This window comes from Cetorhinus maximus, chromosome 15, assembly GCF_964194155.1.
Source record: "Cetorhinus maximus chromosome 15, sCetMax3.hap1.1, whole genome shotgun sequence".
Taxonomy (NCBI): Eukaryota; Metazoa; Chordata; class Chondrichthyes; order Lamniformes; family Cetorhinidae; genus Cetorhinus; species Cetorhinus maximus.
The window spans coordinates 50,103,720-50,247,898 of record NC_135893.1 but is presented as its reverse complement, the minus strand read 5'-3'; the positions used below and the strand labels follow the sequence as shown (position 1 = coordinate 50,247,898).

Sequence of the window (144,179 nt, the reverse complement as noted above, 5' to 3'; positions counted from 1 at the left end):
CTTTGGCAGGAAGAATAGAATAGCTGAATATTATTTAAATGGAAAAACCTGCAGAAGGCTGCAGCACAGAGGGTTTTGGGTGTCCTCATGCATGAATCCCAAACAGCTAGCATACAAGTATTGCTAAAATTATACGAAACACTAGTTAGACCACACCTAGAATACTGTGAACAGTTCTGGTTCCCTTATCTAAGGAAAGATAGACTGGCATTGGAGGCAGTCCAGAGAAGGTTCACAAGGTTAATCCCGAATATGGAGAGATTTTCTTATGAGGAGTGGTTGAGTAGATTGGGCCTGTATTCATTAGAGTTTAGAAGAATGGGAGGCGACCTTATTGAAACATTTAAGATTCTTGGGGGGCTTGACAGGCTAGATACTGAGAGGTTGTTTTACCTTGTGGGAGAATCTAGGACCTGAGAGCATAATCTCAGAGTAAGTGGTCACCCATTCAAGACAAAGATGAGGAGGAATTTCTTCTCTCTGAGGGTAGTTAACCTGAGGAATTCTTTACCACAGAGGGCTGTAAAGACTGGGTTGTTGAGTATGTTCAAGGCTGAGGGAGACAGGTTTTTAATCAGTAAGGGAATCAAGGGTTATGAGGAAAAGGCAGGAAAGTAGAGTTGAAGATTATCAGATCTGCCATGATCTCATTGATGGGCCAAATGGCCTACTTCTGCTCCTGTGTCTTTTGGTCTTATTGAAGTTCCAGACACCCAGTGGCAGAAAATGTGGCCCGCCATTGATGGGTGAAGCGAACGATCACAAACTGATTTCACGACATCATGAAACCGATTTTTGGCCTTCCTGCCATAATGTCCATTCACGCCCGCCGTGACTTCCGACACCAACGGGGGCGCAAAATTCCACCCAATGATATACATTTTTTTTTGAACAACAGGTTTTCCTTTATTCTTCATGCCAACTGATATATCTGATAAACACTCAAGTTGGTGCAGTAATATCATTGCTTTTATTTCATCCTCCCTGGATTATTCTCTTTTGATGAAACCACATGAAGAGACCATTGTTACCATATGCTTACTCATAGCAAGGGCCCTTCTAGTGTTATAGTAACAATATGCAACTACAATACATATTAGCATTTGAAACTGAATGCCAAATTGCACATTGTGAAAATCTTACCTTAAACGTGTTACGATCTTTGTAGTGACCGATAACTTTTAAAAAGTGAGCTGGATTCTCACTGACCGACTGAAAGGATCACATGACATGATTTACATTTTAAAACTTTTACTGTAATGACCAAACTAAAATCAACATTGCCTAAATATTACTTAGTAGGCAGTTAATAGGCTAAATACCAAAAAGATATACCCTCTTAGTTTAACACGACTGAAGACCCATGTTTCCATGTTACACCACACTCAGTAGAATGTAAGCATTACAGGAACCAGTCCAAAGTTACTCCCAGCATTCAACCGGCTCACTTCTCCATTTCACTGAGTCATTGAAAAAAGCATCTATCGGTTCACCTGGTTTCTGGGCCCTTTTATTGAATTTGGACCTTTTGAGAATCTTGTTGCTCCTTAAATTAAAATAAGTATCAAAGGGTTTTAAGAATTCTTCAAATGTGTCTGATTTGTCATTAATACCTTGTCTTGCAATAACATCATCTGCAATTGTTCCACTCGAGTAAAGACTCTAGGGGAGGTGGTGGCATAGCAATATTGTCACTGAACTGCTCTGGGTACCTGGGTTGGAATCCCACCATGGTAGGTGGTGGAATTTGAATTCAGAAAACGTCTGGAATTAAAAGTCTAATGATGGCCTTGAAACCATTGTTGATTGTTGTGAAAGCCCATCTGATTCACTAATGTCCTTTAGGAAAGGAAATCTACTGTCCTTATCTGGACTGGCCTACATGTGACTTCAGATCCACAGCAATGTGGTTCACTCTTAAATGCCCTCTGAACAAGGAAAATTAGGGATGGGCAATAAATACTGGCTTTCCCAGTGACGCCCACATCCCATGAACGAATAAAAAATGTATTGGCTTGTTCAGCCTCAAGCTTATTGTCCAACCCTGAAGCAATTTGGAATCTCAAGAGTCTTTTCCTCCTAAGGCCCTAATTCTAAGTTTGATTTGGTCGTTCCACATATCCAAACCTCTCAGGTGATGTAAACTTGGAATCGACTGCTACTCCAACTTTAGCTTGCCTTAATTTTTAAACTTCTCCTGCATTAATGCAGTTTTCTCACGCTGATCAACCTCTCACTGATACCCGCTGAGGTCACCGTCCCTTTTAGGTATTTGCATCTTAAACTTTGCAGAGTTTTTAAAAAACTTTTTGCTTGAAGTTACTATCCTACTCTCTTCCTCTTTTCCCCTGGAGAATCGAGTATATGCAGCCAATCTTTTTTTTCATTTGCAGCCTCAAGGTCACCACATGTAGTGGTGCTGACCTTGGTCCCTGACTGCAGGGTGTATGGAAACCCACGCTTCCTAAGGATGCAATTTGCTCAGTGCAGCCAGCTTAGTGCACTGTTAAATTGAACTTTTTACCCTTTTTAAGGGTTGCTGACCAGTTCCTCAGTCATTGCGAAGTTCTCCAACTCTATCGCTGGATTGGGGTTTCTTTGTGGACCACCATGAGCTGTGGTGGAGCCATTACTGAGGATAAGCAGCTGATTTTCTGACTCTTTCTGAATCCACTTCTTCAATGGAGCAGCTTTATGAGTTCTTCAACTCTCTTTCAAGCTCTTCCAATTTTGCACCCTTTTCAGGTCAGACTTGCAAACTTCTTTAAAGTTGATTTTTCAGGATTTTGGAGTTCTTCACGGCTGCCACTATGTTGTATGTTGGTTGTGACTGGCTGAGGAATGATTATTAAGACATTGATATGTCTGAACAATAACTGGCTTATTGGATAAACATAATTATATACAGGTATACATGACTAGGTGTTACTCTATCTAAGCCAGAAGCATTCTTCCTCTCAACTCTTGTCATGTGTCTCTTATATCATCATGTGAAGATTTGTATAGAATATTAAAGGAATAGGCCGGGATTTTCCAGCCCTGCCGTGGCGGAACCCGCCGTGGGAGATTCAGTGACCCAGCCATAAGTCCATTGACTTTCAGCAGGACTGGACGTTCCTGGCAGTAGGCAGGACTGGAAAAGCCCACCCAGAGAATACAAAAGCAGGGATGTAACACTGGAAGCTGGAAATGTGTAAAATGCTGGTTAGGCTACAGCTGGAATCTTTTGCACAGTTCTGTCAATACATTTCAGGAAGGACATAACTGGGTCTGGAGAGAGTACAGAGGAGATTTACAAGAATGTTACCAGGGCTTAAAAATAGCAGCTATGAGGAAAGATTGGATAGGCTAGTGTTGTTTTCCGTGGAACCGAGGTAATTGAGGTGTACAAGATTATCATGGGCCTAGATCAAGTAAACAGGAAAGACTTGTTTCCCCTAGCAGAGAGGTCAATTAACAGGGGGCACAGATTTAAGATGATTGGTGAAAGGGTGAGAGGGGGCATGGAGAAAAACTTCTTCACCCAGAAGGTGGTGCATGTTTAAAATTCTCTGCCTGGTTTGGTGGTGGAGGCAGGAATCCTCATCTCATTTAAAAGGTACCGGGATCTGCACCTGAAGTGCTGTAGCCTGCAAGGCTATGGACCGTGTTCGGGAAGTTGGGATTAAAATGGGCAGCTGGCTTTTTGTTTTTTATTTCTCAGTTGGCACAGACAGGATGGGCTGAATGGCCTCTTTCTGTGCCATAAATTTTCTATGATTCTACGTCCCTGGGGGACAGTGCTGTTTCCCCAGACCGACAAATTAACATTTTAACCCTGATCACCAGAGCCAAACAGAGCAAAACAGAGCCAAACAGAGCCTGGCAGAGCCAGACAGAGCCTGGCAGAACCAAACAGAGCCAAAAAGAGCCAGGCAGAGACAAACAAAGCGAAAAAGAGCCAAGCAGAGCCAAACAGAACTAAAACAGAAACAAACAGAGCCAAACAAAGACTAACAGAGCCAAACAGAGACAAAGGGAGCCTAACAAAGCCAAACAGAGCCAACCAGAGAGAAAGAGAGCCTAACAAAGCCAAACAGAGCCAACCAGAACCTGGCAGAGCCAAACAAAGCCAAACATGGCCAAACAGAGCCTGGCAGAGCAAAAGAGTGCCAAACAGAGCATGGCAGAGACAAACAGAGCCAAACAGAGACAAGCAGAGCCAAACAGAGCCAAACATACCCTGGCAGAGCCAAACACAGCTAAACAGAGCCTAGCAGAGCCAAACAGAGGCAAGCAGAGCCAAAAGGAGCCTGGCAGAGTCGAACAGAGCCAGACAGAGCCAAGCAGAGCCAGACAGAGCCTAGCAGAGCCAGACAGAGCCTGGCAGAACCAAACAGAGCCAAAAAGAGCCAGGAAGAGACACACAAAGTGAAAAAAGAGCCAAGCAGAGCCAAACAGAACTAAAACAGAAACAAACAGAGCCAAACAAAGACTAGCAGAGCCAAACAGAGACAAAGAGAGCCTAACAAAGCCAAACAGAGCCACCAGAACCTGGCAGAGCCAACCAAAGCCAAACATGGCCAAACATGGCCAAACAGAGCCTGGCAGAGCAAATGAGTGCCAAACAGAGCATGGCAGAGACAAACAGAGACAAGCAGAGCCAAACAGAACTAAACCAGAAACAAACAGAGCCAAACATACCCTGGCAGAGCCAAGCACAGCCAAACAGAGCCAAACAGAGCCTAGCAGAGCCAAACAGAGGCAAGCAGAGCCAAAAGGAGCCTGGCAGAGTCAAACAGAGCCAAACAGAGCCGGGCAGAGCCAATCAGAGCCAAACAGAGCCTAGCAGAGCCAAACAGAGCCAAGCATTGCCAAGCAGTGCCTGGCAGAGCCCAACAGAGCCTGGCAGAGCTTGGCAGAGTGAGACGGGGCCAAACAGAGCCTTGCAGAGCCAAACGGAACTTAGCAGTGCCTAACAGAACCAGGAAGAGCCAAACGAAGGCAGGCAGAGCCAAAAAGAGCCTAACATAGCCTGGCAGAGCCAAACACAGCCAAACAAAGCCAAGCAGAGGCTGGCAGAGCAATACAGAGCCAAACAGAGCCTGGCAGAGCCTGGCAGAGAGAAACAGAGCCAAGCTGAGCCTCGCACAGCCAAACAGAGCCTGGGAGAGCTAAAGAGAGCCAGAAATAGCCAAACTGAGCAAAGCTGAGCCACACAGAGCCAGGCAGAGACAATCCGAGCCAAACAGAGCCTAGCAGAGCAAAACAGAGCCAAAAGGAGCATGGCAGAGCCAAACAGAGCCAAACAGAAAAAAACAGAGCCAAACAGACCATAGCAGAGCCAAGCAGAGCCTGGCTGTGCCTGACAGAGCCAAACAGAACCTGGCAGAGCCAAACAGAGCCTGGCAGAGCCAAACAGTGCCTGGCAGAGCCAAACAGAGCCAAGCATTGCCAAGCAGTGCCTGGCAGAGCCAAACAGAGCCTGGCAGAGCTTGGCAGAACCAAAAAGAGCCTGGCAGAGCCAAACATAGGCATAAAGAGCCAGGCGGAGCCAAACAGACCCAAACTGATACAAACAGAGCATGGCAGAGCCAAACAGCCAAATAGAACCTGGCAGAGCAAAACAGAGCCACACAGAGTCACACAGAGCCTCGCAGAGCGAAACAGGGCCAAACAAAGCATGGCAGAGACAAACAGAGGCAAACAGAGCCAAACAGAACCAAGCAGAAACAAAACAGAACCAAACAGAGCCAAACAAACTGGCAGATCCAAACAGAGCCTAACATAGACTGGCAGACCCAAACACAGCCAAACTGAGCCAAACAGAGCCACACAGAGCCTGGCAGAGCCAAATAGTGCAAAACAGAGCCTGGCAGAGCCAAACAGTGCCAAACAGAGCATGCCAGGGGCAAACAGAGCCAAACACAGCATGGCAGAGACAAACAGCTAAAAAGAGCCAAACAGACCCATACATAACTAAAACAGAACCAAGCAGGGCCAAAGAGAGCCTGGCAAAGCCAAACAGATCCAAACAGAACCAAAAAATGCCAGTCAGAGCCAAACAGAGCCACAAAGTGCCAAAATGGCCTAGCAGGCCGAACAGAGCCAAACACAGCCTGGCAGAGTCAAAGAGAGCTAAGCAGAAACAAACAGAGCCAAACAGAACCAAAACGAGCCAGGCAGAGCCAAACAGTGCCAAACAGAGATGACAGAGACAAACAGAGCCAAACAGAACTCAAACAGAACCGAACATAGACAAGAGAGCCTGGCAGAGCCAAACAGAAGCAAACAGGCCTGGAAGAGCCAAACCGAGCCAAACAGGGCCAAAAAGAGCCAGGCAGAGCCAAAAAGAGTCAAACAGAGCCAAAGAGTGTCTAGCAGAGCAGAATACAACCAAACAGAACCTGGCAGAGCCAGACAGTGCCAAACAGAGCATTGCAGGGACAAACAGAGCCAAACAGAGCCAAGCAGAGCCAAATAGAACTAGAACAGCACCAAACAGAGCCAAACAGAATCTGGCAAAGCCAAACAGTGACTAACAGAGCCAAAAAGAGTCTGGCAGAGCCAAACAGAGCCAAAAGAGCCTAGCAGGGCCAAACAGAGCCAAACACATCCTGGCAGAGTGAAACAGAGACAAACAGAGCCAAAAGGAGCCTGGCAGAGACAGACAGAGCCAAACAGAGCCGAATGGAGACTGGCAGGGCCAAACAGAGCTAAACATAACCTCGCATAGTCAAACAAAGCCAAACAGAGCCAAGCAGAGCCAAACAGAGCCTAGCAGAGCCAAACAGAGCAACACAGAGCCAAATGGAGCCTGGTAGAGACAAACATAGCCAAACAGAGCCAAGCAGAGCTAAACAGAGCCTCGCAGAGCCAAAGAGAGCCACACAGAGCCAAATGGAGCCTGGTAGAGACAAACAGAGGCTGGCAGAGCAATACAGTGCCACATAGAGCCTGGCAGAGACTGGCAGAGAGAAACAGAGCCAAGCTGAGCCTCGCAGAGCCAAACAGATCCTGGGAGACCTAAAGAGAGCCTAGCAGAGCCAAATAGAGCCAAACACATCCTAGCAGAGTCAAACGGAGCCAGACAGAGCCAAAATAAGGCTGGCAAAGCCAGACAGAGCCAAACAGAGCCGAATGGAGATTGGCAGGGCCAAACAGAGCCAAACACAGCCTGGCAGAGTCAAACAAAGCCAAACAGAGCCAAGCAGAGCCAAACAGAGCCTAGCAGAGACAAACAGAGCTGCACAGAGCCAAATGGAGCCTGACAGAGCCAAACATAGCCAAACAGAGCCTGGCAGAGCCAAACACAGCCAAACAGAGGCTGGCAGAGCCAAACAGAGCCTGGCAGAGAGAAACAGAGTCTGGAAGAGCCAAACAGAGCCTGGAAGAGCCAAAGAGAGCCAAAAGCAGCCAAACTGAGCAAAACAGAGCCACACAGATCCAATCAGAATTAAAACAGAACCAAAAAGAGCCAAACAGACTGGCAGAGCCAAACAGAGCCAGACAGAGCCAAAAAGAACCTGACAGAGGCAAACAGAGCCAAACAGAGCCTAGTGGAACCAAACACTGCCTAACAGGGCATGGCAGAGACAAAAAGAGCAAAGCAGAGCCAAGCAGAGCCAAACAGAGCCTGGCAGAGGCAAACAGAGCCAAACAGAGCCAGAGAGAGCCTGGCAGAGCTTGGCAGAGCTTGCCAGAGCCAAACAGAACCAAACAGATCCAGACGGTGCCTGGCGGGGCCTGGCTGAGTGTGCCAGAGTGAAACAGAGCAAATCAGAGCCAAACACAGCCTGGCAGAATCAAACAGAGCCAAACAGAGCCACACGGAGCCTGACAAAGCCAAACAGAGCATGGGAGAGCTTGGCAGAGCCAAACAGTGCCAGTGCCAAAGAGAGCCAAACAGACCCATAAAGAGCCTGGCAGAGCCAGACAGAGCCAAGCAGAGCCGAATGGAGACTGGCAGGGCCAAACAGAGCCAAACACAGCCTGGCAGAGTCAAACAAAGCCAAACAGAGCCAAGCAGAGCCAAATGGAGCCTGGCAGAGCGAAACATATCCAAACAGAGCCTCGTAGAGCCAAACACAGCCAAACAGAGGCTGGCAGAGGCAAAAAGAGCCTGGCAGAGCAAAACAGAGCCAAACAGAGGCTGGCAGAGCCAGACAGAGCTAAAACAAGCCAAACAGACCCATACATAACTAAAACAGAACCAAACAGAGCCAAAGAAAGCCTGGCAAAGCCAAACAGAACCAAAAAAAGCATGGCAGAGCCAATCAGAGCCAAGCAGAGCCAAACAGAACTAAAACAGAAACAAACAGAGCCAAACAGAGCCTAGCAGAGCCAAACAGCACCTGGCTGTGCCTGACAGAGCAAAATAGAGCCAGACAGAGCCAAACAGAGTCTTGCAGAGCCAAACAGAGCCTGGCAGAGCCAAACAGAGCCTGGCAGAGCTTGGCAGAACCAAAAAGAGCCTGGCAGAGCCAAACATAGGCAAAAAGAGCCAGGCAGAGCCAAACAGAGACAAACAGAACATGGCAGAGCCAGACAGCCAAATAGAACCTGGCAGAGCCAAACAGAGCCACACAGAGTCACACAGAGCCACACAGAGCGAAACAGGGCCAAACAAAGCATGGCAGAGACAAGCAGAGCCATGCAGAAACAAAACAGAACCAAACAGAGCCAAACAGACTGGCAGATCCAAACAGAGCCTAACATAGATTGGCAGACCCAAACACAACCAAACTGAGCCAAGCAGAGCCAAACAGAGCCTGGCAGAGCAAAATAGAGCCTAGCAGTGCCTAACAGAGCCAAGAAGAGCCAAACAGAGCCATACAGAGCCAAACAGTGCAAAACAGAGCCTGGCAGAGCCAAACAGTGCCGAACAGAGCATGCCAGAGACAAACAGAGCATGGCAGAGTCAAACAGAGCTAATAAGAGCCAAGCAGACCCATACATAACTAAAACAGAACCAAACAGAGCCAAACAGGGCCTGGCAGAGCCAAACAGAGCCAAAAAGAGCCAGGCAGAGCCAAAAAGAGCCAAACAGAGCCAAGGAGAGTCTGGCAGAGCAGAACACAACCAAGTAGAGACTGACAGAGCCAAACAGTGCCAAACAGAGCATTGCAGGGACCAACAGAGCCAATCAAAGCCAAGCAGAGCCAAACAGAACTAAAACAGAACCAAACAGAGCCAACCAAAACCTGGCAAATCCAAACAGCGACCAACAGAGCCAAAAAGAGTCTGGCAGAACCAAACAGAGGCGAAAGAGTCTAGCAGGGCCAAATAGAGCCAAACACATCCTGGCAGAGTCAAACAGAGCTAAACAGATCCAAAAAGAGCCTGGCAGAGCCAGACAGAGCCAACCAGAGCCGAATGGAGACTGGCAGGGCCAAACAGAGACAAACACAGCCTGACAGAGTCAAACAAAGCCAAACAGAGCCAAGCAGAGCCAAACAGAGCCTAACAGAGCCAAACAGAGCCATATAGAGCCAAATGGAGCCTGGTAGAGCATAGCCAAACAGAGCCTGGCAGAGCCAAACACAGCCAAGCAGAGCCAAACAGAGGCTGGCAGAGCAATACGGAGCCAAACAGAGCCTGGCAGAGAGAAACAGAGCCAAGCTGAGCCTCACAAAGCCAAACAAAGCCTGGGAGAGCCAAAAAGAGCCAAACAGAGCAAAGCTGAGCCACACAGAGCCTGGCATAGACAAGCAGAGCCAAACAGAGCCAAACAGAGCCAAACACATCCTGGCAGAGTCAAACACAGCCAAACAGAGCCAAACAGAGGCTGGCAAAGCCAGAGAGAACCAAACCGATCCGAATAGAGACTGGCAGGGCCGCACAGAGCCAAACACAGCCTGGCAGAGTCAAACAAAGCCAAACAGAGCCAAGCAGAGCCAAGTAGAGCCACACAGAGCCAAATGGAGCCTGGCAGAGCTAAACATAGCCAAACAGAGCCTGGAAGAGCCAAGCACAGCCAAACAGAGGCTGGCAGAGCCAAACAGAGCCTGGCAGACCAAAACAGAGCCAAACAGAGCCTGGCAGAGGGAAACAGACTCTGGCAGAGCCAAACAGAGCCTGGAAGAGCCAAAGAGAGCCAAAAGGAGCCAAACCAAGCCAAACAGCTTGGCCAAACAGCAAACAAGCCAAGCCAAACAGAGCCTGCAGAGTAAGCTGAGCCACACCCAGCCATACAGAGCCAAACAGAGCCTGGCAGAGAGAAACAGAGCCAAGCTGAGCCTCGCAGAGCCAAACAGAGCCTGGGAGAGCTAAAGAGAGCCAGAAAGAGCCAAACTGAGCCAAACAGAGCCACACAGAGCCAAGCAGAATTAAAACAGAACCAAAAAGAGCCAAACAGACTGGCAGAGTCAAACAGAGCAAATTATAACCTGGCAGAGCCAAACAGAGCCAGGCAGAGCCAAACAAACCTGACAGAGGCAAACAGAGCCAAACAGAGCCTAGCAGAGCCAAACAAAGCCTGGCAGGTGCAAACGGAGCCAAACAAAACCAGACAGAGCCTGGCAAAGCCAAACACAGCCAAACAGAGCCAAACACAGCCTGGCAGAATCAAACAGAGCCAGGCAGAGCCAAACAGAGCCCAGCAGAGCCAAACAGAGCCTGGCAGAGCCAAACAGAGCCAAGCATTGCCAAGCAGTGACTGGCAGAGCCAATCATAGCCTGGCAGATCCAGACAGAGCCAAGCACAGCCGAATGGAGGCTGGCAGGGCCAAACAGAGCCAAACACAGCCTGGCAGAGTCAAACAAAGCCAGACAGATCCAAGCAGAGCCAAACAGAGCCTAGCAGAGCCAAACAGAGCCACACAGAGCCAGATGGAGCCTGGCAGAGCCAAACATAGCCCAAACAGAGCCTGGCAGAGCCAAACACAGCCAAACAGAGGCTGGCAGAGCCAGACAGAGCCTGGCAGAGAGAAACAGAGTCTGGAAGAGCCAAACAGAGCCTGGAAGAGCCAAAGAGAGCCAAAAGCAGCCAGACTGAGCAAAACAGAGCCTGGCAGAGAGAAACAGAGCCAAGCAGAGCTAAAAAGAGCCAACCAGATCCATACATAACCAAAACAGAACCAAACAGAGACAAAGGGAGCTGGCAAAGACAAACAGCCAAACAGAGCCACAAAATGGTCAGTCAGAGCTAAACAGAGCCACACAGTGTCAAAAGGGACTAGCAGGGCCAGAAACAGCCAAATACAGCCTGGCAGATTCAAAGAGAGATACGCAGAAAACAAACAGAGCCAAACAGATCCTGGCAAAGCCAAATAGCGTACAACAGAGCCAAAAAGAGCCTGGCAGAGCCTAGCAGAGACAAACAGAGCCAAACAGAGCCAAACACATCCTGGCAGAGTCAAACAGAGCCAGAAAGAGCCTGGCAGAGCCAGACAGGGTCAAACAGAGCTGAATGGAGACTGACAGGGCCAAACAGAGCCAAACACAGCCTGGCAGTGTCAAACAAAGCCAAACAGAGCCAAGCAGAGCCAAACAGAGCCACACAGAGCCAAATAGAGCCTGGCAGAGCCAAACATAGCCAGACAGAGCCTGGCAGAGCCAAACACAGCTAAACAGAGGCTGGCAGAGCCAAACAGAGCCTGGCAGACCAAAGCAGAGCCAAACAGAGCCAGACAGAGCCTGGCAGAGGGAAACAGAGTCTGGCAGAGCCAGACAGAGCCTGGAAGAGCCAAAGAGTGCCAAAAGGAGCCAAACTGAGCCACACAGAGCCTGTGGAGTAAGCTGAGCCAAACAGAGCCTAGCAGAGCCTAGCAGAGCCAAACAGAGCCTGGCAGGACAAAACAGAACCTAGCAGTGCCTAACAGAGCCATACAGATCCAAACAAAGTCTGGTAGAGCCCAGCAGAGACAAACAGATCCAAGCAGAGACTGGCAGAGCCATACACAGCCAAACAGAGCCAAACAGAGGCTGGCAGAGCAAAACAGAGTCTGGCAGAGCCTGGCAGAGAGGATCAGAGCCAAGCTGAGCCTTGCAGAGCCAAGCTGAGCCTTGCAGAGCCAAGCTGAGCCTTGCAGAGCCAAACAGAGCCTGGGAGAGCTAAAGAGAGCCAGAAACAGCCAAACTGAGCCAAACAGAGCCACACAGAGCCAGGCAGAATGAGAAGAGAACCAAAAAGAGCCAAACAGACTGGCAGAGCCAAACAGAGACAAATATAACCTGGCAGAGCCAAACAGAGCCATACAGAACCTGAGAGAGGCAAAAAGGGCCAAACAGAGCCTAGCGGAGCCAAACAGAACCTGGCAGATACAAACAGAGTCAGACAGAGCCACACAGAGCCTGGCAGAGGCAAACAGAGCCAAACAGAGCATGGCAGAGCCAAACAGAGCCATGCAGAAATAGAACAGAACCAAACAGAGCCAAATAAACTGGCAGGTCCAAACAGAGCCTAACATAGCCTGGCAGACCCTTACACAGCCAATAGGAGTGAAACAGTGCCTGGCAGAGCAAAACAGAGCCAAACAGATGCTGACAGAGCCAAACAGAGCCTGGAAGAGACAAAGAGAGCCGAAAAGAGCCAAACCGAGACAAACAGAGCAACACAGAGCTAAAACACAACCAAACAGAGTCAATGAGAGCGTGGCAGAGCCGAACAAAGCCAAACATAGCCTGGCAGAGCCAAACACAGCCAAACAGAGCCAAACAGGGCCTGGCAGAGCCAAACAGAGCCAAACAGAACCAAAAAGAGCCAGGCAGAGACAAACAGTGTGAAACAGAGATGACAGAGACAAACAGAGCCTGGCAGAGCCTGGCAGAGCCAAACAGAGCCAAACAGGGCCAAACAGGGCCAAAAGGAGCCTGGCAGAGCCAGACAGAGCCAAGCAGAGCCACATGGAGACTGGCAGGGCCAAACACAGCCAAACACAGCCTGGCAGAGTCAAACAAAGCCAAACAGAGCCAAGCAGAGCCAAACAGAGGCTGGCAGAGCAATATGGAGCCAAACAGAGCCTGGCAGAGTGTGGCAGAGAGAAATAGAGCCAAGCTGAGCCTCGCTGAGCCACACAGAGCCTGGCAGAGACAATCAGACCCAAACAGAGCCAAGCACATCCTGGCAGAGTCAAACAGAGCCAAACAGAGCCAAACAGAACCTGGCAAAGCCAAATAGCAACCAACAGAGCCAGAAAGAGCCTGGCAGAGCCAAACAGAGCCTAGCAGAGCCAAATAGAGCCAAACATATCCTGGCAGAGTCAAACAGAGCCAAGCAGAACCAAAAAGAGCCTGGCAGAGCCAGAAAGAGTCAGACAGAGCTGAATGGAGACTGGCAGGGCCAAACAGAGCCAAACACAGCCTGGCAGAGTCGGACAAAGCCAAACAGGGCCTAGCAAAGCCAAACAGAGCCACACAGAGCCAAACAGAGCTGAACAGACCCTGGCAGAGCCAAACAGAGCCTGACAGTTCCTGGAATAGCCTAGAAGGGCCTGGAAGAGCCAAACCTAGACAAACAGAGCCAAACAGACCTTGGCAGAGGCAAACAGAGCCTGGCAGATCAATCAGAGACAAACAAAGCCAAACAGAGCCAAGCAGAGCCAAACAGAACCTAGCAGAGCCAAACGGAGCCACACAGAGCCAAATAGAGCCTGGCAGAGCCAAACATAGCCAAACAGAGCCTGACTGTGTCTGGAACAGCCTGGAAGGGCCTGGAAGAGCCAACCCTAGACAAACAGAGCCAGACAGAGCCTCAAAGAGCCCCACAGAGCCAAACAGATCCTGGCAGAGGCAAACAGAGCCTGGAGGTGCCTGTCAGAGCCAAACAGGCTGGCAGTGCCAAACAGAGCCTGGCAGATCAATCAGAGACAAACAGAGCCAAGCAGAGCCAAACAGAACCTAGCAGAGCCAAACGGAGCCACACAGAGCCAAATAGAGCCTGGCAGAGCTAAACATAGCCAAACAGAGCCTGGCAGAGCCATACACAGCTAAACAGAGGCTGGCAGAGCCCAACAAAGCCTGGCAGACAAAAACAGAGCCAAACAGAGCCAGACAGAGCCTGGCAGAGGGAAACAGAGTCTGGCAGAGCCAAACAGAGCCTGGAAGAGTCAAAGAGTGCCAAAAGGAGCCAAATTGAGCCAAACAGAGCCTGGAAGGGCAAAACAGAACCTAGCAGTGCCTAACAGAGCCAAGAAGAGCCAAACAGAGCCATACAAATCCAAACAGAGTCTGGCAGAGCCCGGCAGAGAAAAACAGATCCAAGCAGAGACTGGCAGAGCCATACACAGCCAAACAGAGCCAAGCAGAGGCTGGCAGAGCAAAGCAGAGCCTGGCAGAGAGCAACAGAGCCAAGCTGAGCCTTGCAGAGCCAAACAGACCCTGGTAGAGCTAAAGAGAGCCAGAAAGAGCCAAACAGAGCAAAGCTGAGCCACACAGAGCCTGGCAGAGACAAGCAGAGCCAAACAGAGCCTAGCAGAGCTAAACAGAACCAAACAGAGCCAAACACATCCTGGCAGAGTCAAACAGAGCCAAACAGAGCCTAACAGAGCTGAACAGAGCCTGGCAGTGCCTGGAACAGCCTGGAAGACCAAACCTAGACAAACGGAGTGATACAGAGCCTCAAAGAGCCAAACAGAGCTGAACAGACCCTGGCAGAGCCAAACAGAGCCTGACAGTGCCTGGAACAGCCTGGAAGGGCCTGGAAGAGCCAAACCTAGACAAACAGAGCTAAACAGAGCCTCAAAGAGCCAAACAGACCCTGGCAGAGGCAAACAGAGCCTGGAGGTGCCTGTCAGAGCCAAACAGGCTGGCAGTGCCAAACAGAGCCTGGCAGATCAATCAGAGACAAACAAAGCCAAACAGAGCCAAGCAGAGCCAAACAGAACCTAGCAGAGCCAAACGGAGCCATACAGAGCCAAATAGAGCCTGGCAGAGCCAAACATAGCCAAACAGAGCCTGGCAGAGCCATACACAGCCAAACAGAGGCTGGCAGAGCCAAACACAGCCAAACAGAGGCTGGCAGAGCCAAACCGAGCTAAAAATAGCCAAACAGATCCATACATAACTAAAACAGAACCAAACAGAGACAAAATATGTCCCTCAGAGCCAAACAGAGCCACACAGCGCCAAAAGAGCCTAGCAGGGCCAAACAGAGCCAAACACAGCCTGGCAGATTCAAAGAGAGCGAAGCAGAAACAAACAGAGCCAAACAGAACCAGGCAAATCCAAATAGCGACCAACAGAGCCAAAAAGAGCCTGGCAGAGCCAAACAGAGCCTAGCAGAGCCAAATAGAGCCAAACACATCCTGGCAGAGCCAAACAAAGCCAAACACAGCCTAGCAGAGCCAAACACAGCCAAACAGAGGCTGTCTGAGCCAAACAGAGCCTGGCAGACCAAAACAGAGCCTGGAAGAGTCAAAGAGTGCCAAAAGGAGCCAAACTGAGCCAAACAGAGCCACACAGAGCCTGCAGAGTACGCTGAACCAAACAGAGCCTAGCAGAGCCAAACAGAGCCTGGAAGGGCAAAACAGAACCTAGCAGTGCCTAACAGAGCCAAGAAGAGCCAAACAGAGCCATACAAATCCAAACAGAGTCTGGCAGAGCCATACACAGCCAAACAGAGCCAAACAGAGGCTGGCACAGCAAAGCAGAGCCTGGCAGAGCCAAACAGACCCTGGTAGAGCTAAAGAGAGTCAGAAAGAGCCAAACAGAGCAAAGCTGAGCCACGCAGAGCCGGGCAGAGACAAGCAGAGCCAAACAGAGCCTAGCAGAGCCAAACAGAGCCTAACAGAGCCGAACAGAGCCTGACAGTGCCTGGAACAGCCTGGAAGACTAAACCTAGACAAACGGAGCCATACAGAGCCTCAAAGAGCCAAACAGAGCTGAACAGACCCTGGCAGAGCCAAACAGAGCCTGACAGTGCCTGGAACAGCCTGGAAGGGCCTGGAAGAGCCAAACCTAGACAAACAGAGCCAAACAGAGCCTCAAAGAGCCAAACAGAGCCAAACAGACCCTGGCAGAGGCAAACAGAGCCTGGAGGTGCCTGTCAGAGCCAAACAGGCTGGCAGTGCCAAACAGAGCCTGGCAGATCAAGCAGAGACAAACAAAGCCAAACAGAGCCAAGCAGAGCCAAACAGAACCTAGCAGAGCCAAACGGAGCCACACAGAGCCAAATAGAGCCTGGCAGAGCCAAACATAGCCAAACAGAGCCTGGCAGAGCCATACACAGCTAAACATAGGCTGGCAGAGCCAAACAGAGCCTGGCAGACCAAAACAGAGCCAGACAGAGCCAGACAGAGCCTGGCAGAGGGAAACAGAGTCTGGCAGAGCCAAACAGAGCCTGGAAGAGCCAAAGAGTGCCAAAAGGAGCCAAACTGAGCCAAACAGAGCCACATAGAGCCTGCAGAGTAAGCTGAGCCAAACAGAGCCTAGCAGAGCCAAACAGAGCCTGGCAGGGCAAAACAGAACCTAGCAGTGCCTAACAGAGCCAAACAGAACCATACAGATCCAAATAAAGTCTGGCAGAGCCCGGCAGAGACAAACAGATCCAAGCAGAGACTGGCAGAGCCATACACAGCCAAACAGAGCCAAACAGAGGCTGGCAGAGCAAAGCAGAGCCTGGCAGAGCCTGGCAGAGAGAAACAGAGCCAAGCTGAGCCTTGCAGAGTCAAATAGACCCTGGGAGAGCTAAAGAGAGCCAAAAGGAGCCAAACAGAGCAAAGCTGAGCCACACAGAGCCTGGCAGAGACAAGCAGAGCCAAACAGAGCCTAGCAGAGCCAAACAGAGCCAAACACATCCTGGCAGAGTCAAACAGAGCCAAACAGAGCCAAACAGAGCCTAACAGAGCCTAACAGAGCCGAACAGAGCCTGACAGTGCCTGGAACAGCCTGGAAGGGCCTGGAAGAGCCAAACCTAGACAAACAGAGCCAAACAAAGCCTCAAAGAGCCGAACAGACCCTGGCAGAGGCAAACAGAGCCTGGAGGTGCCTGTCAGAGCCAAACAGGCTGGCAGTGCCAAACAGAGCCTGGCAGATCAATCAAAGACAAACAGAGCCAAACAGAGCCTGGCAGAGCCAAAAGAGTGAAACAGAGCCAAACATAGCCAAATTGTTCCAAACAGAGCCTGGCAGAGCCAAACAGTGCCAAAGAGAGCCGAACAACACCTGGCAGAGCCAAACAGAGCCAAACAGTGCCTGACAGTGCCAGGCAGAGCCATACAGAGCTAAGCTGAGCCAAACATGGCCAAACAGGGCCAAACAGAGCCTGGCACAGCAAAACAGAGCCAGAGTGTGGCAGAGCCAAACAGAGGCTGGCAGAGCCAAGCAAAGCCAAACAGAACAAAACAGACCCAAACAGAGCCAAACAGATCCTGACAGAGCCAAACAGAGTCTACCAGAGCCTGGCAGAAACAAACAGAGGCTGGCAGAGCCAAACAGAGCCAAACAGAGACAATACAGAGCCTGCAGAGCCTAGCAGAGCTTAGCAGAGCCTGGCAGAGCCAAACAGAGCCTAACAGAGCCAAACAGAGCCAAACGGAGCATGGCAGAGCCATACAGAGCCAAACAAGGACAAAGAGAGCCAAACGGAGTCAATCAGAGTGAAACAGCACATAGCAGGATCAAACGGACCTTGCCAGAGCCAGACAGATTGAAACAGAACCTGGCGGAGCCTTGCAGAGCCTGGCAGAGCGAATCAAAGCCAGGCAGAGCCAAACAGAGCCTGGCAGATCAAACAGAGACAAAGAGAGCCAAACATAGCCAAATAGTGCCAAACAGAGCCAAACAGAGCCCAGCAGTGCCCAACAGTGCCAAAGAGAGCCAAAAAGCACCTGGCAGAGTCAAAAGGACCCTGGCAGAGACAAACAGAGCCTGGCGGAGCCTGGCAGAGCCTGGCAGACCCAATCAGAGCCTGGCAGAGCCAAACAGAGCCAAAGAGAGCCGGACAGCACCTGGCAGAGCCTAACAGAGCCATACAGATCCAAACATAGCCAAGCCGAGTAAAACATGGCCAAACAGAGCCAAACAGACCATGGCAGAGCTACACAGTGCCAAACACACCCAAACAGAGCCTGGCAGAACAAAATGGAGCCAAACAGAGTGTGGCAGAGCCAAACAGAGGCTGGCAGAGCCTGGCAGACACAAACAGGACCAAACAGAGACAATACAGAGCCTGCAGAGCCTGGCAGAGCTTAGCAGAACCTGGCAGAGCCAAACAGAGCCTAACAGAGCCAAACAGTGCCAAATGGAGCCTGGCAGAGCCTGGCTGAGCATGGCAGAGCCAAACAGTGCTAAACAGAGCCAAACAGAGCCTGGCAGAGCCAAACAGAGACAAAGAGAGCCAAATGGAGCCAATCAGAGTGAAACAGCGCCTGGCAGAGCCAAAAAGACCCTGGCAGAGCCAAACAGAGCCTGGCGGAGTCTGGCAGAGCCAATCAGAGCCTGGCAGAGCCATCAGAGCCTGGCAGATCAAACAGAGACAAAGAGAGCCAAACGGAGCCTGGCAAGCCAAATAGAGCCAAACAGGACCATGCAGAACCTGGCTGAACATGGCAGAGCCAAACAGAGCCTGTCAGAGCCAAGTAGAGCCTGACAGAGCCAAACAGAACCAAGCAGAGCCAAACATGGCCAAACAGAGCTAAACAGAGCCAATCAGAGACACACAGTGCCAAACACATCCAAACAGAGCCTAGCACACCCTCCTGTCCCTGATCGCAGACCAAACTGAAATTTCCTAATCTGAAGGGTTTGGCCACCTCCTGGAGCAAAGTGTCCAGGTAACTTTCCCCCTCCCTGATGTGGCACAATGTCTGCAGCTCGGACTCCAGCCCCTCAACTTGGATCTGAAGTTCCTTGAGCTGCAAACACTTGGTACAGATGCGTTCACTCTGGGTCACCTTGGTGCCCAGCAACTCCCATATGCTGCAGCAGCAACACATTACCTGTCCTGCCATCGCTATCATATTGTATTTAATTTATTAATTAATTACTCTGGTATCCTTGCTCTTTACACTTGAAGAATGCCCCGCTCTTTACACTTAATTGTAATTTTTTCACACCAGTGTCGATCTTATACCTAAACACAAACTAAAGACCTTACTTTTACTTTAAAGACTCACCAATCCTGCTGTTTTCCCTGTACTCGCATCACGTTGTGGTTCATACATTACTCTGCCGCTGGTCTCACTTGAGCAGGGGAGTTATTATCCCTGGTGTCCTGCCCAATATTTATCTCTCAGCCAGCACCACTATTGTAAATGCACAAATTTCTTGAATTTGAAGCTTGTGACTATTGAGTACTTATACACCACTTCATTTAAGCTATTAGAATGGATTCTATTTTAGATGGTTTTACAGTGTTCTGGATATTATTTTGAAGATGTTTTCTCCTGCCTCATTGGCAGTCTACTTTTTATTAGGAAATTGGATGGTCCAGCGTTTGAACATCTGTCAAGTTTTATTGTCTAATAGATGAATGGCAGGGCAGCTCAGCCCCATGGAGTGCGCATCCTGTAACAAGTGGGAACTCCCAGACCCTTGCTGTGTCCTAGATAACCATATCTGCAGGAAATATCAGCATCTGAAAAAGTTCGAGTTCTGGGTTTTGGAGTTTGACCAGCAGCAGTCACTGCAGTGCATCCACAAGGTTGGGAGCTTCTAGATAGCATGTTTATAGATGTGGTGACCCTCAAGGGTATGCAGAGAGAGAGGAAATGGGTGATCGCCAGGCAGACAAGAAGGAACAGCAGTTCTGAATACTGGTACAAGTAATGGATTATCTGGGGACTGCAGCCAGATTCAAGTCCATGACACCACAGTTGGCTTAGCTGTACAGGGGGGTACAAAGAAGACTGGAAGAGCAATAGTGATAGGAGATTTGATAGTTAGAGTAGCAGAGAGGTGTTTCTAGGGCCATAGATTTGAATCCAGGATGGTCTATTGCCTCCTTGGTACCAGGGTCAAGGATGCAGAGCACCCTAGAGGGGAGAGTGAACAGCCAGCAGTCATGGTCCATATCAGTACCAACACTGTAAGTAGAAAGAGGGATGTGGTCCTGCAGTCAGAATTTAAGGAGTTAGGTAGGAAATTAGCAAGCAGGACCTCAAAAGTGGTAATCTTTGGTTTACTCCCGGTACCTAGCACAAGTGAGTCTAGAATTAGGAGGATAAAGCTGTTTAATGCATGGCTAGAGAGATGGTGCAGGAGGGAGGGTTTTAGATTCCTGGGACATTGAGACCAGTTCTGGTAGAGATGGGACCTGTTCAGGTTTGATGGGGTGTGCCTAAACAGAGCCGGGGTTGAGTTCCTAGTTGCTGGTGCTATTGGGGAGAGTTTAAACTAACGTGGCAGGCGGGTGCGAACCAGGAGGTAATATTAGAGAGGAACACAAAGGTGCACTGAGAATTGGGAGAAACTGATCGCACTAGAGCAAGAAATAGTAAGTATTATGTGGGCTCAGGATAAGAGGGAAAGTAATAAAGTCTAAATTAGGGTTACTGTGCATGTATGTGAACGGGTGGATTGTGGTAAATAAGGTTGGTAAGTGAAGAAATCAGTTAACGTTTCGAGCCTTCATGGCCCTTCGGCAGAACTGAAGCATAGAGAAATATAAATTGGTTTAAGGTGGGTGGGGGGGGTGGGGGGGGAGAGAGAGACATTGAGGGTGTGGTGATTGTGGAGATGAGCAGTAAATCAAAAGATGTCACAGACAAAAGGGTCAAAGAGGTGTCGAAGGTGGTGACATTTGTCTGAGAAAAGTGCTAATTAAGAATGGAAGACAGGATATTCAAAGTACAGCTCTAGTGGGGTGGGGTGGAAAGACTAACAAGGTTTTAGTTTAGATTTAAAAATAATGGAAATAGGTAGGGAAAGAAGAATCTATATAAATTATTGAAAAAAAAAGGAGGGGGGGTGGGGGGGAAGAACCGGGGTGGGGATGGGGGGAGGGGGAGTTTAAGATCTAAAGTTGTTGAATTCAATACTCATCGACTCCAACACCCATCTGGGACCCTCCACCCCTGCTTGTCCCTCCGTCCTCACCCCATCTTCCAATCCGAGCCCCAGCCGCGTATTCACTATACCCCCTGACCTTTCCCTCTCCGATGCTGAACGTTCAGTGCTCAGCAAAGGACTTAGTTTCATACCCTTACGCCCTCATCTCAATGAATTTCGGGCTCGGCATGATGCTGAACTCTTCTTCCGCCGTCTTCGTCTCCGTGCTCACTTCTTTGGGCAGGAGTCCTCTCCCCGTTCAACGGACCCACCTCCAATATTCTCCCTTCACTTGGACCCCTCCCTCTGGATTCTTACCTTCTCTTGATCTTTTCATTGAGAACTGTCAGCGTGACATTAGCCGTCTCAATTTATCTGCTCCTCTCACCCATTCTAATCTGTCTCTCTCTGAACTCACTGCACTCCGTTCTCTCAGGTCCAACCCCAACATTGTCATCAAACCCGCTGACAAGGGTGGTACTGTTGTTGTCTGGCGCATTGACCTCTACCTCGCGGAGGCTGAGCGTCAACTCGCAGACATTTCCTCCTACCTCTCCCTGGACCATGACCCCACCACAGAACATCAAGCCATTGTTTCCAGGACTGTCACTGACCTCATCTCCTCTGGAGATCTTCCTCCCACAGCTTCCAACTTGATAGTCACCCAACCTCAGACGGCCCGCTTCTACCTCCTACCCAAAATCCACTAACAGAACTGTCCTGGCAGACCGATCGTGTCAGCCTGTTCCTGCCCCACGGAACTCATTTCTCGTTATCTTGACTCCCTTCTCTCTCCCCTTGTCCAGTCCCTTCCCACCTACATCCGTGATTCCTCTGACACCTTACGTCACATCAACAATTTCCAGTTCCCTGGCCCCAACCGCTTCCTCTTCACCATGGATATCCAATCCCTCTACACCTCCATCCCCCACCAGGATGGTCTGAGGGCCCTTAGCTTCTTCCTTGAACAGAGGCCCCAACAATCCCCATCCACCACTACTCTCCTCCGTCTGGCTGAACTTGTTCTCACACTGAACAATTTCTCCTTTAACTCCTCGCACTTCCTCCAAATAAAAGGTGTGGCTATGGGTACCCGCATGGGCCCCAGCTATGCCTGTCTCTTTATGGGGTATGTGGAACATTCCTTGTTCCAGTCCTACTCCGGCCCCCTCCCACAACTCTTTCTCCGGTACATTGATGATTACTTCGGTGCTGCTTCATGCTCTCGTCGGGACCTGGAAAAATTTATTAATTTTGCTTCCAATCTCCACCCCTCCATCATCTTCACATGGTCCATCTCTGACACTTCTCTTCCCTTCCTTGACCTCTCTGTCTCAATTTCTGATGATAGACTGTCCACCAATATCCATTACAAGCCTACCGACTCCCACAGCTACCTCGACTACAGCTCCTCACACCCCGCTTCTTGTAAAGACTCCATCCCATTCTCTCAGTTCCTTCGCCTCCGTCGCATCTGTTCTGATGACGCTACCTTCAAAAACAGCTCCTCTGACATGTCCTCCTTCTTCCTTAACCGAGGTTTTCCATCCACGGTCGTTGACAGGGCCCTCAACCGTGTCCGGCCCATATCCTGCGCATCCTCCCTCACGCCTTCTCCTCCTTCCCAGAAACATGATAGGGTCCCCCTTGTCCTCACTTATCACCCCACCAGCCTCCGCATTCAAAGGATCATCCTCCGCCATTTCCGCCAACTCCAGCATGATGCCACCACCAAACACATCTTCCCTTCACCCCCCCTGACGGCATTCCGTAGGGATCGTTCCCTCCGGGACACCCTGGTCCACTCCTCAATCACCCCCTACTCCTCAACCCCCACTTACGGCACCTCCCCATGCCCATGCAGAAGATGCAACACCTGCCCCTTCACTTCCTCTCTCCTCACCGTCCAAGGGCCCAAACACTCCTTTCAAGTGAAGCAGCATTTCACTTGCATTTCCCCTAACTTAGTCTACTGCATTCGTTGCTCCCAATGCGGTCTCCTCTACATTGGAGAGACCAAACGCAAACTGGGCGACCGTTTTGCGGAACACCTGCGGTCTGTCCGCAAGAAAGACCCAAACCTCCCTGTCGCTTGCCATTTTAACACTCCACCCTGTTCTCTTGCCCACATGTCTGCCCTTGGCTTGCTGCATTGTTCCAGTGAAGCCCAACGCAAACTGGAGGAACAGCACCTCATCTTCCGACTAGGCACTTTACAGCCTTCCGGACTGAATATTGAATTCAACAACTTTAGATCTTAAACTCCCCCTCCCCCCATCCCCACCCCGTTTCTTCCCCCCCACCCCCCCCTCCTTTTTTTTTTCAATAATTTATATAGATTCTTCTTTCCCTACCTATTTCCATTATTTTTAAATCTAAACTAAAACCTTGTTAGTCTTTCCACCCCACCCCCACTAGAGCTGTACTTTGAATATCCTGTCTTCCATTCTTAATTAGCACTTTTCTCAGACAAATGTCACCACCTTCGACACCTCTTTGACCCTTTTGTCTGTGACATCTTTTGATTATCTGCTCATCTCCACAATCACCACACCCTCAATGTCTCTCTCTCCCCCCCCACCCCCCCCCACCCACCTTAAACCAATTTATATTTCTCCCTTCTTCTAACTATGCTTCAGTTCTGCCGAAGGGCCATGAAGGCTCAAAACGTTAACTGATTTCTTCTCCGCCGATGCTGCCAGACCTGCTGAGTTTTTCCAGGTAATTCTGTTTTTGTTTTGGATTTCCAGCATCCGCAGTAGCTTTTAGCTTTTTGTTTTTAAGGTTGGTAAGTGTTGGATCCAGTGCCCTTGGTTTGTGGGGGCTAAAGGATCTGGGTTGCACGTTTGTTTCGGGGTGACTGAGTTGGTACAGAGACAGAGAACATTCGGAGATCGTTGTTAGAATAAACACACGCTGTTTATCTACAAATGAAACTCAGCAGCTACACTTGTGTGCTCACAACTCAAGATTACATGACATTAATGCCCACGCTACTCTGCTGTTGGGCGTTAAGGTCATGTAATCTTCCATTACAACACTTGCTTTAAAGGTATATTACACATCAGATTACTACAGTGAGTTACAGGCATAAATGGCTACATGGGAATATGATGTTGCGGCGATAAATTAGTAACATAGAAAATAGGAACAGGGGTAGGTAATTTGGCCCTTCGAGCCTGCTCCTCCATTCAATATGATCATGGCTGATCCTCTATCTCAACGCCATACTCCTGCTCTCTCCTCATACACCTTGACACCTTTAGATTCTAGAAATCTATCTATTTCCCTCTTAAATATATTCAGTGACTTGGCCTCTACAGTTTTCTGTGGTAGAGAATTCCACAGGTTCGCCACCTTCTGAGTGAAGGAGTTTCTCCTCATCTCAGTCCTAAATGGCCTACCCTGTATCTTGAGATTGTGACCAGTCATTCTAGATCCCCAGCCAGAGGAAACATCATCCTAGTCTGTCCAACCTGGTCAGAATTTTATACGTTTCAATGAGATCCCCTCTCATTCTTCTAAACTCCAGTGAATACAGGCCAAGTCGACCCAAACTCTCCTCATATGACAAGCCTACCATCCCAGGAATCAGTCTGGTGAACTTTCACTGCACTCCCTCTATGGAAAGTATATCCTTTCTTAGGTAAGGGGATCAAAACTGAACACAATACTCCAGGTGTAGTCCCACCAAGGCCCCTGTACAGCTGCAGTAAGACACTCTTGCTCCTGTACTCAAGTCCTCTTGCAATGAAGGTCAACATACCATTTGCCTTCTTAACTGCTTGCTGCACCTGCATGTTTGCTTTCAGTGATTGATGTACAAGGACACCCAGGTCCCTTCATACATCAAGATTTCCCAATCGATCACCATTTAAATAATATTCAGCCATTCTGTTTCTTCTACCCAAGTGGATAATTTCACACTTATCCATGTTATACTGCATCTGCTATGTATTTTCCCACTCACACAACTTGTCTAAATCGCCTTGAAGCCTCTTTACATCCTCCTCACCACTCACATTCCCACCTAGTTTTGTGTCATCAGCAAATTTGGAAATATTACATTTGGTTCCCTCATCCAAATCATTGATATATATTGTGAATAGCTAGGGCCCAAGCACTTATCCCTGAAGTACCCCACTAGTCACTGCCTGCCATTCTGAAAAAGACCCATTTATTCTTACTCTCTGTTTCCTGCCTGCTAACCAGTTCTCAATCCATGCCATATTACCCTCATTTTTGCATACTAATTTCTTATGTGGGGCTTTATCAAAAGCTTTCTGAAAATCCAAATGCACCATATCCACTGGTTCTCCCTTATCTATTCTGCTAGTTACATCCTCAAAAAACTCCAGTAGGTTTGTCAAACATGATTTCCCTTTCATAAGGGAAACCTGGCTCAAGGAAGGGCAGGACTGGGTGTTAAATATTCCTGGATACAAGATGTTCAGGAAAGATAGGAAAGGAAGAAAAGGAGGAAAGATGTCAGTATTAATTAAGGAGAACATTACAGCAGTGGAGAAAGAGGATGTCCCAGAGGAGTCAAGGACAGAATCTATTTGGCTAGAGTTAAGGAACAAAAAAGGTGCATCTACATTGCTCGGTGTAGTCTATAGGCCACCAACTAGTGGGAAGGATGTAGAGGAACAAATTTGTAAGGAAATTACACAGAGGTGCAAGACTTATAGAGTAGTTGTAATTGGGGACTTTAATTATCCTAATATAGACCTGGATAATAACAGTGTAGAGGGCAAAGAAGAAAATTGAGAAGGCACCAAGACCAGATGAGATGCATCCAAGGATACCACGGGAAATAAGGGTAGAAATTGTGGAGGCACTGGCTATGATTTTCCAGTCTTTCTTAGATACAGGGGTGGTGCCAGAGGATTGGAGAATTGCAAATGTTACACATTTTTTCAAAAAAGGGTGTCAAGTAAAGCCAGCAACTACAAGCAGGTCAGTTTAACCTCGTTGGTGGGGAAACTTATAGAAATGACAATTTTGGACAAAATTAACAGCCACTTGGGAAAATGTGGGTTAATTAATGAAAGCCAGCAAAGGGTTGCTCAGGACAAATTGTTTTAACTAACTTGCTTAAGTTTTTTGATGAGGTAACAAAGACAGTTGATGAGATTAATGCCGTTAATGTGGTATACATAAACTTCCAAAAGGCAAAACAAAAACAGAATTACCTGGAAAAACTCAGCAGGTCTGGCAGCATCGGTGGAGAAGAAATCAGTTAACAAAAGCCATTTGATGAATTGGCACACAACAGGTTTGTAAGAAACGTTAGAGCTCTTTGAATAAAAGGAACAGTAGCAACATGGATCGAAATTGGCTGAATGACAGGAATGGAAGAATAGTGGTGAATGGTTGTTTTTCAGACAGGAGGAAGGTTTGTAGTGGAGCTTCCCAGGGTCAGTGTAGGACCCTGCTCTTTCTGATATATACTAATAACCCAGACCTTGGTGTATAGGGAACAATTTCAAAATTAGTAGATGACAGGCAACTTGGAAGTATTGTGAACTGTGAGGAAAATAGTGTTAAACTTCAAAAGGACATGGGCAAGTTGGTGGAATGGGCAAACATGTGGCAGATGAAATTTAATGCAAAGAAGTATGAAGCGATTCATTTTGGTGGGAAGAACACGGAGGACAATATAAAATAAAGGATACAGTTCTAAACGGGGTGCAGGAGCAGGGGGACCTGGGAGTACATGTGCATAAATCATTGAATACAGCAGGACAACTTGAGAGAGCAGTAAATAAAGCAAACAGCACCCTGGACTTTATAAATAGGGGCATAGAGAATAAATTAAGGAAGCTATGATAAACCTGTATAAAACACTTTCAGCCTCAACTAGAGTATTACGTCCAGTTCTGGATACCTCACTTTTGGAAGAATGTGAAGGCATTAGAGAGTGCTGGAAAGATCAATGAGAATTGCTCTAGGGATCAGGGACTTCAGTTATGTAGATAGATTGGAGAAGCTGGGATTGTTCCTCTTGGAGAAGAGAAAGTTGAGATAGAGGTATTCAAAATCATCAGAGGCCTGGACAGAGTGGATGGGGGAGAAACTGCTCCCATTGGTGAAAGGATTGAGAATGAGGGGGCACAGATTTAAGATGCAATGGTGACATAAGGAAAAATGGTTTTACACAGCAAGTGTTTAGGGTCTGGAATGCACTGCCTGAGAGTATGGAGGAGGCAGATTCAATCATGGCATTCAAAACAGAATTGGATTATTAGATGAAAAAATTGCAGGGCTACAGGGTGAAGGCGGGGGAACGGGACTAGGTGAATTGCATTTGCAGAGGGCCAGCACAGACATGACAGACTAAATAGCCTCCTTCTATGTTGTAAGCATTCTATGATTATAAAAAACCTCAATAGGTTCATACACATTGGGTTGGGGACACGTTTCCAGTTTTTAAGATTTAACCCCCACACCCCTCTTCCCCCTGTTGGATGTGGGAGGGAGGGGGGGGAGCGGAAATCAAGGAAATTATTATGGCTTCCCTGTCGGGAGGAAGTGCGGGAGTGGGCGCAAGCGGGCACGCCTCCAATCGGTACCCCCAAGTGGGGGCGCACCACCATTTTACGTGGGCGGGCCTTAATTGGCCTGTCCAGCGTGACATCCGCCAGGAAGCGCTATGCATTCCCTGTGTGGGCGGGGGGAGGATTCCCTCAGCAGGGAGTGCGCTCTTTCGTGCATGCGTGCGGAAGAGTGCACAGACCTCCCTGAGGCTAAGTGCTGCCTCAGGGAGATCGGCTCCAAATTAAAATTCGTAATACAAGTAATAGAAAGATTTCCCTGACATGTCCCCTCATGTGACACTGTCACATGAGTTGGGAAACGTCCATAACTTTTATTGAAACTTTTGCTAAAAATTTAAATACCCTCATGAAACCTCATCCCGCCCATGGATGAGGTTTCATGCTTTTTCCGAAGCCCACCAGGTCTCCCGGCCTGCCCGCCAACCTTAAGGTCCATTAATGGCTTTAATTAGTTTTTCAATGACCTCAATAGGCCGTTGACAGGTCGACAGGCACACAGCTGACTTGGCTGTGCCCCGGCTGGCCTGAAAATTGAAATGACGCGGGGTAAAATGACAGGAGTTCCACCCTGCGTCACTTTACGCATCAGCGAGCGGGCCCTACCCCCCCGCTCCCCCCCCCCCCCCCCCCCCCCCCCCCCCCTGCTCACCAACTGGAAGATCAGGGCCCAAGAGTTTTTCACTTCTGGTTTCTGTGTGTGGATACTTCAATGTGATTGATTCCTTACTAGTTTGTTAACATCTCTGCTGCTGCACGCCAACATATCCCCTTGACTACCATCAGGAAAGGGGAAAATCACAGCACACAGGTCCATATCCAAATGCAGCAAGACCTGGATAATATCCAGGCTTGGGCTGACAAGCGGCAAGTAACACAAGTGCCAGGCAATGACCAATGACCATCTCCAACAGGAGAGAATCTAACCATCAACACTTGACATTCAATGGCATTACCATCGCTGAATCCCCCACTATCAATATCCTGGGGGTTACCATTGACCAGAAACTGAACTGGACTAGCCATATAAATACTGTGGCTACAAGTGCAGGACAGAGGCTAGGAATTCTGTGACGAGTAATTCACCTCCTGATTCCCTAAAGCCTGTCCACAATCTACAAGGCAGAAGTCAGGAGTGTGATGGAATATTCTCCACTTGCCTGGATGAGCACAGTCCCCACAACACTCTAGAAGCTTGACACGGTCCAGTACAAAGCAGCCCGCTTGATTGGCACCCTTTCCAGAAACATTCATTCTGTCACCACCGACGCACAGTAGCAGCAGTGTGTACCATCTACAAGATGCACTGCAGCAACTCACCAAGGCTCCTTAGACAGCACCTTCCAAACCCACGACCACTACCATCTAGAAGGACAAGGGCAGCAGACACATGGGAACACCACCACCTGGAAGGATAATTAGGGATGGGCAACAAATGTTAGCCTAGCCAATGACACCCACATCCCATGAATGACTTTAAAAAACGTCACTCAATCTTTATGGGCAGCTTTCTTTGAGGTCAGCGATGAGCGTCGTTACTTCACTATTGACCACTAAACCTGGGTCTATGTTGCAAATCAGTGACTTATCGGGGAGAATTTTCTCCCCGTCGGGGGGGCTAAGCGGGGGCGGGCAGGGGCAAGCGCACAGCCGATTGCTGCCCGCAATCGGCTGCGCGCTGCCATTTTACATGGACAGGCCAATTAAGGCCCACCCAACTCAGCGCTACCTGTGCAGGCGGGAGGGAGGAGGGAGAGTCGGAGCTGCCTCAAGGAGATTACTTTGATTATTATTATTTGAAATAAAGAAAAAAAAATTATTCAGACATGTCCTCTCATGCAACAGTATCACATGAGCTGGAACATGTCAATGAATTATAATAAAAAATTTTATTTCATTTATAAAGTCTTCATGAAACCTCATCCTGCCCGTGGATGAGGTTTCATGAAAAATGCAAAGGCCGCCTGGGATCTTCACCTGCCTGCCAACCTTAAGGTTGGACGGGCAGCTCTGTTAATTCTTTTAATTGCTATTAAAATGGCCTTAACAGGCCTTTGACAGTTCGGTGGGCACGCAGCCAACTCCGGTGCGCGCCCGCCAAACTGAAGGCCGGAATGGCGCGCGGTGATATCTGGGGCCCGCCCCCGCACGCCAACCAGAATATTCAGGCCATAGTCAAAGTCGTCCCTAAAGAAAACCATCTCTGGTTGAACAGTCACCTAATTAATAGGAATAATTCTGGAATAAATTAGAAAAGAATGAAAATGTGCTTTCTTTCACCAGCTTTAGAAATTGTATAAAAGTCGGAGTTGGCAACGTGTTGCTATTTTAAATCCATTACAAGAAGCCTTCGTGCACAAAAAAGGAGCTACAATTGTATTTGAAAACAAGCCTCTCAGTAATAAAAATACGTTTTTTTCTGGAGGTCGACTAGAACAGTTACAAATTGTTTCTGTAACTAGTTTAACAGTTGTATTGTTCGACTGAAAACCCTAAAACAAAAGCTGAATTTCCTCAGCATTGAAACTAAACCACAGTCTTGCTTTTGTAAACAAAATGACAGAATCTTAAAAAGCCTTTGAATAAGTTGTGACACAAGCAAATCCAATAAAAGGTGAAGATCTTCCAGGAGCTAGGGATCTGCATATGCTTTTACCTGTACTCACATATTGCAGTAAAGGTCATTGCCTGCAGCAATATTCTATAACTACTACCTTGTCTTGTCATACACAGTCATTTCCAACTGTCATAAAAAATATAAGGGAAGGGGGTTTCTATAGTTCAAACTCAAGTGTATGTTCAGGTCACCACTGCAACTAGGATGTACAAGTACATTATGTTATGATTCCCGTGGAGACTAATAACTTTTAAAAAGAAATTCGAATGTCCAGTAAATGGCTGAACAAATGACATAACAAGTGATTACCGTAACAAAAAGACTAAAAGCACTATTTATTAAACATTATTTTTGGAGGCAACTTATACTTTAAACTGCAGAACAGAACTTTAAACACAACCATAAAAAAACACTATCAGGTATAGGTTACTGTAGTAATTATAGTTCTATTTAGTATGTAATGTACCCTCAAGAATAATGCATGTTAGGAAAATCACATGATCTGTAGTAACCAATAGGAAAATAGCATGGGTTACCTCAGCATACAGTGTAGAGATAGAGTTAGAGTTGAAAGCACACATGTAGTTGCTGCTGAGTATGTTGTAAATAAACTGAATGTTTCCACACAAGTGTCTGCAGATCAACTCTATTCCTAACAGTACAACTCGGCCACCCTTCCAAAAAACTGGTGATGAGGATAAAAAACAGGATTGAACAGCAGAAATCAAGTTAGAAAGGAATCGGCACTGTACCTCGCCCAGTGATTGTAAGTAACAAGCTCCGTTAGCATTGAAGAAGTTATCCTCTCCTAAAATGCCACAATTCTGGAGAATTGATCCTTTTGAACCAGCCACAGATGATTGGTCTCATTACATAGAGCACCTCACGTTCTATTTTCAAGCGAACAAGATTACAAGGGCAGGGACGAGGCGAGCGATCCTCTTGAGTGCTTGTGGGAGCAAAACTTACAGTTTGATTCAAAGTTCGAAGGCACTCAGTGCCCCAGATTCAAAGAATTTCGATGAATTGGTGGACATTGTGAAGAATCACGTTCAACCTAAGCCCTCAATCATGTTTAATTCGCAAAATAGAGACCTGGGTGAGACAATTGCATGTCACGTGGCAAATTTGAAGCAACTAGTGGAAAATTGAGTGTTCAGTATGACTCTGAACAATATGCTCAGAGATAGTTTAGTGTGTGGTGTGAAAGAAGACACTATTCAGAAAAGATTGTTGTCCAAAGTGAATCTGGATTTCAAGAAGGTGCGAGAGACAATGCTGGCAATGGAAAGTGCAGTAAGAGCTTCACAAGCAATACAGGGTGCGCAAAATGGCGCCATCCTCCACATCGGGCCAAACCTCAAGCGAAAGGGGTGCGAAAAAACGAGACTCTGCCAAGAAGCAGGAAACTGTCCCCGCTAGCCAAAGAATAAAAAAATGTAAGCAGCAAAATCAAAGGATAATTTTAATTGAGGTGGAAACAATCAGTCACTTAGCAATTGGCAGTTTAATAAAATCGAATGCTACTATTGTCACAGAAATGGACATATAATGAAGCAGTACAAGGAAAGATTAAAGCAGGCTTGTAAACAAAAGAAGAAGCTCAATGAAATTTACAATGTAGAAGAGCCTGGAGAAGCAAATTCTGACATTTACTCATTGCTTAATCTGAAAGTAGGAAAGACAGAACCAATATTTGTCACAGTGAAAGTGAATGACAAGCCTGTTAAAATGGAAGTGGACACGGGAGCTTCCACTACAGTAATTGGGGAACATACTTCCCAATTTTTGAATAATGGTCAATATCAATTAAGTTTAGAACAAACAGCGGCCAAGCTTAAGATAAATACGGGTGAAGACATTCAAGTAAAAGGCATAAGCAGAGTAACTGTCCATTATGGAAGTCAATCGACAGGGCTACCCATGATGGTGGTAGCAGGTGAAGGGCCAAGCCTCCTGGGATGAAATTGGTTAGAGGAGATTAAGTTAGAATGGTCTGAAATTTTCCAGTTGAGAGCAAGTGAGCTACCACAGCTACTTCGAAAGTATGCCACCATCTTCAAAGACGAACTGGGAAAAATTGAGGGCCTGCAGGCCAAGGTTTATGTGGATCTGGAGGCAAACCCTCACTTCATGAAGACGAGACCGGTGCCATACACTCTGCGAGAAAATGTTGACACTGAGCTGAACAGGCTAGAGAAACTGGGCATTATACAACCTCTTCAGTTCTCAGAATGGGCAGCACCCATAGTCCCCGTCCTTAAACCCAACCAAAGCGTCCAAATTTGTGGGACTGCAAACTGATGGTTAATAAAGTAGCCAAGCTGGTTGGGCATCCCATTCCAAAAATTGAAGACCTGTGTGCCAAGCTGGAAAGAGGGACATCATACACAAAGCTTGACATGAGTCATGCTTATCAACAACTAGAATTGGATAATGACTCCTGGGAATTTGTCACAATTAATACCCACATTTTAATATGTAAATATGTAAATAAGAGTTGTACCAATATACATGATTACCTTTCGGTGTCTCCTCAGCTTGTGCCGTCTTTCAGAAAACAATGGAAAGTTTACCTGGGGCAGGGACTGCCCCAGGTTGTAGTCTATTTCGATGATGTATTGGTGACAGGATCCACTGAAAAAGAGCACTTGGCAAACTTAGGAGTCTTAAAAGATTTATTGCAAACTGGAGTGCTTTAAAAAAAAGCACTTTGCAAGCGAGGGAGGTCATCTATTTGAGTCACTGGGTAGATTCACAGGGCCGCCACCCGGTTGGGGAGAAAGTGAGAGCCATAAGAGAGGCACCTGCACCAAAGAATGCCTCAGAGCTCAAATCATCCCTAGGAATGATCAGCTATTATGGGTGGTTCTTACACAATTTGTCTACAGTGCTGGCCCCCCCAGCATTCTCTACTCAAAAAGAACCAATGTTGGTCTTGGGAGGTGCCCCAGAAAGAAGCTCTCATAAAGGTGAAACAATTGTTACACTCGTCCAATCTATTGGTGCAGTATGTTCAGACAAAAGAATTGGTGCTGACATGCAACACATCGCCTTATAGAGTGGGAGCAGTACTCACTCGTCAGATATATGATGGCACAGAAAAGCCAATAGGTTACGTGTCAAGGAAGCTCCCCACAGAGGAAAAGGAATGCTCACAGATAGAAAATGAAGGCCTGCCTATGAACTATGGTGTCAAGAAATTTCACCAGTACATACACAGCTGCCATTTTACAATCATTTCAGATCACAAACCATTGCTAGGATTGTTTAGTGAGGAAAAGGCTATACCGCCCATAGCCTCAGCAAGAATACAAAGATAGGCTTTAATTCTGGCAGCATACAAATACACTTTCGTACATAGGCTTGGCAATCAAATCGCAAACGCCGATGCACTTAGTCATTTACTTTTACAAGAAAATGATGAGCATGTCCCAGTTCCACAAGAACTTGTTTTATTATTAAGTTTCTTAGATTCCTCGCCGATATGTGCTTGAAAGGTCAGAGACTGGACATGTCAGGACCCAGTATTATCTCAAGTACGAGAACAAGTGCTACATGGTTGATCACAGGAGCCCATATCTGATTAAATGAAACCGTACTTCAACAGAAAACATGAAATAACCAGCCAGGATGGCATCTTATTGTGGGGAGCTCAGGTGATAGTTCCTCCAAAGGGAAGGGGGCCACTTTTAATTGAACTACACAGTGCCCATCCAGGAATTTCCTGAATGAAGACCATAGCACACAGCTATCTATGGTGGCCAGGAAGGGATGGCGAAATAGAGAATATGGTAAAGAATTGTGTTCAATGTCAGCAACTGCAAAGGTTGCCAATGACAGCTCCATTACACCCATGGGAGTGACCAGATAGACCCTGGGCGTGGTTACACATTGGCTACGTTGGCCCTTTCCTGGGAACAATGCTTCTGCTCATTGTTGATGCCCATTTAAAATGGTTGGACATATATGAGGTGAAGTTAATAACGTCGGACGCCACGATTGAGAAACTATGTCAGAGTTTTGCCATTCATGGACTACCAGAAGGAGTCATTTCTGCTAATGGCATGGCATTTATGAGTGCTGAGTTTCAATGGTTTATCAGCCTCAATGGTATGACTCATGTAAAAACTACACCGTACCACCCTTCCTCAAACGGACAGGCCAAAAGAGGATCAAATGTTCAAGACAGGCATGAAAAAGCTAACTGGTGATTCCTTAGCAACCAAGCTAGCATGCTTCTTTTTCATTACAGGACTATCCCTCATACAACAACAGGTGTCACACCTGCGGAGTTATTGTTGAAACACGATCTCAGGACGAGGTCGGGTTTAATAATGCTGAGTTTAGAGGGGAAGGTGGAAAGGAGTCAGGGAAGCCAGAACAGGACTGGCATGGTTGCGAGATGAAATTTACCATGGGAGAGCCAGTATATGTGAAGAACATCGGGGAAAGACCAAAATGGTTACCGGGTGAAATAAGTGCGGTGACTGGACCGCTATCTTACCACGTGGAGGTGGAAGGCCGGATCATATGTAAACATGTGGACCATTTAAGGAAGAGAGAGACAAATCACCAAGATTTGGTTCCATCAGTGATCATGACCGGTCTATGTTTCCTGTTGAGGACACTGAACCCAGGACTGACATGTCTGATGTTCCTGTAAGAGTTGAGAATATAGAACTGCAAGTGCCCACTGAAGCACCTGATGTTCAGGCAATTCCAGAAAAGGAGGTCCCTGACAAAGAATCTGAAGTTGTGGAGCTGCAACATTCCACATGTACCAGGAAACCACCTGAACTTGTAAATTATGTTGTCTGGAAAAGCATGTATTTGTAAATATAATATGTATGGCTGAGTTAAAAAGGGAGGAATGAAATAATTATGATTTTATTTAGTGTGTAATATACCTTTAAGAATAATGCTTGTTAGGAAAGATCACATGATCTGTAGCAACCAATAGGTGAGTAGCGTGGGCTACCTCAGCAGACAGTGCAGAGATAAAGTTGGAGTTGAAAGCACACGTGTAGTTGCTGCTGAGTAAATTGTAAATAAACTGAATGTTTCCACACAAGAAGTGTCCGCAGATCCACTCTATTCCTAACAGTATAACTCAGCCACCCTTACAATAGTTACACTGTCCTATAAGTAGGCATTAATTTCTCCCAGAATCAGTTCAAAATGATTCCTAGCACCCAAGGGTTTGCTTCCAATCTTTTCCTTTCCCAGCCTGGAAACCTTTACCACCAGAGCTGCCTTTCATGCTATGCATTCTTCTGGGGGCTTCTACCTGTACCTAAAACTAGACAAATCTTCCAGCATTGTCTTAATTCCCCACAAATTTGATCTTTCCAATCTGATCATGAGCCTCCACCCCCACATTGGCGTGGTGAACCATACAGACTTTCAGACTCAAGCTTCTCTCTCTGTCCCTTTCTGTGACATTCAACGATATTCTATGGAAGCCTGTATCCTGATATCACAATGGCTTCCTCTGTACCCTTCCCATCTCAAAGCCCATCGTCATGGCAATGTGAATCACATGGGCCTTGTATCCAAGTAGAAATGCAGATTAGCTATCCTTGAGGCCCCAGCTCTCTCTTATGTTGGAAGTAAATGGATGATTTAAAGTGCAACTTTAAGTGCAAACACAACATTATCAACACTTTTCTGGGACTTTTGACAGTCACAGTCTACCCACTGTTAGCACACAGGCTGCTGCCATTGTCTCTAAATGTAAACATCTTGCATCTTCTTCCCAAGAAAATAACCTGTGCCCCCTGTAATCTCCAACAATCAAACCACACGGGCTTGCTGTCAGGCAAACTACATGGGGTCACATGACCCCCTTCATTTTATCCTAAATTAAAAACACAGTCGCTGAACATAGCAACCTTATAAACCTCATGGCATGAACTTTTCAGATGGCAGGGTCTCACGTCCCACCACCCATTCCTCTGAGTGTCCTGTAGCCATTTCATGCTCAAATGAGTGTTAAGTGGCTGCAGGCGGGACTTTCACCCCTCATTTAGGAGGAAGTCCCAACTTAGAGAGCAGCCGGCCAAGCTGATTGACCAGCAGCTCCACAGTCCCTGCAGCAACAGTGCCACAGTGGAGAGAAGAAGAAATGCAAAGAGCATTAGAGCCTAAGTCCAGGCACCAGAGGCCCAGGTAAGTTCAAGGTGTCCTGGGGAGCAGCGGGGGAGGGTAGGGAAGGCCTGGGGAGTGGGGGGGGTGCGTGATGGGGATGCTCGGAGTCGTGGGGGAGAGGCCGGGATGGGGGAGGGGGGATCCGGAGGCGACCTGAACTTATGGGGTGGTGGCGGCCCGAATTCAGAAGGGGCTGCTGATGGAGGCGCCTCCCCAGCCCCACTCCCCGCCCGGGATGTAACTTTTTCAGGCTTCCCTCACGGAAGTTCAAACCTCCCGCCAGCCACAAATTTGAGGCTGGGCTGGAAACGCCTCTTAAGTGGAAGGCCACTTAAGGGCCCTCATCTGGAGAAAGGGCGAGTTTTCCCGAGGCCTTGCCCACCCCAGCATAAAGTCGCTGTGTGGTCAGGGCGGGCAGGAACCCCATCCCTTCAATTTCATGCTCGCCACCCTCCTAAAGCCCGCCGGTGGGGGAGAATAAAATTCTGGCCCATAATTGTAACAATTAAATAAAATTAAATCTGTTCATGTGAAGAATAATAGGCACAGGAAGAATATATTTGCTCTTGAGATACAGGTGACAGTATTTATTGTCCAGCCTGACTGTCCTGAGGCCATTAAGAGTAGTGTTGGAGAGAAGGCATGGCCAGACTAGGTGGGAGTATCATGTCGCTTCTCTCAAAAACACTTGTGAACCAGTTAGGGTTTGCAACTGTGCAGCAGCTTTCATGATAATCTTTTCCTGATGCCAGCCCACAAATTAGCCCTCCTGGAAAAACTGCTTAACAGTCCTTCTGATAAGGTGTTACATTTCTATGTCCCGGAATGGGACTTGGAATACTAAAGTCTTGTCAGGACTTGCCTGCCAGCTTTTCCATCGCCCACAACTTTGTAAGATTCAGTGATCCCTTGATGGAGATGGCCCACTCCTCCCACAGAGATTTGCCCTCTTTCCATGTCATAGCTTTACATTGTGGCCTGTTTTCCCCATTGACAAAAAATCAAATGTGGGTAAGGGTTATAAGTTGCTGAGCAGTGACTTTGAAAAAGCTGATGTCAGAAGGAGGCCTGATAAGAGGAAGCCGTGGGCAGAATCATCCCAGATTTGCACAAAGTGCGGTAGCGGGTGGGAAAAAAGTTGTTTTACCCGCCAGTTGTGATGGTGGGTTTTCACGCCGTATCATCCCATTCCAGCCTCATTAGTAATGCATTCATGGGAAACACGCCAGATCACTGGTAGGCGGGCTCAGGTTGCCCTCCCCGCCATGATCTCAGCACTTCCTCGCTCTGACGCCATATTTAAAGTGCATCAGAGCGCAGCCTACTTCATGTCTGCAGACCAGGACTGCCCCAGGCGACAGATAGCCCCGAAATCAAAGAATACAGCAGCTCCCAAATTTAGTGACACCTCTCTGGGGTGCCTGCTGGATGCAGTGCAAGGCTTCTGCAATGTCCTCTACACCCGCTCTGGATGAAAATGTGAATCAACCAGTGGTCATTATTTTTGAGTTGTCAGAGGCAATGTGATGGTCAGTGATGGAGCATAGGATTATTGATGATTGAGGAGAAGTGATTGTTCTTTTTCCTATTTCTAATTAATTATTTGATTACATGGAGTCAGGGCAGAATGGGGTTGCCTACATTGTAGTCTCCCTTCCTCTTCCTTCACCTCCTCTTCCTCATTACAGAATCACAGAATTGTTATGGTGCAGAAGGAGGCCATTCAGCCCATCATGTCTACACCGGCTCTCTAAGCATTTTAACTTAATGCTAATCTCCTGCCTTTTCCCAGCGACCCTGCACATTGTTTCCACTTAAATAATCATCCAATGTTCTCTTGAATGCCTCAGTTAAACCTGCCTCCACCACACTTCCAGGCAGTGCATTCCAACTCCTAACTACTCGCTGTGAAAAAGTTTTTACTCACCTCGCATTTGCTTCTTTTGCAAAGCACTTTAAAACTGTGCCCTCTGGTTCTTCATTGGTTTAGGAGCGGGAACAGTTTCTCCCTATCTACTCTGTCCAGGCCCCTCATGATTTTGAAAACTTCTATCAAGTCTCCTCTCAGCCTTCTCCTCTCCAAGGAAAACAGTCCCAACCTCTCCAATCTTTCCTCATAACTGAAGTGTCTCATCCCTGGAGCCATTCTCGTAAACCTCTTCTGCATTCTCTCCAATGCGTTCACATCTTTCCTATGGTGTGGCGCCCAGAACTATTTACAATACTCCAGCTGAGGTCTAAACCAGTGTCTTAGATAAGTTCATCAAAACCTCCCTGCTCTTATGCTCTATGCCCCTATTAATGTAGCTTGGAATACGGTATGCTTAGAAACAACTCTCTCTACCTGTCCTGTCACCTTTAATGACTTGTGTACATATACACCCAGGTCTCTCTGCTCCTGCTCACACTTTAGAATAGTACTGTATATTTTATACTGCCTCTCCATGTTCTTTGTACCAAAGTGCATCATCCCACACTTCTTCACATTGAACTTCATCTGCCACCTATCTGCCCACTCTACCAATGTGTCAACGTCCTTTTGAAGTTCTACACTGTCCTCCTCACAGTTTATAATTCTCCCAAGTTTTGTGGTCATCCGCAAACTTTGAAATTGTCCCCTGCACACCAAGATCTAGACCATTTATGTATATCAGGAAAAGCAAGGGTCCTAATACCGACCCCTGGGGAACTCCACTACAAACCTTCCTCCAGCTCAAAAAATATCCATTAACCATTACTCTCAGTTTCCTATCCCTCAGCCAATTTTGTATCCACGGCATGCTCCTGCTCCCTAACTTCTTGTCTGATAGGTATTGACAAAGGCTGTTTCCTCATAATGACCATGTTATGCAGCATACTACTACAAACATTAACAGCCGTTCAGCTGATAAATGCAGGTGGTGGAGGCTCTGCTTGAGAATGCTGATTGTGAGCTCTATAATGTTCCTTGTGGCATTTGCACCCAGAGTCATGAGCTACATCATCAGTGGATAACACTTGTTGCCCTGTAGCTAGCCTTTGACTTAGTATGGTGGATCAGGCATAGATGTGTCAGAGCAGTGCTGCAGATTGAAGGATTTGTGACTACTGCCAGGATAACTGGTATTCACCTGCTTATGTTTGCCACCCATTGAGGGAGCAGAATCACTTTTGGGTCATGAAACTGGACGAGGAAATGTGCGTATAATCAATGGCACCCTACAGTCTTTGCACATCCTCATGTTCACCCTGCCTGCTTGACTCTGGCAAGAAAGAATGAGATGAAGCTATCTCTCTTTGTACACAGAATCCCAGTGACCTTCTTTATGCTGCAGAGTGCTGCAAGTTGTGCAACGTTGCTGTTATGCTGAGAAGGCACAAAGGAAAAAAAACTAACAGAAATTTGTTTCTCTTCCATTTTCTCTTGGTAAAATTCTGATTTTTAAAAAATGGACAATTGTTGGACTGAGAAAATGGTCGCAGTTGGTCACATGCTGATAACTGGAAAATTCTGAGCAGTTCCAATGGACAAAGGCTAACTCATCATGCTCCTGGAATGCAACACCCCTTTGCATTGTATGAACATTCCAGACAAGCAAAGCTCTGAAGAAGATTCATACGGACTCGAAATGTTAACTCTGTTTTTCTCTCCACAGATGCTGTTAGACCTGCTGAGTTTTTCCAGCATTTTCTGTTTTAGTTTCAGATTTCCAGCATCTGCAGTATTTTGCTTTTAAGCCAACACAAAGGACTAGTAGACAAGACATCTGCTTTAGCCAGCTCTGGACAAAGGATGAAGTATTTGTGACTCCTCATCTCCAATGTTGTGCTAATGGTTCCATGGTTATCTGCTCAAAATACAATGGATTTTAACAAGGGTCCTTAAAGTACATCATTAACTTAATGGCTTGACCTGAAACCACTCTGTCACATGACCAAGACTTGAACTGTTTGAACTACTTTAATAATGTAGCTTTAGGACTCTGTTTTCAGTCGCTGTTTAATCTCAGAAGAGAAACAGGACTCTAAGCTAGCAGCCTGCCTCTGTCTGCCACCTTCCATTAACCAAACAGCAGCAGAACCAGAGCTCTGTCCAGGTTTAAATTGCCTGGCCCTCATCTACACTGTTCTCTACTGGAACATCTGAACTTCTGTACCAGTGCCTACTATAGAACTAATTCATCTCTACGTGCTTCTCCCATTGTGGAAGTCAGTGCTACTGGAAAAGTGGATCACCCCACATCAGCTTCAGCCTGCTTACCTCTCTGAAGGAATACACCATTGGACTTTTGATTCTGGACTCTAGACTCACGTGAAACAATAATTCTTATTTTGTCTGTGGTTTTTGCCCTGTACCTCTTTCTTTTCCTTAACCCTCTTTAATTGTATGAATGTACCAGGGATATGTAGTGACACCCACTCCCTGCATTTTGAGTATGTGTAAAATAAACTAACCCTCTGACTTGACCCTATCTCAAGTTTGCTGTGGTGTATTAATAGAGGATTGGATCACTCCAAAACTAAACAGTTGTAGAAAATACACCATCCCTTATACAGGGGGAAATTAAAAATCAAAAAGACTGTTCTGTTTACGGACAGGTGATGAGAGGAGAAATCAGTGCTGTTTTTAATTTAACCCCCTCCTGTCTGTAACATTGCTTATATCTCCAGCAGCAGTCTGGAAGGAGCCAGACACATCAAAGTTAAGAGCCGAGGTCGCCCTGACAGCCACAGGTAATGCTGTCCGTGCCCTGCTTTGAAGTTGAGGCTTCAACAGTTGGCAGGTTTTGTGAAGGAATGACACTTCAAGCATTGATCCTCACTGAAGTTGAGGTAGGAATAAAAAAAGAGAATTGCTCCATAAAGCCCCACAGTGTATATGACCTCTTGCTGCAAACACCTCTCCCTCTCCTCCTCCATCTTTTGGCAGCTTGTCCCACTCTGCCTGACCTCCCTTCATTCTCCCAGTCTTGTTTATTCCTGGAGGAAGGCCTACCAGACCCGCCGTGTCAGGAAGCAACTTGTTTCAGCACAAGCTTCTAAGTGAACAGAAAAGTGCTTGAGCACCAGCCAGACCACTGGACACAACTAAAGGAGACACTAAAACCATGTGCAATTGCAACTGCAAGCAGGGGAAATAATCCAGTAACTAAACTGTGAATGGTTCGCATTCTCTTTAAATAATCCTGGTGGGTGACACTTAATTTCATTTAATGTTGTGCTCAGTTGTGTGAGGTTAAGACAGAGGGTAGGCTAAAGTGCAGCTGCAAAATGGCAGTATTGGCATCAAGTTAATGTTGCACTTTGATTGGCATCATTACATTGGACTACAGAATGTAGCACCCCACCCCTGCCCACCACATCCCAACCCCCAGCTCTTCCAACTTTGCCATCCATGTTGTGCTGTACAAATCCAAATAGTATTTCCCAGCCAATTCTTTCAATTCTAATCCTCATTCATTCAAATGACTATTTCAGCCTTCGCTGCACCAGGAAAGGTAGTACCATGCTGAGAGTCAGCTTGGAAGCATCTTCTCAGACCAAAATTTATGGGTGTGAATATGCAAGTTAAGGCAAATTTAAACTACTTGGATTTTGATATAATGGTTCTAATAAATTGTTGCACACATTAGACCAGGGCTTCCCAAACTGTGGGCCATGAGCAGGGTCACGAGCTCCAAGGCAGTAATGTCTGCTGTGGAGCTCTGACTGAATGCCAACAGCTGCCAGGCCCCTTTAAATCCATGGGCAGAATTTTTCGTTCCGCGGGCAGGCGCGGCCAGACCCGAACAGGAGTGAAATAGTGCACAATGGCATCGAGCGAGCGTCCCGACATCACTGTGCACTCCCTTAACCTTTCAGTCCACGGGCACGCGTGAGAGGTGGCAGCACGCCCACTGACAATTAAGAGGTCTATTAAGGCCCTTAAGTAATTAATTAATGTGCATTTTTCACTACCCGCTCAACCATTCTTTACATTTTTAACAAAGCCTCATCCACAGGTGGGATGAGGTTTCCAATTACAAATGTTTTCCAAAAATATTTATAACATCCTTATTTACATGTCCCTCTTCATGTGGCTGAGTCACATGTGGGGGCATGTTTATATCATATGTGAAAACCTCATTTTTCATTTTAAAATGCTTCAGCTCCCTGAAGCAGCTCTGTGCCGTCAGGGAGCTGTCAGTGTGTTCTTCCCCGCACATACGCACACTTCAGCGCTCGCATTCCTCCCCCCCCAACCCCGGCAGTGCTGAGGCTCCCAGCACGCGTTTCACTCAGGTTGTCCGATAATTGGCCCCCCAGTGTGAAATCGCGGCTGGAATCTGATCGTGGACGGTGGTCAGTCTAGCGGCCATTCCTGGGCCCACCCGCCACGCCTGCCCAACAAAGGGAAAATCCTCCCCCATGTGTTTTTTTCTGCTGGTGTGGCCTAATGGACTGCTCCCTGAGGCCTGATTGTTGCTGCTGCAAAGCCCATGAATAGGCCGCTGTCCTTTTCTTTTTGAGAAACCTGGCCTTTTCATCAGCTCCCCCGCGAGGAGTGAAAACACAAAACTAGGTGGGGATGTAAGTTGTGAGGGGGTTGCAAGGAGGCTTCAAGGAGACTTGGACAGGCTAAGTGAATGGGCAAGAACATAGCAGGTGGAATATAATGTGAATGAATGTGAAGTTATCCACTTTGGCAGAAAAAAACATAAAGGCCGAATATTTCTTAAATGGTGAGAGATATGAAAGTTGATGTCCAAATGGAACTGGGTTTCCTTGTTCATGAGTAACCATTGAGAGGATTAGAATACAGGAGTAAAGATGTCTTTGCTGCAATTGTATAGAGCCTGGTGAGACTGCACCTGGAATATTGTGTATAGTGTTGGTCTCCTTATCAAAGGAAGGATGTACTTGCCATTGAAGGAGTGCAATGGATGTTCACCAGACTAATCCCTGGGATGGCGAGATTGTCTAATGAGACATTGAGGAAAGTAGGACTGTATTCTCTAGAGTTTTGAAGAATGAGGGGTGATTTCATTGAACTTACAAAATTCTTACAGGGCATGACAGGGTAGATGTGGATAGGATGTTTCCCCTGGCTGGTGAGTCTAGAACCAGGGGACACAGTCTCAGAATAAGGGGCAGGCCATTTAAGACTGAGATGAGGAGGGGATTTCTTCACTCGGAGGGTGGTGAATCTTTGCAATTCTCTACCACAGAGGGCTGTGAAAGCTCAGTCATTGAGCATTTTCAAGTCAGAAGTCGAATACTGGATACTAATGATACGGGGATATTGGGGAAAATGGTGTTGAGGTAAATGATCAGACATGATCTAATTGAATGGTGAAGCAAGCTCGAGGGGCTGAATGGCCCACTCCTTCTCCTGTGTTCCTATGTTCTTATGAGAGAGATGAGGATGAAAGAGGAGCAGATGGGGATGAAGGAGGAGAGATCTGGGTGAAGGAGGGGATTTGCAGTGAAGGAGGAGGATGAGGGTGTGAAGGAGGTAGATAGGGGTGAAGGAGGTGAGGAGGAGGTGTAGAGGAGAGTGGGTAGGGTGTGAAGAAGAGGGGATGGGGTGGGAAGGCGGGGGAGATAGGGTGAAGGAGGGAGATGGGGGTGAAGGAGGGGAGATGGAGGTGAAGGAGGATAGATGGGATGAAAGGGGGGATGGGGTGAAAGGGGAATGGGGTGAAGGAGTGGAGGGGAAAGGAGGGGAGATGGTGTTGAAGAAGGGGAGTTGGGGTGAAGGATGGAAGAGGGGGTGAAGTGGGGATGGGGGTGAAGGGGGAAGATTTGGGGTGAAGAGAGGAGATGGAAAGTGAAGGAGGAGGAGATGGGGCGAAGGAGGGGAGATGGGGGCAAAGGGGGTGATGCAGGTGAAGGAGGAATGGGGGAAGGAGGAATCGAGGTGAAGGGTGAAGGAGGGACCGATGGGGTTGAAGGAGGGAGATGGGAAGAGGAGGAGGGGAGATGGGGGTGAAGGGGAGTAGGGGTGAAGGAGGGGTTGGGGCTGAAGGAGGGAGAGATGGGGATGAAGGAGGGGAGATGGGAGTGTATAAGGGAGAGATGGGGAGTGAAGGGGGGAGATATGGGTGAAGGAGGAGAGAGGGGGTGAAAGTGGAATGGGGGCGAAGGAGAGGGAGATGGGGGTGATGGAGTTAAGATGGGGTGAAGGAGGGGAGATGGGGTGAAGGGGGAGATGGTGGTGAAGGGTGGATGGGGGTAAAAGAGGGGGATATGGGGGTGAAGGAAGGGTGATGAGGGTTAAGGAGGGAAGAGGGGATGAAGTGGGGATGGGGATGAAAGGGGAAGATTTGGGGTGAAGGAGTGGAGATGGGAAGTGAAGAGGTGGAGATGGGGGTAAAGGAGGGGAGTTGGGATGAAGGAGGGGAGATGGGGCAAATAGTGAGATGCGGGTGGAGGAATGGGGGATTGAGTAATGGAGGTGAAGGATGAAAGAGAGGGAGTTGGGGGTGAAGAAGGGAGATGGGAAGTGGAGGATGGGAGATGGGGGTAAATGGGGATTGAGGGTGAAGAAGGGGAATGGGGGCAAAGGAGGTGAAGGGGAGGTGGGAGTGAAGGAGGGGAGATGTGGTGAAGTAGGGCAAATGTGGTGAAGGAGGGGAAATGTGGCGAAGGAGGTGAATGGGGGCAAAGGAGGAGATGCAAGTGAGAGAGGAAAGGGGGAAGGAGGAATGGAGGAGAAGGGTAAAGGAGGGGGAGTTGGGGGTGAAGGAGGGAGATGGGAAGTGGAGGAGGGGAGATGGGGTTAAGGAGGGGGAGAGGGGGGTGAAGGAGGGGGAGATGGGAGCGAAGGAGGGGGAGATGGGAGTGAAGGAAGGAAGGTGGTGCTGAAGGGGGAATGCAGGTGAAGGAAGGGAGATGTGGGTGTATGAAGGGGAGATGGGAGTGAAGGAGGGGGGGATGGGGCTGATGGAGGTGAGATGGGGTGAAGGGGAGATGGGGTGAAGGGTGGATGGGGTGAAATGGGGGGAAAGAGGGTGAAGGTGGGGAGATAGGGGGTGAAGGACAGGGAGATTGGGCGATGGAGGGGATGGGGTGAAGGAGGGGAGGTGGAGGTTGAAGAAGGTGGAGATGGGCTGTGAGCGATAGGGAGGTGGGAAGTGAAGGAGGAGGCATGGCGTGTTAAGGGGGCAGATGGACGGTTAAGAAGGGGGAGATGGGAGCTGAAGTAGGAGAAGATGGAGAGTTTAGGAGAGGGAGAGGGGTTGAAGGAGGAGGGATGGAGAATGTTTAACTTCCCCTGCCTCAACAACTGAAGCCCTCCCCTTCCTCCCTGCGTCCGGTCAACAATTCTCTCACCCCAAAATTTTCACCTCAGGCCACACAAAATCTGAAGCATTAAAATGGGGTCACACTGGGAAAACATTTGGGAAGCAACTGCACTCTGGCCAAAGGCAAAGATCTGTCACAGGACTTCTGTTAACTCACAAGCTCCCAGTCAGGGACCTGGGCAGTGGGCTGAAGAGCCTGCCAAAATTATTTAAATGACCCTGACCCCAACCAGCTGTTTTTCTACTCAGTGCCTCCTCTGACAGCCGTGGTATGATCAGGAACTTCTCATATGGGGAGTGATAAGTATGCTTCCTAGTGTAAGAGTTGTTTTGTTTGGTGTCTCAATGAGTCACTGCTCTTCCAGCTTTCTAATATTTATAGTCTATATCTACCAGACAACTCTAAACTGTCTCTCTGGTGATGCATATGTTCATAGAATCACAGAATTGTTAAGAGTGCAGAAGGGAACCATTCAGCCCATCGTGTATTCACCTGCTCTCCAAATGAGCAATTCACCTTGTGCCACTCCCCCGCCTTCTTGTCGTAACCCTGCACATTCTTCCTTTTCAGATAATAATCCAATTCCCTCGTGAATTTGTCAATTGAACCTGCCTCCACCACTCTCTCAGGCAGTGCATTCCAGATCCTAACCACTCGCTGCATGAAAAAGCTTTTCCTCATGACACCATTGCCACTTTTGCCAATTACCTTACATCTGTACCCTTTCATTCACGATCCTTCCACCAATGGGAGCGGTTTATCCCAATCTACTCTGTCCAGGCCTCTTAGGATTTTGAACACCTCTATTAAATCTAGTGTTATCTATTGAGTGTATATTTTATTTTATCCATCTTTTATATGACCAGTGTGGCTGAATTAGATTAGATTGAAGGTAACGTAGGTCTGGGCAGCCCACAAAACAATTTTCACCTAAGTTTCCAGTTACTCAGAAGTTCATTTTCATGAAACCAACCCAGTTTTAGCAAACTGCACATTTGTGCTCCCTTTGAATAATGCTTGGCATCAATTCTTCTTTTTCAAAACTCCTTTTTTAATACTTAATGAAGTTCTTGTGTGTTCATGGGCAGAATTTTCTGCCTGTCGAGTGGGCGTGGGTGGGAACGGACCTGATCGCCGCCCGCGATCAGGTCTGCGCTGCCATTTTACACGGGCAGGCCGATTAAGGCCCACCCAGCGTGAATCGCGGCTCCCGAGGACAGCGGGAGTGGGTGGGCGGCAGCGGGACTGCAGTGACCGTGGGGTCCAATGGCGACCAGGGGGCCTGTTTTTAAAAAGCTGCTGCAGCCTTTCAAAGGCTGTGAGTCACGGCCAGTGGAAGGTCTCCCCAGAGCGCTGCTGGTGAGCAGGCCAGGCAGGAGGGTAGGCACTGTGCCCCTCATTTTTCTGATGATTGCCTTGCTGCCCTCCTCAACAAGGTGGCAGCATAGCGGGAGGTGCTCGTACCCCAGGACAGGAGGAGGAGGCCCCCCCCCCACATGACAAAACGTGCCTGGGAGGAGGTGGCGGAGGTGGTGAGCTCACACGACGTGGTGCGACACACCTGGATCCAGTGTCACAAGCGCTTCAATGACCTGTTGCACTCAGGAAAGGTGAGTACCATGTTGGCATTGGTCAATTAACCCAACAGGTAGGCTTTCCCCCTGGTGCCCCCCACCCCCACCCCCCCCCCACCAATCCACCCACTCCCCCCGCCCGCCGCTAAATCTGAGTGTAGTAACTGCATTGAATCATTGACAGCATGTGTCCTTCACTGGGTGGGTCAGCAGATATTCCCCATGCCGAGGTCACCCTGAGAGGGTGGTGAAGAGATGGGTTCTGCCCCTGCAGCAAGTGGTACACTGAGACCCACATTACTGTTTTGGGGGCAGCCTGGAGGAGCTGCACCTGGGTGCAGTGCTGGAACTCCAGGACATGTCAAAGTCAGGGTGATGACACGCTGGGAGGGGAGCTTCAAGGTGACGTGGCACTGATCAATCTGCTGCTCTCTGCGCTCCACGTGCTTGCGCCTCCTTGCTATGGAAGGTTAGACCGTGTGGTGCCTAAAGTGATGCAGCAGCATTTGACCAAGGGGGTGGGGAACAGGCCTGGCATCTTTGTGTGAGTGTTCGGCAGCAGCGGGATGAGGAGACACTGGAGCCCTGCAATGTCCCACTCTGGTTGGGGTGGGCCGTCCGCGAAGAGAGTTCAGGTACAAGTAGCACTAATCAATGCTCTTCTCTCCTTTTCAGGAGAAGAATGCACATAATGCCACCGAGCGGGTGAGCTCTGGAGGTGGCGTAGCACAGTTAGCGATTCTCAGCCGCTTCGAGCAGGAAGCCCTAGATTTGGAGAGACGCCATGTGCCCAGGTCCACTGGTGTCGGTGAGGCTGGGGTGCCATGGGCAGGTATGTTTGCCCAGCAGTGATGTCACCATTGTTGTCCCAACAGCCATGGCAGTGCTGAATGTTCAGTGATTGAAGTTTACAACATGGCTTGACCATTGCTTATGGAAGGATGTGCGCATAATGATCCGGGGGACAGGGATGCACATTGACACTGTCTCCACATTAACTGATCCAATATCCTTGTTCTTCCTTTCAGCATCAGCGGAGCAGGGCCGGGAGGAGGAGCAGCAGAGGCCCCCTCTCACAGCTGAGGGCCCTGAAGCCTCACCAGCCTCACACCATCTCTGCCAGGCAGGCACCGGCGCAGATACTAGCACCTCAGTGGGAATTAGAACATTGGCTAGTGTCCCAGGACACAGTGAGGGCACTTCACACTCGCTGGAGGAGCTGGCAGAGACAGAGAGTGCCCATGGCACCAGCAGTCGGAGGACTGCAGGGGACCAGGCACATGCACAGTCGGTGCCTGATAATGTGCCTCTGGAGTCATTCGCAATGCAGCAAACGCAGGAAATGCGGCCAGGTGTGCGGGAGCATCTGGGGGAGATACATGAGGATATGCTTGGCTTGGTGTCCGTGGTGGAGGAGTCTACGCGGACGATCGCCGAAGCAATGAGCCTCATGGCCGAGCGCCATGTGTCCTCCATGGTGAGAATAGTGACTCTCGTGGAGAGGCTTCTCCAGGAGACCAATCAGTGCTTCCTGGGGATGGACCTTGACCAGCAAGCCCTCACATCGACATTGACCTCAGATGGTCAGTGCCAGTGTGGGAGATGGTCTGGGCACCAAGTATCCCAGCTTGGTGCCCATCCATCTACGGTGAGCAGGGAGTTCCGAAGCAACCTCATGTCGGTGCAGCAGCTGCCTGTCGTCTCTGTGGGCTCCTCTCAGGGCGCTCCGGATGAGGGCGGAAGCTCCTCCGCTCCTCTGCCAGTGACCATTGCATCCGGTGAGGCTGCGACAACTGGGGAGATGCCAACTGTGGAACTAGCAGCTCCCTACCAGGCGGGGCCAGCACAGGCTTCACGGGCCAGAGGACGACCGCCAAGGTCATCAAGGCCAACAGGACAGCAGAGTCAGCAGGCTGGCTCAGATGCCACTCCCAGCGAGGGGGCAGCACCAAGACATTGCACCCAAAAACGTAAACATAAGGCACCTTAGGCACACCACGGGTTTATCACTGGTGCTTTCGTGTTGGCCCGCAATGAGGTCTTTACGAGTTGGTGCGATTTTTAACACCTTTGTCATTTTGTTTCGTTCAGTTCCTTTGGTTGTAATATTAAATTCAGACATGTCACCAGGGCTGAGGGTGCCTCTTTTCTTCTGCAGGTGGATGGTTCACAAAAATGTTATGAGTGATTTGTGAGACATTCAGCTTTATTAACAAGGCCCTTAGTTAATGTTCCTACCCAGGCAGATTTAGCACTTCGGCATCGAATATGGACCCTGCAGCCCAGGCTTGTCCTGGTGATCCATATGTAATGTGCTAGCTGAAGGTTTGTTGGATTAAAGCCTCCCGGGTGTCCCTGCCTCCCTGGAGTATGCCCAGGTCAGCGTCTACCCCCTCAGCATTTCCCTGTGCATGTTCATCCTCGGACTCACTGCTGGACTCATCGTGTGCAGCTGCAGCCACTGTGTCGACATCTTCATCATCCACTGCGTCCACCCTTTCCAGTGTAAGATTGTGGAGAGCGCAGCATGCAACCACTGACACCGAGACACGATCTGGGGGGTACTGGACTGAGAGGTCCATGCATCGGAAGCGCATCTTGAGAGGACCGATGGCTCTCTCCACCACAGCGCTTGTGGAGGCATGGCTCCTATTGTACCGCTGCTCAGCTTCTGTTCTTGGATGGTGGAGAGGTGTCATGAGCCATCTTCTGAGGGGATAGCCCTTGTCGCCCAGCAGCCAACCATCCAGCCTGGCCGGAGCACTGAAGAGCCTTGGCACCTGGGAGTGTCTGAGGATATAGGCATCGTGGGAGCTGCCTGGGTATCTTGCACAGACTTGTAGAATCAGCATCCTGTGATCACACACTATCTGCACGTTCATGGAGTGGAATCCCTTCCTGTTGACGAAGGCACCGGGCTCACTTGCAGGCGCCTTGATGGCCACATGCGTACAGTCTATTGCACCCTGGACACGGGGGAAGCCAACAATCGCCACGAAGCCTCTGGCTCGCTGTGCCTGACTTGTCTGGTCCCAACAGAAGTGGATGAAGGTCAATGCACGTCTGAACAGAGCATCTGTGACCTGCTTGACACAAGTGTGGACAGCTGATTGGGAGACATCACAAAGATCACCCACTGAGCCCTGGAAGGAACTGGAGGCATATAAGTTGAGGGCAGCAATGACCTTTAGAGCCACGGGTATGGGGTGTCCACCCACACAGTCGCAGAGATCTCAGGCCCAATTATCTGACAGATGTAGTTGACTGTCTCCCTTGAGAGACGGAGCCTCCTTTGGCACTGCAACTCAGGCATATTGAGGTAGCTGCTTTGCCACCTGTATACCCTGGCAGCAGGATCGTGGCATCTTCTGTGGCCCCTTCCACCTTGGACAACCTCTTGGCCCTGCACCCCTTGTGCCTGCGCCTGTCCTCCCAAAGGTGGCTCCGCTGGAGGCTGAATGTGCACTCCTGGCCTCCTCCCCCTTCTAGCCCTCCCTTCCTCCTCAGAGGAGCTGCCTCCTGTGGAGAGTTCAGCTCCCATTCCAAGACTAAGGGAAGGCTTCCTGAAACCTGCAGGCCCAAAAAAGATCCCTCACTGTAGAGTGCGACCTGAAGGTTGTGAGTCCAGACCAAGCAGCTGGTATGCATTTTGAAGTATTGCAGATCACACAGGCAAGTATCAGTAACTTTGAAAACAACATTTGACAGAGTACTCGCGACCCCACTGAGCCCTCTTTCCCACCCGTGGATGAGGTTTATACAAATGTGTCCTACCCGCCTGCCTGTTGTGCCCGTACGCCAAGCCAAAGATCGCACGGGAACCAGAAAATCATGGTTGATTGGTTCCTCAAGGGCCTTAAGTGGCCCATTAATTAATGGCGGGCGCACATCGAAGATCAACGCGCGCCCGCCCTGCGAAATATCGCAATGGCACACGGTGACGTCGTGATGCTCACCCGACACCACCATGTGTCATTTTACGCGCGGACGTGCGGGGCCCACCCCACACGCCAACAGGAAAATTCTGGCCCATAAGTAGTACAAATGAAAATAAAGTGTGATGGATTTCTATTTAGCACAACTGGCTGCAGGATTTTGTATTAGGATGTCCTGGAGGGAGTGAAAATACGAATTTCTGATTGGTCTGAAGGCTATACAAATAGCCACTTCGACCATTTTCTTAGGGCTCTTACTGGACTCCTGTTGGAATTACAGCATGAAACCAGTAGTGCCCCTAAACAATTCCAGTGCCATAAACAAAAACCATCAACTGAACCATTTTATTAGATACATACAGAAGGTTTCTCAGGGTAACAAATTCCCTTCACTGAAAGAACTTGTGGTGCTCTGTTAGTTAACTGTGTAACCAAAAAAACACTTTAAGTAGCTAGCTCTTATGTTTGCTGTGAAGCATAGTGATAAGCAGTGCATGCTCCAATATAAATCAGTTTAAAAGCACTTTGGCAACTGTTGTTCTGTCACTAACAACAAACAGGTAAAACTGCTCTCTGTTTTATTATAACACACTGGTTACAAACTATCAAATGTTCACCTGGACATTGTCCACTCCGCAAAGTAACACCGATCAGGTAACACTACTGGAGCTTCACTTTGTAAGTATCACCTGTTGTAATATTATCTTTTTATTAAGTCAAATATGAAGGCATTTAGAAAGTAAAGCCTAGATTGGTAGTTTGGAGACAGTAAAAAGAGTAAAATCAAATGTTGGGCTTATTGTCACAACCCTGTTCCAGAAAATGGACAGCTAAATATTCCCCAAGACAGCTGTCACTTGCTGATCACCCAACTGCACACAGACAGAGGCAGAAGGGCATGGGCAAACTGGCCATGTGACTCACCCCCCACGCACCCCCCCCCCCCCCCCGCCCCCCCCACCCCCAACCCCCTTTCATGCCTCTACCCCACTAACCATAAAAGTAGTTGTATTAACAGCAGAGCACTATCCCAGAAGTGGACACACGTAAAGGGCGCCATTGAACTTTGTTCGTCTTTCTGGAACTTTCTCCAGAGAGCAATTTTTGGTTACTTTTTGCCTTCAGCTTCAATGAAGAGTTTTACTGTCCTTCATGTGTTCCCCTCAAAAATTAAATGTTGAAGTGGTTAGATGGATTTATCTTTGAGAATTGTGCTCTATGTTATAAAAAGGGGAGGATGTAGATCTGGAAAAAGATAGAATGGAGGGAATTACAGCAAGTCAATACAGAAAAAAGCTTTGAAAACCTTGAAGATCTTCTTTAACGTTCTTGGCCCATCAATGTCTCAGAAGGGTTAATATCTCCCTGGAAACTACTGAGAAGTTATGTTAGGTGCTAGCTGAAGATCTATAGCCCCACTTCTGCAAGGAGCACAACATTGCCTGTAACAGTGAAAGTCATCACTGTCTTGGATTTGTTTGCCACTGGATCTTTCCAGGCAGCCTTAGGTCACAGTTGTCAAAATAGTCAATCTGCAGCTCACCACTCTATTGAGAAAGTCACTGCTACACATTTCAAATAACCCGCCTAGTTTATTTATGGAACCCACAAATTAAAGGGCTTAATTTAATGGCAGCAGCAGTGGCACTGAAGTCAGTCCAGAAAAGCCTGCCACAGCCATTCCTGGGACCACCAACGCAATTCTCAGCCCATCAAGCAATTAACTGCCTGGCAACGGAGCTTCTGAACATTTAAGGGCGACAATCCCACCTCCAAGAACTGCTGAGCCACCAGAGGACTGGCAGCTCTTCAGTCCTAGCAGTGCCACTGGGATGTGACCTCTGCTGGCACTGCCGCTGGCCAGAACCAGCAAGGTGGAGGCAGGCCCAGCTTAAGTGGGTTGAGCTCCACGGGCCTTGTCAGGCAAGTCCTGACGAGGGAGTGGGGCTCGGGTGGTGGGGGAGGGGAGGATCATTGCTGAGGGTGGGGGTTTTTCAGTGGGGTTGGTCCATGCTGTAGTCCTCAGGTGTCCGATCAGGAGGCCGCCACGGGTAGATCTGGTGGCCTCTCCTGGTGTTGGGAAGACAACAGGCCCTCCAACCCACTTTCATTCCTGATTCTATAGCCCCCCAGCACCATCGCCTACCAGCCTGCTTTCGTAGGCCGGAATATTTTCCACCCAAAGGGTGCAAGCAGTGTTCCCATTCGTGCAAAGCTCCCTATGATGAGCCCCTCAACTTCATTAATAGGAAGCAAATTCATTTGATTAACATCTACACAATATATGATTCCAATTAACATATCTTACCTTTAATTCCTACTATCAAAAAAGCTGTAAGGACATTCTATTATGCAGGAGCTCACCACGCCAACCTTGATGAATCAAGTGTGCCCACCGGGGTGCTAGTTCAGGAATCAGGGATATTCCCTGCAAGAGTCGATGCTGATTGTTGTACGGTATCCAAAGTCAGAGGGAGGCAATAGATAAAGCAGGGATAATGGGACTCCAGGAAGTCTTGTTTCAGGTGCATGGACACAGGTAGTGGAGCCTTACAGTACACTCTAGCAAGAACTCTTACTTGTCATATGTTGTCTTCACGCTTCCCAAGTAAAAATTGGTGCAGGGTAAGAACAGGATAAAGCCCCTCCTCTCCCACATTATGAGGTTTCCCAGGAGCTTGAAGAGTTATCACAAGAATGTAACCTAAAGCTGCCTAGGAAAGGAAGCAGAACTTATTTCAGATTGCTTTCAATAATGAAACAACCATGACAAAATACAAACTCCTCCCTTTGTTTGCTCCATCCTAGCTATGGCCTGAATAAGGACTTAATTTCCAAATGCTGCTGAATTTTGTATCAATACTCGAAAAATCACATTCTCACGGTTCAGGTACTTCATGAAGCAACTTGCAAACATACAGAACAATAAGCTATGAAGTTCACAGGGATGAAATAATTTTTACTTTTCTTTAACAACCTTTTCAAAATGGCTCCATCGATTTCAAACAGTAAAACCACATTTAGTTCACACAGCCTGCCCCATGTGCCTGTTAGCTTAAATAGCTGAGCACCTAACCTCCTCCTATGAGGTGCCCCTTGAGAGAAATGAAGTTGTCCCTCAGGGACAGCTGCTTCACTGAGATGAAAGTTATCTGTGGATCCGTCCACCTCTCAGACTCAAAGTGCATTGAAAGAAATTATTTACATTCCCTACATGGTGAGTTCCATCAGAGATGCCTCCCCTGCATCTTCCAGAATCAATGGGAGTAGCTAGTGTCCTTCTTGAAGCCAGCTCCACACGCATGCAGGCAAAACTCCTGCAAAATCAATTCGATGGACACTGTGTCCGGATGGCTGAAAAGCGTTTTCCCCAATAGGTTCTGTTTTCTCAACTCTCAAATTGCCAGCATTCCAGGAGAGGACATAGAAAACACTTCAAACAGACTCTGAAGCTCTCCTTGATGCACCACATCATTGACATTAATGACTGGGAGGATTTTGCTAACAATCATTTAAAATGGTGACAAATTGTCCATCAGGCTTTGACTCACAACATCTTAATAATGAGGCAGAGTGGTGGCAGAGACGGAGAGAAAAGGAAGCGAATCCTGGACTCCGGATTCCACTGGTGTGACGTCCTTCCCCAAGTTCTGTGGGTTGAGAATTGGCCCTGTTCAGTTACATGAAGACCGATGGTAATGTCACAGACAGAATGGATATTGACTGTGATCCATATGTTTTGTATGGAATGAGGTGTGCCTTTTCTTATTCCGTTTGAATGTGTATCCCATTAGGATAATTCAGCAGCGAGCATTAGTGAGTTTTAAATAATGAAGGTTATTTATTCTCACACACGTACCCCAAATTTAACGCAATGTCAGACACACTCAGTCTCACACACACTCACAGATACAAATATTAAATGCAGATAAAGGCCATGCACTTACACAGATTACAATAATCCCTGTCTCTGGCCTACAATCTCCAGTCTTCCATGTGGCAGGCCTTTAGTTTCTTGGACAATTTGATGCCTTAAAGTTGTAGGAAGTGTCTTGTAAAGTAAAGGATTCACAAGGATTAAACACAAAATGTTTAAAAAAGGTATGATTGTAAACGCTACAAAGTAAATTTATCAAAAAATTTGATCTGCTTCCATGAAACTGGTTCACTGCTGCTTGTTAGTCTTCCATTTGAAGTTCCCTTTTCAGGCTATTCAAGTAAGCATGAACGTTGTCATATCCATGATATTTGGCCAGGTAAACATGAACACCTGTAGCACAGCGACCTTCACGCTGTCGGCAGAAGCTACAATTGCAGATTCCTCTACAAGGTGGACAATGCCAGTTAGGATCCAACAAAGCAGTTCTAACAAATTCACCATAGCGGTTGCAAAGACACGGACCACAGAACTGTCCTCAGACTCCAACACATTCAGGCTTTTGACAATTTGTGAATTGTGAATTGACAGGTTGTGAGATTTCTTGTAGTCAAATTTCTAGGAGGTTGGTTCACTGGTGAACTTTCATGGAACAGGTTATTTATTCAGGCTGCCTGATGGCTTGCAGCTTGTTTCTGAGTCCAGTTCACAGATTGGCTAACCTGATGGTTCAATGGCTTTGATGGAACTGCCTGCACCCAACTCCTAGCTGGTCTTTCAAAAAGACAAAAAAAATGACTGTCTCACCATGTGACTTCCCATAAGTTCTTGTCCTTTTCCAAATAAGGGGTGGTATTAATGTTGCTCACACATCCTGTGTTCTGAGTTAACACCTCTGGGGTCCACCCAGTCTAGTGTGGATGGGGAAAGCCATCATGATACAACGGGACACTGATAGGGGCCATTCACTTCCATCTGCCTCCAACTGAGTTCCAATCTTCCCTTTTGTTCAGTATGAAACATGGAGACAGCAGTTTGGAAACTCCATAGTCTTTTGTGTTAGCATATCCTTAAACAAATTAGAGTGTAGTCCCCGGAGGACTATGAATGTTCATATATAATTAGGTATTCGCGTGAGACTTGATGCTGTTGGTAGTGCAAATGACAAAGGTCACATGATTTGCAGCAGCCATTTTAATAGTTTGTTTGTGTCCTGATTTCTTAAAAATATTGACTGAAAGTTCATAATATTACATCTCTGTACTGGGCATGACTTCAGAAACTCACAAGCCTGAGCAGGCACCATCCTCGCATTGAAGGACAGCCAATGGTGATATGGTGAGTTCCCAGTTTCACAATATCATGGAAGGTTCTATACGGTTATGATGTTTTCTTCCGCCTGGAGGAAAATCAAAAGAAAGGTGGCATCAGTATCAGCCACTCACATGTTATCCAGTCATGTATCAGCAAAGACCTAGCAGCACATTGCCTGAAAACACCCTTAGAAAAAGTAGAAAATAGGGATGAAACCACTAATGTAGATGCGCTATTAAGTAAAACATGTACATTTTAAAGTTTTAAGTTGATATAGCATATGAACAATTTACCTGATTATGATATCTATTCTTAGCCAAGTCTTGTGTATAAATATTCTAAAACAGATTATTTTTAATTTTCAGGTATGAAACAAATCAATTAAAATGGACTATTCCTTAGAAACCTCAAAGCGCAAAGAGAAATTATTGCGGACAATGCACAACCTTCAGGTTAAGTCAGGAGACACTTTGCAAAAGACAAGCCCATTACTAAACCGTCACAGAGGAATGGGTATGGTAACAGTGCAGCATTTGAATCATCTGTCACAGACAGCATCACAGATCTGTCAGGATCTTGAGAATATTGAAAATCTGGTTCGTTTTCGTCAGAATGAGCTCATGTATAAAATTGAAAATCCAGAGGGGGCTAATTCAGATGGTTTGAGTGGTATCCATTGTTGTCTAGATGGCACCATTTACATTGTCAGTGTCAGCTCTCCGTGGGTCCATGTATTAAATCGATCTGGTCAGGTATTCCAATCATTGCACTGTGTTCAGAACCAGGGAAGAAGCAAAGAGCCCTTTCTACCGGAAGATGTAACTCTGACTAGGACTGGAATGGTGGCAGTTACTGATATGGTGGATGGAGTTATCCGGATCTTCAATCCCCATTCCAAGTTCTCAGAAGGGGAATGGATAAAAATTGGAAAAATTGATTGCCCCAAAGGCATTGGAATAGACCCTTCCGGGAAGCTCCTGGTAGCTGATTATACCGGAGGCAAAGTTCATATTTTTGCCATAGACCGCGCCTTCAAAGTGCTGAATGTTCAGACCATCACAGGATTAAGAGGCCCCAGATACATATGCTCAGCATATGATGGTAGAATAGTTGTGAGTGAAGAATGTGATGATGTGAAGGTGTATGGAAGCAACCTAAAACTAATGTACTCACTCAGCACCAAATACTGCCACCAATTTGGTAATCCTGCTGGGATCTGTGCTGACACAGAAGGGAACATAATGGTAGTGGATGAACAGAAAAGAAACGTGATGCTGTTTCCAAAATGTGGGTCTCCCATTTGCATTGTGTCTGCAGGCCTCAGGAAGCCGACTACTTTGGCTTGTTCTAGCTATGGTCTAGTGTTTGTTATGGACACTGGAGACAACTGCTTAAAAGTCTTCAAGTACAGAGTAGCTCCATACTATGGTTCAGTGAAAACTGGTCCATCTAGTTAGAGACCTCATATTACAACAAAAGAAAAGGACAGCTAGGTGAAAGCAAGTTTTGTAAACTTGCAGAAGCATATATAACAAAATATTTCAGAGCCGGTTCCAAGAACTGTTTATTCCAGATCAACTGCACCATTCAAAAACAGAAATCTGAGACATAAGATTTGGCTTCATCATTCTAAGTTATGTAAAACAATTTGGAACAGATGAGCAGGAGTAGGCCATTCGGCCCCTCAAACCTGCCCCGCCATTCAATAAGACCATGGCTGATCTGCTCCAGGCCTCAACTCCTCTTTCGTGCCAGCTCCTCATAACCCTCAACTCCCCAATATTTCAAAAATCTATCCACCTCCTCTTTAAATACTTTCAGTGATCTAGCCTCCATAACTCTTTGAGGTAGACAATTCCAGACAATCACTACCCTCTGAGAGAAGAAATTCCTTTCCATCTCAGTTTTAAATGAGTGTCCCCTTATTCTGTAACTATGTCCCCTAGTTTGAGATTCCCCCACTAGTGGAAACATTTTCTCAACATCTACTCTGTCAAGCCCCCTCAGAATCCTGTACGTTTCAATAAAATCACCCCTCATTCTTCTAAACTCTAATGAATAAAGGCCTAACCTGTTTAGCCCTTTTTGATAAGTCAATCCCTTCATCCCAGGAATCAGCCTAGTGAATCTCTTTTGAACTTCCTCCAATGCCAGTATACCCTTTCTTAAATACGGTGACAAAACTGTACACAGTACTTTAAATGTGGCCTCATGAACACCCTGTAGAGTTCTAACAGGACTTCCCCATTTTTAAACTCCAACCCCCTAGCAATACAGGCCAAAATTCCATTTGCCTTCGTAATTATTTGCTGTACCTGCATGCTAACTTTTTGTATTTCATGCATAAGAACACCCAGGTCCCTCTGTGCTGCACTTTTTTGGAGTCTCTCTCTATTTAAATAATAGCCTGCCTTTTCATTCTTCCTATCAAAGTGCTTGACTTCACACTTTCCTAAATTAAACTCCATCTGCCAAGTTTTTGCCCACTCACTCAACTTGTCTATATCCCCTTGCAGATTGCTTATGTCCTCATCACAACATGCCCTCCCACCTATTTTTGTATCATCAGCAAATTTGTATATATTACTCTCTGCCCCCTCCTCCAAGGCATTAATATAGATAGTAAATAATTGAGGCCCTAGGACTGATCCTTGTGACACTCCGCTAGTTACGTTTTTCCAAACCAAAAAAGACCCATTAATCCCGACCCTCTGCCTTTTGTATGTTAATCAATCCATGCTAATACATTACCCCCAATACTGTGAGCTCCTAGCTTATTTAATAACCTTTTATGTGGCACCTTATCGAATGCCTGCTAGAAATCCAAAAAAAATTCATCTATCGGTTCCCTTTTTATCAACTCTGCTTGTTATATGCTCAAAGAACTCTAGCAAATTTGTACTTTCACAAAACTATGTTGACTGATTGTGTTAATCTTTTCTAAATAGCCTGCTATTCCTTCCTTCATAATGGACTCTAGCATTTTCCCAATGACTGATGTTAGGCTGACTGGCCTATAGTTTCCTGCTTTTTAGAAACATAGAAACATAGAAACTAGAAGCAGGAGTAGGCCATTCGGCCCTTCGAGCCTGCTCCACCGTTCATTATGATCATGGCTGGTCATCCAACTCAATAGCCTGCTCCCGCTTTCTCCCCAAATCCTTTGATCCCTTTCGCCCCAAGAGCTATATCTAACTCCTTCTTGAAAACATACAATGTTTTGGCCTCAACTACTTTCTGTGGTAGCAAATTCCACAGGCTCACTACTCTCTGGGTGAAGAAATTTCTCCTCATCTCAGTCCTAAATGGTCTACCCCACATCCTCAGACTGTGACCCCTGGTTCTGGACTCCCCCACCAACGGGAACACCCTTCCTGCATCTACCCTGTCTAGTCCTGTTAGAATTTTATAGGTTTCTATGAGATCCCCCCTCATTCTTCTGAACTCCAGCGAATATAATCCTAACTGACTCAATCTCTCCTCATATGTCAGTCCCATCATCCCAGGAATCAGTCAGGTAAACCTTCGCTGCACTCCCTCTATAGCAAGTACTTTTGTCTCCCTCCCTTCTTGAACAGGGGTGTCACATTAGCGGTTTCCCAATCTGCTGGGACCCTCCTGGAATCCAGTGGGTTCTGGAATAATTCGACCAATGCCTCCACTATCTCTGCAGCCACTTCCTTTAAAACCCTTGGATGCAGGCCATCAGGTCCTGGTGACTTATTTGTATTTAGTCCCATTAGTTTCTCAAATACTTTGTCCCTCATGATAGAGACTGTTACAATATCTTTCCTCCCATTAGTTCCTTCTTTTCTGATATTTTTGGAATGTTTATAGTGTCCTCCACCATGAAGACCGATGCAAAATATTGGTTTAAGTTATCTGCCATTTCCCTGTTCCCCGTTATCAATTCTGCATCCTCCAAGGGCCCCATGCTCACTTTAGCTCTTTCCTTTTATATTCCTGTTGAAGCTCTTGCTGTTTGTTTTTATATTTCTTGCCAATTTACTTTCATTATCAATTTTCTCCCTCTTTTTAGCTTTTTAGTTATCCACTGCTGGCTCCTAAAAAATTCCCAATCCTCTGGCCTACCACTAGTTTTTGCAGCTTTGTATGCCTTAGTTTTTGATTGGATACTCTCCTTGACCACCTTTGTTAACCACGGGTGGTTCATCCTTCTCATCGAGTCCTTCTTTTTAACTGGGATAAATTTTTGCTGAGCTTTATGAAATATCTGCTTAAATATCTGCCACTGCTCATCCACTGACCTGCCCCCTAGTCTATTTTCCCAGCCCACTTTCAACAACTCTTTCTTCATACCACTGTAATTGCCCTTATTTAAGTTGAGGACACTGGTTTGAGACCCGAGTTGCTCGCCTTCAAACTGAATTTCAAATTCTGCCATGTTGTGATCGCTACCCCCTAGAGGATCCTTACCTACAAGATTTCTTATTAATCCTACCTCATTACACATTACTAGATCTAAAATAGCCTGTTCTCAGATAGGTTCTGTTCTAAGAAACAATCCCTGATGCACTCTACAAATTCATCTTCCATGTTACCCCTGCCAATCTAATTTGTCCAGTCAATATGCAGATTAAAATCTCCCATGCCAATTGTAGCGCCCTTCTTACACTCCTCCATTATTTCCCGATTTATACTTTGTCCTACAGTCAGGCAACTCTTTGGGGGCCTATAGATGACTCCCACCCATGACTTCTTCCCCTTGCTATTCCTTATTTCCACCCAAACTGATTCCACATCACAATCTATTGCACCTATATCACTACTCACCACCCAACTGACACCTTCCTTTATTAACAAAGCTACCCCACCTCCTTTTGCTTTTTGTCTATTTTTCCGGAATGTCGAATGCCCTTGAATATTAAGTTCCCAGTCTTGGTCATCCTGCAACCACATCTCTGTAATAGCTATCAAGTCATATCCGTTTATTTCTATTTGTGCCGTCAACTCATCTATCTTGTTACAAATGCTGCATGCATTCAGATAAAGAGCCTTAAGCTTTGACTTTTTAACCATTATTACTCATTCTGGTTCTAATTTCTGCTGCACTCTTCTGCTTATATTGTCTTCCCCTTCCTGTCACACTTTGATTATCATTCGCCTCTTCACTACCCTGCACCTCTGCTCTCTCATTTATTTTTGATTTTCTAAACTTCCCTTCAATTGAACTTTCTCCCCCTACTAATTAGTTTAAAGCTCTATCTACAACACTAGTTATACGATGCGCCAGGACACTGGTCCCAGCATGGTTCAAATGAAGCACGTCCCAATGGAACAGTTCTCTCCTTCCCCAGTACTGCTGCCAGTGCCCCATGAATTGGAACCCATTTCTCTCACATGAATCTTTGAGCCACGCATTTACCTCTCTAATCTTATTTACCCTATGCCAATTTGCACATTGCTCAGGTAGTAATCAGGAGATTATTACCTTTATGTTTTTTAATTTAGCCCCGAGCTGCTCGTAGTCCCCCAGCATAACTTCTTTCCTAGTCCTACCTATGTCGTTGTTGTCCAGGTAGGCAACACAGCCTTCGGGACTGCTGCAGAGAACAGTGTCTATTCCCCTAACTATGCTATTCCCTATTACTATTCTTTTCTCCTCACATGAATGGCACTCTGTACCATGGTACTGTGGTCAGTTTGCTCACCCTTCCTGCAGCCTGTGCTCTCGTTCACATCAGGAGCAAGATCCTTGTACCTATTGGACAAGGGCACTGGCTGAGGCTCCTCGCAGTCACACCCTCCTGTCCCTGACCGTGGACCAAATTTGATGTAATTAACCTAAGGAGTATAAGGGCTGTGACTGCCTCCTGAAACATAGTGTCCAGGTAACTCTCCCCCTCCTTGATGAGTTGCAGTGTCCGCAGCTGGGACTCCAGCTCATCAACTCTGAGCCGAAGTTCCTCGAGCAGCCAACACTTGCTGCAGATGTGGATCACACCAGTGTCCACCAGCACCCACATACTACAGCTGCAACACATCTCCTGCCCAGCCATCTCTATTCTATTTAATTAATTAATTTGGATGTTAAATATTTTGAAAGTGAATTTCTTAACTGTACTCTACAGCTGTAATAATGTCTCCTGATTTAAACCACTTGGCCAATCAAAAGAGACAGGGAAGAGATACCCACCAATCACCTACCTGTTTTCCTGTGATGTCACACTCTGGCCCTGACAGGTAGAAACAGGTTGGAGGGACTCCCTGCCGCTGGTTTTTAATCTCCTGCCGCTGCTAGGCTTCTCACACAGGTCCGCTCTCCATGTGCTTCCAGCTCTCCTCTCACTGTTTTAAACAGTGAAAATACCGGCTCTCCTCTCGCTGGCTGATCATCCATGTCAATGCCTTTTTCCCACACTATCCCCATATCCCTTTATGTTACTGGTAGCTAGAAATCTGTCAATCTCTACTTTAAACATACTCAATGACTGAGCTTCCACATCCTCTGGGGTAGAGAATTCCAAATATTCGCAATGCTCTGAGTAAAAAAATTCTCCTCATCTCAATCCTAAGTGGCTTCCCCCTTATTATGAAATTGTGCCCCCCCCGGTTCTAGACCCCCCAACCAGTGGAAACATCTTATCTGCATCTACCCTGTCTGTTCCTTTAAGTATTTTGTAGGTTTCGATGAGATTATCTCTCATTCTTCAAAACTGTAGAGAATCAAGTCCAGTTTCTCCAATCTCTCTACATAGGACAGTCCCGCCATCCTGGAAACAAGTCTCGTGAACCCTCGTTGCACTCCCTTTACGGCAGTAATATCCTTTCTGAGGTAAGGGGATCAAAACTGCACACAGTGCTCCAGGTGCGGTCTAACCAAGGTTCTATACAATTGAAGCAAGACTTTGTTATTCTTGTACTCAAATCCTCTTGCGATAAAGGATAACATATCATTAGCCTTCCTAATTGCCTGCTGCACCTGCATGTTAGTTTTCAGTGATTTACTGACAAGGACACCCAGGTCCCTTTGTACATCTATGCTTTCTAATCCCTCATCATTTAAGAAATACTCTGCACATCTGTTCCTCCTACCAGAGTGGATAACCTCACATTTTTCCACATTATATTCCCTCTGCCATGTTCATGCCCATTCACTACGTCTGTCCTAATCCCCTTGAAGCTGCTTTGCATCTTCTTCACAACACACATTCCCACGTAGCTTTGTATCATCTATGAACTTGGAAATATTAGATTTGGTCCCCACATCCAAATCACTGTTCCATATTGTGAACAGCTAGGGCCCAAGTACTGATCCTTGCAGTACCCACAGTGCAGTAGTCACAGCCTGCCAACGTGAGAATGGCTGGTTTATTCCTATTCTCTACTTTCTGCCTGTTAACCAATCCTTATTCCATGCCAGTATTATTATCCTATGCCCTTTAATTTTGCGAACCAACGGCCTGTGGGGAACTTTATCAAAAGCCTTCTGAAAATCCAAGTACACTACGTCCACCGACTCCCCTTTATCAGTTCTGTTAGAACCACCCTCAAAAAAACTCCAACAGTTTTGTGAAACATGATTTCCCATTCATAAATCCTATTCATAAATTATCAGAGAAAGCCTAGCAATCAACAAATCAAGTGATCGTTGGTCATGTATATTTTTGTACATAAAGGACTGCCTTCCTTGATTTCTAAACCATGTGTTCCTGATCCTTCTTTAAGTATTCATCAACGTATCAGATGCTTCAATTCTCAGGTCTCACTCAATTATCATAAAGATAGTTTAGTTCTTAGGTCAGCAAATGTTAATCTATAATCACTTTTCAAAAAGGACTTTGTTGTACCATGAATATGAAAAAATAGAATTCTCCCTGTTGCCCCATCAATTAACAAGCAAATGATACTTCAGCTAAAAAGCTAAATTTCACTTTAAACAGTCGATAGAACAAAGCTATGTCTTTCACAACCACAAGTACCCGCATCACTCCCCACAGACATGTGGCTCCACATCCAGTTCCAAAGTTCCCTAACTTGGCCTCTGGTACATAGGGTCTCTCACTTTCCCACTTAATCAATTCAACCCTTATATTGCGTTCAGCAGCAGCTGTATTCTATCCGAGATCCCCAGAGACAGTCATCAACCCAAACATCACACTCCTGCAGAACCTGCTTAGCTAGGGTTGACAGTCTTGATGGAGTGGATTCCCCAGAAACTTCTTTATTTTACTCCTTTAATAAACCCAGTTAAATGGTCTGGTTGGCTCCAGCAAAAATAAAAAGCAGCAGCAAAATTTTCCAATTCACAATCCCTGCTCTAACCCTGTGTAGTAATTATGGTTCTATTTAGTGTGTTATGTACCTTTAAGAATAATACTTGTTAGGCAAGATCACATGATCTGTAGTAACCAATAGGCGTTAGTGTAGAGTTAGAGTTGAAGTTGAATTTGAAAGCACATGTGTAGTTGCTGCTGAGTATATTGTAAATAAACTTAAAGTTTCCACCCAAGAAGTGTCTGCTGATCAACTCTATCATTGATAGTAGCAACTCAGCCACCCAACAATAAACTGGCGATGGGGGTAAAATAGGATTGAACAGAAGAAATCAAGTTAGAATGAAATTGGCACTGTACCTCGCCCAGTGATTGTAAGTAGCAAGCTCCGTTAGAATTGAAGAAGTTATCCGCAATTTGGGAGAATTGAATCTTTTGAACCTGCCACAGATGATTGGTCTCAATACATAGAATGCCTCACATTCTTTTTTCAAGTGAGCAATCCTCTTGAGTACTTGTGGGGTCAAAACCTACAGTCTGATTCAAAGTTTGATGGCACCCAGTGCTGCAGATTGGAAGAATTCTGTTGAATTGGTGGACCTCATGAAGGGTCACGTTCGACCCAAGCCCTCAGTCACAATCCAGAGGTTCAGGTTTAATTCACAAAATAGAGCCCTGGGTGAGACAATTGAGTGCTACGTGGCAAATTTGAAGCAGCTGTCAGAACATTGTGAGTTTGGTACGACTGAACGACATTCCCAGAGATCATTTAGTGTGCAGTGTGAAAGAGGACACTATTCAAGAAAGATTATTGTCCAAAGTGAATCTGGATTTCAAGAAGGCCCTAGAGATAGTGCAGGCCATAGAAAGCGCCCTATAAGATTCATAAGCAATACAGGATGAGCAAAATAGTGCCATCCTTTACATCGGGCAGGAAACCTCAGCCGAAGCAGGCACGAGAAATCGAGACTTCGCTGAGGAGCGGAAAACTGCCCCTGCTAGCCAAAGAATAAAGAAAAATAACTTAGCAGCGAAATTGAAGAAGAATTTTAATAGAGGTGGAAATAAGCAGTCCTTTAGTGATTGGCAGTTTAAAAAAATCGAATGCTACTATTGTCACTGAAATGGACATACAATGAGGCAATGCAAGAAAAGATTCAAGCAGGTTTGTAAACAAAAGAAGAAGCTCAATGAAATCAACAAGGTAGAAGAGTTTAAACAACAAATTCAGATATTAGAACCATAGAACCATAGAACACTACAGCACAGAAAAACAGGCCATTCAGCCCTTCTAATCTGTGCCAAAATATTATTCCGCTAGTCCCATTGACCTGCACCCAGTCCATAACCCTCCAGACCTCTCCCATCCATGTATCTATCCAATTTATTCTTAAAACTTAAGAGTGAGCCCACATTTACCACGTCAGATGGCAGCTCGTTCCACACTCCCACCACTCTCTGAGTGAAGAAGATCCCCCTAATGTTCCCCCTAAACCTTTCCCCTTTCACCCTAAAGCCATGTCTTCTCGTGTTTATCTCTCCTAATCTAAGTGGAAAGAGCCTACTCACATTTACTCTGTCTATACCCCTCATAATTTTGTAAACTTCTATCAAATCTCCCCTCATTCTTCTACGCTCCAAGGAATAAAGTCCTAACCTGTTTAATCTTTCCCTGTAACTCAACTCCTGAAGACCCGGCAACACCCTAGTAAATCTTCTCTGCACTCTTTCAATCTTACTGATATCCTTCCTGTAGTTAGGTGACCAGAACTGCACACAATACTCCAAAATTGGCCTCACCAATGTCATATACAACCTCACCATAACATCCCAATTCCTATACTCAATACTTTGATTTATGAAGGCCAGTATGCCAAAAGCTTTCTTTACAACCCTGTCTACCTGTGACGCCACTTTCAGGGAATTATGTATCTGAACTCCCAGATCCCTTCGTTCCTCCACACTCCTCAGTGCCCTACCATTTACTGTGTATGTCCTACCTTGGTTTGTCCTTCCAAAATGCAACATCTCACACTTCTCTGCAATAAATTCCATCTGCCATTTTCTGGCCCATTTGGCCAACATTTACTCATTGTTTAATCTGAAAGTTGGAAAGACAGAACCAATATTTGTCACAGTGAAAGTAAATGGTAGACCTGTTAGAATGGAAGTGGACACGGGAGCTTCCACTACAGTAATTGGGGAACATACCTTCAGATATTTGAATAATGGTGAACATCAATTAACTTTAGAAGAAACAGCTGCCAAACTATAAATATATACGGTTGAAGGCATTCAAATAAAAGGCAGAGTAACTGTCCATTATGGAAGTCAATTGGCAAATTACTTTTGATGGTGGTAGCAGGTGAAGGGCCAAGCCTCGTGGGGCGAAATTAGTTAAAGTTAGAATGGGCTGAAATTTTCCAGTTAAGAGCAAGTGGGTTACCAGAGCTACTTAGAAAGTACGCCACTGTCTTTCAGGACAAACTGGGGATAATCCAGGGCCTACAGGCCAAGATTCGTGTGGATCCAGAAGCAACCTCTTCACTTCATGAAGGAGAGATCGTTGCCATATGCACTGCGAGAAAAAGTCGACATTGAACTGAGCAGGCTAGAGAAACTGGGTGTTATATAACCTGTTCAATTCTCAGAATGGGCACCACCCATAGTCCCCATCCTTAAACCCAACCAAAGCATCCAAATTTGTGGAGACTACAAACTGACGGTTAATAAGTTGGCTAAGCTAGACAGGCACCCCATTCCAAAAATCAAAGACCTGTATGCCAAGCTGGCAGGAGGGACAACGTACACAAAGCTTGACATGAGTCATGCTTATCAATAACATGAAATGGATAATGCCTCCCGGGAATTTGTCACAATTAATACTCACAAAGGGTTGTGTCAATATACACGATTGCCTTTTGGTGTCTCCTCCGCTTGTGCCGTCTTTCAGAGAACAATGGAAAGCTTACTGCAGGGACTGCCCCAGGTTGCAGTTATTTGGATGATGTATTGGTGACAGAATTCACTGAAAAAGAGCATTTGGCAAACTTAGAAGAAATCTTAAAACATTTCTTGCAAGCTGGAGTGCATTTAAAAAAAGAAAAGTGCATGTTCCCAGCAAGGGAGGTAATCGATTTGGGTCACCGGGTAGATTCACAGGGCCGCCACCCGATTGAGGAGAAAATGAGAACCATAAGAGAGGCACCTGCGCCAAAGAACGCCTCAGAGCTCAAATCATTCCTAGAATGATCAACTGCTATGAACGGTTCTTACCCAATTTCTCTACAGTGCTGGCCCCCCTGCATTCTCTACTCAAAAAGAACCAACGTTGGACTTGGGAGGTGCCCCAGAAAGAAGCTTTCATAAAGGTGAAACAATTGTTGCACTCGTCCAACCTATTAGTGCATTATGACCAGATGAAAGAATTGGTGCTGACATGTGTCGCATCCCCCTACAGAGTGGGAGCAGTCCTCTCTCATGAGGTGGACAATGGCACGGAACAGCCAATAGGTTACGTATCAAGAACACTTACCACAGCGGAAGAGGGATACTCACAGATAGAAAAAGAAGGCCTGTCCATCATCTTTGGTGTCCAGAAATTTCACCAGTACGTACACGGCCTCCATTTTACAATCGTTTCACAAACCATTGCTAGGATTGTTTAGTGAGGACAAGGCTATAACACCCATAGCCTCAGCAAGAATACAACGATGGGCTTTAGTTCTGACAGCATATGAATACACTTTCGTACATAGGCCTGGCAATCAAATCGCAAACGCAGATGCTCTTAGTCGTTTGCCTTTACAAGAAAATGATGAGCACGTCCCAGTTCCACAGGAACTTGTTATACTGTTAAATTTCTTAGATTCCTCGCTGGTATGTGCTCGACAGATCAGAGATTGGACAAGGCGGGACCCAGTCCTGTCTCACATACAAGTACAAGCGCTTCATGGTTGGTCACAGGAGTCTGTATCTGACGAAATGAAGCCACATTTCAACAGAAGATATGAAATAACCGGAGTGATAGTTCCTCCAAAGAGAAGGGGGCTACTTTTAATTGAACTACACAGTGCCCATGCCAGAATTTCCCGAATGAAGACCACAGCACGCAGCTATTTATGGTGGCCTGGGATGGAAGACAAAATAGAGAGTTTAGTAAAGCACTGTGTGCAACGTCAGCAACTGCAAAAGTTGCCAGTGACAGCTCCATTACACCCATGGGAGTAGCCACATAGACCCTGGGTGTGGTTACACATTGACTACGTTGGCCCTTACCTGGGAACAATGTTTCTGCTCATTGTTGTCACCCATTCAAAATGGTTGGACATATATTAGGTGAAGTCACTAACGTCGGACGCTACAACTGAGAAACTACGTCAGAGTTTTGCAATTCACGGACTTCCAAGAAGTAGTCGTTACTGATAATGGCATGGCATTTACAAGTGCTGAGTTTCAACAGTTTATCAGCCTCAACGGTATCACTCATGTAAAAACTGCACCATACCACCCTTCATCAAATGGACTGGCCAAAAGGGCAGTTCAAACATTCAAGGTAGGCATGAAAAAGTTAACTGGCGATTCCTTGGCAACCAAACTAGCACGATTTCTTTTTCATTACAGGGCAACCCCTCACACAACAACAGATGCCACACCTGGAGAGTTATTGTCGAAATGGCATTTCAGGACGAGATTGAGCTTAAAAATGTCGAATTTAGAGGGGAAGGTGGAAAGAAGTCAGAGAAGCCAGAAATCTATACATGGCTGGCATGCTGGCGAGAGATTTATCGTGGGAGAGGCAGTATACATGAAAAATTTCTGGGAAGGACCAAAGTGGCTACCTGGTGAAATAAATGCGGTAACTGGACCTCTATCCACATGGAGGTGGAAGGCCGGATCATCCATAAACATGTGGACCATTTAAGGAGGAGAGAGACAAATCACCAAGATTTGGTTCCACCAGTGATCATGACCGGGTCTGCGTTTCCTGTTGAGGATACTCAACCCAGGACTGACATATCTGATGTTCCTATAAGAGTAGAGGTTACAGAACTGGAAGTTCCCACCGAAGCTGTTCAGGCAACTCCAGAAAAGGAGGTTCCTGACAAAGAATCTGAAGTTGTGGAGCTGCGAAGTTCCCTAAATACCAGGCAACCACCTAAAAGATTGAATATGTAAATTCCTCACCCAGTGTAAATATTATGTTGTCTTGAAAAATATGTACTTGTAAATATAATATGTATAGCCGAGTTAAAGGGAGAGAAGTGTGGTAATTATGGTTTTATTTAGTGTGTAATGTACCTTTAAGAATAATATTTGTTAGGCAAGATCACATGATCTGTAGTAACCAATAGGAGTCAGTGTAGAGTTGAAGTTGAAAGCATACGTGTAGTTGCTGCTGAGTATATTGTAAATAAACTTAAAGTTTTCACCCAAGAAGTGTCTGCTGATCAACCCTATAATTAATAGCACAACTCGACCACCCTACAACACCCTATCTTGGGCTTTTTGTCCTGTTTAACTATATTACATGCACAGAGCTCCCTGTAAATGTGCCTTCTCTGTTCTCCCCTTTGCTGCAGCTCTCCTTTGTCTGCAGCTCGCCTTTTGTCTGTCAACCACATGACTTTCATCTGTTAACTTTCTTCCTGTTAGTACTGCTTCCAAGTCAAGTATTGCCAGGTCACATCAACCAGTATTTCTTATATCCAAGAAGATTGCAATTGATCCCTTCACAATTGATCCCTTCACAATTGATACCTTCACAAACCCTTAAAAATCCTTTTCCAATTTTCTTTAAAATAATTACAGATTCCACAAATGTTTTATATAAATAACACATTTTCCTGACTGTACTGCTTATGGATCAAAGGTTCGCTTTTTAACTCCTGGTCTCCGTTTTCTTCAATGTCTGCACGTTTGTTAACGTCCAAGTCTTTGAAAACCAGACAAACATCCAAATTGTCCTTCATAAACAAGTGAATTCAACTCATCATATTTCAATGCAGGATCATTTTTACCTTTAAGTTCTTCACCGTGATTCCAACTGTTCAGTTTTCTTTTCCGGGAAACACAGGTTTAACATTGCCCTCTTTTGTGCAAGCAGCCATACTTCTGTTGAGTAAAATCTTCTTTAGCTGTTTTAAGAACATTGATCAGGTTTTGTCAATGTTCAGCTAAGAAAGCTTGTTATTCCTTTCTATTCAATTCGCAAACTTTCTTGAGTTTTGTTTGCTTTTCTTCCTCCCACTGTGTTTGAGCTTTGTTTAATTCCTTTCTAGCAAGAGTGACTTAATTTCAAAATGTTAATTTGCGTTCAAGAATACGTATCATTCCTCACAGCTCTATAGTGTCAGCATTGGACTCAACTTTTCCACTCTCTTTCAAAGCATGTTTTCCCACTGTTGCCATCTGCTTTGCTTCATCTTGCTCCTACCTTTTCTGCATTTTTAATTCAGATGACTTTATCCCATCTCCAATGGCCATTAACTTTTCTTCTTCATCTGAATGGTCCAAAGGACTTTTAAAATTAACAGGCTGAGTCCCTGACCCTTTGGACACACCTTCAGTCAAAACATCAATTCTCAGAGCAGGTTTACAGAAATTTGTGGATTCTCTTAAGTCACTCGGCTTCTCCTGTACAATTTCAATTTCAACAGCCTCAACGGGCTTTCCCAAAATCACTGGAGACAGCAATACCTTATCCACAGCCAAATCATTTCCTAATAAGAAATCTACACCATCAATAGGAAAATTACAGGACCACTAACTAAGACACATTTTAAATTAACTCTATACAAAGGCACTGGTAAATAGTTTTCACCATCCCCTGAGCTAATTCATTCATCGAGCTATCTGGGGGGAACGTCATGTCACTGGCCAACATTAATGACTGTGCTGCCCCTGTATCCCTAAGAATAATAATTGACTTGCCTGCCTCACTGACAAAAGTGGGGACACTTTACCCTTCAACAGAAAACTCCTATACTTTCCTGCACCCTGATTCACTCTATCGGTAAGCATACGACAAACTGTATGTCATAAGCTTTAACCACCAGGAGACTCCTTTACATACAAACATACAAATTAGGAGAAGTAGGCCATTTGACCCTTTGAGCCTGCTCTGCCATTCAATAAGACCATGGCGGATCTGTTTGTGTTTTAAATTACACATTCTCATCTACCTCTGATAACCTTTGATTCCCTTGTCGAACAAGAATCTATCTACCTCTGTCTTAAAAATATTAAATGACCCCGCCTCCACTGCCTCCCGAGGCAGAGAGTTCGAAAGTCGCACAACCCTCTGAGAGAAAAAAATTCTCCTCATCTCTGTCCTAAAAGGAGGAGCCCTAATTTTAAAACTGTGCCCCCTAGTTCTGGACTCACCCACAAGAGGAAACATTCTTTCCGCGTCCACCTTGTCAGTACCATTCAGGATCTTGTGTACTTCAATCAAGTCATCCCTCACTCTTCTAAACTCCAGTGGAAACAAGTCTAGTCTGTCTAACCTTTCCTCATAAGACAACCCACTCATTTCAGGTATCAATCTAGTAAACCTCCTCTGAACCACCTCCAATGCATTTACATACTTCCTTAAATAAGGAGACCAAAACTGTACACAATATTTGAGGTATGGTCTCACCAATGCCCTGTATAACTGAAGCATAACATCCTTACTTTTATGTTCAATCCCTCTCATAATAAAGGATAGCATTCCATTAGCCTTCTTAATTACTTGCTGTACCTGCATATTAAATTTTTGTGACTCATGCACTAGAACATTTAGATCCCTCTGCACCTTGGAATTATGTAGCTGTTCTCCGTTTAAGTAATACTCTGCTTCTTCATTCTTCCTGCCAAAGTGAACAAGTTTACATTTTCCTAGATTATACTCCATCTGCCAGATTTTTCTCTACTCACTTAACCTATCATTATCCTTCTGCAAACCACTTATGTCCTCTTCACCACATACGTTCCTACCTATCTTTGTGTCATTTGCAAATTTAGCTATCATGCCTTCACTTCCCTCATCTAAGTTATTGATATAAATTGTAAAAGGTTGAGGACCCAGCACAGGCCCCTGTGTACTTCACTTGTCACATCCTGCCAATCAGAAAAAGACCTATTAATGCATACTTTGTTTTCTGCCAGCCAGCCAATCTTCTATCCATAATAATATGTTACTCCTACACCATGAGCTTTTATTTTCCGCAATAACCTTTGATGTGGCACCTTATCAGATGTCTTCTTGAAATCCAAATACAGTACGTCTACAGGCTCCCCTTTATCCACAGCGCATGTTACTCCTTCAAAGAACTCCAATAAATTGGTTAAATGTGATTTCCCTTTCACAACATCATGCTGACTCTTCCCGATTATCTTGAGTTTCTCTAAGCTATAACCTCCTTAATGACTGATTCTGACACCTTCCCCACGACAGACGTCGAGCAAACTGGCCTATAGTTTCCGGTTTTTTACTTCCTTCCCTTCTTGAATAGAGGGTTTATATTTGCTACTTTCCAGTCTTATGGAACCTTTCAAGAATCTAGCAAATTTTGGAAAATTAACACCAGCGCATCGACTACCTCATTAACCGTCTTTTTTCTGGAGCGGCTACTGGCTTGTTTTTTTTGTTAATTTTCAGCATTCATCCTTCATGGGCCCTTGTGGCAAAAGGAGCAAGTCAGCCTCCCACGGACTGAGCCTGTCCTCTGAACCTTCACTTCTACTAAATCGAGAAGGGCCTGGACCTTTACCTTTTCCAACTTACTCAACAGGACCTTAGCTCTTCTCATCATCAACCTTCCTCTCTGAAAGGTTACAAAGTGGGACTTGTTATTAAACACCTTAAGAGTTAACTCACGATCATCTGCCATTACCAAGCCCTCCCTTATTTTACAGACTTTGTGGTCTTCCAGTGAATCCTTAACTACAAAGGGACATTATTTTTCCATTAACATCATCTCCCTAAGATCATCGAAGTTCTGTTACACCTTCATCAACCTACACCCTATTGAACGCCAAATTCTTTTTCCTGGTGTGATGAAGGCATAATCATTTTCATAATATTTTTATTGTGAAGTAGGTTTATGGGGGTAAGTATAGTTGGGTCTGTCTGTGTGTGATTTAATTACATTTGGAGTGCAAGCTTGAAATCATCCAAAAAAGCTTGGTGCTTGACATGCTAATGAGTAAACATGGATGCTGGCTTAGTAGGTAAGGTGTGAAGGGAATTTGCAGTTTTTGATAAATGAAGAGATTTGGATTTCAAAGGAATCTTAGTCTGTTTACAACTAGCCAGATAAGCAGGACTAAGGAGTGTGTTTATTTTTCCCAAAGGTTACTGACAATATTGGCAACATGAAAGTTTTTATATTATGAGGAAGATACAGTTCCAAAGATATATGGAACAATATAATTTACATATTAAAAAGAGAGAAGCATATATAAAGGAGAATGGAAAGCTATGTGGTAAAAGGCCATTTAAGATCCAACAGGAGTGTGTGAAATAGACTTAATGAAACCTCCAGCCATGTGTGCATGACTCTGCTATGTAACAAAACTGAAATTGGGGAAAAACCATTTGGAATTCCACTGTCAAGTGGGTATTGTGTTAACTTGCTGGTTCTTTTTTAAATCTATAATCTATTTTATATTGTTGCCTTAAAGAGGGTGTAACTGGGTGCCAGGTTAATTAGGAATTTTAGGAGTTATTATATAAGTAAGTAACTCTAGCCTTATGTATGTGCTTGAAATCTTTTATTTTGTTAATAAATATTTTAATTTAATTTTTAAAATGTCTAAAGGTCTTGGTGGACTTATTACTTCTGAATTCAGTGCACACATCTTCTAGTAATAAATACAAATTGCAAAACTGTTGTGATAGTGTGACCAAGTTTCCCGTGTGGATTTGGTCCACCTGGCACACATCATCTGCCATGTCTTAACACTGGCAAATTCTACATAGGTCTGGTTCTGATGCATCAGTTAGTTAAGATAGCTGAGACATACAGGTCAAAATGGCCCAAGTTCAATAATAGTCTGCTATATTAGTATCATCTAAAGCAGCAGTAACTGTGCTACAATTACCATCAGAGCCCCTGGTTGAGGTAGTAGAACATTGACCAGTATTCATTACCCATTGGCCTCTGGAAGTATGTGTGGACATTGGTCCACATAGATCAGGCTGAGCTGTGACGCCTTCAGAGTCAAATAGCTTGACTCATTCTCAATGTTCACACGTAACCTATAACCAGGAATGAGTCACCATCCTCGAGAATGAAGGAAAAGGGAGACAATTATTGAGGAAAATATATTAAATTCAAACTACAAATGCTGGAACAAAGATATGAAATGCTGGAGTACATCAGGTCAGTGCGCATTAGAAAAAAAGAAAGATTTAACATTCGAATGGAAATCGTTTACTACTTAAGGCAGTGGCAGCCGAGGCTTTAAAATGTGGTGAACCATTCAAAAGTCCATTGATTTCAGCGGGACGGGAAAATAATGCGTTTCACATTCTCAGGACATCCCAACGTGCTTCACAGACAATGAGTTGTTTTTTCTGACAAGTAGTCTGTTGTTTTGTAGGCAAACACAGCAAGCAACTGCAATGTCCCACAAACAACAACAAGATGAATTACAAATTAATCTAATTTAGTTGTAGTCATTTGGTAGTGCAGAACTTGAGTATTGCTGTAAAAAGAGACATGCTGTCAAGGCTTTGGTCTTGCATTTATCAGGACAGACGCAAGAATACCAAATCTCAAAGGGAACAACATTTTATACTGCATGAGAAGAGGCTGCTGATTAGTTGGCAAGTGGACTCTGATTGGTAGAGGCATTTCCACGGAGAATGCAACAGGGAACAGTTAACTGCCAATCTGTTGTTTAAATTCAAACCAGGTAGATGAACTCTGATTGGTCAAGGCATTGCCATGATGGATGTACCAGAGAATGGCTGCCCCCAAGCTTTTGTTTAGTTGAAAAAGGCACAATGTTGGACATGTTCATTTCGTTTGCAAATGACAGGGCCCAGTGTATGAATCTATGTAGCTCCTAGTACATGTAAGTAAGTCACGTTGTGAGCACGACTGATAATCTTAAATTGGTTTTCAGTGTAATTTTTAGTACAATCAGGATTGTTTAGTAAGTGTTGTCCAATCACAGAATCACAATCACGGGCTGTTTGGGTACAGTCAGTACTTTGCCTGATGCGAACAGCCAAAGAGATGTGCTGTTTGATATGATCCCCCAGTCATTGGGACATAAGTCCTACATACATGGCATCACAACAACACTGAAATTCACATACTACATTACTCATTTGTGTAGTAGGTACTACGTCTTTTTGGCTTGATGGCAGCATCCTGTTAGTGGAGAATACATTTGTGTTGATGCTGCATTGTAGTAACGTGAAACAGCTAGCTTCAAATTGCTCACATTTTTGAGGCACCTTACCCTTCTAGGGTAATCTGAGGTAGACTGGGCACTTTTCAGGCCCATTCATGAGTTTGTACGATATACAGCTAGCGATGATTTGATCAGGGTAGCCTTTGTCCCACAGGGTAGCTTTGATGTGCCCTATTTCAGCATCAAACTTGCACGGTAAGCAAATGGCTGGGGCCCTATTTACGAGGCTGCCGGTAAGGCCAATCCTAGAGCGTGTGGAACTGTAGGCATCCCAACACGTATGTTGACCTGTGAAGGTAGACTTGCAGTAGACAGCAGTGAAGAACGCATTGGTAGATTTCTCAACTAGCACATCAAGGAAAGGGAACTCGCTTGACTGCTCCATTTCAAAAGTGCGCAGGATGAAGCCCATTAAGGTAAAAAAATTCTTACATACAGCTGCAGATTCAAATATAGCAAACATATCATCTACATATCAGAAATATGCAAAAGGTAAGAGGTTAGGGGTATTTCCAGCGAAGACGCATTTCTTGTGGAAACTGACAAAGGTGTTTGTGACAGCTAAGCCTAGGGGGATCCCATGGCAACATCATCTATTTGGGCATACGTGGTGTCGTTAAAACTGAACTAAACTGCATGAATTGCTGAATTCATAAGTTCAGTGAATACAGATTCAGATGATGGTGGCGTGTCTAGATCGCCATGATATAGTGGTGCAAATGTCTATGGCTTCCTTGGGCAGTACATTGGTGAATAAGCTAGCAATGTCAAACAAGCACATGGACACAGCATTGCTATTGATATGCAAGTCCTGTATAGTCTTCGCAGAAGTGAAGAAATCCTTCACTGTGCACGTAGCAACTCACCCAGCCATTTGGCCAACTCACCTTGTGCAGAACCAGTCATAGGGAAGATAGAGAGTAAAGGGATATCACTTTTGTGTGTCTTGGGTAGCCCATACATACAGTGAACCATTAGGACAAATCCTATCATGTACACCAGTAGGCAGCTTGTTACTCTTACACAAGTCCAACAAGTGTTTTTGTACCTTTTTTACAAGTAGGACTGTGTGGTCATGTTTAGCGACGGGTCCAACGGATACAAATTTGGACCCATCGTTAAGAATGGCGTGCATTTTGTCAATATAGTCAAGATTGTTACGGATGACTATTCCAGTCCCTTTGTCGGGCTTACAGCTATGTATGTCTGAGTTGGCCTTGAGGCCTCGCAAGGTACATGGCAAAGCCTCTACCAATCAGAGTCCACTTGTCAACCAATCAGCACTCTCCTCTCATGCAGTATGAATTGTTGCTCCCTTTGAGATTCAGTATTCTTGCATCTGTCCTGATGATTGCAAGACGAACAGCTTTGACTGCATGTCTCTTTTTTCAGCATTTTAGTTATGTTGATTGAGCAGTGGGTGTTGGTGAAGACACTGGAAGAATGCATTCCCTTTCTTAGAAAAAGTGCCAAGGTATCTTTTACATCCACCTAGGCATGCAGTTTAACGTTTCAATAAAAGAGGGTAGCTCAATCAATTCAACGTTCCCTCAATGCTGCAATAAATGTCAACCCAGATTAGGTGCTCTGAGACTAGTCTCTGCAACCATCTATCAACGTGGCTCACTTTCAACTGCGATCAAAAACTGGAGAGTTCAAGCCCCCCCAAACCAATGTCTTGAGCACATAAACAATGCTGATGCTGAGGAAGTGCTACATTGTTGGAGGTGCCATCTGTTGGATGAAGTGCCAGATCAAAGGCTCATCTGCTTGGTCATGTGGGCATGAAAGATCCCGTGGCAATGAAGAAGCACAAGAAAGTCCTCCTGCAGTCCTGGCCAACATATATCCCTCAACCAACAACAGCCAAAGCAGATTTACTGACCATTTATTTCATTGCTGTTTGTGGGGCTTTGCTGTGAACAAATTAACATTTTCTCACATTACAACAGGGATATCACTTGAAAAATAATTTCAATAAGTGTTTTGGGATCTCCTGGAATACACTATATAAACCCAGGTTCTTTCTGTTGATTCAGAGACAAGCTGATATTTATAAGTAGTGATCAAAGCACATCACAACAATAGGCATATTCAAATTAAAATATATTCCAATCAATAAATTATACTATAAGCGTAATGGAGGCAATAACATTTCAGCAGGATGGCAGGCCAGCCAGCCAGAATGTGTTCAATAAAGACTTACTACTACAATGTGATAAATATACCATTAGGTGGCAGCATTGATTTACAAATGCACCTAATCCACTTCTAACTTTCTTAAAATTACAAAGTACAGCACAGAAACAGTCTATTCAACCTAGCCAGTCCAGTCCATGTCACAAGCTTTCTCCCATCCTTCCTCACATAACTATCAACAGAACCGTCTATTCTCTTCTCCCTGAAATGCTTATCTAGTTTCCCCTTAAATGAGTCTATGCTATGCGTCTCAATCACTCTCTTTAATAGTAGGATCCCCATTCTCGCCACTTATTGGTGTAAGGAAGTTTCTTCTGAATTCCCTATTTGATTTCTTGGTGACTATCTTATATTTCCCTGGCTTCACAAACAAGTGAAAACAATCTGTCTACTCTTTCAAACCCTTTTTATAATTTTCACGACTTTTCACTGCTCAAGCCTTTGCTCCTCAAGAGAAAAGAGATCTGACTTGTTATCCTTTTCTGGTAGCTAGAACCTCACATGTCTGGGATCATTCTTGTCAATAAAAGCAAAATACTGTGGATGCTGGAAATCTAGAGCAAAAACAAAAATACCTGGAAAAACTCAGCAGGTCTGACAGCATCTGCGGAGAGGGATACAGTTGACATTTCGAATCCGCATGACCCTTCATCAGAACTAAAAAATATACAAATGGGATGAAATATAAGCTGGTAGAGGGGGGGTGGGTGGGACAGGTAGAGCTCGATAGGGGGCCAGTGATAGGTGGAGGCGAAGAAGAGACTGCCAAAAATGTCATAGACAAAAAGACAAAGGGGTATTGATGGTGGTGATATTATCTAAATGATGTGCTAATGGGGACATTAAGGGTAACAAGCAGGACAAGCTAGTGGCAGATGGCCCTAGTGGGGGTGGGGTGGGGGAAGGGATCGAAATGGGCTAAAAGGTGGAGATGAAACAATAGATCGAAATAAATTTTAAAATAGGTGGGAAAAGAAAAATATATTTGTAAAAAAATTATAAATTATTAGAAAAAGGGGGATCGGAAAGGGGGTGGGGATGGAGGAGAGAGTTCATGATCTGAAATTGTTGAACTCAATATTAAGTCTGGAAGACTGTAAAGTGCCTAGTCAGAAGATGAGGTGCTGTTCCTCCAGTTTGCGTTGAGCTTCACTGGAACATTGCAGCAGGCCAAGGACGGACATGTGGGCATGAGAGCAGGGTGGTGTGTTGAAATGGCAAGCGACAGGGAGGTCTGGGTCATGCTTGTGGACAGACCGAATATGTTCCACAAAGCAGTCACCCAGTCTGCGTCTGGTCTCTCCAATGTAGGAGGAGACCACATTGGGAACAGCGAATGCAGGAGACTAAACTGAGGGAAGTGCAAGTGAAATGCTGCTTCACTTGAAAGGACTGTTTGGGCCCTTGGATGGTGAGGAGGGTGGAAGTAAAGGGGCAGGTGTTGCACCTTCTGTGGTTGCATGGGAAGGTGCCGTGGGAGGGAGTTGAGGTGTAGGGGGTGATGGAGGAGTGGACCAGGGTGTCCCGGAGGGAACAATCCTTGCGGAAAGCCGCCGGTGGGGGTGAAGGGAAGATGTGTTTGGTGGTGGCATCATGCTGGAGTTGGCGAAAATGGCGGAGGATGATCCTTTGAACGCGGAGGCTGGTTGAGTGATAAGTGAGGACAAGGGGGACCCTATCATGGTTCCAAAACAGTTCCTCCGACATGTCTTCCTTCTTCCTTAACCGAGGTTTTCCACCCACGGTGGTTGGCAGGGCCCTCAACTGTGTCCGGCCCATCTCCCGCGAATCCGCCCTCACACCTTCCTCTCCCTCTCAGAACCATGATATTGAGTTCAATTTCAGATCATGAACTCTCTCCTCCAACCCCACCTCCTTTCCGATCCCCCTTTTTCTAATAATTTATAATTTTTTTACAAATATATTTTTCTTTCCCCACCTATTTTTAAATTTATTTTCATCTATTGTTTCATTTCCACCTTTTAGCCCATTTCAATCCCTTCCCCCCACCCCACCCCCACTAGGACCATTTGCCACTAGCTTGTCCTGCTTGCTACCCTTAATGTCCCCATTAGGACATCCTTTAGATAATATCATCACCGTCAACACCCCTTTGTCCTTTTGTCTATGACATCTTTGGCAGTCTCTTCATGGCCTCCACCTATCACTGGCCCCCTATCGAGCTCTACCTGTCCCACCCACCCCCCTCTACCAGCTTATATTTCATCTCATTTCTATATTTTTTAGTTCTGATGAAGGATCATACGGACTCGAAACGTCAACTGTATCCCTCTCCGCAGATGCTGTCAGACCTGCTGAGTTTTTCCAGGTATTTTTGTTTTTGTTCATTCTTGTTTATCTTTTTTTGCATCCCTGCACTGCCTCTATATCCTTTTTACAATAAGGAGACCACTGTACTCCAAGTATGGCCTACCAAGGTTTACTACAAGTTTATCACAGTGTCTCTACTTTTCTGTGTCAGTGGGAATGCTGCATTAGCTGTCAGCCAGTGGTGTTCTTTCAGGAGGATGTTTTCTCTGCGGACATCGGGAGGTTCAATGTGTGCCAGCACAGGAAGCTACTCGAGCTGTGTTGGTCTCAACGTCCCAGAAATAATCCTCATGACTTCCCCGAGGTGGACATTTACAATGTTTGTATGGCAGCTCCTGAGCCAGGTTGAGCTGTTGGATAGACCAGGGCGAGTGAAGGAGTGCGTCGCATGTTGGCTCTGCTGCCCCAGGCAATACTCACCAGTTTTCGTATGAGATTCACTCTCATCTTGACCTTGGCTCCAGTGTTCTGGAGGTGTTGCTGGTGGGACAACACATGGTCAACAGTGATGCCAATGTATTTTGGTGTCGGGTTGTGCATTGAGTGTTTGGCTGCAGACTACTGCAAACCACCTTCTTAAATCCTTCTCCCCGTCTCCTCCAACTTTACCCCCAAAGACAAGTGCAATGAGTTCATGGATTTCCTTGTCACCAAAACTGACCATTCGATCAGCTGCCCTTGTCGTGTCCCTCCCAGACCACCAGTCCAAGCTTACTCTCAGGCTCCCTCTGTCCTATCTCTGAACTTGCATCATTCTCTAGTTGCTCTCCTATCTCTTTTCATGCCCTCTTTGAGCTCATCTTGTCCATGAGACCCTCCTCCCTCTCCCTCAACTTTATTCCTACGAAACTGATGACCACCCAACTTCCCCTCCTGGTCCCATGTTAGATGATATAAGGCCATAAGACCATAAGACATAGGAGCAGAAATTAGGCCATTTGGCCCATCGAGTCTGCTCCGCCATTCAATCATGGCTGATAAGTTTCTCAACCCCATTCTTCCGCCTTCTCCCCGTAACCTTTGATCCCCTTACCAGTCAAGAACCTATCTATCTCCGTCTTAAATACACTCAATGACCTGGTTTCCACAGCCTTCTGTGGCAATGAATTCCATAGATTCACCACTCTCTGGCTAAAGAAGTTTCTCCTCATCTCTGTTCTAAAAGGTCTTCCCTTTACTCTTAGGCTGTGTCTTCGGGTCCTAGTCTCTCCTACTAATGGAAACATCTTTCCCACGTCCACTCTATCCAGGCCTTTCAGTATTCTGTAAGTTTCAATTAGATCCCCCCTCATCCTTCTAAACTCCCTCGAGTATGGACCCAGAGTCCTCAAACGTTCTTCATATGTTAAGCCTTTCATTCCTGGGTTCATTCTCGTGAACCTCCTCTGGACCCTCTCCAGGGCCAGCACATCCTTCCTGAGATACGGGGCCCAAAATTGCTCACAATATTCTAAATGTGGTCTGATCAGAGCCTTATAAAGCCTCAGCAGCACATCCCTGTTTTTATATTCTAGTCCTCTCGAAATTAATGCCAACAATGCATTTGCCTTCCTAACTACCGACTCAACCTGCAAGTTAACCTTAAGAGAATCCTGGACTAGGACTCCCAAGTCCCTTTGCACTCCAGATTTCTGAATTCTCTCCCCATTTAGAAAATAGTCTATGCCTCTATTCTTCCTACCAAAGTGCATGACCTCACACTTCTCTAGTAAATCCATCTGCCACTTCGTTGCCCATTCTCCTAACCTGTCTAAATCCTTCTGCAGCCTCCCTGCCTCCTCAATACTACCTGTCCCTCCACCTATCTTTGTATCATCTGCAAACTTAGCCAGAATGCCCTCAGTTCCTTCATCTAGATCATTAATGTATAAAGTGAAAAGTTGTGGTCGCAACACTGATCCCTGCGGAACTCCACTAGTCACCGGCCGCCATCCTGAGAAGGACCCCCATATCCCCACTCTCTGCTTTCTGCCAAACAGCCAGTCTTCTATCCATGCTAGTACCTTGCCTCTAACACCATGGGCTCTTATCTTACTGAGCAGCCTCCTGTGCGGCACCTTGTCAAAGGCCTTCTGGAAGTCCAAGTAGATAACATCCTATTATTAACAGTTCTCTCTCCTCAGACATTGTCCTTCTTTCCTTCAAATCTTCCATCGTCACCTCTCTCGTCTAAAAACCAACCCTTCACCCCTTTAACCTTGCAAATTACAACAGCATTCCCAATCTCCCTGTCCTCTCCAAAGTCCTTGAACATGTTGTCACCTGCTGAACTCCATCTTTTCAGGAACTCCATACTTAATCACTCCAATCAGGTTTCGTCCCCTGCCACTGTACCAAAATCGATTTATCAAAGTTACAAGTGACATCCTATGTGACTATGACTAAGGTAGACTATGCCTCCTCGTCCTTCTTGACCTCTCTGCAGCCTTTGACATAGTTGACCACAATATCCTCGTCCAACACCTCTCCACTGTCACCCAGCTGAGTGGGACTGCGCTCATTGGGTTCCATTCTTATCTATCTAATCATAGCCAGAGAATCACTCGCAATTGTTTCTCTTCCTGCTCCCTTAATATTTTCTCTGATATCCCCAAGGATCTCTCCTTGGCCCCCTTCTATTTCTCATCTGCTTGTTACCCCTCAGCTACCTCAACCATAGTACAGCATTAGCTTTCAATTATATGCTGATGACACCTAACTCTCACTCACCACCACCTCTCTCGACCCCTTCACTGTTTCCAAATTGTCAGGATGCTTGACTAATATCCAGTACTGTATGAACAGAAAGTTCTTCCAAATAAATATTGGAAAGACTGTAGCCATTGTCTTCAGTCCCCACCAAAAACTTTATTCGTCTCCATCCCACTCCCAGACAACTGTCTGACTTTGAACTAGGTTGCAAACCTCGGTGTCATATTTGACTCTGAGATAGGCTTCTAACATCACCATCACCAAGACAGCCTATTTCCACCTCAGTAACATTGCCCAACTCTGCACCTGTCTCAGCTCATCTGCTGCTGAAACCCTCACCCATGCCTTTGTTACCTCTAGACTTGACAATTCCAATACATTCCTAGCTGGCCTCCCACATTCTACCCTCCATAAACTTGAGGTCATCCAGGGCTCTGCTGCCTGTGACCTGACATGCGACAAATCCTATTCACCCATCACCTCCTTTACAACATTCCCTAATACCTGCCTCTTTGACCAAGCTTTTGGTATCTGCCCTAATATCTCCTTATATCATTCAGTGTCATATTATGTTTTATATTGTCTCTGTGAAGCACCTTGGATGTTTCATTACGTTAAAAGTGCTATGTAAATGCAAATTGTTGTCATGCTCTCCCCTTTTGTCCATATACTTTGTGTATGCCTCTTTTCATGACTCCACTTTTTACCTTATGTCTTAATAGTGGCTCATTAATATTTAGCAGAATATATTTTGCCTGGGCCGTTGGACACCATGTCAAATGCTTACCATTGCTGCTGTATGTCATTGTTTGCCAATATTTTTCATTTTATTTTCCAAAATTCTACTCTCAGACCATCACAATTGGATTTTCACCAATCTATTACCTTGGTCCTTATCATGCATATGTCCTTCTCAATTATTATCTTAAAGTGTGACATATCATGGTCACTATTACCTAAATGTTCTCCAATTTATACTTCCCTTTATATTAGGGTAGCAAAGATTATTTTTTTAATTTCTATTGTTTCGGAAGAGAACACATTCCAACTGTTTACTCTTTTCCCGTTTTGAATATAACACAATTCCTGGACCAGAATGGTTATTTGGCATTTTGAAAATGTTGAACCTCTTTTAAGGAATATGATTATTCACAATTTCCACAAAAGTTTCATCAAAATGTTTGCATTGAACTCAAGCACGCTTTTGTGATTTGCCTTGACTCATGCTAACACAGCAATGAATGTCTTATTTGTGGGTGGCACTGGACAGTAATATTATCATTCTGACCTTTTTGTTGTCCACACCCATGTCACCAGAAGAGTTCCCACATTAAATACAGCACCAAATAACCAGCTTAAACATTCAACTAAAACATTTGCACGTGGTTTTCATCTAAGTCAGAGCAGGTACATAGACAGCTAAGTCTGAACGTGTAAAACGCAGTAGAACTTAATTTAATTTGTGGAGTTTTAAAAAGCTCCAGAATTTCATAATAAACTTTGACAATCCTCCCGCTCCCTATTGTATCTCTTTACCATTTGCCGTTTCAGGGCACAGCATCACACCCATCCTATCTACACCCATCACTAACTGCACAATCATCATAACTCTAATGTTACTTACAGATACAGAAACCTCCCTTGACAAGAAGATGCCGTGTTTGCTAAGTACAGCCCCCTTTTCAAGCTGAGCTTTCTTCATTTACTAAAGGTAATTATAGACCGGGTGTTTTTTTGTACCAAAATCTTTTAGAAATCTATTAGAATGTAATGTTTGTGTAGCAGAAATGTTCTTTAAAATTAAAGGGAATCCAGGATATGGGGGGGATGAGGGGGGAAGTGGAGTTGAGATAGAACATCAGCTATGATCTATCGAATGATGAAGCAAGCTCTCAGAGCTGTATGGCCTATTCCTGTTCTTATTTCTTATGTAAGTTTAAAGTTGCCTCTCTTCATAGTTAGGTATTTTCTTTGAGCTGACGGCTATTCCATGTAATGGGATCTGTGCTGAGTTTGGAGTCTTCTCACACTCACTTTTATAGAATCTGTTAAAGGGGAAATCGATAATGCTGTATGATCAGACTGTGTCAGCTGGTGAATTAAAATTAAATCTCATTTTAACATTAAATTGCCTTCCCTCAGACAAGGGGGCTGCACTGAAAAACTGAAGTGATGATATAATACCCAGCATAGTGCAGCATAATATTCCAGCCTGCTGTATATTAATTGTATATTATTTGTTTTTAGTTGTATTCAGGTAGTGGCATTAACTGTATAGCAGCAGACTGAAATTGTGGCTGTTGAGGTTTGGAGATGCCTGTTTGTAATGTGTGTCTCTAAATAAAAGCTTATAATTGCGTGAAGACTGGGCTCCTGTTCTATTCTTCACTGCTGGGCTATTTGAAGTGTAAGAGCCAATGGCTTTTTCCACAAAGATGCAAATCAGGACAAACCAGACTGTCGCTGGCACAGGAATAGAGTCTAGTTATGAACAGCCACAAGTTTAAACTAACTAGATTTAGTTCGGTGAACTTTCTCTGAAGTAGTCCTTTAACTGCCAATGCATGTTTGATGGACTGTTAATTACTCCTTAATTCTCTGATCTCATGATTATTGGAGTGGGCCAACTCGTGGAGTACCCTATTCATTAGACTTTATCCTTTTTAAAATTTATTCGTTCAAGGGATGTGGATGTTGCTGGCCAGGCCCGTCCCTATTTGCCCTTGAGAAAGTGGTGGTGAGCCGTCACCCTGAACCGCTGCAGTCCGTGTGGTATAGGTACACCCACAGTGCTGTTAGAGGGGGAGTTCCAGGGTTTTGACTAGTTCTTGAAGACTGTTTTTGCCACAGTCTGGTTTGTCCTGATTTGCATCTTTGTGGAAAAAGCCATTGGCTCTTACACTTCAAATAGCCCAGCAGTGAAGAATAGAACTGCAGCCCAGTCTTCACACAAGTGTGAGCTGATAACACGGGCAATGGGACATCTGGGATCTTAGTGAACGGTGGGACCAATCTCCCCAATCCACGAGATTGAAGGATTGAGAAAGAAACTGGGGAACGACAGAGATGGAAATAGAGTGATTAGAGTCAAACCTGACACAGAGGGATAAGCAAAGTGAGGGAAAGAGAAAGTTTGTATTAAGATAAGGAAAAAGAGGCAAAAAGAAAAAATAAGGAAAGAAAATAAAAATTTTGAACTTACCTAAAAACAATTTATTACCTGCAGGATTAAGGCTTCACAATTTCAATTGCTCCTTTTCTTAGATTGGGGAAGTTGAGTGGCATTAAGTGAATGTAAATCTCGGCATTAAAAGGGTTCTTACGGTTAAGTACCAGCCCTTTCTGTGGCAAGTATAATGACTAATTAATGTGCAAATGCAGCAAATTCATAGGGAGGTTGAGCGAATGCTGCTGTTTTCACAAAGCTAATGGTGAAGCAGCACAAATCGTCCAGCAATTTGTAGAATGGCATTTCTTCCTAAATTCATTAAACTTGTCATTATTTTGCCAGCAAAGCATTTATGGCAAATGCAGTTCAGACACTCTCTTATATATTTTACACTGAAAATTCATTTTAGCTTTAAATATCAAATTATTCCATGCACAAAATAATTTTCTTTTATTCGTTCATGGGATGCAGGCATTTGCTGGCTAGGCCAGCATTTATTGCCTTTGTTCAGAGTACATTTAAGAGTCAACCACATTGCTGTGGGTCTGGAGTCACATGTAAGCCAGACCAGGTAAGGATGGCAGATTTCCTTCCCTAAAGAACATTAGTGAACCAGATATGATTGGGAAAAAGGAAGAATTCATCTTGGGAACCTCAGAAGGGAGAAAAGAGAGATCTTTTTTAGGTAAGGGGAGCAGAACATGATCCTTTTGAGTGATGTGAGAAGATATGCATACCCTTCTGGAAAGACAACATGTAAATATAGGAAATAGAGGACATGGACATGCCCTGTTGTACAAGGCATGAGGGAGGCATGTCTGTCTTTGCTGATTGGGAGGGAAATTGTTGCTCTAGGGGCTTCATAGGTCTGCATGATAAAACACAACAACCTCCAATCACTCCAAGTAACATTGTGAGATCCACATCACTGTTGAATAAAAATTGGGTCAATTTGTCCAGGTTGGACATTTATTGCATTCAATCTTAGGAACTATTGCCTTGTTTCTTTAGATATTTGATTGACTTTAATGAAAACACAAATTGAAATGTATTTCAAAGCAATAAAATTAACATTAATAATACTCAATAATTCAACATATGTGTGTAGATAGAGAGGCAACCTCGGACATGCTAAATAATAATCAAAACATTCTCTAATTGAAAACCAGTTACACCATCACAATAGTAGTTGGGATGAGTTACATAGATGCATTTAAGGGGAAGCTAGATGAGCATATGAGACAGAAGGAATAGCAAGTTATGCTGAGAGTTAGAAAGGAGGAAGTTTAAGTAGACCATAAAGGACAGCATGGACTGGTTGAGCAAATGGCCTATTTCAGTGCTGCATATTCTATATAATTCCAAGTAATATTGCACATTTTAAATAAAGAGCATGTAATAAAATGTGATGGGGGTTTCTGCCTCTATTACCCTCAGGCAGTAAGTTCCAAAACTCCAAACACTTTCTGGGTGAAAACAATTTTAAGCGCCCCTCTATTTTAAATTGACCCTAGTTATTGACCTCTCTGCTAATAGGAAATTGGTCCTTCCTATCCACTCTATCTAGGTTCTTCATAACTTTATACACCTCAATTAAACTTCCCCTCAGCCTCCCCCTCTTGTGAACCCTATCCATGCCCCACCTCTCTCCCATGCAGCCTATTTAATCTTCCCTCGCAGCTAAAATTCTCCATTCTTGGCAATATCCTTGTAAATCCCCTCCATACTCTCTTGAGTGTGATTATAATCCTTCCTGTAACAAAACTGTACACAGGACTCTAGCAGAGGTCTGATTGGTGTTTTATAGCATAACCTTCCTGTTCTTGAACGCTAGTCTTTGATCACTTAGGACAAGTATCCAATATCCCTTGTTAACTATCCTTAATCAGCACCCTTTTCTCCTATAATATAAATTGTTGTGATCGGTTAAAATTTGGCATTCTTGCATTTGTCCTGGTGAGTGTAAGACAAAAAGCTTTAGCAACATGTCTCTCTTTTCAGCAACATTCAAGTTTTGGACTACTGAGTGACCGTTTGCATCCTATCTCCAGGGATATGTGGACTTGCTGCTCAGTGCGGCCGGAGTCTCTCTCCGCTGCTGCGCGGAGCCCGGGTTTGGGGACGGATGTGCGGGGCGGGGGTCATTTGGAGGTTGCACCGCCTTCCGGTGGGGCAGGAGTTTGGGGGGGAGCGGTTTTCTCGGTGCACCCGCGGTGTTCGGTGCCGGGTTGTAGTTGTTTAGTCGGGAGGGGGTTTCACTCCCAGGCGCTGAGGGGATGTTTGTGAGGAGAGGCCGCCATGGGCTCTAGGGCGATCCGGCACCGGCCGCTCCGCCTCCATAACAACCGGCGGCCCGAGCCCGGGGTAAAGCCAGACCCGGAGGGAGAGAAACCCCGGTAACCCCCTCACCCTCGGGTAACCCCCTCACCCTCGCCTCCGTTAACCCTCCGCCACTATAATTCCCTCCCACATACCCCCCTCCCTCTGCAAACCCGTGCCTTCCTCCCCGCCCCCCGGTAATCCCCATCTCGTTTTCCCGTCCCCCCCATCCCCCCCCATAACCGCTGTCCTCCTATTCCCATCCCCCAGCAGCCTTCCCCTTTGCCCTGGTACCCCACCCCGCCGGGCCCCTGCAATCACTGCTGATCCTGCTGCACCAGGGTGTTTAATGCTGGAGTTTAAACCAATGGAAAGAGAGAGAAATGTGTCCCCAATGCAGTAAAACAGCAGCAGCCTACTTGTAAGTGGATATCAATGTGCACTAGTGCTGTGTTTTTGCAAGGAATGTTTATGATATTGTGTAGATGGAATGGTTGCAGCACAGGAGGAAGCCATTTGGCCTGTTGTCTCTGTGCTGGCTTTCTGCTGGAGCAGCTCGAGTAATCCCACTGCCCTGCCTTTCCCGATCACCCTGAAGGTAGAATGAGGCGGGGAAATACAAAATAATGAATACAGTTCTAAAAGGGGTTCAGAGGGAACTTGAGGGGTTTAGGTGCACAAATCATTCAAGGTGGCAGGGCAGGTTGAGAAAGCGGTTAATAAGGCATACAGGATACTATGCTTTATAATTGGAGACATAGAGTAAGTATAAATGCAAGGAAGTTATGGTGATTTTTTTATGAAACTACTGTTTGGCCTCAACTGGAGTTTTGGGTTGAATTCTGTGCTCCACACTTTAGATGTGAAAACAGTGGAGAGGTTGTAGGAAAGATTTACAAGAATGGTTCTGGGATATATAGATTTATGTCTGTGTGTATATTTGCTGTTGGCATCAAGAATATGTGATCAACAGAAGTCATGCAGATAAAAGCAAAAAGCTGCCGATGCTGGAAATCCAAAACAAAAACAAAAATACCTGGAAAAACTCAGCAGGTCTGGCAGCATCTACGGAGAGGAGCACAGTTAACGTTTCGAGTCCGAATGACCCTTCAACAGAACTAAGTAAAAATAGAAGAGAGGTGAAATATAAGCTGGTTTAAGGGGGGTGGTGGGGCAAGAAGAGCTGGATAGAGGGCCAGTGATCGGTGGAGATAACCAAAAGATGTCACAGGCAAAAGGACAAAGAGGTGTTGAAGGTGGTGATATTACCTAAAGGAATGTGCTAATTAAGGGTAGAAAGCAGGACAAACAAGATACAGATAGCCCTGGTGGGGTGGGGGGAAGGGATCAAAATAGGCTAAAAGGTAGAGATAAAACAATGGATGGAAATACACTTAAAAATAATGGAAGTAGGTGGGAAAAGAAAAATCTATATAAGTTATTGGAAAAAAACAAAAAGGAGGGGGGAAATCGGAAAGGGGTGGGGATGGAGGAGAGAGTTCATGATCTAAAATTGTTGAACTCAATATTCAGTCCGGAAGGCTGTAAAGTGCCTAGTCGGAAGATGAGGTGCTGTTCCTCCAGTTTGCCTTGAGCTTCACTGGAACAATGCAGCAGGCCAAGGACGGACATGTGGGCATGAGAGCAGGGTGGAGTGTTGAAATGGCAAGCGACAGGGAGGTCTGGGTAATGCTTGCGGACAGACCGAAGGTGTTCTGCAAAGCGGTCACCCAGTCTGCGTTTGGTCTCTCCAATGTAGAGGAAACTGCATTGGGAGCGACGAATGCAGTAGACTAAGTTGAGGGAAGTGCAAGTGAAATGCTGCTTCACTTGAAAGGAGTGTTTGGGCCCTTGGACGGAGAGGAGAGGGGAAATAAAGGGGCAGGTGTTGCACCTTCTGCGGTTGCATGGGAAGGTGCCGTGGGAGGGGGTTGAGGTGTAGGGGGTGATGGAGGAGTGGACCAGGGTGTCCCGGAGGGAACGATCCATGCAGAATGCCGCCGGGGGGGGTGAAGGGAAGATGTGTTTGGTGGTGTCATCATGCTGGAGTTGGCGGAAATGGCGGAGGATGATCCTTTGAATACGGAGGCTGGTGGGGTGATAAGTGAAGACAAGGGGGACCCTATCAGGTTTCTGGGAGGGAGAAGAAGGTGTGAGGGCGGATGCGCGGGAGATGGGCCAGACACGGTTGAGGGCCCTGTCAACCACCGTGGGTGGAAAACCTCGGTTAAGGAAGAAGGAAGACATGTCAGAGGAACTGTTTTTGAAAATGGCATCATCAGAACAGATGCGACGGAGGCGAAGGAATTGAGAGAATGGGATGGAGTCCTTACAGGAAGCGGGGTGTGAGGAGCTATAGTCGAGGTAGCTGTGGGAGTCAGTAGGCTTGTAATGGATACAAGCCTGCTAATAGAAGTCATGCAGAGTTGAACATACAGACCATGTTCCTTTTTAAGCATGATATCAATCCTGATAAATGGCAATAGATCTATCATGCTAAAATAAAGAAATGGTATTCCAAGTTATGCCAATTCAGTCTTTTTTTTTGCCTGACATCTCCATTTTTTTATTGTTGCTTCCTCTCATAGAAATCTAGAATAACGCAAGTTTGGCACTCTTGTGTGCATTTATATTTTATTTCCATATGTTTCTATACATTTTATTGCACATATTAACTAGAAGTAAGGTAGCTGAAGCCTCCAACAGATGGAGGAGTGGTGAATTCAATATTTACAACAGAGGTGATAGATTGAACGAGATTGCAGACTTAATCTGAGCTGGAGCTATGAAGGGATTTGCAAACTGGTATGCTGGTTTTGAATTCAGTGCATTGGTGGAAAGAGATCCAGTAGTGGGTGGCTTGATGAACGATATGATGGGCAAATGACAGTGTAATCGCAGCAGTTTTGACAGGTTGGAATTTGTTGAGTTCAGGATTGAGGAAGACATTTTAAGGGATTGAAAACATAGATAATGATATCACGGAGAGATCAAGGGGGAAATAACGACTCTCAGTTCTCACAGGGAATGCCGTTGGTGACTTTAACGGAGGCAGTCTGAATGTGGCAGAGAGGATGGTTGGATAGGAGATTGCAAAGTGTAGAAACAGCAGGTTGAAACCGGGGGTAGAAACTAGAGGGGACATAGACGGTTGGGATTATTTCCACTCGAAGAGAAAAGTCAAAGAAGGGATTTTAAATTATCTGGTGTTTAATTGGGTGAATAGAAAAGGCTATTTCTTATGTTTAGCAGATCACTGGTGAGGGTGTCATCAGTTTAAAATTGTTACTGAGAGTGAGGAGAGGTTAAGAGAACATTAAGACATAGAATGCTTTTCTGCAAGGTTTTGAAAGCAGAGGAGAATATAGGGCTACAGGGAGCAAATCGGGCAATGGGATTTGTTTTGTATTGTTCCAGCAAAGAATATGTAATAGCCACTCTCTCTGTGTAAATGTATTTGGTTCTACACAGTCATTTGAAACGGTCATTTTGGGCATGGAGAATACAGAGCTGGATTGCAATGACTCCTGCAAGCACCTTGGAGATGAGCAGGCTTGATAATAGAAAGGTAGTTGGGGAGGGTGGAAGGATCAGGGTGTGAAGGGGAGGGAAGGATAATTCTCATGAAGGAAATGAGTCTGCCCAAGGTAAAGTTGGAGGTGATAAAGTGATGGACAGAGTTGCACGTGGCAGGGAAATTGTAGGGTGGAAGGGATTGGGAAGGAGAAGACTTTAATGAATGAGGCAAGATAATAGCCTTTGAAACAAAGAAGCCCACAAGCTCCTTGCACTTGACATTGCAGGAGCGGTAGAGGCAGAGTGAGATGCTTGATCATTCAAAAAAGAATTGTCCTTGCCCTCTAGGATAACCTTGTTTGTATATTGTAAGAGTTAAATCAGCAGATTATTTTAATATGCCCTTGGGGAGCACAGGTTTACAACCAATCTTGTTTCTGCTCAGAGATGTACACAAACCAGGGATCAGTGAGTAGCAATGACCCTAGTTGATTTTGCCCAGGGCACTGAGGGTAATGTTTAACACTGTTACGGCCATGCTGACTGTGATCAATCTCTGGATTGACAAATTAAGATTAGGGAGAAAGTGCCATTTTAATTGTATTGATTGCAGTCTATAATGCAGCATGAAATGTATTTGACAAAAAAAGACAATTTTCCTTACAGATCAGTCTTTCAGATGCAACCATTTCAGTAACTATATCTCGGATTTTATTTTTTACAGACAAAGCCAGGAATTTGTGAAGTTATAACATGGTTATCAAAGTGTTCTTTCCGAGTTGCTGCCCTGAAGCAGAAAGTGGCCTCCTGATAGGTCGTTGGATTCCAGAGCAGAATGCTGCAGTTGTCCTGGCAGTTATTCACTATCCTTTCATCCCTGGCCAAGTGAAACAATACCTTGTGCAGATTAGGGAGGTGACTAAGGTAAATGTCTCTGTGCTTGGGTCCTGGAGCAGCCATTATTCTCAGGCAAAGAAAGACCTCAGCCAGTTCCTGGAAGATCTGAGTTCCATCTTTCCACATGATCTCTGGTTCCAGTTGACGCAAGAGAAAGAAAATAAATTCGTTTTCGACTATCGACTGGTTCAACAAGGCAGTAAGAATGACAAGGAAAATGTTATCTTAATCCACTATGATCAACGCAAGGTTATGCTGTCAAAGTTACATTGTTTGGACACTAAAACCCCAGAGGACAACCGTAACGCCGGAGTAAAGTCAAAAGCTTTTGCCTCAGATTTTGCCACCATATTTGATACTGTTGCTAAATGCGAGCTATTATTTATGATTGATAAATATGATGAGACACCAATTAAGTTTACTCACTGGCAGTCAGAAGGACGAGAAGCTAGTATTGTTGTCGAACTTGTGAAGCAAGCATCAGTACCTGTGTGTGTGGTACTTTCCCTCCTGCTGTCATTTATATCTAGTATCTGCAAAAGCAGGTAATTGATATTGGAGAAAATATGAAAATGTGTAGACTAATGTTGAGAGCTTATATTGCAGACTTTGTGGGAACCAGGTGCCGCCTGTTGAACTCTTGCACTTATGACTTTTTTTTAGTACCTGTCCAACACAATGTTTACCTTTTGAGGTTTGATTTCAAGAAACCTCTGGAGGTGAAGGGTGCTAGCACAGTCCACCATTCATACTCCATTTTAACTTGAGATAGCTGGAATTTGCATTCATTACCTTCAGTATGTGAAACTGGAATAATCAGTGCAGGTTATAGTGGCCATTAAGATTTCACAATACGCAGAACCTCATAAAGCATCTTTCAAACACATTTTTAATCTTGAGTAACCTTGAATGCAAATACAGTCTACTTTATAAAAGCAATTATATTTTAACACTACTTCTTTAACTCTGTACTTTATAAATTACACAATAAGAAATTAGGAAATTGGAGGGTGAAATATACTGTTCAGTGTTGGGGCAGAGTGGAGGGGGTTTTGCTTTGCATTTAACCTGTACTGTCCCTAATTAGTGGCAGCTGTTGACAAGATTAGAAAAATGTTACTAAAACAAGTCTAAAGTTTAAAAAGCAAAAGTTCAAGAAGTCCCAATCTATTTCCCAGCAAACTGGGTTGATCTGGGAGCTTCGTAGGATAGAGGCTGAGAAGCTGTTTTGACTGGCTGGACAGTCCAGACATAGGGGGCAGCTTCATGATTAGGTGTCTTTTTTTAATTATTTCATGGGACATGGGGAGTTTTTACAGCCCATTCTTAATTGCCGTTGAGAAGGTGGTGGTGAGCTGCCACCTTGAACCACTGTGGTCCATGTGGTGTAGGTACACCCACAGTGCTGTTGTGGAGTGAGTTCCAGGATTTTGACCCAGCGACAGTGAAGGAATGGCGATATATTTCAGTCAGGCTGGTGAGTGGCTTGGAGGGAAACTTGCAGGTGGTGGTGCTCTCATGCATCTGCTTCCCTTGTCCTAAGTGGTAGAGGCCCTGGGTTTGGAAGGCGCTATCGACAGAGCGTTGGTGAGTTGCTGCAGTGCATCTTGTAGATGGTGCACACTGCTGCCACTGTGTGGTGGAGGGAGTGGATGTTGAAGGTGATGGATGGGGTGCCAGTCAAGCAGTCTGCTTTGTCCTGGATAGTGTTGAGCTTCTGCAGAGTTGTTGGAGCTGCACTGATTCAGGCAATTATCCAATTATTTTCATTCACAACAGTGGTGAGGAGAAATTTCTTCACTTGGAGTAGTGTAAATCTTCAGAATTCTCTACCCCAGAGGGCTACGGCCATTCAATCGTTTATATTCAAGACTGAGATTGATAGATTTTTGCAAGGGATATGAGATATGTGGAGATATGTGGTAGAAATTCAGCCATGGTCATATTGAATGATGGAGCAAGCTTGATGGGCCACATGGTCTCCCCCTCCTCCTCATTTCTTACCTTCTCATGTAAGGTGCCATAACAAGACCTGCTACTGCAAAACAAGCTGCCTTGTTTGGTGCTGGCTGCCTGATGGTACTCAGACGAAATAACCTGCTCATAGTCAGGAAACATTTGAAGCTCATTTATTTCTGCAATTGTTTTATCAGTCTGCTTGAAATGTAAGAGTCATTCGCATTTCAAGATCAGATGACTCCACAAATTTGACGGTAATCAAAATGATAGCTCTTCTAAAATTCACACTTTAAGTTGGATCACCTCTCTTTTTGAGGTTTTAAAAAAGGTTTTCTGTTTATTACAGTGAAATAGGTTTGCCCTGATAAATGTAACATTTTTTAACTTTTTGGACAATTTTGTCAGTATCCTCTACCTCCAGTACAACACAAGTTAAATTCAGAGTGAAATTTCCTCTTCTCTGCTACACAAATGTGCCTTAAGTATAGCCTCAGAAGAATATCCTCTGCTGTACCACTATAATATCAGAAATTTCCCACATCAATCAGTTTGCGTGAGTTTGTCAAATTGGAAACAGCTTTATGGCATTCGAACAAAGAGGGAGACAGATCCAGCTAATTTCATGTCAGACCCTTAAGGCTAGCAAGTAGGAGAATTTATATCTCTCAAATTTTGGGGAGAAGGAGTATAATGTGGGAAAATGTGAGGTTCTCCACTTTGACAAGAAGAATAGAAATGTAGTATATTATGTAAATGGAGAGAGACTGCAGTATGCTGCAGTACAGAGGGACCTGGATGTCCTTGTACACGAATCACAAAAAGTTAGCTTGCAGCTGCAGCAAGTAATTAGGAAGGAAAATAATGTTGGCCTTTATTGCAAGGGGGATGGAGTATAAAAGTAGGAAATCTTGCTACAACTGTACAGGGCATTGGTGAGACTGCACCTAGAGTACTGTGTATAGTTTTGGCCTCCTTCCTTAAGGAGGGATATGCTTGCTTCGGAAGCAGTTCAGGCAAGGTTCACTAGGCTGATTCCTGGGACGAAGGGGTTGTCTTATGAGGTAAGGTTGAGCAGGTTGGGCCTATACTCATTAGAGTTTAGAAGAATGAGAGGTAATCTTATTGAAACACATTGTAAGTGTGGAGACTCGTTCCTTTAGGTTGTAATTTAGGTTGGAGATTGTTTTTATAGAAACAAATTTGACATTTTAACAACCTTACTTTTCCTTTCTGCCTCCTTTTTAGTTCTCTTAATTCAATCTTTCTTTCCTTCTCTTTATTTTTCTTTCTGTACGTGATTGGGCGTCATGTTCACCCACTCTTAATTCAGCTATGATCTCAGTCCCTCACCCTTTTTAATTTTTAATCCTTCAGTCTCACTGGTTAAGGGGTTGCATGCTTCACCCCATTGTTCACCGTGGTACCAGATGCCCTATTGTCCACCATGGTACCAGATGCCCTATTGTCCTCACTGCATTGTTATAAGTTCACACATCCAGCTAATTTGTGAACAAAAAATTTAAAACCTAAAGGTACCTGAGTAGGTCTAACTAATGGAGCATGCAGCGAGGTACCCTGTTCCAGCAAAATGTGGGCCATTTATCTGTACAATCTTGATAAGGTAAAAATTTAATCTTTATACTGCTTTTAGCATTGTATGTAATTTATTCAGTAAGCAAAGGAATTATTGAGCACAAGCCATTTAAGTTGCACAACTAGCTTTTTAAATTGCTGTTTTAAAATATAGCTACAAAGTTCACCACTATAATAAATCATAAAATAAACATCTTTCCAATTTTTGACATTTCAAGGACAGGTAAACATCTTAATTTAGAATTTACTGTACTGTTTATATTATGCATGAGAGATTAAAGAATGTTCTTTTTGTCCTTTTGCTGTAGAGCATTAAACATATGGCCTCTGCGTTTTTTATGGAGCAAGCTCTCAACCTGTGTACAGCTTGCACATCGCTTGGATCACTTGCAGACAATCACAAGTACTACAAAAGCACAGAATCACTCAGAGTTTATGAGGTACAGGAGGTTTGGCTTTTTTCCTTAATGAGAATAAACATGATGCCTAACTTGTTAATGTTGCAAACGCTGTGACAATTGAGTGCATGCTCAAGTTCTGATTAAGAGCAGCTGATATGAATTGGGGAAGGTTAGGGCGCACATTTAAGAAGCACTTTCCGTCTGTGTGGGAAAACTGTGTAGAAGGGAAAAGTAGCCTTTTTTTAATACCTGTTCATGGGATGTGGGTGTTGTTGGCTAGGCCAGCATTTATTGCCATCCCTTATTGCCCTTGAAGGTGGTGGTGAGCTGCCTTCTTGAACCGCTGCAGTCCATGTGGTGTAGGTACACCCACAGTGCTGTTAGGGAGGGAGTTCCAGGATTTTGATCTTAAATGAATGCAAATCTTGGCCTTGAAAGGATCCTTTATAGTTAAGTACTAGCACTTTCTGCAGTGAGTATAATTGCTAACTAATGCACAAACACAGCAAATTAATCCTTAATCAGCACCATTGGGGGTGTGGGACAGGTAGAGCTTGATAGGTGGCCAGTGATAGGTGGAGGCCAAGAAGAGACTGCCAAATATATCATAGACAAAAGGACAAAAGGGGTTGACGGGGGGAACCCACCCCACCCCCACTACAGCCATCTGCCACTAACTTGTCCTGCTTGCTACCCTTAATGTCCCCATTAGCACATCCTTTAGATAATATCACCACCTTCAACGCTCCTTTGTCCTTTTGTCTATGACATCTTTGGCAGTCTCTTTGGCCTCCACCTATCACTGGCCCCTTATCGAGCTTTACCTGGCCTGTCCCCCTCCCTGTCTCCACACCCACCCCCCCCCCCCCCCCCCCCAAAACACCAGCTTATACTTCATCTCATTTCTATATGTCTTAGTTCTGATGAAGGGTCATACGGACTCGAAACGTCAACATTTGCTCCACACAAGTGCCAGGCAGTGACCATCTCTAACGAGCGAATCCAACCGTCTCCCCTTGACATTCAATGGCATTACCATCACTGAATCCCTCACTATCAACATCCTGAGGATTACCATTGACCAGAAACTGAACTAGACAAAACCTATAAATGCTGTGGCGACATGAGCAGGTCAGAGGCTGGGAATTCTAGTCTATAATGCACCTCCTGACTCCCCAAAGCCTGTCCACTACCTTCAAGGCACAGGCCAGGAGTGTGATAGAATACACTCTACTTGCCTGGATGAGTGCAGCTCCAACAACACTCGAGAAGCTCAACAACATCCAGGACAAAGGCAGCCCGCTTGATTGACACCCCATGCACAAACATTCACTCCCTCCACCACCAACACACAGTGGCAGTGGTGTGTACCATCTATAAGATGCACTGCAGCAACTCGCCAAGGCTCCTTCGACAACACCTTCCAAACCCACGACCACAACCACCTAGAAGGACGGAGCAGCAGATGCATGGGAACACCACCACCTGCAAGTTCCCCTCCAAGCCACACACCATCATGACTTGGCACTATATAGCAGTTCCTTCCCTGCTGCAGCACTGTGGGTGTACATAGTCCACATGGACTGCAGCGTTTCAAGAAGGTGGCTCACCACCACCTCGAGGGTAATTAGGGATGAGCAATAAAAATGTTGGCCTAGCCAGCAACACCCACATCCCATGAACGAATGAAAAAACAATGTGAAGTGTTAGAACTTCTATTAGACACATTTGTGAAGATGTTCACCTGGCTATTAAGGTATGCATAGCTTGTAATTCCACAACTAGCTTTCTTGCTATTGAGCTATAATTTTACTAACCTTAATTACTGGGATCAGCTGCATCCAGTTTGCTATGCTAAAGCATTACAATATTTGCATTTTGCCCTTCTAAACTGTGTCAACTTGTACCAATATATTGGCACTTTTTGGTTAGAGGACAATTTGCCTTTCGGAATTGGTCATTTTTGACTACATTAGATGACTAGGCACAGATCTATACCACATCCTGTTGGCTGAGAAAGACTTTGAATTCAGAGATATGGGAAAGAAAGACTTAAAAAAAAACTTTTGTGGGGGAATAAATAGGTTTTTGGCATAGTTTTTTTCAAGGAGGTCTGGTATGACTACAGTCAGAGATTGAGGAGTCAGGAGAAGTAATGGAATTGATTGCAAACTGGCTACAAAACAGGAGACAGACTAGAGCTAAAGGTGGTAGCTCTGGCAGGCAGAAGGTAGGAAATGGGACCGGGGGTTGCTTAAATTTAAACAATTTGGACTCTGGAATCAGAAGTACACTATAAATAACTAATACAGAGGAAAACTGATACTATACAAGACAGCATTATGTAATCAGCTTGCAGAACAGGCATGTAAATGGCAAATTAATTTCAAGATGGATAAGTGTGAGGTGGTACATTTTGGTAGGAGGAATAAAGAGGTCACCTACTTCTTGGAAGGTAAGAGACTAAATGGGGTAGAAGCACAAAGGGATTTACGGGCACAGATTCACTAATCAAAATGTAGGGGCACAGGTTAACAAAGCCATTAAATATGCAAACACATTGGGATTCATTTCTAGAAGAATAGAATTCAAAAGCAAAGATGTTATGTTAAAATTGTGTAGAACCTTGGCTAGACCATATTTGGAGTGCTGGCCTCCATGTTACAAAAAGGATATAGAAGCACTAGAGAGTGTGCAAAAGATTTGCAAGGTCAATACCAGAACTGAGGGGTCCAATTATCAAGAAAGAAATATTTAACAGGCTGCAGTTCTTTTCAGTTGAGATCTTCAAAATTATTAGTTGTTATGTAGTTTGACAGGGTAGACTGTGTTCTGGTATAGTGTATATATATGCTATTTTACCTTTTTTTGCCCTCATTCTCTCCTCAAAGATGTTAACACCTGCTGAGGTATGTTTCCACAGCTAACAGTCACCCCCTGACATCTTTCCCAAGTGACCATTCTTCATGTGTAAATCTAGATACCTGATTGTTAAGCTATTGAACTATGGGTCCACTGCAGTTGAGCTCAATCGTGCCCTCACATGATGTCCACACAAGCACTTTTCAACATAGGTCAAAGTATATAGCAACAATGTGTGTGTGTGAGATCACAGAGGCATTCACATAATAGTTTGTTAGTGCAGATGACCAAAACTTGGCCAAAGAGGTCAGTTTTAAGTGTCTTAAAAGAGGTTAAGAGGCAAAGAAATTTCGTAAGGTAGTTTCAAGGCTTAGGGCCTAGGCAAAAATTGTCCACAAATTGTGGAGTGATCGGAATTAGAGGAATTCAGATATCTCAGAAGGTTGCAGGTGATTACAGAGATAGGGAGGAGTGAGGTGATGAAGTAATTTGAAAACAAGGTTGAGAATTTGAAAATCGAGATGTTGTTTAACAGGAAGCTGTTGTAGGTCAGCGAGCAGAGGGATGATGGATGAATGGCATTTGATGCAAGTTAGGACATGGACAGCAGAGCTTTGGATGAGCTCACGTTGACAGGTAGAATGTGGGAGGCCAGGCCCTTCGACAGCTGAAGAGCTGAGGCAATCGATGATGGGTCCTTGGCTGCCTCTCCCACGCCAGCTGAGTGACCATGTCATCGTGTGGAATAATAGTTCTAATAGAATTGTCTTTTTTTTTTTGAAGATTGAGTGATCATTACAGTGGTGTAGTGGGAATGTCACTGGACTAGTAATCCAGAGTTCAAATCCCACCATGGCAGCTGGTGGAATTTAAATGCAATTAATAAAAATCTGGAATTGAAAGCTAGTCTCAGTAATGATGACCATGAGACAATCATGAATTGTCATTAAAACCCAGCTGGTTTACTAATGTCCTTCAGGGAAGGAAATCTGCCCTCTTTACCTGGCCTGGCCTACATGTGACTCTAGACCCACAGCAATGTGATTGATTTTTAACTGCCCTCTGAAATGGTCTAGCAAATCAGTCAGTTGTAGCAGTTAGGGATGGGTAGCAAACGCTGACCTTGCAATTAAAAATTAATTTTAAATAGCAAAAAAAATTGGAGAGAAAATTTGGAAAGGAGTTGTATGTATGTACAGTACCAACCATAGTGAATAAGCTATTTAATTTTAACCTTGTGTCTATCAACATCTTTATCATTTGTGGGGTTTTATTTTTTGTTCTTGAAAGTATTTTGAGTGGCCTGAGAATCTATTTCATGATCTCCAAACAACCTCAGATAATTTTCACCGTTCTGGTAACCTTATCATTTGGCATTATATTATCAACTATTCACTAAACCTCTACATCTTATATTTGATAAGACAGCATTTTCTATATGTTGGAAACATTTTATATTTTCTTCTAGAAAAGCCAACCTCTTTGTTTCATTCCTAATTGATGTGGGTCTTGGATTGTTGCTCATCTCTTGGCTTTATCAGAAGAATCGAATTGGCCAGTTAGCGGATGCCCTCGTTCCAGTCGCAGATGTAAGAAATTTTGTATCTGTTATTGGTTTGAAAAATGTGAACTGTTGAGAGAACCTTTGATACCATTTTTATATTCTTGTACAGATTTTAATTTGTAAAGTTTTAGTGAGTGATCTCTAATGGCTTGGTAAGTGGCTGAATGACACAGGAAGGAGTCAGGTTTAATCTCTGATCTTTGCTGGGTTAATTGGCCTCAGAAAATGACTTTTGAAATATCAAAGATAGTAATCCTGCTCCAGATTACTATCCAACAAACTGAAAAATATGGATATGCACATTTTAACAGGATTAGTTTGACAATGATATCCACCCCTTTCTATGGCCAAGTAGTCTGCAGGCACTCACTGTAAAAATTCAGACAAATAGTGACCTCATACTTGTGAGTATCAGGTTTCTTTGGAACACTGCATCGGCAAAGAGTCATTGCTTTTAGAAGGAGAAAGGGGAAAAGGATCTAGACAATTTGGATTAAAAATTGGAAATGACTCAGAAAACAATCTCAACTAACAATCAGTTTAAATCTCAATCTCTAATCACTTGCACACAGGATTTTGCATAGAATTTACAGCCCAGGAACAGGTCATTTGGCCCAGTTAGTCTATGCTGGTGTTTGAGCTTCCTCCCACACTGCCTCATCTAATACAATCAACATATCTTTCTATTCCTTTCTCTCTCATGTATTTATCTAGCTTCCCCTTAAAAGCACCAGAAACCTTCAAAAAGATTGTAGGGAGCCACTTACGAAAGAAATATCCAGCCTAACTTACAATATGGTCCTAATCTTATATATTGTATCTTTAGATAATTGGGCAGTACAGGTACGTAAACATAAGATGTTCAGATTGCCTGTAACCAAAAGGCTCATTTAGAATGTGAATTTTTCTTGGGTGAATTGCCCAAGCAGCACTACAGATTTGAGCCAAGGAACAGCTCTGGCACTATGCTTATAGACTTTATCTTCTCCCACTCCTGATCAAGGAAAGCATTTTGAATTTGGGGAGTTTGCTTGTTTCTTGGGAGAGGGAAGAAGAAACACAGAAGTTGGATATTTCTTTGAAAAAGGTGACCATTGCAATTGCTCTTGGGGATTTATAAGGGGGGGAAAAGTATCTTGGTTCGTAATTACAACATAGGAGTCCTCCTGTGATTTGAGTTCAGCCTATATTTGTTCCCAAAAGCTGAATTTAAAAGAGAGCAGCTTTGACTCACCGTTATGGAGTGCAGAATATACTTAGATCATGTTAATTGTTCATACAAGTGTCCAGTTTTAGCCATGTGACGAGAGCAAGTAAAGTTTGGCAGCAGAATCGCTACACATTCTCAAGTGGTATACGGCAGTGAAGGACAACCTGTAAGGGGACCATACACATAGAAGAAGACATTAAATTAGACAAAAACTAACAAAATATGAATTTTGTGAAGAATATTAAATTTGTGATTAGCATCTAATAGTGTGTTAAACTACATTTGAACTGAAGTAGTGGTTTGAAACTAAATTGTGTTACAAATGTAGCTACAGTTACTAGTCTCAGGCAACATCAGTAGAGTAAATAGTGTAAATAACAGCAGTGCATCAAGCTCAATGGCAACGGACTACTCGCCAACCAGTTAACATTTAATGTTTAAAAAGCATGACTGAAATGTTATTGCCCAGCCAACAATAAAAGCATTGACAATAAATGCTTAACCACACTTGATCGCCTGAGAATTTTTAAAACATGGTTTCACCAGGCTGGAATGTGGAATTTAAGTCTGGTAAGTGTTTTCCATGCCAAAATTCTGTGCAGATTTAACATTAACATTAATATGTATTTTTTAATATGATAACAGCATGTTGCCAAGGAGTTGCAGGAACTGCTGGAGTGGCTAATGGGAGCTCCTGCTGGTTTAAAGATGAACAAAGCACTGGATGAAGTGCTGGGACGTTTCTTCCTTTATCACATCCACCTTTGGATAAGTAAGTAATTCTAAGTTTCAGTACCTCTGAAACCATCACCTTGTCTACATAACAATATACGTGCACTTGAAAAGTGGTTTAGGATGTGCTGGTTTGTTGTTCTTTGTGTCTGAAGACAAAGATGATTTAGATTTTCATTGTCATTAGCTAACAGAATACACTCTCTTGAGAAAAGACAAAAATGTTGGAAACCCTTAACAGGTCAGGCAGCATTTGTGGCAGCTTTATTTTGTCAAAACATTTTTATTATTGTTTCCTTGATATGATTTGAAATTCTTTTAGTGCTTAAAAGTCCTAAAGAAGCACTGTTTCCTTTGACCAAACCCTTTTGGAACTAATGTTTAGTTGCCCAAAATAATTTTGGTTTTAGTTACTGGTGTTGTTCTGTGTAAATTTGCTGTTTTTCTTCCCACACCTCATTTTAGTTATTGTATTGGCAATTTTATTTATAGCTGTAATGTCCCATTTTTATGGTAATAAAACTAGCTGTTCCATCAAAAGACAAAAATTTTAAAACACTGCTGGACTTAAGGTAACAAATTTACCAATGCTGCAGTATATCGAAAGCTAAGTTGGAATCAGGGATAGCATTACCAGCTGCAACATTACTGTATTTGTTCATGAGGTTTACATATGGCATTTTTTATTTGTTGCATTTTGAAGTTAAAATGACTTTTGTCAACAGTGCAGCACTGTTTTGAATAGTCATAGGACAAAAAAGCTGATGTTCCTTATGACGTGTGGAAGACTGAAGAGGCTATTCAGAAACTGGAGCTTGTTTAGTTTTACTTTTGTTGCTTCCCTTTGAGCTCACCATTTTATTGAAAACTTCATACTCCTCAATTTTTGCCTCCTGACGTGGAACTGTTGCTGCTAGAAAATACAGAGACCACAGAATTTATCCCAAGTAACTCCTTCTGGGAAGAATGTGATAAATGGCAATTTTAGTTGCTGAGAAGCAAGATATCGAATCAGGATCTATAGGTATCAAAAGTGGTTAGAGGAAAGATTTTGATGCTGATGAAATTCTGACTCTCAAATGCCATCCAGTGTTTGGTTGGTTGTAAAACGGTGTTCGTTCAGAACTTTTGCCAAAGCTTCACATAACAGTGTGACAACACTAGTTCAGTGTGTATTTATTTCACAGGTTATATCCATCTGATGTCTCCATTTATTGAGATGATCCTGTGGTACGTTGGCTTAGCAGCATGTCTCGGCTTGACTGTTGCCTTATCCATTGTTTCAGACATCATTGCTCTGCTGACTTTACACATCTACTGCTTTTATGTGTACGGGGCCAGGTAAGATGTCAACATTTAACCAAGGACTTGAAAAGTATTACTGACTTGTAACAAAATAATTGATGGTTAAGGACAAGAAAATTTGAACTGAGTAAATGATTGCATTTTGGTGTGTTGTGTTCAGAGATGATAGCTTGCCTTTTACAGCTCAGGTAGGAGACAGTCCTGTTTGAGTACAAGAATCAATAGACTTGCTATTGCTGTATAGCCCATAGTACCTCAAAGATGTCAACCATGGTTCAGTTGTGAGTCGGGTCAGAAGGCCATGGGTTCAAGTTCCACTCCAGGAACTTGAGCACAAAATCCGGGCTGACATTCCGGTGCAGTACTGAGGGGGTGCTGCGCTGTTGGAAGTGCCATCTTTTGGATAAAAAAAACTACATAAAACTGAGACCCGTAAGTCCTCTGTGGTGGATGTAAAAGATCCCTTGGCATTGTTTTGAAGAGCATGGGAGATTTTCCCAGTGGTATGGTCAATATTTATCCCTCAACTAGCAATTTATAAACAGATTATCTAGTCATCATGATGTTGCAATCTGTGGGATCTTGCACAAATTGGCTGCTGGTTTTCATCGTTGCAGCAAATACTCTTCAAACGTATTTATTGGCTGTAAAGCACTTTGAGACGTTCTGTGTTCATGAAAGGTGCTATATATTTTTTTTAATGTTTAGAGCAGTTAAGATTTTTAAAAACCTCATAACAGGCACGTTAATACAAATGGCAAGTAGTATGGTCTATTACGGTGAACTCAGGAAAAATATACATGAAACAAACTAAGCAGAAAACATTATCAAAGAGCTTTGTTTTTACTGAGTGATGATTGAATTATTGGAAATCACTCCAGTGGCTGGTGTCATACCTGACAATGGCAGATGTGAGTGTTCAACAATAAATTGCTCACCTCCAGACCCCTTAAACCTTTGTATCGCCTATAAGGTTTAAGTAAGAATTGGTGTGGGTCGAACAACTTAAAGCTCAACATCATCTAGGACAGGGCAGATCACTTGACTAGTGTTCTTGCCACTGTAACCTCTCCAACATCAGGGGCAGAATTTTACGTTCTCCCACCAGCAGGTTTCTTCACTGTGCCAGTCCTCTGGGATTCCCTGCATAACACCATTTCAGGAGCACCTTCATCACAAGGAAGAGGCCTGGCTCACCATCACCTCAGGCTAACCAGGGATAAGAAATAAAGTGATCTTGCTAGTATTACCTGTGCCCCAACAACAAATTTTATACGAGTATTTTTTTAAATAGTTTACATATTTCCCAATTGTTGTGCGCTACCTGTCATCTATAATTGAGTGGATAGCTGACATTCTCACAGACCTCTCTCAAGATCATTATAAAACTGCTGAGAAATGCAATAAGGGAATACTCCTTGATTTGATTTGTTTTTAACCTCTTGTGTTAGCAAAGTGCTAGTTCTTTCCTCAGCACCAGAAGAGATCAAGACCATAAAACTCTTAACATATGGCGCATTAATGTTTGGTGCATCATCTTACCTGAATGTTTTTAATTTTAAAAACTGTAGTTTACGCAAAATCTGTTTCTCAAATTATGTCCACAACTGTATTTAGTATAACTTGGACACTTTCAATATTTTGTTTTTAAAAAATTGTTTCTAACCTTCCCATTCCTCCAAACAAGTTTTTAAAAAAAGCAATAAGATATTTATTCTGTAAATCCTATACCACAATTCCAAATATTTCTAATTAGAATTTACAAGCATCTTGACGTAGGAAACACTGCAGATTATAGATTGTTTTTAGTGATTTATAATTAGTTTTTTAATAAGCACAGCAGTGGAATTGGAGCTGCCAGTTATTTTCTTTCCGAGAGCCAAATTACTTTGCTGTTTTCTTCTGTGTTAAATTTTAAAATCAGCATTCCTTATGATATCTTGCTCACCAGGTGGCGCTAAAATATTTTGCTTTCCTCACCACAATAAGCCTGAAGTGCCATTTTCCTCAAAATTACTACCTTCAATTTATGGGTTTTTAGAAACTATATAACTGAGTGGTTTCTGGTGATTTTTTTATTTTCACTTATACTGCTAGGTAAATGTACTACTAGGTACAGTTGAGTAAATAATAGTTAATCACATCTAAGTGAGGGTGTATTTCTTTGCACCTGTGACAGTGTAAAGTTTTTCTTGTCAGAAAAGTTATCCAAAAACTGATGCACAATATTTTGAAGTAAAAGAATGGAAAATTGCATAAACTACAAAACAAATTGTTGTTTTTGTCCTTTGGGTGTCAGTGATGTTACTGGACTAACATAAATTCTGCATAATTTTCCTTAAACGCTTGAAGATTGTAGTAATGTTTTCTACACCCTAACTACATTTTGTAGCATTTGTTTAAAGAATAATTGAAGAAATATTCTGAATAGCTGAAAATCTGTAATTGGAGGTGAGAATTATTAGTTTGGGCCTCAAAATAACTTCTACTCTTGCGTAAATGTGTCTTCAGTTAATGTAGTTACAAGTCCTTTATTCGGCCTATACCTTAACTGACAGGGAATGCTTAACGCTGTCATTAGTAACTAACTATGAAAATATTTCACTGTAAAGCCATATTCATCCTATGAACAGGAAATACTAAAATGAAAGATTACTATAACTGCCATTGCATCAGCATTTGTCTGGCAATGGAATTTGTTCAAAATAGTAGTTTTATAGCAAATGTAATGAGCAGAGAGTATCTGTATATAGCTCCATTTATAGTGTGCCATTGAAGACCACTAGTAAAGTACTTGGCCTTGGATATGATTCATGCATTTTTTTTAATGCATTTTCTTAGAAATGGTTGAAAGGTAATTTTATTCTTTAGTTAATTAGTCTGCACTGCAGTGACATTAAAAATGATTCTCAGGAGTATGTTATTTTTAAGAAGGGCAGGGGAGTTATTCCTGGTGTAGCCAACATCGACCCCTTGAGTAACATCACAAAAACAGATTATCATGTAATTATCACATTGTTGTTTGTTCTGTGCAAGTTGGCTGCTGCCACTCCTGTGTTATAACAGTTGCTCACTTCAAAAGCACTGCGTTGGCTTTAAAGCATTTTGAGATATCGGGTCATCATGAAAAGTGCTATATAAATACAAAGTATTTTTTCCTTTGTTCCTTTCTTTGTATTACTTATCAAAATAAGTGGTGCTGTAATAGTTATGGTTCCAGATAAACCGGATGTTGTTTTAAAACAAATTTTCACTGACTTCAAAATTTCTTAAGAATGCAAGTCAGCTGGAATAGGAGACCTTCCAGCCCGAATAGTTCAACGTATTTAGGTTTAGACTTAAGATTAAAAACAGGACACAGTGCTCCCTAGTAAGGTCTTTCCAATGCTTTTTAAAGTGTCAGTGTAATTCCTCAAATGTCTTCTGTAGATCTACTAAATCCCAAAATTGTCCGTCTTGCCAACGTCATCTGTAGTGTGACAGAACTTTCACAGAAGATTGCCTCCATCTGGTTTTCGAGTCCAGAAATCTTTTTTTAAAAAAAAGAATTTTTTTTATTCATTCATGGGATATGTGGGCTTTAGCCAGCAAGGCCCACATCCCATGAATTAGTTTTTTAAAAGCTGCTTTTTCCAACTTTTGCACTTTGTGATGTGAAACAATTGTTTTTTATATAATCATCTTAACAGAATTGATCCCTATACAGTTTCTGACTTCACAAAAGCTGGCAACAGTACTTGCAAGATATTTGATGAATGAGCATATTTGAACTCTTTCAAACTGCACTTGATGCAATTATATACCTTCCTAAAAATATTAACATTTGTACTAACCTGCCTTGTCTTATATTTCACTATTAAAGGCCCTTTGGCACCTACCTGTCCAGCTGCTTAAAAGCCTCAGTTTTTGTAAGCAGTTTATTTTCTTGCTACTCATCAAAATGGTAGATTCTTGCTGAGGTTTGTTTTTTTTTAGAAAATTGCTACTTTTATTCTGTATCATTCACCAGTAAATCAAAATGTTAAATATGCTTTTCCTGGGTAGCATTGTCTGAGTCACATCACATACAGCCGAGGAACCCAGGCTCAATTCCTTCACATCACTATCCTGTGCATTGTCTGCTACTTTGAGGTGTAAGTAGCACTGGATGGCTGCAATTCAAATTCTCTCCTCAGACTGCAGTCCTTGTTTGAAGGAAATGGGTCTTGGGGCTGCATTGTCTTTGTTTTTCCTAGAATTTCTTTCCTTTGTGAATTTTGTTGTGTTGCCACATATGCTGTTTTCTTATCCTTTTCCAGTATTCCCAAGATCCTGGGTCCAGTTCATCCAGACTCTTTAGGGGTCCAAGGGTCAGCGTAAACAACCGTTCAGGGTATTCAGTATCTGGCCACAGTTATGAGTCTTTTGCCTTGTTTGTAGATATTGACTCCCACAGCGTGTGTGTTCAGAATGACAGGACCCTTACAAACTTCTGGACTTGCAGAGCCTCTTTGACTCCCATCTTACCTTTCCCTTTGACAGTGGCTTTCTTGGCGTATCTGTTGGTAGCAACTCTGCGGACTCGGCCACACTGCAGCAATGCACCCCTCACCAAGCGACAGCCCAACAACCAGCCACTCCGAGCGGCCATCAGAAGTGTCAATATCTGCTCAAGTGCCTTGTCCAAGTGGCTATTCTGTAGTTAAGAGTCTAGACCATGAGTACTGACAAGCTACTCAACCACAGTGACAGAGCAAGATGAGCCTAATCCTGTCCTCCCTCCCTTTCCCCCAATATCCACACACACACTTTCCAGAAGAAGTAGGAACCTGGCTGAGGTGGAGTTGTAGCACTGTAATTGCTAATACATCAGAAATCCAATGCATCAGTACAGACCATGAATGGCCATTACCCACAAGGTCATTAGGGAGAAGGAGCTGTCCTGTACAATTGAACATGGCATGGTTTTTTGAATAATGGCAATCTGAAACAGCATTGTCCTATCAAGGATAGTTTGCAGCCTTTACTTCATTTGCTGAAGTTACCAGGCTGCTGTCAAATTCATTTCAGGAGAATGGTTGTCTTCCAAGCTCCATGGAAGAACCTTTCAAGTACCTTCTGAATCCATTAAAGCAGTGAATTAATTGAACAGCAAGTAATTTTTATATTCAGGCTGCTTACTGTCTGTTTACATCCCTAGACACTGCCAATAAAACTGATTACGAGTGAAGACTCAGTTGTATCAAGAGAATTGTTTTTCTTGCTCATCTTTAACTATTTATATAGTTAAATTATCAATGTTAAATAATTACTGCTATGAAAGCTTTAAATCCTTTGCAAGCTCCCTCGATAGTTTTTTAAAAGTCAGTCACAAATTCAATTCTAGTTAATTCTGTGCTAAGTTAACTGATGGTATCTATTTTGGATTGGAAATGACCTCAACACCCCTGAGCTAGAAAATTTTGACCAAGGTTCTTGCACAAATTGCTATCCGCTAAATGCTGTTGGAACATCCATGTGAGCAGGATCAGGCTCTATGCAAGTTGATTTATTTTTCATCATTGCCTCCATGCAAAGAATAGTGATTTTTAAAAACAATAAGTAAAGGCTCTTTAGCTGAATGCACAAAGCATTGGGTTGGCCTATTATAGGCTGAGTAAATTGGGCCTGTACTGTCCAAGGTTTAGAAGAATGAGAGATGACACAAGATTCTGAAGGGGCTTGACCAGTTAGACACTGGTTGTTTCCCCTGGCTGGGGGAACTAGAACACAGGGGGCACAGCCTCAGGATAAGGGGATGGTCATTTTGGACTGAGTTGGGAAACTTCAATGAAAAGATTGTGAATCTTTGGAATTCCATATGGGTATGGATGCTCCATCATGAGTATATCTCAGACTCGGACAGATTTTTGATGAGGGGGCGGTTAAGAAGGTGGCATTGAGGCCGAAGATAAACCATGATTGTATAGAATGGCAGAGAAGGCTTGAGGGGCTATATGATCTAATCCTGCTCCATTTCTTATGTTTCCATTCCCCCACTGTTTGACTCGCCTGTGAATAATGGGCATTTGGGTGAAGCATAGAGGCCATTAGGCACTCGTGAAGCCACATGTCAGAAAGAGGTACTGCCCTCTGAAGTGGAGAAAACAGAAACATAAACAACTAAAAAGCCTTTCTTGGGCTTTGCAGCAGTTTTATAAGTGGTGTACAGTAAAAATACAAAATCCATTGACTCCAACAAAACAGCTGGTAACTAGATGTTTCTAATTGAAATTATTTGCTATAGTATATTGCTTGAATTTCTTTCCAGTTCTGTGCACCTTAACACATCTATCTCCAATCTGGTGCTGATCATGCTGAAGCCATTATAAACTACAATGCAGGATGTGCTGTCATCTTTATTTTTCCCACTCCTCCAACATACTCAAAAGGAAGCAAAATTAAAATGCATGAGCCTCCAGTGTGCATCTATATCCAGTGTGCTCCCTGTTACTTCTGCCTTTCATAGTTTTTTTATACATGACTAACATTCCTTTAATGGAGAGCAAAAAAAGGAGGATTGTGAAGCAGTCTGGAATTACAGCTCTGGGTAACAGCATAAGAATCTTAAAACTACAACTTGTATATGCGTGGTTATGTGATGAGCTTTCAAATAATGAATGACTCATCAATATTGCTACGGCAAAAACAATAAAGGTTTGTCATAATCCTTGGCTTGATTTTGCAACAGATGAATTTTTATTCCCCATTTACTTCTAGTGAGTGTTTTAGGAAGCAAAATTGGTTTTAAAAAGTTACTGATGGTTCGATTTCCTTTTGGGCAGCGACATCTCTTTGCGTTGAAAATTACCACGTTGATGCCTGTAATGCAGTAACTAAAAATGTTCTTGCTATGTTGGCCTTAATTTTGAAGGTGGAGGTATGGTCTGGGGAAATGGAGGCCTCATTTGAATAAATATTTGCTAAGTCCCAGCCAGACTATTGTCTGGCTGGTGGATTGGAGTAAGGAATCAACTGCAGAAAGCTGTTCGCAGCCTTCATTTGAAGGGGGATTGCAGAGTTTTGGGGTGTGGGGGGGTGTAGACCTGCCCACAATTGGGGATTGGGGAAGGGTGGAATTGGCTACTATCAGTGGAGAACCTGATGAAAAGGTGGCCCAAGGCCTCCTTGTCGGGCCTGAAGGAGCATTCTTGCTCCTCCTGGCCCACAAGACTCGAACTACGGACTCAAATCGTCAACTGTATCCCTCTCCGCAGATGCTGTCAGACCTGCTGAGTTTTTCCAGGTATTCTCGTTTTTGTTCTAGATTTCCAGCATCCACAGTATTTTGCTTTTACCAGAAGAAAACCTAATTGCCTTTGACACACAACTGTTGGGCCTGTCCTGCCCACCATAATGGTTTCCGGCACGGATGAAGAAAGTGCTCCACTATTCAGTCCTCTGACTTAAATTGCAGATTTATGTTCTGATGCCATCGCCTGACTCGATCTGCACATTTAAAGAAGTACTCTGCTTAATTCCTGTAGGTGTCCCACTCCCATTCTCCAAAGAGCAGGTTAATATTGGGACATGGTGGAAAGGCAGTGGGATCATTTGGGGGTAAGTTGCTGGCCTCATTTTAATTGGAACCCCCCCCCCCACCAAAACCTACCTAATTTCTACCAAGCAGAGCTAGCTAAAATCCAGGAACTTCTATTATGAATAGTGAGAGTATGAATGTTAGTGATATTGTCAATAAGTCTTTGTATCTATTGTATTGTTTTGGTATCATGTTTTAACATAGTGCTGACATTATCACCAACCCAATTTGTTCACATATGTAAGGATGTTGCAAATGCACTATTTGTAGTTTGTACAATGTGGCTTTTTGTAATTGCAGCCACAAATTAGTGATAAAATCAGCCATCATGCTTTATACAATATTACTGTTGTTGTTTTCAGTATTAACATTTCTTTTGAAAGCAATCGCTGTCTTTCTTTAGCCTGACCTGGGAGGCCTGCTCTGGAGAGGTTTCACCCAGTGTGTACTAATAGTGTTTTTATTTCTTAAACAAAGGTACTCTTCAGTCACTGTTTCCAGGAAGAAAATATATTCATCATAGAATGGCCCTGTTTGACAGCTGTTGCAGTGTTATTAACTTGGTGTGTGTTGAATATTAAAGTGCTGTTTGTCACTTTTTATATTCTGTTTCCCCATGATGCTCTTGCTTATGGAATTGCAGTGGGTGTGAATATTGAGGATGTGAAAATGTCACACTGTTTAACTTGATGAATAGTGTACAAAAATTTGGCTTCTTCTGACTGTTTCCTTCCATTGTGCTTTAATGTAAGTTTGGCTTAAATCTTCCAATTTATAACACTGACGACAACCCATTGAAAATGAATAGGGTTAGTGTCAGCAATACAATCAGAAAATCTAATTTTTCAAAACAATTTGTTATGCGGGTTTTCTTCTAAACAGTAAAAGCTCTTTGTTTAGATTTTTATTTGTTTTTGCTACCTTTGCGAAAGGTTATATTATCTGATTTAATACTGTAGATGATGCAATTAAAGTAGATGTAATAGAAAAGCCTTGCATTTATATAGCACTTTTCACAATCACCAGACGTCTGAGTGCTTTTACAACTAATGAAATACTTAGTGTAAGTCACTGTTGTAACAGAATACGTCATTTGTTAATCCTGAATAATCATCAATCCATTGAGCACTAAAAGACCTTTTGTGGTTCCCAAAAAAGATCAACTAGGCTGTTATCCTAGGAAATTTAAGTAAGCAAGTACAAACTTAGACCATTTCTTTTGTCATTGTGGCTTTCCTTTTTTTTTAAATAGTGTAAAATTTCAGGAAGATTAATAGACTACAAGGAACTTGATCCAGCTCATAGCTGCGGTCTGCCTCCACTGTGGGTGTATGAAGAGTATGAATAGTGATCAATACAAATATTTTCTCCCACTTTGTGTACTTTTGAGCAAATCTAGAAAAAATGCATTTTGTTCCTTCATCCTTTCTGCTATAGGTCGTCTTAGAATTTGTTGTTCCCGTGCATTATCAAATCCAACTATCGTTGTTTAAAATGGGTAACAGGTGCAACATTCTGATCACATGCCTGAAAAATTGATCATTTTCAGCTTGACAAAACCCCATAGCACCACCTATCACACATTGAAGAATTGCACAAAATCTGTTGAGTAAATCGTCTCTACTTAACCCATTCGTGGCTACAATAAAAGTTTTGCACCAAGTAAAACATTGGGCAGGCACTCCATCCATCAACTGTCTGATGCTTATGCAAATTTAGAATTGGCCCCAGTGTCCTCTCTCAGATGTCCAATCCATTTTAATGATTGAGCCTCATTTACATGGGATTGACAAACTGTAGGTGCTGAATCATTGGCTCTTTGACCAAGGGGGAGGAAAATCTGCTAATTCAGAAGTTGGCAGTAAAGAAGTGGGGAAGCAACCGTGGAGGTGGGGTGGGCAGTACAAAAGGACCATCAACAAGCCAGAAGATTTTTTGGGGGGGGGGGCACATTCTTTGCAAACAGGTCTGAGAGCTCCTCGTAGCATGTTGTCTGCTGGTGCCAAGAACATCTTTGAAAAGAGATTGGAGAGAGAAAGGGAGGGTCCAGTTGTCCATGTTAGAACCAACAGCATTGGGAGGAATAGATAAGAGGTTCTCTTTGGAGATTACCTGGGAATGCAAGCTAAACTAAAGGACAGGACCTGCTTGGTTATAATCTCCAAGTCTCCAGTAATCAAATAGACTAATAAAATTCTAAAAGACGCGAATACAAGGGGATAGGAGTCATCCTTCAGCTATACAGAGCTGTGGTTAGACCACGCCTGGAGTAACTGAGCAGTTATGGACACCATACCTTAAGAAGGATACATAAGAAGGTCTTGGTGGGAGTGCAGCATAAGTTTACCAGAATGATACCTGGATTCCAACGCTAAATTTATGAGGAGAGACTATGCAAACCAGGACTGTATTCCCTGAGATTTAGAATATTTAAGGAGTGACTTTATTGAAGTTTTCACGATATTAAGGGAATTAAGTAATGTAGATAGAGGGAAACTGTTTTCACTGATTGGGGAGTCTATGACTGGGGGCATGATCTCTTCGAATGGTGGAACAGACTCGAGGGGGTAAATGGCTTACTCCTGTTCCTATATATGAATAAAGCCAGAAACTAAACAATTCTTAGGGATTCCAAGGATTTAAAATAAATTGCAAGAACTGAAAGAAAATGAGAAATAAAACAAATAATGCTGGAAACACCTGTGGAGAGAGGAACAGACTTAAAGTTTCAGTTCAACATGCTTTTATTAAAACTGATTCAAAGGGGAAGAAGTTTTGCGTGAGAGATTCAGTTAAGCCTCAAGGGAAAAATAATGGGAAAATAATGAAAAGGAGAAGGTAGAACAAATGCAAAAGATGTTAACATTAAATGATTGTGTTTCTCAAGTGAATAACAGGTTTCCCTGCAAACTGGCACATTCCAGCTCATTTCTTAATCTTGCAACCTGCTGGTCCAACGAAAGGGAAGCTTAATATTTAAAAGCTTTGAATAGAACTTTTACAAGGCAGGTGTTTCCTTCTCACGACAATTTCACAGTACAAAGTGTGTAAACTGGATATTTGGCATAATAAATGGCAAAATTTGTAGAGTTGGTAAATAGATTTTAAAAACCGCTTGCATTCCATGAAAATATTTATATTATGCTGTAAAAGTTGTTATTTGTAAGGCACAACATTTTAATACATTTCTTGTTATATAGACTCTATTGTTTGAAGATCTATGGTTTATCATCTCTTTGGCGATTATTCAGAGGGAAGAAGTGGAATGTTCTGAGACAACGCGTGGACTCCTGCTCATATGACTTGGATCAGGTGCAGTGTGTTTTTTCTGCTGTCTAACATCGTTTACTGATTGTACTACTAGAGAATTTTTTTTTTTATTGTCACCTGCAAAGTTGATATATCTACTAGATTATTTATGGTATAGCCAATGATGCCTCTAAATTTTTTTTGTGTATGCCTTTATTTCAGTGCACAGTATCTTGCACAGCTGTGCGTGTCTGACATGGCGTCTTAGAGGACAGTTTGTGATCAGCTTGCATGGTACCTTCATGATTGCTGTGTGGTTGCACATGCACAACTTAGAGGAAATATTGGATACTGTCCTTACTTGGGTATATTAAGATGCATTTAATTCGTGGGACATGTCGGAGCACTCACGAATACATGGAAAGTGAACTGTTGTACAGGTGGTTGTGCAGTTAGACAGCAGTATAAGCAGGTGCAGCCAAATGGAGGATATAGGCTTGAAGTGGAACACTGGGAGAGTAGGATGAACTGAGCCTAAAAGAAGGGCACCTATACGTTTTGGTGCTTTCAAATCATCAGGTTATCCATGTATCAGATGGACTGTGTATTACTTTTAAGATGACTTCACAAATGTCTCCGTACTTGTGGGATAAGTTGCTGCATAACTAGTGTACATAATTATTTAGTCTCACTAAACAATGAGAACTGTACAAGTCTGCATGCCCTGCAACAAACCAGTTATGTGTATGACACTGGACCAGAGGGATGATTAATCTAGCCATGAGCTCTGTATAAGCGGTCAGGAAGCAGTGATGTTGACCTTTGATGTTGCATATGTCTGATAAAATGAATGGGTTGAAATTCTTTTTGCAGTGATTTTTGAGCCAAGATACCTAATTTGCCTACGGTTAAGGGTGTGGTCAAACATCATCCTTTTTCTGCCAGCCCATTCCTATTGAGTGCTTCATACATTTCATTGTGACCTGCTATCATAGAGATCAATATGGATTAAAGACCAAAAGATATCTAAAGTTGCGCCAAACTCTGAGACTTGGCAGTATGATCATCAGCTTCTCATGAACTTTTCCACTATATTGGGGTGCAGGATCGTGAAGGAATGCAAAAAAAAAAACCCTATTTTAAAAATGTGGAACCTGTTGTCTAGCTGCTGAAAAATTTATGGCTGAGCCTGAAAGCAAATACTACCTTGCAAACCTTTTCAAAACTCTGGATAGGATCAGTAGGTCTCCAGTCAAACCCAGTCTGGAAAGAAGCCCATACTTCACTGATTAGTTTCAAGGGCATTAACGCTTCCTCTAAAGTTGCCTATTTTTTTTTTGCTTGTGATAGGTCTTTTAAAAGAGATATCCAGTTAGTCCAATTTCGCCCCCCCCTGCCGGCATAATCCCTGTAAATTTTTTCCCTTCAAGCATTTGTCCAATTCCTTTCAGAAAATTATTCTTGAATCTGCATCCATCGTCCTTTCAGGCAGTGCATTCCAGATCATAACTCTATAAAAAGCATGTTTTCCTCATATCACCTTTGATTCTTTTGCCAATTAACTCAAATTTGTGTCCTCCAGTTACTGACCCATCACCAACTGGAAACAGGTTCTCCTTTTTTAATATACTTATCAAAAATTTACACTAAAAAAATGCATAGATATTATGATAGGCTTCTGAAGGGGTTGACTGAACAATTTGTTCCACTCAGGATTTCTCTACATTTTGAACTTGACACGAGAGGTCTGTGAGTTTTACAGACACAAACTTTGAAGGATGGCAGGACAAGTTATAGAGTCATAGAGGTCTACAGCACAGAAAAAGGCCCTTTGGCCCATCGAGTCTGCACCAGTCAAATGAGTACCTAGCTATTTTAATCCCATTTTCCAGCACTAGCCTTGTATGCCATGGCATCGCAAGTGCATATCCTTTACCACCCTTTTAGGCAGTGAGTTCCAGATTCCCACCACCCTCTGGGTGAAAAAAATTCTTCCTCATATCCCTTCTAAAGCTACTGCCCCTTGCCTTAAATTTATGCCCCCTGGTTATTGATCCCCCCACTAAGAAGAAAAGTTCCTTCCTGTCTACCCTATCTATGCCCCTCATAATTTTATACACGTCAATCATGTCCCCCCTCAATCTCGTCCCCTGTCAATCTCCTCTGCTCCAGGGAAAATAACCCCAGTCTATCCAATCTCTCCTCATAACTAAAACCCTCCAGCCCAGGCAACATCCTGGTAAATCTCCCCTGCGCTCTCGCTCTCGCGCAATCACATCTTTCCTATAATGCAGATTCCGGACCCGCATGCAATACTCTAACTGTGGCCAGCTTTGTATACAGTTCCAGCATAACCTCCCTGTTCTTATATTCTATGCCTCGGCTAATAAAGGCAAATATCCCATATGCCTTCTTAACCACCTTATCTATCTGTCCTGCTACCTTAAGGGACCGGTGGACATGCACACCAAGGCCCCTTTCATCCTCAGTACTTCCCTGGGTACTACCATTCATCGTGTATTCACGTGCCTTGTTTGTCCTGCCCAAGTGCATCACCTCACACTTATCCGGATTAAATTCCATTTGCCACTGATCAGCCCATCTGACCAGCCTGTTTATATCCTCCTGTAATCTAAGGCTATCCTCTTCACTATTTACCACCCCACCAATTTTTGTGTCATCCGCAAACTTACTGATCAACCCTCCTACATTCAAATCTAAAAACAATATCAGAAATACATATGGAATCCTTGGGTTTATAAGCAGATGCATAGGTACAAAATCAAGAATGTTAAGCCTAGCCTTTATAAAATCACTGGTTAGGCCCCATGTAGTATTGTGCAAATTTTGGGCACCACACTTTAGGGAGGATGTCAAGGCCTTGGAGAAGGTGAGGAGGAGATTTACTAGAATGAACACCGAGATGAGAGACTTCAGTTACATGGAGAGACAAGAGAAGCTGGGATGGTTTTCTTCAAGAAAAGGGAGAATTAAAGGAAGATTTAATAGATGTGTTTAAAATTATTCCACAGTATTTATCATATCATCATATTTTTATTTTATTTCATTCATTGCATGTTAGTGTCACTGGCAAGGCCGAATTTATTGCCTATCCCAAATTGCCGTTGAGCCGCCATCTTAAAGTGCTACAGTTCATGGGAGTAGGTACACTCACAGCTTTGTTAGGGAGGGGATTCCAGGAGTTTGACCCAACGGCAATGAAGGAATGTTGATATATTTCCAAGCCAGGATGGTGTGTATCTTGGAGGGGAGCTTGCAGGTGATTGTGTTCCCATTGGACATGCTGCTTATGTCTTTCTAGTTGGCAGAGGTAATGTGTTTGGAAAGAGACTTATCAAGGGTCAATGGTAACCCTCAGGATATTGGTGGAGAATTAAGTAATGGTAATGCCATTGAATATCTGGAACAGATGGTTAGATTCTCTCTTGTTGTAGATGGTCATTATCTGTGGCGTGAATATCACATGCCACTTATCAGCCCAAGCCTGAATGTTGTCCAGGTCTTGCTGCATGCAGACACAAACTGCTTCGGTCTCTGAGCAGTTGTGAATGGAATTGAACATTGTGCAATCATCAGTGAACATCCCCACTTCTGAGCTTATGATGCAGGCAAGGTCATTGATGAAGCAGCTGAAGATGGTTGCGCCTGGGACACTACCCTGAGAAACTCCTGTGATGATGTCCTGAGACTGAGCAAATTGGCCTTCAACAACTGCAACCCTCCTCCTTTTGTACCAGATATGACTCCAACCAGTGGAGAGTTTTCCCTGATTCCCAGTGACTCCAGTTTTGCTAGGGCTCCTTAATGCCATACTTGGTCAAATGCTGCCTGTCAAAGGCAGTCATTCTTGCCTCATCTCTTGAGCTTAGCTCTTTTGTCCATTTCTGGACCTAGGCTGTAATGAGGTCAGGAGCTGAGTGACGCTGGCGGAACCTAAACCAAGTACCAATGCGTAGGTGCCACTTGAAGGACTTATCAACAACACCTTCCATCTGCTTATGATTGGAAGTAGACTGACGGGTCACCAATTGAACAGATTGGATTTGTCCTTCTTACAGACAACACATACTTGGGCAATTGCCCAGCCTTGTAGCTGTACTCGAACAACTTGACTAGAGGAGCAGCTAGTTCTGGAACACAAGTTTTCAGTACTATAGCCAGGATATGAGAGGGTCCATGACCTCTGCTGTATCCAGTGCCTTTCTCTTTCACTTGCTTATCTAGTTTCCTCTTAAATGCATCTATACTATTCACCTCAACTACTGTTTGTGGTAGCAAGTTACACATTCCCACCACTCTTGAGTAAAGAAGTTTTTCCTGAATTTTTTGGATTTACTAATGAATATCCTATATATGGCTCCAAGCTTTTGAGTCACCACACAACTAGAAATATCTTCTCTAGTCTGCCCTATCAACCCCTTTAATAATTTTAAAGACTTCTACAGCTTATGTCTCAGTCTAATCCTTTTAGAGTAAAGAGGCTCAACATGCTCAAACTTTCCTGATAGCTATACCTTCTCAGTTCTGTTATCATCTGTGATTTTTTTTTTGCACTTTCTCCAGTGCTTCTGTATCCTTTTCATAATATAGAGATCAAACAGTTCAGTACTCTGTGATCAAGCAAAGGTTCTATATAAGTTTAACATGACTTCTGCTTTTGAATTCTGTTATTTTAAAAATGGGTCCCAATGTTTTGTTTCCATTTTTTTATGGCTTTGTTAACCTGTGTTGCTACCTTTAATGATTTATGAACCTGTACCTTTCTGCCTCTACCGCATTTAGACTCTGATTTTCCAAGATGTAGTGGCCTCATTCCTCTTACCAAAATGTATTATCTCATACTTATCTATATTCAAGTTCATTTGCATACCAATTCTGTAGGTTTACCAACATGTTCTTGTACTCTGTCACAACCTTACATCGTAACTATACTCAATTTGGTGTCATCTGAAAATTTCAATATAGTGCTTCCAATTTCCAAATCCGAATTGTTTATGTAAATGGTGAACAATAATGGGCCAAACCAGTGTTTCCTCCTAAGCTATGTGATCTTGTGTTTGCACAGCAACTCAAAATCGCGCTCATTTCAGCCCCTTTAAGTTACTGGGTGTGCATTGCCGCACAAAAGGATTTAAAGGGTCACCTGCGCACTCCGGAAAGAAACTAGATATGCTGGTCCTGATACTGATGCCTATGGAACACTACTTCCCACCTTCCACTTGTGTGCAGAACTACCTTTAACCTCTACCCTGTTTTCAATTTTGTCACCAGGTTGTTATCCATTCTGCTACTTGGCCTCTGACTCCACATGTTTTGATGTTAGTTGCAAGTCTGCCATACCATATCAAAGGCCTTTTGAATGTTCATGTATATTACATCCACTACATTACCCTGGTCTAGTTTTTTTTTGTTACTTGAAAGATTTCAGAATGTTGATCAAGCATGACCTTCCCTTTTGAAATTCATTCTTTATTATATTCTGTTTATAGGTGTTTCCCTATTGCATCTTTTGAGTAAAGATTTCAATATGTTTCCTGTCATCAACATTAAGCTGATTTATAGTTCACTAGGTCCATCTCCCTTATCTTTCCTGTTAATGTGTTTAATACATCGACAGCTGAAAAAGTAATTCACTGCACCAAGTTTGGAGGTTTGAGAATATATAAATATAGGACATGAACTTTCCATAATCAACTGCAGGTTATTCATTGATTTTTCAAATTGGCAGTAATTTTATCATTAACTGTAAATGCACTGTGGACATTGCCAGAAAGAGACCAAAACTTTAATGTAATTTAAATAATGTTAAGTGCAGGAAAATTGTAATCTGGCCTCCTCATTCCATAGTTAGCACATCCAGATGATTAATTATCTGTTTTCTGTCGGAAAGAATGTATTATAAACAACTTAAATATAGAAACTGTAAATTACTGCAATAATCACTTCTCTAGTATATATTAGACTTATTCGCTTGTCTAATGTTTATTTTTGAATACTTCTTGTTTTTAAAACTAAATAAGCCTTTTGTATAACAGTCACATCTTCTTCTATTTTTACTTACAGCTGTTTATTGGAACACTGCTGTTCACCATTCTCCTCTTCCTGTTGCCAACTGCAGCACTCTACTACCTTGTATTTACACTGGTAATGAGCTTTGGTTGTACTTCAATGAGCATGACGAGATGCACATCATTAGTGCATAATCTATGATAAATCACCACCTGTGTTTTTACACAGTGGATCTCTAAGTTGCTGTAGTTTATGCTTCACTATATTTCTGTAGATTGAGCATAGTGTTAGGAAATAGAGATAATTTAAGTAAGCTATATTTGTATTTGTGGGTGTTAGGAATGAGTTTTAGCTTTAATGTTTGTTTGATATGTATTTCTATAACTGTGTGTTAAGAAAGTTTTAGTTTTAAAAGGTGCCTGCATTTCTAATGAGAGTTTTACAACTCTAAGCTAAGTTAAACAAACAAGAGTGGAGAAACTGGGCTGAGGGGTCCAGAAAGGCAGGTCCCTCCCACAGACAGACACACACAGAAGAAACTAGAAATGGTTTTTGTTTGGAAGCTGTTTGAGTTCAGTTGGTTTTGAAAGTAGCTGCCAGGAGAGGCTGGAGCAAAGGGAAAAGATGGCCTGTCCCAAGCTAAAGAAAAGACCCCAAAATCCAGGGGAGTGGAATAGGAGAAAGTCCCAAGAAAGTCCCTTCTAATCAAAGGAAGGATAATAATGAAGTTAAGAGTGAGGGGCAAAGAGAAAGGCTCCAAGCTTCAGACTTGGAGATGAAAGCTGCAGAAAGCAGATTTAAAGCGAGAACAACTTACAAGAGACAATAAGGTCCAAAGAGATGACTGAAGGTCTGTAGCTCTTTGCTATGGCGATGTCAAGCAGTGGTGTACTGTTGATGGCTGAGTCAGTGAGAGTGTGTCCATGGAAGACAGCTTGAATGCGTGTGGTGACGCAGGAGAGAGGAACATCAGAAGGAGAGTTAAAACCCTGGAGGTGAACCCTTGCAGAAGGCACCTGAGAGAAAACGTTTTGGGAGAAGATTCCAAAGCGAAAGTGGGAGACTGGAAACCCTTATGTGAAAGACAGAGTTCAGTGAGACTGGTTGGCTCATGGTGTAACTGGTGTCTGGTGGGGAGCTGAAAAGAGATCCATAGCATCTGTCTGGGGTGGCATCTGTCCCTTCATTTCAGTGTGATGTGTCTGACCACAGGTTGTCTTACTTAAATACTGTATAAGTACACTGTATTTACAATGAACATTAGAGTATAAGAGAGTTTTTGTAGCTTGTGTTATCCTTACAAATCTGTATATATCTATAAAGATATAGTTGTGGGTGAAGGAGTATTGTAATATAGTTCATCTTGTTTAATAAATATTTTATTCTTTTGTTAAAAGTTCATCAGCTGACTCGTATGCCTCTGTTCAGCAGCTACTCTCCACGTATCTAAACAAACAAATAAAAGTTAGGATTTATCAAGCTGGCTCCACCCTGGGATCAGGCTTGTCCAGTGGTAACCTGAGCTGGGGATCATAACAATAGTTAGAAATTAAATTACAATGCTTTTTTTGTTGCCAAGTGTTTTAATCATATTGTGATGTAAATTGATGTATTTTGTGTTACAGTAGTTTTTGTTTGGATTGTACAGTCAGCCACGGACTCGCATCTTTTTTGTTTCATTCTTCAACAGTTAAGAATGGTGGTGGTTGTCGTGCAGGGTCTCATTCACTTGCTCGTGGACTTCATTAACTCTCTCCCATTATATGCGTTAGGACTTAGACTGTGTCGACCTTATACCCTTGCAGGTAATGCTGTAAAAACAGAATTAATTTGAATTTGTTTTCCAGGAAACATTGGCTCAGACTTTGCAGTTATTGATAGTGGAATGCACTCACGTTCATCACTCTTACAGCTGCCCGTGAAATTTCCACAGCCTTTTGAGAGGCAACATAAAGTATTTAGAGAGATTTTTCAGTGCAATGCCCTCCAAAGGGGATCTGTGATGTTTGTGGGTAGGGAAAGCAACAGTGTGATTTGAATCCTCACTGAGGTAGGTAGACTCTAAATCAGGAACTATTAATTCAAATATATAATTCATTGCAAAGTCATATGCAAAAAGCCAAATGGAGAGAGGGAAAGAAAAATGGGATTGAGAGAGAGAGAAAAGAGACAGAAAGAAAAACTAAAATAATCAATTTTTATGATCTCCAACATTAATTACATGCTGAAGGAATGAGACCGCAAATTTGGAAAATTAAGTTTTCAATGCCAGACATTTTTTAGCAATAATTTAGACATGTCACATCATTAAAATTTACTTATTCCTGAGTGCACCAGTCCTAAATTTTTGGCCCACTTAGTGGGTAGCTAGTACATAAGTAGGAACACCACCACCTGCAAGTTCCCCTCCAAGCCACACACCACCCTGACTTGGAACCATATCGCCATTCCATCAGTGTCACTGGGTCAAAATCTTGAACTCCTGCCCACATAGTACTGTGGGTGTACCTACACAATATGGACTGCAGAGGTTCAAGAAGGCGGCTCACCACCACCACCTTGAGGGCAATTAGGGATGGGCAATAAATGCTGGCCCAGCCAGCGATGTTCATAGCCCATGAAAGAATTTTTCTTTTCTAAAAGGTACAGCAGCTTCACACCCTTGGGTGATTTCAGTGCTAAGTGTAGCTTCTGGAAAAGGAAGGCATACACCAACTTCCAAATTTCCATGTCTAACTGCACATTGGACTTCAGAAATTGCTGTCCAATTTACTCCATAATAGCAGTGAGGATTGTTACCTTCACCATCATTGGTGCAAAACGTGGGCTATTGGTTCATTTGGTTTTATATTTTACATGCTTGCATGAATAACCAGATATCCCTAATGTTGTAAATAAGTCCATTAGTACATCTATAGACACAATTTTACATACCTCTATCAATGTCTGATCTTTCCATAGAAATGAAATTCTATTTCTAAATTTATATGCATGATACTTTGATTAATACTTAGCTCGTCCAGATATAATTTCTTTGAAGTCAAATGTTATTGCTGGGGATGGTTAAAATCTCCATCCACAAAATTCAACCAAGGACATTGGACTGGTCTATTGTGAAATGCTGATTATTTTTTAATACCCTGTACATAACTGGATTGATAGTTGATGAAACCTAATGGATTCTTCCTTTTCGGAAACTTGTTATGGCGTTCGTAATTTGACTAAGAAATTGTGTGGTAGTTAAATTTTACTATGAAACTTAATATCACATCAAACTATTTGCTGTATCACTTTTTACTGTTTGGAATTGAAAGATATGTATTTCAGAAGTTGATCTCGGTAGGGTTTTATCTTTTTGTGCTTTACAGCTGGTGTGAAGTTTAAAGTTTTTCAGAAGGTTGCTGGCAAACCTCTTCACTTGTTAATGCAGGTACGGATATCAGTAGTTTCATTGTGACTGACTTAATCTGCAATGACCAATTTAATTTGATTTTCTATAAGGCAGCTGATGTAACTTTTTAGGTGCGGCCACTTTTTTTTTAAATGTAGTTTCATGAATTGTTTACTCGCAGGAATGATCTGTTTTGTACATTTTTTTTCTAATTTGATTTCACCAAGGTCACCTATTTCAACTTCCCGTACCTCAGCCCCGTTACTATTGAAATGCCTATCCTGTGTCACCTCCAAACTTGATTGTTTAGCGGTCTCCTCCTGAGTCTCACTCTTCACAGTATCAACTCATTGAAAGCTTCACTACCCACACTAAATCCCACCTCTGCACAGTTTTAGCATAAGAACAGCGTCTCAAGTGCATTCACTGTTGTCCTCACCTCCTTATTCCTCCAGGATCTTGTCTTCCCTGGCTCTGCAATTTGCTTCAGCCCAGTATTCCTGTCATTCTCCTAATTCTTTTTTCAACATGGGATGCGGGCGTTGCTAGCTAGGCCAGCATTTATTGCCCATCCCTAATTGTCCTTGAGAAGGTGGTGGTGAGCTGCCTTCTTGGACTGCTGAAGTCCATGTGGTGTAGGTACACCCACAGTGCTGTTAGGAAGAGAGTTCCAGGATTTTGACTTAGCGATCAGTGAAGGAATGGTAATATATTTCCAAGCTAGGATGGTGAGTGGTTTGGAAGGGAACTTCCAGGTGGTGGTGTTCCCATCTGCCTGTTGCCCTTGTCCTTCTAAATGGTAATGGTCATGAGTTTGGAAGGTGCTGTCTAAGGATGCTTGAGGAGTTCCTGGAGTGGATCTTGTAGATGGTACACACGGAGTCTGGCCTTTTCTTGAACCCTCTACTCCAACTGTACCTTCAGCTGCATAGGCTTCATCCATAGTGCTCACCCCAAAGTTGTCTGGCTTGTTACCCCTCCTTCTCCCTTCAAATTCTTTACCCAAAGTATGCCCCTTTCATGATGCCTCCAGTCACCATCACTAACCCTTCTCTGGACAGTGTGTGGTTAGTTTTACCTTTATGAGCCACTTTAGAAAATTTCATTACATAAAAGGCATTATGTGAGTGTTTTTTTTTCTTGTAGTTTTTTTAGTTTGTCATGCATGTTATGAAATCTTCCAAGACACATCAAGTATTGTAGTTTAGGGTGACCTTCAGTGCTGTTATCTAGGAATTTAGACAGTGTTTATTAAAACCTTGAAAGCTCATTATTCATCAAGAAACTACTTTGGATAAGTTTTTTTAATTCAGGAACAATGTAAGTGGTAGCTTCTTTGTATACTATTCATCCACAGCAGGCAGTGACATTTATGTCTAAGTGGATATGAAATTATTGGATAGAGTTTTTGATTTTATCACTGAATACTTGAATTTTTGCATTCTCCAAAGCTTTAAATTGGAGGGAGAAGTATTAGATGTCAGAAAAATAGACTTTTCAAAATAACCAAATAGAAAAGTCTGTTTTGTTTTCAGTTAATCGGTGCTGTTCTGATTACAGATTAATCCCCTGCCCTATGGGATGATAATCAGACATTACAGACTGCCAACCTACAGCTGTTATCCAAAGGATTCGTGGACAGCACTGTGTCAGAAACTGTTCCTTGGGGAACTGATTTATCCCTGGAAGCGCAAAACTGAGAAGCAAGACTGAGAAGATGCAGCCAGAAAGCAGCAGTCTTAATGAGTATGTCCATGTCTAATTTCCTGTATTATGTCTGCATTGCTATTTGTTTTAAAGATGAGAACCTATTTTAAAATAGGTTTGAGTTGCTATGATTTAATGGGGTGAAATGTTAGAATATGAATTTGTCTTTTTAAAGTTATAACTTTTTCTTAAATCAGTGATTATTACTGTTGCCAAAATTACACTGCAAAAGTATCACTAGATTGACATAAACTTCATTTTTTTAATAAAAATAATAAATAAACAATAATAAAAATGAGAAAGCTTAAAGTGTCCTTTTGGGATATTAAGTATCCATGTCTCAAAGTACAATTTCACACTTTACCTCTTTTATTGCAGCAAATGCACTTTTCCCCATATTTTGGGTAATGCATTCTATAAGAATGCACTTTGATTTGCTGTAAGCTTGAAACATTATTGCACTGTTTTTAGAAAAATCACTATTTATACTTTAAAGGCAAACATTTTCTATTTATATTTGGCCATATCTTCCCTGTATAGTGGTACTTTAATAGTAATTTCCTAATAGAATGCCCATTTTCAGTGATCAACTGCACCTGCATCATTTTCAAATCTGGTCAAATTGATGCAATCAACTCTAAATTGAAGAAATACTATTTTTGTGTCAATTGCAGAGAAATTTAAAAAAGAAACTCCAGCTTTTCTGATTTCTACCAAATGTTCAGAACCCTCTGTAATGGAACAATTTAGCTAAATATTTAGCATTTTGTTCATTTGCCATAGTGACAGTATTGTTTTCCAAATGTCCCTAAACCGTGCTTCTGTCACTTTTCAAACACCATATTTTAGGAGTGTATTCGTACAACATAGGCCTGTTACCATATTATTCCTTCTAGAATACATTCTACACAGAAAGAACCATGGGTATCCATATTTCTCTCACACTTGCCTGAAAGCTGTGTGCGTCAGCTAGTCTTTGAAATGTTCTGAATAGGGCTAGATCCACATTGGATCTTGTAGGGCATCCAACAAATCGTAATACTAAAAGTGATGTTGCCCCAGATTTTCCTGAAAACATGCATTGAAACAACAGCAGAAGTACAGCATAATGCCAAGTTTTGGCACAGAATGTACGCCTGAATTTCGTTAATCTTTTGCACTGATTTGGCGAATCCAATCCTGTAACCCTCTGCCATTCATCAACATGGCTCCGCCCCACTTTGCCAAAGAGTTAGTCGCTCAATCCCTGAATTTCAACAGTTCTGAAAGGCTGTAAATTTACATGAAAGTTTTGGTCATTAGACCCAGAGTCATATTTCCGATGTTTAATGGCAACTTTCATTTTTATTTTCCTCACTGAGAGCGGCAGTATATTTTCTGTATTTGTGAATGCATCTTCATGATATCAGCACAAGTTGTATTATAAATTGAAAAATTTCTGTAATTGCTTTTTTTTTTAGCATTCTGTGCCAAATTTGCATAGACTATATAGTGGTTTCACACTTTGTAACTTTCATGCATGAAGAGGGACTTGAAGAGGAAATAATGGTAAAAGATTGGTATTTGCCACAGGCTGCAAATGTTAATGCTGATTTCTAGTTATAACATGCTGGTTTTTACGCTCCATGAGATTCTTGGGAAGCTTTGGCATAACTCGCAGCAGGATCAGTGTCACTTCCAGTCTATATGTGATTGAAAAAGTTCCTCTTCTCACAATATTGTTACTTTGGAAATTGTGCTACATGGATTTTTATGGAGGGCCAAATGTATGAAAAATTATGAATATAATGAATAAAATCTGTTCTGATGCTATTTGTATATTTGTTTTTCTGCAGAAACATTCACAATTTCATAAGTTTCAAGTGAAATCCAAAATTGCTGAATTTGGCATCTGAATACTAACTCATTATTTAAATGCCAAGACAACAGCAAAGTATGATTATTACAATGCCAATATTACCATGTTGGAGAACTCTAGTCAACTACTCCATGCAATTCTGATGCTGAGCCAGTTTTGCATTATACATTCATCATAACTTCAGTATACCTTTCATACTGTAAACTTATTTCTAGCTGCATTTTTTGCCCATTAAGTGGTTGTATTCCATTTGTGACCGAAAATATTTTGTATCTTAAACTTACGTATATTTTAATGATCAATTGGTGTAGCTGTACATATATTTTTTCAGTCTCATCACAAGAATACCTTGTGACTACCTTGATCTTCAGCTTAATTGGAATTGATCTGTAGTGTCTCTTTTCATTGAAATGTTTTTGATAATGCAAATGGATTTGAATATTAAAATAAATAATTCCGTCCCCTTTTTACACTGTTCTCCCTCTTAGTATCATTTTTATACCTTTAAATTTTTATTTAGAACCATAAAAAGTTACAGCACAGAATGAGGCCATTCAGCCCATCTTGTCCATGCCAGCCCCAGGACACCCAGCTGCCCTTTCTAATCCCACCTTCCTGCACCCGGCCCATAGCCCTGCAGCTTACAGCACTTAAGGTGCAGATCCAGGTACTTTTTAAAAGAGTTGACTTTCTGCCTCTATCACCAACTTGGGCAGCGAATTCCAGACACCCACTACCCTCTGCGTAAAAAAGTTCTTCCTCACGTCCCCCCTCTACACCTTTTTCCACTTATCTTGAATCTATGTCCCCTGGTTCTAGAATTCTCCACCAAGGGAAACAATTTTATCCTGTCCGCTCTAAGGAAAATAACCCCACCCTATCCAATCTCTCCTCGTAGCTACTTTTCTAACCCTGGCAACATTCTTGTAAACTTCCTCTGCACTCTCTCCAGAGCTATTACCTCCTTCCTGTAATGTGGTGACCAGAACTCCAGTTGTGGCCTCACCAGTGTTTTATACAATTCCAACATTATATCCTTTTATATTCTATACCTCTGCCAATGAGGGAGAGCATTCCATATGCCTTCTTTGCAACCTTGTCTACTTTAACCGCTGCCTTCAGGGACCTGTATACTTGTACACCAAGATCTCTCACTTCATCTACCCCTCTTAGTATATTCCCATTTATTGTGTAATCCCTGTAACTGTTTGATCTCCCTAAATGTATGACCTCATACTTTTCTATGTTAAAATCCATCTGCCACTTTACCGCCCACTCCGCCAATCCATCTATATCATTTTGGAGATTATGGCTATCCACTACTCGGCCAATCTTTGTGTCATCTGCAAATTTCCCAATCGTTCATGTCCAAATTGTTAATATATAACACAAACAGCAAGGGTCCCAACACCGAGTATTATATCTAAGCTCCCTATATTTTTATATGTTGATATCGTGCTACTTGCTTTTCACTTAGTATCTCCTAGATCCTATCTTTCATTATGGAGGGAGGAGCTACATTGTGCAAAGGTGCCTTTAACATCTCTGAAGCTTTTCATTCACCACGAGCACTACTCTGAAGGTGCTGTTGTATTACTAGGCTTCCTTGTCCGACCTAAGAAACTCAATCCCTACTACAATCTCCCTTTTTATATGTTCAACACAGGGCACCAGATTTCACTGCAATCCTGCATTTGCAGATGCGCTGAACCTGGTCCTCACATTTAACTTTGAAGAACAGGCTGTCTTTACCCAACAATTAAATTTATAAGCCTGGATTGTTGTGGGCTTACACTTGCAGCTGAAGGGAGAGAGGAATAACCTTTGTGCCTTAGTCTTTAGCAGAGTTGTTAAGCAAAAGAGCCTTGACCTGATTACATCACAGGTTAGTTTCACAATTTTCTCACTAAAATAAAAGGAAGCAACAATGGCAAACTCAGCCCTGTTGACCCTGCAAAGTCCTCCTTACTAACATCTGGGGGCTTGTGCCAAAATTGGGAGAGCTGTCTCTCAGACTAGTCAAGCAACTGCCTGACAAAATCAAACCTTACAGATAATGTCCCAGACACCACCATGACCGTTCCTGGGTATGTCCTGTCCAACTGGGAAGACAGACCCAGCAGAGGTGGCGGCACAGTTGGGAGGGAGTTGCTGGGAGTCCTCAACATTGACTCCAGACCCCATGAAGTCTCATGGCATCAGGACAATCATGGGCAAGTAAACCATCTGCTGATTACCACATTCCAGCCCACTCCCAGCTGATGAATTGGCGCTCCTCCATGTTGAACACCACTTGGAGAAAGCACTGAGGGTGGCAAAGGTGAAGAATGTACACTAGATGGGGGACTTCAGTGTCCATCACCAAGAGTGGCTTGGTAGCACCACTGCAGACCAAGCTGGCCAAGTCCTAAAAGACATTGCTGCTAGACTGGGTGTGCAGCAAGTGGGAGGGAACCAACAAGAGGGGAAAACATACTTGACCCCATCCTCACTAATCTGCTTGCCGTAGATGCATCTGTCTGTGACAATATCGGTAGGAATGACCACCACACAGTACTTGTGGAGGTGAAATCCCATCTTCACATTGAGGATGTCCTACATTGTGTTGTATACCACTGCCATCCTGCTAAATGGGATGGATTTCAAACAGACCTAGCAACTCGACACTGAGCAACCATGAGGCACTGTGAGCCACCAGCAGAATTGTATACAACCACAATCTGTAACTTCATGGCCTGGCATATCCCCCCATTCTACCATTACCACCATGCCAGGGGATCAACCCTGGTTCAATGAAGAGTGCAGGAGGGCATGCCAGGAGCAGCAACAAGGAATATCTAAAAATGAGGTGTCAACCTGGTGAAGCTGCAACACAGGGCTACCTGCATGCCAAACAGCAAAAGTGGAGCAAGCGATAGACAAAACTAAGCGATTCCACAACCAACGGATAGATCTAAGTTCTGCAGTCCTGCCACATCCAGTCATGAATGGTGGTAGACAATTAAACAGCTCACTGGAGGAGGAGGCTCCACAAACATCCCCGTCCTCAATGATGGGGGGACCAGCACATCAGTGCAAAAGTTAAGACTGAAGCATTTGCAACAATCTTCAGCTAGAAGTGCTGAGTGGATGATCCATCTCAGCTTCCTCCAGAGGTCCCCAGCATTACCGATGCCAGTCTTCAGCCAATTTAATTCACTCCACGTGCTATCAAGAAACGGCTGAAGGCGCTAGGTACTGCAAAGGTTATGAGCCCTGACAACGGCAATAATACTGAAGACTTGTGCTCCAGAACTTACCATGCCTCCAGCCAATCTGTCCACTACAGCTACAACACTGGCATCTACCTGGCAATGTGGAAAATTGCCCAGGTATGTCCTGTACACAAAAAGCAGGACAAATCCAACCCAGCCAATTACCGCCCCACCAGTCTACTCTCCATCATCAGTAAAGTGAAAGAAGGGGGTCATCAACAGTGCTATCAAGTGGCACATGCTCACTGGATTCCGGCAGGGTCACTCAGTTCCTGAACTCGTTACAGCCTTAGTTCAAACATGGACAAAAGACCTGAACTCCAGAGGTGAGGTGAGAGTGACTACCCTTAACATCAAGGCAGCATTTGACCGAGTGTGGCATTAGGGAGCCCAAGCAAAACTGGAGTCAATGGGAATCGGGGAAAACTCTCCACCAATTGGAGTCATACCTAGCAGAAAGGAAAGTGGTTGTGGTTATTGGAGGTCAATCATCTCAGTTCCAGGACATCACTGCAGGAGTTCCTCAGGGTAGTGTCCTAGGCCCAACCATCTTCAGCCACTGCATCAATGACCTTCCTTCCATCATAAGGTCAGAAGTGGGGATGTTCACTGAGAAGTGGCAAGTAACATTTGTGCCACACAAGTGCCAGGCAATGACCATCTCCAACAAAAGAGAATCTAACCATCATCCCTTGACATTCAATGGCATTACCATCGCTGAATTCCCCCACTACCAACATCGTGGGGGTTACCATTGACCAAAAACTGAACTGGACTATCTATATAAATACTGTGGCTACAAGAGCAGGCCAGAGACTGAGAATCCTGTAGCGAGTAACTCACCTCCTGACTCCCCAAAGCCTGTCCACCATCTACAAGGCACAAGTCAGGAGTGCGATGGGATACTCACAACTTGCCTAGATGAGTGCAGCTCCAACAACACTCATGAAGCTTAACACCATCCAGGACAAAGCAGCTCACTTGATTGGCACCACATTCACAAGCATTCACTCCCTCCACCATCTACTCACAGTAGCAGCAGTGTGTACCACCTACAAGATGCACTGCAGGAACTCACCAAGGTTCCTTAGACAGCTCCTTCCAAACCCATGACTGCTACCATCTAGAAGGGTAAGGACAGCAAATACATGGGACCACCACCACCTGGAAGTTCTCCTCCATGCACCATTCTGACTTGGAAATATATCTCCATTCTTCCACTGTCGCTGGGTGAAAATCCTGGAACTCCCTTCCTAATAGCACTGTGGGTGTACCTATATACATGGATTGCAACGGTTCAAGAAGGCAGCTCACCACCACCTTCTCAAGGGCAATTAGGGATGGGCAATAAATGCTGGCCTAGCCAGTGACACCCAGATCCCATGAATGAATTTTAAAAATACTGTGCTGGAAATATGAAATAAAAACAAAAGTGCTGGAAATACTCAACAGGCCTGGCAGCATCTTTGGAGAGATAAACAGAGTTAATGTTTCGAGTAGAATATGACTTCCCCAGAAGTGGTTTCCCATTAGATTCAAAGCATTAACTCTGTTTCTCTGCCCCAAGATACAGCCAGACCTACTGAGTATTTCCGGCACTTTGCTTTTATTTCACCACAATTTTCTTATTTCAAATGGAATCTCGCTACCACTGGATTGGTTTCCTCACTTATTAAGCAGTGCCTTAATTTGATAACACCTCTGGCAATGGAGTTTTTTTAATTGCTTGAACTCTTTTCCCTGAATGGAAGTTGCTGAGGGTTCTTCCACTCACGATAATGCTGCCAGAACTGTTGACTGTTTCCAGCACTTTGTCATTATTTCATATTTTCAGCATTCACGGTATTTTTGCTTTTGTTTTAATGAAAAGATTGTGAAACTGGCCTATGATATAATCACGTCAAGGCTCTTTTGCTTAACAACTCATACTTGCAATTGAAGGGAGAGAGGAGTAGACCTTTGTGTCTCAGTCTGTAGCAGAGTTGTTAAGCAAAAGCATAAGCCCACAATAATTATCAGGTTTTTTTGCTGTTCTTTTTCAGTAAGTAAACATTCCTTAGATCTTTTTTAAAAAAGATTAGTGCCAGACTTTTCAGGAGCAGAGTTAGGAAATACTTCTACACAGAAAAAGTGGTAGAAGTTTGGAACTCTTCTGCAAACATCAACTGTTCAAGATCAATTGTTAATTTTAAAACTGAGATTGATAGATTTTTGTTAACCCAAAATATCAAAGAATATGGGTAAAGGCAAATATATGGAGTTAGGGCGCAGATCAGCCAGATATCATTGAATGGTGGAACAGGCCCAAGAGCTAAATGGCCTCCCCTTGTTCCTGTCTAACGAAAATATGTTTCCATTTGGCGAATGCAGACATAACTAGTCTAAAAGGACATCTGTCTTCTCAGAATCTTCCTTTCACTAACTAGAAATGGATAAATTGAAGATACAAATTTTCATGGTTCTGTAATGTATGCTGCACTCTCTCTTGCTTCTATTATTATACATCACTTCTGAACAAACAAAAAATTCATCCCTAGGAAGAAGAAGCATACTAAAAGGAGGACGAGGCAACCACGGCTGACCAGGGAAGTCAGGGACAGCATAAAAGCTAAAAAGAAAGCATACAATGCGGCGAAGAGCAATGGGAAACCAGGGGATCAGGAAGCCTACAAAGACCAACAGAGGACAACTAAAAAAGAAATAAGGAGGGAGAAGATTAAATATGAGGGTAAACTAGCCAGTAATATAAAAGAAGATTGCAAGAGTTTTTTTAGATATATAAAGGGTAAGAGAGAGGCAAAAGTGGACATTGGGCAGCTGGAAAATGACGCTGGAGAAGTAGTAGTGGGGAACAAAGAAATGGCAGAGGAACTGAATAGGTACTTTGCATCAGTCTTCACAGTGGAAGACAGGAGTGACATCCCCAAAGTTCAAGAAAGTCGGGGGGCAAAGGTGAGTATGGTGGCCATTACCAAGGAGAAGGTGCTAGAAAGGTGCTGAAAGATCTGAAGGTGGATAAATCACCTGGACCAGATGGATTACGCCCCAGAATTCTGAAGGAGAAAGCTGAAGAGATAGCGGAGGCATTAGTGGCGATCTTTCAGGAATCACTGGAGTCAGGGAGGGTCCCAGAGGACTGGAAAATCGCTAATGTAACCCTCCTGTTTATGAAGGGAGTGAGGCAAAAGACGGGAAATTACAGGCCGATTAGCCTGACCTCGGTCGTTGGTAAGATTTTAGAGTCCATTATTAAGGATGAGATTTCGAAATACTAGGAAGTGCATGGTAAAATAGGGCAAAGTCAGCATGGTTTCATCAAGGGGAAGTCATGCCTGACAAATTTGTTAGAATTCTTTGAGGAGGTAACGAGTAGGTTAGACAAAGGAGAGCCAATGGATGTTATCTATTTGGACTTCCAGAAGGCCTTTGACAAGGTGCCGCACAGGAGGCTGCTCAGTAAGATAAGAGCCCATTGTGTTAGAGGCAAGGTACTAGCATGGATAGAAGATTGGCTGTCTGGCAGAAGGCAGAGAGTGGGTATAAGGGGTCCTTCTCAGGATGGCGGCCGGTTACTAGTGGAGTTCCGCAGGGGTCAGTGTTGGGACCACAACTTTTCACTTTATACATTAATGATCTAGATGAAGGAACTGAGGGCATCCTGGCTAAGTTTGCAGATGATACAAAGATAGGTGGAGGGACAGGTAGTATTGAGGAGGTGGGGAGGCTGCAGAAGGATTTGGACAGGTTAGGAGAATGGGCACAGAAGTGGCAGATGGAATACAACGTGGAGAAGTGTGAGGTCATGCACTTTGGTAGGAAGAATAGAGGCATAGACTATTTTCTAAATGGGGAGACAATTCAGAAATCTGGAGTGCAAAGGGACTTGGGAGTCCTAGTCCAGGATTCTCTTAAGGTTAACTTGCAGGTTGAGTCGGTAGTTAGGAAGGCAAATGTAATGATGGCATTTATTTCGAGAGGACTAGAATATAAAAGCAGGGATGTGCTGCTGAGGCTTTATAAGGCTCTGGTCAGACCACACTTAGAATATTGTGAGCAATTTTGGGCCCCGTATCTCAGGAAGGATGTGCTGGCCCTGGAGAGGGTCCAGAGGAGGTTCACGAGAATGATCCCAGGAATGAAAGGCTTAACATATGAGGAACGTTTGAGGACTCTGGGTCTATACTCAATGAAGTTTAGAAGGATGAGGGGGGATCTGATTGAAACTTACAGAATACTGAAAGGCCTGGATAGAGTGGATGTGGGGAAGATGTTTCCATTAGTAGGAGAGACTAGGACCCGAGGGCACAGCCTCAGAGTAAAGGGAAGGCCTTTTAGGAGAAACTTCTTAAGCCAGAGAGTGGTGAATCTATGGAATTCATTGCCACAGAAGGCTGTGGAGGCCAGGTCATTGAGTGTATTTAAGACCGAGATAGATAGGTTCTTGGTTAGTAAGGGGATCAAAGGTTACGGGGAGAAGGCAGGAGAATGGAGTTGAGAAACTTATCAGCCATGATTGAGTGGCGGAGCAGACTCGATGGGCTGAATGGCCTAATTTCTGCTCCTATGTCTTATTGTCTTATGGTCTTATAAACGCAAAACGTGATTTTCATGTTTTTGAACAACTTGTGTATTTATAAAAGGTATGATAATGTAATTTACTCCTGAAACAATGCTTTGTACTCAAACTGGGTCTGGACAAAGAAACTTCATTCATTGCTTCATTACTTTGCTGGAATAGGGAACAGGATATTGTACTTCAATTTCTATGAGAGATCAACCTTGAAGTGTTCGTTATTAAATGTGGCTATTAAAATGGATCTTGTTCCAGAATTCACAAATTTGCACAGCAATCATGCAAAATGGTATCACATTCAATTTCCATATATGCATTGTTTACTCCTTCCTGTCTGGCTTCAACCATTTCATCCTTTCATGTGCCAGGAATGCAGCTGTGGCACATTTCAGGAGTAATTTTATTTCATCTCAAGATTTTTAATAAAGTAAATTCTATAAAAGTGCCACCTGAAATGCCAAACAAATTATTCATTTGATTATTTGCAAGTAAAGCTTTTGTTCCTGAATGATCTATAGATTATCATGCAGAAGTTTCCTTTGCACTGAAGAATGCATAATGCTGAAATTATTTAGAAGCATAGTTTTTCTTTATATCTACAAAGCTGTGTTTGCAGTAAATTTTAATCTGTATTTGCATAATATATTCTGCTTTCTAAATGATTTGTTTTTGAAAATGCAAATGAATGATTTAGTAACGATCTGTATTAATCAAGTGAAATTATGACAATCAGTTTTTTTAAAAACCTAACAAGAGCAGTTTCATTACATTATAAAAATTGTGCAGAAATATTTGCAGTGTGTAGATCTCATGTTATTATTATTTATGGTCAGTGGTAATGCACCCTCTTTTTGGAGTCAGGTGGTGATTTTTTGAAGAGCTCAAACACTTTACGAGTTTTTTTGTATGGTGAACGCATGGTAATTTAATGGGGGTGACTTGTGCATAGCCTGCACGGCTACTTTTGGGTTGGTGCACTGCAGCGCATCTTAGCGGCAACATTAGTCAATGATGAACTGTTGGCACCTACCATTCATTACATTCCACTTGTCCACAGACTTTGTATGGGTTTTGTAATGAAACTTGCTGTGATTAGAAAGCCATTCTGGGCACTGCCTTCCACAAGGGATCTGGAACTTGTGTAAACAGGGAAAGTAATTGTGCATCTCCTTACCAATCAAATAAAAGAATTGTTACTGGGAAACGCTGAGTTTGAATCTAGAAGTACAAATTCGAATATCTAATTCAATGCCAAATAATCTACAGAAAGTGAAATAAAGAGATGAAAAGAAAGATGGGATTAAGAGAGATGAAAGAGACAAAATGCTTTTGTTTTAATTATTCATATTTTATAAATTTCCAATGATAATTCTCTGAAGAAATGAGACTCCATACTTGTAGAACTTATTTTTTAGTGCCAGAGGGATTGCTTAATTAAGACTTAGCACATCATTAAATAGTTACTTACACTGGAATGGACTAGTCTTAACTTTTTCTGGTGAATTTAGTGTGTATCTATCACGTTCGTACTGCAACATCATGCCATTCCATCTGTTTCAATATCAAGTTCCAGAGAGATACTGTTATAGCTAAGCTCCTGGAGGAGCAGGGCAACACTGACAGTAATTTCCTGATTTCTGTTCACATGCACCCTTGCTGGAAGTTGATGTCCAATTTACATTTTAACAATGCTGAGCGCTGATAGCCAAATTATTTACTTTCATCACAAAATGCAGGCCAATGTAATGGAATGTACATAATACTGCGAAATGTGGAGAGCTTTTGCTGTCCTTACACAGAATGGTTTTCAAAAATAGTTTATTAAAAAGGTGATTAGAAATGGTGTTAGATATATTAAAATAACATTTGGTTAGACAGAATTAGCATTGACTTACAATGTTATAGCCTGAGTGGTTCTATCAACAACAAGTGGAAATATTTTCAGAACCCCAAAATTGAAATGTAACCTCAGCTATTGCAGGTGCTTCTTTCAGGAATAATAAATGTAAGATTAATTTGAAATGAGAATTGAATGCTAAACCAGTTCCTGATGAACATACATACTGTAATACACTATTGTTGCCAGTAAAATTTGAGTATGTATTAGCTTTCAAAGAAGAAACATAATGGGCAAGTGGTGAAATGGCAGTGCCAGCAGTTCAGTATACTTGCACTTGCTTGTAGACTTCATAGCGGCTTTTGCACTGGATGTTCCTTTCAACCAACTTTCCAAAAAGTTCATCACCCTCTACAGAGCATCTATGACCTGTGTGAACAGGGAAAACTGTGCATCACCTTAATCAATCAGATTGAAGAATCGTTAATAAGCAACACTATGTGAACCAGGAAGTGGCAGAATATTGCACTTAATGTCAAATCTGGTACAGAAAGTGAAATAGAGAGGCAAAGAAAGGTTGGATTAAAAGAGATGAGAGATTGAATTAGTAAAAACAAAATACTTTATTTTTGTAAATCTCCAACAATAATTGAAATCTGAGGGAATGAGACTCCACACTTTGAAAGTTAATTTTTAGTGCCAGAGACATTGTTTGGTAGTAATGAAGACTTACCATTGAATGGGCATATACACTAAAATGGACAAGCCCTAACTATTTCTGGTGATTCTAGTTTGTATATATCAGTTAAATAACAGAACTTTGCACCGTTCAATATATTTGAATGCTCCAGGTGGCTAGATATTGTTATTGTACAATTTTTGGAGGCACGGGGTATCTCAAGAAGAAACTTCCTGATTTCCATGTTTAATGAGCATGTGTGCAGTACCAGAACCTGCTGTCGAATTTCTGCATAACAGCGAGCTATATTTCCTACCTCACCCCCATTATTTCTACTGCAAAATCCAGCCCATAGAAAATAATAAGATAAGCTGCTGCAGAAAAGAGCTAACAAACAAATGAGATTTGAATGTTTATAACAATTTATTTGGTTAATATACTTACTATCATAGCATTGCCGTTATCTTATCTGTGATCTAATATTTGATATAGAATCAAAAAAAGTCATGCACAGAAGAAGCCATGTGGTCCATTGAGCTTCTCTCAGCTCTCAAAATGAGCTTCTTAATTTAGTCCCTTTATTTTACCCTTTCCTTACACTCTTTGATTTTAATTTTCAAGTATTTATCCACGTGCCTTTTGAAAATGCTAACATATTTTACTTCAATCACTGTTTCTGGTAGTGCACCAAGAGCCTTCTGCATTCAAAAAGAATCCCCTAACCTCTCTCCTTGTTCTTCTGGTGATTATCTTAAATTTATGGTTTGTAGTTACCAACTTCCTGACCAGTGGAGGCAGTTTTTCTTCTGACCTAACCAAAATCCCTCATAATTTTGAGCACCTCTCAATTTTCCTAACCCTTTTGCTAATGGAAGTACCTTACTTTCTGTAGTTCTGCTCTCACAATGAAAGATGATTGTGATTTTTGGAGTTCAATCATCTCAGTCCCAAGCCATTGATGCAGGAGTTCATCAGGGCAGTGTCCTAGGTCCAACCATCTTCAGCTGCTTCATCAATGGAATACGTCTGGAATACTGTGTTTAGTTTTGGTCTCCTTATTTGAAAAAAATATATAATTGCATTAGCAGCAGTTCAGAGAAGGTTCACGACTTATTCCTGGAATGAGGGGCATTTCTTATGAAGAAAGGTTGAACAGGTTGGGCCTATACCCACTGGAGTTTAGAAGATTGAGAGGTGATCTTACAGAAACATATAACATCCTGAGGGGACTTGATAGAGTAGATACCAGGAAGATGTTTCCACTTGTGGGGGAGACTTGAATTAGGGGAGACAGTTTAAGAATAAGATGTCTCCCTTTTAAGACAGAGATGAGAATTTTTTTCTCTAAGGGTCGTGAACATGTGAAATTCTCTTCCCCAGAAAGCAGGAGAGGCTGGGTCATTGAATTTATTAAAGGTTAGATTAGATAGATTTTTGATAAACAAGGGAACCAAGGGTTAGGGGGGAGCAGATAGGATAGTGGAGCTGAGACCACAATCAGATCAACCATGATCTTATTGAATGGCGGAGCAGACTAGAACGGCCGAATGGCCCACTCCTGCTCCTTTGTCCTATATTCCTATGTTATAATAACCTTTGTTCCTGCATAAGGTCACTAATAGCACTGTTCAGTTCCATTTGCAATTCCTCAAATAGTAAAATAATTCATGCCTGCATGCAACAAGACCTCAACAATGTCCAGGCTCTGACTGATGTGTGGCTCAAATGTTACTTGCCACCTAAGTGCCAGGCAATGACCATCCCCAACAAGAGAGTCTATAATCACCTCCCAGTGACATTCAATGGCACTACCGTTGTCAAATTCCCTACTATCAACACCCTGTGCATCATCATTGACCAGAAACATAACTGGATCAGCCACATAAATATTGTGGCTATACGAGCAGGTCAGAGATATTCTGTGGTGAGTAACTCATCCAATTTCCAAAGCACAAGTTAGAAATGCAATAGAATACCCGCCCCCACTTTATGGCTGAATGCCAGGCTAACATTATTCAAGAAGTTCAACATCATCCAGGTTTGATTAGCATCCCTGTATCCGCCATCTGAAACATTCACTTCTTCCGTCACCAGCATGAGGTTGGTGGATTGTGTATCATCTAGAAGATGCACTGCAGCAATTCGCCAAGAAATTTTCAATAGCATGTCCTCACCTGTAACCTCTACAAGGATGAGGGCAGCAGGCACATGGGAATACCATCGCCTGTAAGTTCCCCTCCAAGTCATACACCATCCTAACTTGTGCGAGGGAGTCTATATTTTTGTCTGTTTTTTTTATACAAGTTAGCACCTGTGGGGTTGACCTTTGGTTGACTGTAGATTGTAACATTTAAAGTACAGAATGTACCCAGGTGATACATTAAACCCAGCCTCAGTAGGGGCAGAACCCTGTTGGGACATATTAACCCTAACCCTAATGCAGTTCAAGAGGCAGAGTGAACAGCAATCCATTGTGAACAGTGGTTGCTCAGATTAGTCCAGAGTGGAGGAGGCAGCAGAAAGTTGCTCACTCCATACAGCTGAAATACTGTTGTTAGCTCTGAGGAGCTGGAGCTCAGAGAAGTCTGGCGGACAGTGATAGCTCCATTCTGAAGCTGGTAGCTGGGGAAAAGAAAAGCCTGTGAGCAGTGGGGTTCTGCTCAGAGTAGCTAGAAAGCTGGAACCATGCCAGTAACTAGATGCTGGGGTGCAGCCTTATGAATCCAGTGGGACGCAGTCTCAGAAGAGATGGAGCAACTGGGAGGCGAGCAGTCATTGGGACAGTCTAAGTTGGAGCAGCTTTTCATGGTAATCAGAGACTAGATCTTTGAAAAAGAGGATCTGAAATCCCTCAGGAGGAAGACAGAGTTTTGAAGGATTTTGGAACTCAGTGATCACAGACATCTGGGCGGGTTGCTGAGAACATTTGGGGGAACCTATCTTGGTTGTGTCTGCCCTAATGCGAAGTTATGGCATGTTCAATCACAGTTTGCTTGTTAATTCACATTTACCTCATGTTAATTCTGGATGTTATGGCGGAATCGTTCGTGCCCGCTGGCGTCAGGCGTGCTCGGCAGCGTGAGTGGACAATGTGGCGAGAAGGCCAAAAATTGGTTTCATGACGTCATGAATCCAGCTTGCAATCATCAACTCAGCCCGTTGATGACGGGCCGCATTTCCTGCCATCAGACATTGGGAACTTCATTGTAATACATCTTTATATCATTATAAGGTCAGCCCGTCGGATTTACCCCCCCTCGCTGGATCAGCCACCCGCGTCGGTGTGCAATCACACTGTGTTTCACAACAGTACATAAGCGATGTGCACCTGGCGAGCTGCACTTCGCTCAGGACTTCAAGATTTGTTTGCCTACCTTGCTTCAGGCAGCACTCACAGTCATCAGCGCCAGGCTTCACAGACAGCACCACATCACTTTTAGGGGGGCTCATTGGCAGGTCTGTACCTACCAGACCAGCCATAAGGTGGGCGTGGCTTTGTACGGCTGCAGGGCTAGGGTTTGCTTGGGGAGGGTGGAGAAGTGACCTCAGGCAAGAGCTGAACTGAGGAAGGATTAGAGTATCCCAGGGTTTGTGTGGGGGCACAAGTTGATCTGTGCAAGTGGCGTCAAGATGGTGAGGGTTGAGGAGGCAGTCTCCAGAGGAGATGGGGCCAGATGGAGATGAGGGTGTGTGTGAAAGAGAGTGGTGATGTCCCTTGAGCTGGCAGTGAGTGAGATGCCAGTGAATGTGTGATGGGCTTGAGTCTGTGAGTTTATAGTGATGAGATGGTTGCCTTACCCTGGCGGCAAGGATGAGATCATTCATCCTCTATCTGCATTGGATGGCCAACCTCTGTGCAGCATTGGCACTGATCACCGCTGCCATTGCCTACCAAGCTGGAGTGGTAATGTTGCTGTCCCTCCTACAGCCAGAGCAGGGGTAGAGGACATCATGGCGGGCCTCCACAGCACCCAAAAGACCCTCGAGGGATGCATCACTAAACCTGAGGGCTGCAATCTTCCTGCCTTTCAGCAGTCCTGAGCTGGAAGCACGGAGAGGTGTGCGCGTGGCTGTACTTTAAATGTGGCACCCAGCATGATGAAGCAGCGAGATGATGGCATAGTGGGTGAATCACAGCCCACCCAGAATGGAAGTGGTGCATTTCCCAGGAATGCATAATTAATGCGGCGAGATTTGGGACAATATGGTGTGAGAAGCCGCCGTTATGGCCGGCGGGTAAAACGTTGTTTCATCTACCTGCTACCACACTTGGTACAAATCTGGGACAATTCTGCCCTGAGAGTATAAGATAGATAATATGGACTGTTTGCTTCGTTAACTCTTACCTCATTTAATTTCTTAAGTTTGTTTAAAACTGTAAAATCTTGTAGCATTCCCTTAGTAAGTGGGATTACAAATTTCAACTACTTTAACCAAAAAACTGGTCCCTAACCAGGTCATAACAAAATTTTGGGATCTCGTCTGGGATCGTAACACGTGGAAATCTATTGCTATTCCATCATTGTTGCTGGGTCACAATCCTGGAACTCCTTCCCTAACAGCACTGTAGAAACACTATCATCAGATGGATTGCAGCAGTTCAGGAAGGCGTCTCATCACTATCAAATCAAGGGCAATTGGGGATTGGCAATAAATGCTGATTTTTCCAGCAACATTCACATTCTGAGGAGGATTAAAATATTTTCTTTCAAATGTTGTTGCACAATTTCCTTATTCATTAGCCTTTGCTCAACATCTCCCTCCAACAATAGTGGGACTAGTAACTCTTATATGTGAGGCATAAACCTAATGCTGCAGTATGTTGGAACTCCAACACATTTTTGCACCACACCATACTTATTGAAACCTATACACAATTGGATTAGCAATGTGTTCAAAATTAAATAAGCATTTGCAGTTAAAATATAATTCATTCATCCTTAATCCCATAGGAACCATTTCCCCCAATCAATAGTGTCCGAAAAAATTTAGAAATACACAAAATTGTACAGCAGCAAAAAAATTGAGCTAATAAAATATTACGACCTTTGAAAGATCGATTATTTACTACATAGTCTTCAGCATCGGGAAATGTGTTCCTAATTGTCACGGTACAATATTTAAAATACATTCTGAAGATCAGTAGTATTTTAACCTTTGTTTGATCAGTTCTATTCATTATTCTATTGTGTGCTATTACCATATGCATTTCTCAAAACCAATGATTTTACAGGGTGTGGCATATCAGGTCTGTAGACTTGACCTTAAATTCTGTCTGGAAGACTGAAGCTCATACTTTTATGTGCTCAGTGATAACAAATGTTTTCTCTCTTGTGGCCTTACCACTCTGACCCACAGCAAATGGAAAGCTTGATACGTTTCTAGTTTCATCTCTTGCCAGGATCCCTGTGGAATAACGCTGCCCCATCCTCACATCGACAGCAGATG

General features: G+C 43.7%; 1 protein-coding gene across 4 annotated transcripts; it reads left to right on the top strand.

The window, feature by feature from the left end:
• Positions 1-84,692: 84,692 nt before the first annotated feature.
• pigq (phosphatidylinositol glycan anchor biosynthesis, class Q) lies at positions 84,693-128,342 on the top strand. 4 transcript variants are annotated; one of them, XM_078558388.1, is made up of 11 exons: positions 84,693-84,779; positions 92,797-93,514; positions 96,830-96,961; positions 101,253-101,373; positions 103,204-103,330; positions 104,478-104,631; positions 115,354-115,465; positions 121,487-121,567; positions 123,123-123,237; positions 124,801-124,862; positions 126,384-128,342. In XM_078558388.1, the coding sequence occupies exons 2-11, from the start codon at positions 92,826-92,828 to the stop codon at positions 126,534-126,536; spliced, it is 1,746 nt and encodes a 581-aa protein (XP_078414514.1). In that variant the 5' UTR covers positions 84,693-84,779; positions 92,797-92,825; the 3' UTR covers positions 126,537-128,342. The 4 variants fall into 4 exon arrangements, with proteins under 4 accessions (XP_078414514.1, XP_078414515.1, XP_078414513.1 ...); XM_078558389.1 differs by lacking the exon at positions 84,693-84,779 and adding an exon at positions 88,785-88,977 and having other exon boundaries at positions 115,405-115,465; XM_078558387.1 differs by lacking the exon at positions 84,693-84,779 and adding an exon at positions 88,785-88,977.
• The last annotated feature ends 15,837 nt before the right edge of the window (positions 128,343-144,179 follow it).

What these genes read in the sequence shown, in the direction of transcription:
- pigq (XM_078558388.1), top strand. Translation starts at nt 92,826, where the DNA reads ATGGTTATCAAAGTGTTCTTTCCGAGTTGCTGCCCTGAAGCAGAAAGT. An exon ending in TTTTATGTGTACGGGGCCAG is followed by an intron (nt 104,632 to 115,353) that starts GTAAGATGTCAA and finishes CTTGTTATATAG; the next exon opens with ACTCTATTGTTTGAAGATCT. An exon ending in TCGACCTTATACCCTTGCAG is followed by an intron (nt 123,238 to 124,800) that starts GTAATGCTGTAA and finishes TGTGCTTTACAG; the next exon opens with CTGGTGTGAAGTTTAAAGTT.